Source organism: Carex rostrata, chromosome 17 (assembly GCF_964058835.1).
Source record: "Carex rostrata chromosome 17, lpCarRost1.2, whole genome shotgun sequence".
Lineage (NCBI taxonomy): Eukaryota > Viridiplantae > Streptophyta > Magnoliopsida > Poales > Cyperaceae > Carex > Carex rostrata.
Window position 1 is genome coordinate 4,544,529 of NC_135934.1, and position 115,279 is coordinate 4,659,807.

The following is a 115,279-nucleotide window of genomic DNA, read 5'->3' on the forward strand; positions in this document are numbered from 1 at the left end:
CCGGAAGCATTGAAAAAGGATGAGCAACTCAACTTGCATGAAGTCATGCAAACTGCAACTGCAGCTGCGGAAAGTCACACATCAAATGAGTTAGAGAGCCAAGTAGGCAACACGATCAAAGTTGACTTGAACCCTGACATGCCTGTCAGAGAAGGGAGTGTTAGGGTTTACTTGAAGGGAAGGAGTCGCCGGAAGCAGACTCTGAGAATCCCTATAAGCTTGTTGAACCGGCCATATGGGTCCCGCTCTTTTAAGGTAGTTTACAACAGAGTTGTCAGAGATAATGATATCTCAAGGCCGGGTGAGGTGACCCTAGCTGAAGCATAGAAAATTTTCTACTCAAGTGCAACGTTTTGTTCTCTCTATTGATTATTTTTTTCACAATAAGTTGGAAAATAATTTCTCCACCCTTCCGGTGCTGGTGGATTTCATTCAGTGTCCCAGGTAATTGATTTAATATTTCTTCAGAATATTATGCATATTATTAACAATTATATTTATATAGTCAGTCCTAATGTATTTTCTTAATACTTATGCAGGCTAGTTTTATGATGTAGTTTTTATACATGTAGCTTGAGGCACAAAATGTTCATTACCCTTCTCATCAGGTATGCCACTTCCACCAATTCTCTTTAAAATAATAATAATAATAATAATAATAACTCTCAGTCTACAAAACCTTGGAAGAACTGCCATAAATGCAGCTCTTTTAATTAGTCAAGTGTACCGTATATGGCCTGCTAGCATTATGCCCAATGTCCAGTTATACTGTCCTTTTTATTTGGTCAGTTGTAGTCTGGCCAATCTTTCGTGTACTTCTTTTTTTGTTTTTTTGGGTAATTAACAACCATTTTTTTTCTTCCCAATCCTTGTTTGATTCAATGTAATCAATCCTGTTGTTGATCAAGAACCAATGTGCAAACATGAAACATCAAATGTAATGTTAGTTTAACCTAATTTTGATTCACCCTTTCTTTTTTATCAGGTTTAGATTTGGGAAATAGTGATACTGACAAAGAAGAGCCCCGGGAGAAAATGGATCTAGGAGATTAGATTTTGAGTAATTTTTATTTTTCATTCTGGACTGACGAAATTTTGTTTTCCTTTATAGACTTATACGAGGAGCAATTTTCCTCTAATTTTGTGGCTCTTTTTTTTTGGGTGGCTCTGTACTGTGGATTATGTTATTGATTTTTTAACCTTTCTTAGTAGCCCTTTCTAATATTCTTTTTTTGTCCCTGAACTATTTTGGTCTCTAAAATTATTACATGTGGTTCAAACGGGCATTTAAAAAATGGAATTCAGAAAAGTAATTAAATCTATCTTAAATTCTTAATAAAATCATCATTTAATATTGTTCTTTCGTCCTCACATAAGATCAATCAGAAGTTCAAGCAAATTTTTTTGGATGCAATTTTTAAACATATTATCGAGGAGGTAGATGCAATTTTTTTGGATGCATTAAAAGTAACCAATCAATTACTTACGCTTCTGTATACATGAATGTCCAATCCTCTTCACATGAAATCTACAATGGATGTTTTTTAAAAATACTTAAGAAACTAAATTAATGTTTCGATTCCTTTCAAATTTTCTGTGGCGATAATTAGACACCTACATGAATACTTAGAGAAACTGAATCAGAAAAATGCTTAATATAATCAAATCTATATCTCAATGATTCGGGTTAATCTAGTGCATTTGAAACTTTTTTTTTTTTTTTTTCCATTTATCTCCTTCCCAATATTTTATTAAATGTGTTTATAAAAATAAAAAAGTTCGACAGGAATGCTATCAATAAGCTTTGGACCAATGGAAAAACTGGAGCAATCATTAAGAAAAGACAAAAAGAAGGTGAAAAAGGAATTACTATACCAGATAAAACCTTACTCTTTTTACTCTGTAACAGGAAAAGATGCTTTCCACCCTGCAAAGTACAAACTATCCCGTGCTGCGCCAGCCGCACTGCGACCTCTGCTCAATTGGTCCCAGAGGGCCTGATGTTTTGTGGGGCCAGTTACGCATTGGTCATAACTCATAAGAGAGTGCTGGAGAAATTCAGATACAGTACAAAACCTCACTGAGTACAATAAGATCAGTTTTGGGCCCAGGTATGCCCATTGAACCGAGTACGGCAGTCATATTAGGCTACGTTTGAATAACTAGAATAGCTATTATTTGAGAATAGTAGATGAGAATAGTGATTTTTGGAAGAGTGTGAGAATAGTATTGATGTGGTGCTATTCGAAATAGCGAAAATGTTGTTTGGATTGAACATTTGAGAGAGCACCAATTGCTATTCCGACTTTTTGTAGGAATAGCGGAATAGCACTATTCTCGTTGTTCCGAATAGCAATTAACTATGTTTGGATAGATCGGAACAGTGCTATTTTCACTATTCTCGCTATTCTCAGTACATCCAAACATATTCTTAAAGAACATTTTGCAACAAGTTTGACTATCCGCATAAATAACATATATTTTCATTTCTGAAACTGGCGATGCTTACTGATAGTCAGGCATCTAAAAAAAAAAAAATTGGCGATGCTATTTGCGGTTGAATACCCTTTTTAACTATTAGATATTTACATATCAATGTTTAATTACCATCTCCCTTCATTCTTCCTCCATTTCACAAAGGAAAAGAAATGCATCTACTCATCTTATTTTAAAAACAATGGATGCAAATGCGCATTGTTGAGCTAAAAAAACACCATACCGGTATATATGGCATTGTTGCATTACAAAAACAATTGATATTTGATGAACCAATCTTAATTTGATTTAGTGACAAAAGACAATTCTCTTTGAGTGATAGGTTGCATGTTCGAAAGGAGGTGATAGTGTGATAGTGAAATCAGTATAGCATTGTTGCACTAGCTACAAAAACAATGAATATTTGGAGAACCAGTCTTAATGTAGTTTAGTGGCAAAAATAATGTTTTTTGTGTGAGAAGTTGCAAGTTCAAAACTCGATTAAAGATCTATTGTAGATAGTAGCAATTATTTGTATATATTTAAGGGGTATGATCATATATGAGTTATATATGTACATAAAATAGTTAACTAAAATTTGGACAATTTTATTAGAGTGTTACATTTGGTTTGTTTTTATAGTTTTAAATTGTTGATAAATTGATAATTTTGATCCTCCATAGAAACTTAACTATAAATTAATTTAATTAGTTGAAATTATTCCAAAATTAATGAAAATAAGAAGAAATACACGTCACTTCAATAGCTATATCTTAAATAAATTTGACTGTAATTATACCAAAATTAGAAAAAAAAATAAAATAAAAAATAGGACAGTAGAAATTGATTTACTGGCATATCATATTTTTTTTTTGAGGAAAACTGGCATATCATATCAGTCAAAATAAGTTGGTTTATATCAGATAAGAAAGCGCTCAGATCTCCGTTTGTATATCCGTACATATCTCCAATTGACTCGGAGCGCGGTGCGACCGGAGCCATCCATTGGTTACCTGATGAAATTACCATTTTACCCCTGTCCGCTTTAAAAATAGAAATGCATCACAAACCGCGAGCGCCACCTCAGGTCTCTCTCTCTCTCCTCTCTTTTCTCTTTACTCTCCATTTGTTACCTTAATTTTTTTTGTTCAGGCGAGTGGTTGGTTAATTTATTTAGAGGGACGACGCCGCAATTCTCTCTCTTTCAAGAGGGGTTTTCTTTGGGGGTAAAAAACGGAGAAGAAAAGATGGTGTGGTCCTCCCAATCGGCTGCGAATGCTTATCTCGATACTCTCAAGCTTGTAAGAGTTTTGAATTTTAATCTTCAATTGGTTTTTCGCTTTTTCTCTCTGTTGGCGCATCAGCGTTGCTTGAATTTTTATATAAAATGTTCTTTCTTCCTGATTATATTGAGCTTAATGCAAAATGATTATATTCCAATCTTCATCAGCAGAATTTTCATGAAAATAACTTGTAAGGAAGCTACATTCTAAATGAAATTAAGCTATGTAATCAGGTTTTGGTTTAACAAATAAATAATATCAATCAATTTGGTATCATTTTTAAATTATTGTAAATATTGATTATGTCATTAGGACCCCCTTATGTTCCTAGATAATTTTACTATATTGTATAATTTGTGGATTGATTAGAGGTTCTTTAGTGTTAAGAGGTTGAAATGTTTAATTTGTAAATTGCCTATATCTAGATTAGGTTGGTTCATATATCCTTTAATGTTGTTAGGGAAAACAAAACAATTTAATTGATTTATGCCATCGCATTGTTCATTTCCATTGTTTTTTTAGGTTCTTTTTATATCTAATTTCATGATTAGAAATGTAAAATTCAAGGCATTTGCAAAAACAAAATTCCATTAAGAATTTCACTCCATTTTGTACCTTTAATTCATAAAAGCCTAAGTTCTAAACAAAACAGAATAGTTTACCTGTTTCAGGTGCACAAACCAACAAAAGGATACTGTTGTTAGGTTTTTTTACTGTCTTTAACAAAGTATAACCTTTCTTTTCTGAAGGGAATGGTTTCCCTATTTCTTTAGCCTAATTGTTGAAACAAAAAAAAAAACAGAATGGTTTAGTTATTTCTTAAGACTAATTGTTAGAACAAAAAGAAAAACAGAATGGTTTACCTGTTTCAGGCCCATAAATCAACAAACTAACTGACAATGAAACAATTAAGCCGTTTTTCCCCCATAAACCCTCCGTAAGATTCACTATATAACCCAGACTTAATAGTAATCAAGATTTTCACACAGGGGACACAAGCTCTAATTCTTTTACAAAACATAATCAATCATCTCATTGGAAGTGTAATTCAACTGACTCACTGTTTCTTTCACATTACTCCATCTAGTGCAAGAATGAGCTTGAGAGGAGACAGAGCGACCCTAGCACAATCCCAGTACAACCAGAGAAGAGCGAATTCATCTCAGCATTGGCTGCCGGTACAAGCGCGCAACTCATCGTTGAGGTCTCCCCAGAGGCGTCCCACTCAACAATCGCTCTGGCAGCCGCGGCCCGACAAACCGGCGGCCGTTTAATCTGCATTCTCCCACAAGAAGAGTCCCTCGCCCCATCAAAAGAAGTCCTTGAAGAATCTGGTCTTGACGACATGGTCGAGTTCCAGGTCGGTGACCCCACCGAACTCCTCCCAAAGTATGAAAACATTGACTTTTCCTTGGTCGATTGCAACAACGAGTCATATGAGGATGTGCTCAAGATGATCGACATCAACCTGAAGAAGTCAGTGGTGGTGGCGAACAATCTCAAGGAGGGGAGAGAGGGGCTAAGCATGGACGTGCCGGGTGCAAAGGAGGGCACAGTACGGTCCGAGAAGCACATGATAGGGAATGGCATGGAGGTGACCATGATCGGTAGGAATGCTGGCATGGGCTGGTTGAAGAAAGGCAAGGAAGGAGGGAACATTGTCGGGCCGAACAATGTCGGGCCTGAGAAAAGGCGACGGCCAAGGCGAAAGATCCGGTGGGTGAAGAAGATTGACGAGCAAAGTGGTGAGGAGCATTTGTATAGATTGGCCAAGTCAATCTGAGATGTTCATTGTGTATGTTCTGTTGATTCAGGTGTTTTTTAAGCTTCTTTTTCACTCTTTTTTACTGGTGGGGGTAAATAGGATGCAAGGGGGATTAATTAGAGTGGAAATATGATGCTTGATTGTGGAAATTATTATGAACTTAGCATAAGCCTTCTTGAAAAAAAGAAGGATAAAAAATTAGAGGAAAGGAAGCTATGTGATGTGGATATGATGGGGAATTACTCTATCTTGTTTGTATTTAGAAGCACCCTGTATACCAAACGCTGTGTACATATCATCTCTTATGAAACTTTACACTTATTTCATTATTTTAATGTAATGCTTTTCAATTTCTTCTATTTAATAATCCTCTTCACATCAATTTCTCTTGTAATTGTAATTGTAATTGTAATTGTATGTATGCATGTACAAGTTCCCCGGAGTGTGCATTTGTTAAAAAATAAAAAATAACAATAACAAAAGATATACATTTTTTCTTTTTTTTTAATGAACAAAACAAAAGATAGATCTGTTGGTTACACACACCTATATCATCAACACATTTACAAAAATGCATAATAAAATTGAGTTGAAACAAAATAAAAAAAATAAAATTACATGAAAATCATACCAACAACTCGACACCTAAAACATGGTCAGGGAATAATTTAATTACATATGCCGTATGTTTCTCTGACCCAAATAATTTCTCTATTTCTATTTTGGGTCGGTTCTCATCAACTGTTCAGCCCAGCCAACTGGATGAAATAACACAAAAAAATTTTATATGTAAAATAAAAAAAGAGAGAGGAACAGAAATAGTATATTACATTTTTATATTTTAATTGGTAGAAGAGTTAATAGAATTTCTACCGATCTTAAAAATAAAAAAGTTTGAATCGGTAGTCTATCGATCTAAACCAGTTTGTATTTGTTTTCTTTAAATTTTTTCTAATATTTTTTTTATAAAAATAGATAGAGTATCTTAAAATATATATAGAATAGAAACATTTCATCTATTTCTTGAATTTTTTTTAACATTTACTAGAGATATAATATAAGAATTCCCTTTATCTATGCATCGGATTAAAAAAAATTAAGTTTAAATCAGTAGAATTCCTACTGATCCAAACTTGTTAATTTTTAAAATCGATAATAATCCTAATAATTTTTAAACCAATCAAAAATATGATGTCCTCTTTCTGTTTCTCTCTCTTCCTTTTTTTTTTCTTAATTTTTACAGATAAAAAATTTCCAAATAACACCGTCACTCGTTGGTACACCTCGTTGTATATTTGTATATACTTTTAATTGTAAAAAATCTCAAGCATTCTTTTTTTTTGAAAACTTGGTAGTAGCTACCAAGGTTCGTGAGGGGGAATCGAACTCTCGACCTTTGGATATAACAATTTTAGGACATTTTCCTAGCCAATTGTGCTACATAAATGAAATGATGGCCTTCAGCTTCTACCACACTCATTTTCTCAACATCCTCTCCAATGTAGGTATTATGACCGTTCCAATAAGATCACCCATTCAATGGTACATGCTTCCAGTTCCGGAATGGTCCGGAAGGGTTGCCTTACCTTTTTCAAATGTCTATGTTCTTTTGTCTTTTTCTATATCTGGTAAATTTCATCCGGAATTGAATAAAATTCTATGCCACTAGTTCGGTCCGGAATCAGCCGAAACGGTACGGAAGCTTGGCACATCTATTGCTGCTCCCATCACTTCAGTCCGAAGCGACTTCCACTGTGACCATGCCATTATCACCCACCAGGCAACAGCTCACTCTCTTTTCTTCTTCCTTTACCAGTGGGACCCAGTCCCTGATCACTGGAACTGAATGAAACATGTATATAGCAAAATTAGCACAACATGAAAATATACAAGTCTCCTTCCCTTTTTTACCAATTACTACTATAATACTCATGCAAAAATTTCCTCAATGGCAACGCCTCTGATCTTCTTCTCTGCTTCCTTGTTATTTGTTTTGGCCTCGATCACAGCTGTTTGTTCGCAGATGGATAGCTGTGATGCTGATCTCAGTAGTTTCCTTCCGGCACCTTTTAACACTTCAGGGCTTGTTTGTAAACCTGTTTGGAAGGCCTTTATCCTCAGAGTACTTATTTTTCTCATCTTTAATTCAATTTATACATCTATTTTGTTTTAACTTATATATTAATTTCTTCTTAGAAAATACGTTATGCTTATATGAGGAAACTAGGATACAATAGATCAAGAGATATATTGTGTCACAACAAGCAAATAAGCAATACAGCTGGTTCTTTAGTTTAAATTATTTCCTGAAAAAAATGAAATATCGTGTCTAATTCTTTTTCAGTATTACCAAAGCGAACACAACACTGTCAGCATAGTACTATCTTCAATCTATACCTCTGGTTGGATTGCAATGGGGTTCTCGCCTGATGGGATGATGGTTGGTTCAAATGCCATGGTAGGTTGGATCGACACCACCGGTAGAGCTTTCATCAAGCAGTACGACTTGCGAGGCATGTCTTCATCAGATGTGGTCGTAAATGATGGTAAATTGAAGCTGACAAGCGTTTCTCCTAAAGTGGTGCTCTACGGGTTAAATATCTATCTTATGTTTCAAGTGAGGTTTTCGAAGCCGGTCAAGAGCCAGGGAATCCTTTTCGCGTATGCAAATGAAGCTCCGAATCATTTTCTGCTTACGAAACATGATGACAAGATATCTATCTCTATTGAATTTTCATCAGGTTTTGTTTTTTCCTTGTGAAATAATTCATGTATTTCTCTTAAAATGGATAAGTTTTGGTACCGGCTGGGAGGGGCCGGCGGATCCAGAATTTTCGGCAGGCTGGGCAAAAGAATAGCGAATCGGGTTTAAATAGCTAATCAAGTTCAAACCCATTAGCTAATAGGATACTAGATAATTAACAATGCTCTAACTTATAATTTTCAATGCTTTGACGTCTAATTTACAATTCTCTAACTTCCAATACTAATTACCAATCAGAATTTAAGAAATTTATCCTAATTTTAATCCAAAATTTAACCTCAATTGCAAATTAGAATTCCAGAGGGCAAAGTAAATTCCGACAGGACAGGGGGGAAAAGTTGGCCTGGGCCCTATAGATCTTTATAAAATTTCAAAATCCAGAGGGGGCAGCCCCCTGACTCTTACTGGGTCTGCCCTGTCGGCCGGTTAGTACTGGTACGACTCACTATGAAAAACCTGATTGAAGTACCATAACCGAAAGGATGAAAAAGATAAGGACCAAGATGAAGTTTCTTCATACCAATTCTACAGCTTTCTCAATATAACCAGCATATCAAATTATAATGTGAATAGGTGCGTCAACTGCTGCTGCTTCTCCTTCATCGGACTTGTACCAGTTGAAACAAAAACATGGAGTATTGGCCATTTTTAGCTGGGGATTTCTCCTACCTTTAGGCGCGATAATCGCACGATATTTCAGACACAAAGATCCACTCTGGTACTACCTTCATGCTGTGATTCAGCTTTTGGGATATTTAGTCGGGCTTGCTGCTGTCTTGGCTGGAATTTCTCTTTACAACAAATCACATTCCAATTTTAGAAGCCACAAGGGCCTCGGAATTTCTGTACTTGTTCTAGGATCTCTGCAGGTGAGTAGTTTTTACATGCATTCAGGCTGATTTTACCAGTTCAACCCATAGATAGGCCAGAACTTGCACGTACAATACTACAAATGGAAGTCATATAGATTTCGTTAAATTAAAACATTAAAGCATAATTGAAAATCGAGTATCAAATTCATTATTAGCTGAAAAATCAAGTATAATTGGACAATTTAGGTTGATTTAGAATTGTCTCATAACACATTTTTGGCAAATTGGTTAATTTAAGGTCGTAGTTGAGAAAAAAAATGGATTAATTAACAATTTAGGGTTAATTGGGGCCCATTTATTTCACATTTTTGGAAAATCATAACCATATAGGTTTGGTACTGATTATGGAAACAGTAGCCAAATGTTGGTATCAGTACACACCAGCCAATATTGCAAACCTAGCTAGGCCTTAAGCTGAAGAACTTAGAATAGCACTCTTACTATCTTAGCATTTGATGTAGTACAGGTACTTGTTATTAGAAAATGTTATACATTTCTTTTTGAGAAACTTGGTAGATGCTACCAAGAAATATATTGCATAAATAACATTCTTACATGGGCCAAAAACAAAATTACATCAATAATGTTATACATTTCACTTCATACTTATTTGGGTTAATCATACGGCACCGCTTACTATTTTTTCTCTATAAGGTGATTGCATTTTTCATACGGCCTGACAAGGAGTCGAAGCTGCGCAAGTACTGGAACTGGTACCACCACTGGCTTGGAAGGCTGGCTCTTTTCCTAGCGGCTATTAACATTGCTCTCGGCTTCCAAATCGGAGGTGCCAGTAGTTCATGGAAATTTGTTTATGGTATTATACTTGCCGCAATCCTTATTACCTTTTCGGTTCTTGAAATTATACTGTGGACCAATTGGTCCAAGAAAACCATTTCTCCTCCCACTATTTAAAGCTTAGTTCAGTTAGTTCATAGTTGTAAAAAAGTATTTGTTGAGTGCTAGTTACTTAATAGTTTGGTTATAATTTGGGCTGTGGGTTGGCCTTCCATCCCTTTTTATTTCTTTTATTTTTGGGTCTAGGTATACACCAATTATCAGGTTATTTATCTGCCCTGGAAATTGTTAAAAAGACTCAGTTAATGAGAAAGAGTTGCTAATCTTTTTTGTTTTTTTTTTTTTTTTGAGTGAGGTAGGGAGTGAAAAGACTGGTATGTTGGCAAAAAATATTGACCTTGTATTTTTCATTTTTTTTTTCCTTTACTTTTAAACTTTGGAGTCTTGCCCCCACCCCCCCCACCCCGTTTTTCCTTCTTCTTTGCACATTTTTCGGCCGTTGGCAATTTGGTAATAATTGTGTAACTAAAAGAAAAAAAAAATATTTTCTTTAAAAATAAATGATTCTTGCATCCTAGCATCTCGAATAAATTACAAAATTGAATGCATGATAAAACCAAGAAAAGATACCGAAGGAAGTGGGTACCAAAATGCTGGTTGGTACACATAAATATAATTATAAATAAAACATATAAAAAAAAACATAACCACAAGAAAGTGGCACTGTCCCAGTGTTCCTAGATATCATCTCATAATTAATCTCAAGGAAAAGGATGATTTGGGCATCAACAGCAACACATCATGTATCACATGTACTTCATGCATATCAACAATTAATGCCAAATGGAAAATTATTGAAACATGAGACAAAAATGGAACTGGTAGTGAGAAACTGAGAATGGCACCAGTAAAGAGCATATGGGCTCAATGGGCTGCTTCAGATTTCCATCCATTGCTTTTCCTCAATTGCTTATAGGGGCTATAAATTAATGTTTGCTTAGCCTTGATTATATGTGGTTAATACCTTCTTTCTGTGTGTGTGTGTGTGTGTTTGTGTCCAAGCAAAACATTGTTATAGATGGTCAATTTTGGGGCTTAATTATAACATGTGCTTACCTTATTCTTAATTAAATATCTATTTCTATTTGATTAATTATGAGTTTACTATGATAGAAGGTCTAAATATATGTTCAAATAATCAATTCTATTTACAATATAAGAAGTTCAGAATCAAAACTTTATATAGCATGATATCAAATTCCTTGGCATTTGTACCAAGCTAGCTTAGCAATGTACGACGAAACTATATATAACGTGCCATTTTCTACAATGTATGAAGTACATTTGCAATTATTATTTCACTGCTTTTTTTCCAATAGGATAATTGGATAAAATATACCTTTTTTCAACCTTTAGAAAGACAAAACTTTAACTACCAAACATCATTTTCTAGAAATATCATAGTGCAAAACCTACAATTATAAATTCATCTTTATCAAGCAAGTTTTACAATTGTAAATTACTTGGAGTTAATTAGGATACATGAAACAAAAGAACGCAATGGAAAGATAGAGATTCTTCTCTCTATATAATAAACCGAGGGAACAAGGTGCTATCTAAGTAGATATGCCATAAATGAAGTTATAGTCAGAGAAAGATAATATTATTTTTGTCGGTCTTCTTATTTTATCTTCTTTTTTTTCTTTTTCTTCTTCTCTCTTTTTGATGACCTTGTTTGTTTGGTTACTTCCCGCTCAATCCTGCCAAGAATGAAACCCCTGTAGGAGGCAACCAAGTAAATCCACCGATAAACTGAGCAACGGTGAACTTGCTCGCCTCCTCGTGCATTGTAATCACTCGGTATCCCGGCCAAGTTACCCGCTTGCCGACCCATGAACCGGGTCCATTGTTCAAGTACTCACCATAATACAGCGTCTGAAGCGCAAACGATCTGTTCCACTCGAGCCATCCTGCCGGATTTATGTGGTTGTCCATGTATGTTTCCATATAAACTGTTCTAGAGTACATCTTCCATGGCCGACCCAGGTACGTCGGGTATTGCCACTTCACTGGGTAAAGCTCAGATGTAACCCACAACTGGCAAGCGTGGATTGAGATGCCGGTATTTTGATTCGGGTCCTTTCTACCTTGTGCCGTGATTGTATTTTTTTGCTGCGGAAGAGGCTTTCGGGCCCAAATGTTGCAGTTTTGGAGCACTACAGCGGCATTGCCAAAGATAAAGTCGACTGTGCCATAGATGTCGCACTCGCGGTAGAATTGTCTCTGAGAATGCACGTAAAGAGTGTCTTGATACCCACTTATGTTGCAGCGGTATATAACGGCGTGATCGGCACTGACTTGAAGTGCAACTGCTTGGTGCTTCTCCGGCCCGGCCCAATTCTCGATCGTCATGTCCTTCATAATAAAACCAGCTCCATTTGCGGCTGCCACAGAATTTCTAAAACAATTTCAATCTTTTGAAGGAACTAAATTCAGAGGTCTTTTTCTTTCACCTTTTGCTCCTTTTCCTTTTAAAAAAGAAGGAACTTTTTGGATTATGTAATAAGAGAAAAGGCCAGGACTACCTCTAGTATTATCTAAACGCATACTTTTTGCTAAGAGAAGCTTTAGTTAGATGCTCCTAGACTTTCAAACTCTATACTTTTATTGTTTCTTATAGAAAAGTAATTAAGAATCAAAATTTTAGGATATATACCAAATGTAGCAGTGTGATAGGTTGTGTAATTTGCATAGACGCTCCGGCCACCGGTAACCACCGTTTGGCCGACTCCGTCTCCAACAAACATAATATTGGTCTTTTTCCTGTCAACTTTAACATTCTCTTCGTATCGCCCGGCCTTCACATAGATAATGATACGCCGGGAATTGTAGTTCGGTACTGCCTTTACGGCATCTCCGATCTTCTTATGCGTCCCATTTCCATCTTTTGACACAATCATATCAGCCTGGATTTCAGCTGCTGCCACTTGAAGCAATCTTCTCTCGCTCTTCTTCACCCAATTTGGGAATTCATTTGATTTGTCAGAAGTGCTTAACAATTTTCTTCTCTTCTTGTTTTGTGTAGAAATGGTAGAGAAATCTTGATTGCTATAGATGGCTAGATTGTTACTCAGCAACTTTGCTAGTTCATTGAAATAGCTCATCATCTGAGGCTTTAGGTATGTGTCTCCGCTTTGCTCGAGCTCCTCTTCGCACGTGTCTTGGTTAGTGACAACTGCGCTCAGCCACGTCATCACATCGTCAGTCGAAGAAGTCGAATATAGTAATGTGGATAGAGACTGCGCCAGGTGTTGGTGCGAGTCATAGAGCAACTCCATGCAACTGTCATAAGCACTTCGTGACAATGGGGCCATGTCAAATGCGGCCAGTGCCATCGCATCATAAAGTGCTTGACTGACACGTTGGTGTGTCATGTTCATCGACAAGTGTACAAGTTCATGTGGGCCCGCTTCGATCCCACCGGGAAATTCCATGAGCGAAGTCATGCATATATCCTTGTAGAGGGTCAGCTCACATGTGCGTTTTATTGCCTCAGTCGGAACCCGGTTCGAGCCTGAGATTGTCGGTTTGAACCGGGTTCGGACTAAGAAGGTGATTGATATGGCAGCAACGAGTACGACGAAGATGGTGAAGAGTGTTAGAAGGATCAAACGGTGTAGGCGGCTTTTGGATGAAAAACACTTGCTGTAACTCATCTTGCTCGTAAGTATAGTTGAGTTAGGGAAAGAGGAATTAAGTGATCTCAAAAGAAACGATGCCTTCTACCAAGTGGTTATATGCGAGAATAAAGCGGAATAAAAGAGTCAGGATCTCCTGTGGCTTTTTGTGGTACTGTAATTGTGTATTGGGTATAAATGAAAAGAACAGAAAGCATAGTGTCAAACGAATAGTTTGGGTTCGGTTTGGCGGGGTAAAAAAGATTGTGATTCGGGTTGATTCGGGAATGTTAAAAAGATTTCGCCTTTTTTTCGAGTTGTTTTCACGTATAATTCTTGGCTCGCATTTTATTTGCAAATAAAATGTATTATACGTTATTTTTTTGTTTTATTCGGAGTTCGGTTCGAAAACGTCAAAAAAACGAATAAAACACGAATTATTCACGAATTTATCGTGTATATTATTAATACTAGTATCATATCCGTGCGTTGCAACGGAGATATATTATAAGAACAAAAAATCAATGAAAATAATAATTATCCAAAAATTAAGACACATATTAATAGAAAATTTATATAATTATGTATTCTTAATTAACTTTAATCGTGATTTCTGATAACAATTTGATAATGTAGTGATTCTTTATTTTTAAGTACCAATGATATCAAATAATAGCTCGATTCGAATCTAATATCAAATATCGTACAACAATTCAATATCAACATATAATATGATATCAAAAAACATAAATAAAAAGTGTTATCGTGCGTATGTATAGGATATCTATATATACACACACATATTATAAGAGAAATATATATTCACACACACGTTCCAATATATATTCTTCTTCTTCTTTGTTTCCAATTCAGAATATATACACACACACACACATTGATATATTCTATATTGGAAATATATTCTAAATTGCCCACAACATGTATAGAAACAAAGAAAGAAAAATAAGGAAATAAAAAAATAATAATAATTTACATTGTAATCCATATAGAAACAAAGATGAAGTAAGGAAATAAAAAAAAGAAAAGAAAATGGAAGGTAGAGTCTTCTCAATTGAAGAGGAAAAAAAAAATGAAAATAAAGAAATAAGGAAACAAATAAATATATCGCTAAATTTCAGAGTCTGTTTAATTTTAATTGTAACGTACCGTGTGGTAGCACATGTATTGAGTATGTTTTTAACTAAATTTAGACTTATATACATAAAACATATGCATTTAATCAAAAGAAAACAAATTATGTAATTGGAGGGCTGAGATCAAATTCGAAGTTTCATCTTTCAATCGTAGCCGTTGGCGGATCGGACATCCAACGTGCTTAATAATAGAATGAAGATGACAGAATAAATGCTTCTTCAATTTTTGAATGTTTCACGGAAAGTCCATATATATGAATGAATTAATAAAGCAAGAATGTCCAGTTCATGCAATTACATAGAAAAGATGGATATATATACAAAGTAATACTTAATTTGATATAATATTAGATGAATAAATCACTTAAATATACTTTACAATTTTTGTAGTTTGTTGGAATATGTCACATTCAGAATAGTGTTAAAATTATATACTCTCTACTCTTGTACTAAATCAGATGTCAAATCTATATATCTTTGTTATGCTGCTTTAGGTATATCTCATTAGCTATGAGTATCAAAATTTATAAGCATGTGTGTAATTAGTATAGTCATATATCTAGAATTGAAATAATCATGGTTTTAAGTATGATATTTGGATATAACATGAGTATAATTTGAGAACAAAAAGAAAAAAAAAATATGCGACTAATTTAGGTATAAATTCTTAAGTTCACGAATAATTTAGAAATCTGTTAGTTCATATATTCATTGAAATAAAGATGAATAATTCACAAATAATTCACAGATTATCTTATTATGATAATTAGTATTACGACCTGCGACATAGATTGTAATACTTGCCATAGATTTAAGAGATTTAGTATGAAATAGATAATAAATTGTGATATAACACCGAAATTTTTAAAAATATCATATTACCAAAAATGATAAACCAAAAGACCACGATTCCGTGAAATCTCGAAAAATAGCATGACTGCATCCCCAAAATGCGGCCACCTTTTTTTTTTTCTACAGGTTAAACTGCTGCACGAGAAGGCCAAAAAAAAAAGGAGGCCGCATCCCCTAGATGCGGCCACTATAAAAGTGGCCGCATTTTGGGGATGCGGCCATGCTATTTTTTGAATTTTCACAGAATCGTGGTCTTTTGGTTTATCATTTTTTAAAATATGGTATTTTTAAAAATTTCGGAATATAACATGAGTATAATTTAAGAATAAAAAGAAACAATTTATGCGAATAATTCACATATACATTGAGAACAAATATAAATCTGTTTAATCCGTATTTTCGTTGAAAACATTTTGGAGATGAATAATTTTCAACTAATTCACATATCATGTTACTACGTCTACGGACCATAGTCACAAGATTCGCGAATTATTCGCAAATAATTCGTTTTTTTGGTGATGGCAAACCGAACGCCGAATTATTCGGTTGACCAAACTTTGACAGAATTATCTGCAAATTTTACGATTTTTTCCAAATTATACGAATTATTTCCGAACATTTCCTGAATTTTTGCAAAACATTTTTTTTTTGCTCCCTTCTGGAACTGGAATTTCTGATCTAAATAATTCCAAATCATTCCTGAATTATACCCGAATTATTCCAGAATCACGAACTTTTGACTCCGTCGAACCCAATCCGAATTATTCAATAGTCACTATGCTATCATTGCTATGGACTAATTAGTATTATGACCCGCCACATAGATCGTCACACTTGCCAAAGATTGAAGAGATTTAGTGTGAAAATGGAGGAGCCATCTTAGGTTAGGTGAGGGGTATACATCTCTAGCATATGAGGTGGTTTCAATTAATACAGGATACCTGATTAATGGGTGGTTTCCTAATCTACATGGCATCAATTCTTCTCTCCTGTAGTGGTACCAAAAGCCCATATTGCTTTGTCCCTTTTTGTATCCATGACACAACTGGATCAGATTTGATTTGTTAAGTCGGTTGACGAGTCAATTCCCTCTTCTGTGCTCTATTTTCCAATGTTCAACACACTTCATAACGTAAATTATTGTAGCTTTCGGAAAATATATTTCCATGCAAAAATAAGAGAAAGAAAATTCAGAATTTTTTTTTTTCAAGTAATTATTGATTGTCAATTTGTCATACTTGACTTATGTGGGGTTCACCTAGCAGTGCAAACGGAACATATATATATTATTTGTTCGTATCTGAATATGCATTCGAAATTTTGCAGATTCAGATATTTATATACGGATAGAAATATAAATATTATTGATATGAAATATGAATATGGTTTCAGTTTCGTTTTAGTTTCTAAATCGAATACCAATACAAATATATAAGGATAATTATTTGTATCTTTTTTATAAGGAAGCTGATAATTGTATCACAAACAAAGTATCTGTGCGTGTCCTCCAACCTTCTAGAATATCGGCAACAAAAAGATCAGGTTTTACTTCATACAGCGCAATAACAGTACATATATTTCTTTATTGTATAGAATTTCACTGCATGAAGAGAAAAACGCTCTGTTAAACAAATTTAACAATAGCACCGCCAAATGCAGCGAAACAATCGTATAATTTAAACATATAAATGAAAGCGTTTAATCTACTGCGTTCAAGTGTTTAACTTTCATTGTAAATGAGTTAAATTTTCATTTTTAAAAACAAAAACGAATCTCCGAATTCGTCCCCGAGCAAAAATTTACAGATCTAAATTGGAACCAATCTCCAAGCGCGTCCCCGAGCACGGAATTTACATCTCTAAATTTGTACTAATCCTCGAGGGCGTCCCCCAACACAAATTTTCTTCATTTGTGCAGAATGTGCCAGGAACAGTACATGTGAACATGTAAAACATGTAAACTAATATGCACTGGCAAGCAAACAACATAAACAAAGCATTGAAAATTTGTGCATATAAACCTGTGTTTACAAACACATTTTAAAGCATATAAATCTGTGTTTACAAACATTGAAAAATTTGTTACAAACATATAAACCTGTGTTTACAAACACATTTTAAAGCATATAAACCCGTGTTTACAAAAATTAAAAAATCTGTGTTACAAACATATAAACTTGTGTTTACAAACACATTTTAAAGTTTATTCTTCAAATACATTTTAAAGCATATAAACCCGTGTTTACAAACATTGAAAAATCTTCATTTAATGGATTACTTGTTCAAAATGGAGACTGTATTTTTAGTTATTAAATATCAAAAGCTGTTAATTTGCATAATTAAAACTAGAACCAACCCCCCATCGCGTTCCCGAGCTAACTGGGTTTAAATTGTACTTTAAAGTACTTTAAAGTACATTCAAGTAAGTAGTTAATTAATGATTACATGACTGTTAACAATCTGGGGGACTAATTCGGAGATTGGTGATTACAACTGTTCCTAAGAAACTGTCCACGAAATTAAAACACAGTACAAAAACATGCAAAGCTAACGTTTAAAACAATCAAATTAAAACTGCAATGCGTTAAAACAACAATTCGTTAATTAATGTCAAATTAATAAATTACTATTATTAGCGGACGGTTAAACCCAGTTAAACCAGTTCGGGGACGGGCTCAGGTTTGGTCGCTCGGGGTACAGGAACATTTCTCTTTTTATAATATTCATTTATGTAAATATAAATACAAACATGAATAATTATCTGTATATGTATTTTATAATTTTTTGGATATTTGATTGTTTTAGAATCATATATGTTTAAAGAAGAATTTTGTTGTTGTTGTTGGTATTTATTGATTAAAAATATTGTTATGTTAGTGATTATTTTTTTAATAAGATATATATTTTGTAATGACATAACTTACTTAACATATAAACTTTATTTTGTTCGCTATATTGAGCGAAAATTCAAATTATATATGTATTTTAAGTTATTTTTACTTTCTAATGAGAAAAATAATTTATTAAATAATATGTTAATTTTATTACAATATTTAAATTAGTGATCCGAATATTGTATATATTTAATATCCAAATTGTATTTAATATTCATTTAATATCCGAGTTGTACATGTATTCGTTTAATATCTGATTTGTATACGTATCCATTTAATATCCAATTTGTTTCTGCATCCAAAAAATATTAATGGGTTCTGATATAATTTTTCACTATTTGATTCATACTCGATCCGTTTGCACTACCCCTAGGTCCACACGCATTGTGTTATTGTGTATCTAGATCTGAAGTCTAAATCAGTTGGCCAAGAACGCGGCGCATGCCGCACAATGCAATGGAGAAATTACTTAGCAATGAAGAAGAACAGCGGTGCAGCACATGTGCTAGCTGCAGAGGATATATGGATCCGCACTTTTCTACTGCTATTAGTGAAAAATCATTTGGAAGAGAAAAGCAAACAAAAAGAGATCCCTAGCTACCTTTCCTATACAATAACAAATCAGCAATAGAACTTTCATCAAAAGCCAAACTTCAGTGACTTCTAAAGAAAACCACATGGCCATTATTATATAAGGCACTAAGCATCTAAATAAAATAAAAAAAATGTTCCTGAGTATTGTCCAGTCAATTAACCCCACAATTACAGTGTCAATTAGAGCTGGCAACGAGCCAAGACAAAGCTTGTGATTCACTTATTTCTAAAATGAACGAGTCATGAATAAGCTAACATTAGAGTCGAGCTAAATTTTTTTTTTTCTCGTGACTCGCTTATTTTCAAACCGAACTTGAGCGAATCTCGAACTACGAGTTTTTTTTGCTGGTCCTAAACCACATGCCTTTTGCACTCTCATTTTGGACTTGGAGAATGTTAGTATGTTGGGCTTATTAGTTGTTGGGCCTTACTCGCTTTTAAATAGGCCCAATAGAAGGCTTAAAAAGGCTGAATTGCTGTAACAGCTAGCCATGCATGAAAAAATCATAGTTTGTAGGCCCTTTATAAAGGAAAATTGCCGATTGATAAGATTCAAAACACCCACAAAACTCACAAATTAGTTCCCCTGTAATTTTTTAGTTAAATATTCACTGTCATTTGAAATAAAAAAACGAACAAAAATGTTTGTGGTAGTTAGTATAAATGATTCATATCATATAATCATTTTAAAATGAGAGGAAAATTAATATAAGTAAAGGCTAAAAAAAAAAAGCGGCAGAACGGATCAAACAAATTGAAAAACCTCTCTTTTAATTCCTTTAATCAACATCTAGATGATAAGACATTGAGCAGGAATACTCTAGCTCTGACTAGACCTCTGTAAAGCTCCTCAGTTCTACTCTCCATTTCCTTCATGCATTCCTCCAACCGGTCGAACTGGTCGAGTACCGCCTGTTTCGCCTTCCTTTCTTCCTCCTCGGCCGCTTGTTTTTTCACCCTTGACCTCCATTGCATCACACCAGCCACCCATGTCGTTTTTGCGGTACCCCGGCTTACTTTGGTGGGGCCCAATGCTATGGGTGTAGGCAAAATTGTTGATTGATCAGACAGTGCAGCGAGCCTGACAAAAACCACGGTTGACGCAGCAGCCAATGTGGCCATGGCACTGCACAAGGATAGCGGCAACGTGGAAACACCTGCTGTGTCCTCCGATGCGGTTGCTGTGCCAGGAGGCGGTGGTTTTGTCTGTGCTGCTTCCTGTGTAGTTGAGGCGAGTTGCTCCAGTTCGCGTGTGGCCAAACGCTGTGCACGCACGGCCGAGGCAATGCGCGACTGATTTTGCCTACGAAATGACGCCCTTGTCTCTGCCTGGAGCTGCCCGAGATTCAACAGGACCAGACGAAACGTGTCGTATGAGTCAACCAACCGGAGTATGTCTTCCGAGACATCGCTTGTGACCAACGAATCGCGGAGTTGGTCCACTGCCAGAGGGTGCTGCATCAGTTCAAACAGCGAGGTGAGAACGACAGATATACGATTGGCACCCTCAGACAGCCACTTGGCAGAAGGAGATTTGGTGCAGGAGGAAGACCACGATATAAGGGTTGCCACGTCATCGTTCAGGCGGGATACAATGGGATGGAACCGCACCGGGAGACTTGCAGAGCGGATCTTATATGCCGTCCGCTTCGCAACAGCAGCTAGGGCTGGGAGTGAGACAGTTCGCCGGAAACCGGTCATCTTGCCTCACCTCCTCTATATATAATTTTCTTTGTCGGTGCAACAAATTTTGGTTCAAATTGGGAATTTCGGTAGAGAGCTTTTAAAGTCATGAGGGGTGTTGCGTTGTAGGTGTTGAGAGCCAATGGTTGCCATTTTGCCTACAGTCTGGTCATTATTTTGTTTTAGAAACCCAACCTCAATATTATGAGCGCTTTTTGTTTTTGCTCCGGCAGTGTTGATTTAATTTAGTAATAAGGATTATTATAGTAGTATCTGTATGAATTTGTACCATTTGCCCCTCAAGAGAGTAACAATTAGTTATCTATATTTAAATTCATTTACTATTTCTACTAGGGCTACACAAAAAATTTGTAGTTCGTGACTCGATTCGAGTTTGATTCGAAAAAGTTCGTAAAAAATTCGATTTGAAATAGTTCGAAATGGTTCGCAAACTATTATAGTTCAAAATTCAAAGTAACGTGAACCGTTGATTTCTACTGATGACTTGAAAGTTAAAACATAAGGCCGCCCAACCATAAGTTATAACTTGTAAGTCGTAATCCTTGATTTCAGTTCTAAAACTCTAGGTGATTTTCACCTTTTGTCGTAAAAAAGTTTGTAAAAAATTTGAAATTGAGTTTGTAAAAAATTCAATTTGAAATTAATTCAAACCAAACTTAATTCAAAATTAATTCAAACCAAATTCAAACTAGAATAAGTTCGATTCGTTTGCAGCCCTAATTTCTACCATAGAAATCTAATTTAAAAAATTTCAATTTGTATACGGCTGTTATTCTAATATGGTGTTTACTAATTGGGCTTTATTTGCGTGGAGCAGGCCCAGTTCTGAAGGTTTGGATATTCATAAAAATTTATGTGAATGGTCGGAAGTCGGAAATCTATTCAATTGGTTTTTTTTTTTTAATTTTATTTTAAACAGCATCTTTGATTGATAGAAAACATATTAACAATTTTAGTTTTTAAATTTAAATAACGTTGTAAAATACCGAAATGTTGGATGAAGCTAGAATTACTGAAGCTCGTCATTAACCGCCTATATTTTATAATGAACAGCTCGTCATTTTGGTTCGTTTCGGTTCCAAATTTTTGTTATTTATCAGGCGATTGAGAGAGGAAAAAAAAATTGGGGTTCTATTGGGCACATAATGCCATAAACCGTTTTGTGTTTATGCCAAGGTGATGACTCTGAAATTGGTGCATAAACTACTCTGACAAGCTTCTAACTAACCATAAGGATCAAAATTGCAATCCAAATTAAAATTTCAGACTATTTTTGTTTAGATCCGAGCCGTCGGATCAGATTTGGATAATTCCGTCTATGATGAAATGCATGAACTCTTTTAATAATCGTGCAGATTTTGAATAGACAATTCGGGATCTAAAAGAAATATGTTACATTAGGTGTTAAAATTGAAGATATCCACAGAATTTATGATGCATTGTGCATTATACATTTTCATTAATTACAACTATCAAGTGTTATATTTTGTGGGAGGTAATTCCGAGCTCACTAGTTCAATCCAGTGAGATATCCTACCGTGTAAAATGGGACGTGTATCTTCCGTTTTAACCCTGCACGAATCTTAGAGCAGATCCCGTTTTAATCCCCACATGATCTAACGGTTAAGATGTAAGCGGGTCTGCCCGTAACGCTGCCCATCACTGACCGACCCTTTAATCTCTCCCAATTCTTGATCGTAGAGGAGAAAGAGCTAAAACCCCCTAAATCGTGAAAAAAGAGATCTGATTTCTGAATCTCTAGATGAAACCCTAGCTCTCGACTCCACTTCATACTCAGCTTTTCTCTCTTTCTAGCGCACCACACTCCATGTTTCTCTCAGAGAGAGTGACCTACCTCAGAAGGTTTATATGACATGGAAATCGGAGAGTGAAGAGAGAGGAGGTTATTACGACAGCCAGAGCCACAACTCTCAGGTGCAAAATCATGAGTTTAATTGATTCCCTCTTAGTTATTCATATCTATGATTAACTTTAAAAAATATTTATTGATTAGATTTTCTTTTCTTTACTGATACAAAACCAAACTAGCTGTGTCAGAAAGTTTGTCCTTGTGTCTAATTTTACGCTAAAGACATGGAATCTCTTGGTGCAATCCAACTTGTTTTGCTCAATTGGCCCCCTTGGATTTTGATACTATTGTGGATAGCCCCGTAATTAATGACTACAGTCAACATGTTGGCAACTTTGTTGGACTAATCCTTCTTCAAATTCGCTAAATAAAATGCATCACTGACAGTTATTGAAATTTTTATCCACTCATGCAAACATGCTCAAGAGGCAGGGTTTTATTATTGCCAATAACAAATTATACACTAAATTTGAATTGTAAACAATTTATTACATATCATGTTGTGACAAACTTTTAAGCAGATTATTCATCATTAAAAAATATTGTCAAGATTGATTAGTTGCTATTTTCAGAACTGAGCCTGGAGCCAGTCAACAATCTTCTTATCAAGTTGGAATGCCTTGGCTAACACATCATCAGAAATAGGTAGGTTTGACCCGAAGACTGCCTTTACGATAGTGATCAAGCCTGGGTTTTGGCTACTCAGACCCGCAAATGCAACAGCAGGGACATGTCCAATGTTGGACTGGAAATGTATGAGTCCCTTGGGAAAAACAAACACATCACCCTTGTTCAACACCTTGGAAAAGAGCTTGAAATCCGGGGCTGACGTCACAAAACCGACATAGAGAGTGCCCTTGATGACGGTGAGCACTTCAGTTGCTCTGGGGTGGGTGTGTGGTGGGTTCAGGCCGCCGTTGGGTGCAAAGTCAAGACGAGCAATGGAAATTCCCAGGGTGTTCAGTCCGGCAATCTTTTGGACATTGACTAGGGTGACATTTGACCCAGGATTCTTACTTGTGTCGCCAGCCTTGTCGAGGCCTGAGAAGAAGAAGTCTTCTGGTTTCACATCAGCTGGGTTCTTGCAAACTAAACCGTTCACAGTTACTGTAGAGCTATTGTCAGCAACACAGAAATCTTGAAGTGGGCTAGGGTCAGAGGCGAATGCTTTAGAGCATGCCAAAGCAAGCAAAGTGAAGAGAAAAAACGAACAGTAAGCCATTTTCTTTCAATTATCTAAACTTTTGTTAACTTGTGATGTATGTAGGCAAATTGCAAATGGCTATTTGGTTATACAATGACCAAAGATTGTATGGTTATTTATAGTAGTGGGTGCTTGAAGAGTTCCCTGCAATTTGGAAAAAAAATAAGTTAAGCTTTTGGCTAATTAGTCCAGCTTTGGAATGTTCTCTGTGAATTTGTCAAGGGATAAAGTTTTATCTTATTATACTTTGGCCATTAAATTAATGGGAGATGATGGGATGGGGTCAAAGATGTAGAAAACTTCAATCTCAGGTATGTAATATAATTAACAAAGTGTTTTTAATTAATGATCCCGCTCTTTCGGATGTAGCATTCTATATGTTGCTTTGCTGGGACCTTACCATTTACTAGTCAAACTTGTACCACGTAGAGAAGTTGGTGTAGTATGTAGAACTTGTCAATCTGTTAGCAGCCTTAAATCTTTTGATTAGTTCTCCATTAAGCACATCAGTTAAAACCCATTCCGATTGCATAATATAATTAAATATATATCCCTCATAATTTTTGATAGAGCAGTAAATTATATTTTGAATCAACGTAATTTTTAAATTGAATTATGCTTATCCATCATTGAAATATGTTTATATTTATTTTACTTAAAATGATTTGATTATTGATTATTTATTAATTATAGTGTTATTGAATGAATATTTCTAGTTAATATATATTGTGTTGGATTGTCAGAATGCTACTGTATGAATATTATTACTTTAATATTCTAATTAAGAATTTTATGTACGTTATTATTAATATTTTTGTTATTAGATATAATTAGTTGTACTTTTAAATATTTTTGTCAATGAAACCTGTCAAAATCGCAATGAATTTTAAGTACAGTAATTGATTACGGATTGAATAAAAACATAGAAAAAATCAGGCCAATGTAACCCATGTAGACCCCCTATTTGCAACTTATTTTATTGTTTTTTATTTTTTAGACAAATTCTTTAATTATGTATTACAAAAGGTTGCTTTTGGATTAACAAAATATCCATTGTTTATCCGTATTAACATAGATGTGATTAATAAAAGGAAATTTATTTGCTTCAATCAACAATTCAACACAAACTATTGTAATATTTTCATCAAACAAACTAATTCTCCTGATCTCCATCCCACTCTACCCCTATTCTTCCGTGGGAGGTGACTCATGGTGAGGCACTTCACCTGGTAGCACCATCTTCTTCCCGATCCCTTTCTAATACTCTCATCCCCATGAAAAGAGAGACCACAGAGACCAGATCTGTTTCTCGTTCCCTTTGACCACAGAGACCATCTTCTTCTCGATTCTCTTGCTTCCAAGAGACAGACCTTGTCAGATCGTCTTTATTTCTATTTGCTGGTATCTCTCTCTTTCTCTTCACGACAAGACTATGGCTGAGTTACTTAACTTTTGTTTTCACCTAGTTTGTTTAAATTTGGCACAGCATCTGGAATTCTACCTGAGCTTGCACACTGTATTTTAGGTTCTTGAACTCATAGAGAGCCCGAATATATCACATCATTACTTAAAAATAAATGTAAAACGAGGAAAAATATGAGCAATTTGTCCAAAAGTTTCATCATTGTACACCGATTTCTCTTTTTGTCGAATAAGAATAGGTATATCAAAACGAGGAAATCAAACCACTATTCTTTGATTTAATTTTCCTTGAGGCAATTAGGATATCACATTATTTATTTTAAACCTCTCTACTATTTCAAACTTAGGTAGTATTGTTTGAACTGGAAGACTCTACAAAAGAAATTATCGTTTGCTCTCAGGCAAAATCTTTTAACTGTAATGTCCTGCAATTTTAATTTGCAAGAATTTCAACATATTTGTCGCATGTCATCCATCTTACAGTACTTTGTTAATGAAATGAGTCCTTTTGACTTTTGGATGGTAATTAGCGTGCATGCTAAAAATTGGTTGGTGTTCCTTGCTATATGACTATATGATTTGAAATTCTAAACAAAGAATAACACCATGAAGAATAACAACATGAAGATTGGTCCCTTACTGGTACAGATTTGATACTGACAAGAGTGTTTCCCCCGTAACCAATTTTCTATCTCTCGCTAGACCCAGTTTTAACAATGGTGACGGTAGTGCGCTCAATGATCATAGGATTCTCACTGGACCTTCACAAAGAAGGCACAGTTTCTTCAGCAATGATGTTCAGTGATCAGATTTGCAGGAAGGCTCCATTTTTTTTTTATAAAGGCTACCTCTCGTGAACCGAGCAAGTATGATCGCCTCAATCCAGAGGAGAAGACAGCAAGTATTAATTGTAAGATACTTATGGCTTATTAAATATTTTATCAACTCATGCAAACATGCCCAAGAGGCAGGGCTTTATTATCGACAACAATAGATTACACACTAAATTTGAATATATAGTAAACAATTTATTACATATCATGATAGTAACAAATCTATACCAAATTATTTCCTAATTAATAATAAAATTATTGCTTAGTTGCTATTGGAGAACTGAGCCTGGAGCCAGTCAACAGTCTTCTTATCAAGTTGGAATGCCTTGGCTAGCACATCATCTGAAATAGGTAGGTTTGACCCGAAGACTGCCTTTGCAATAGTGATCAAGCCTGGGTTTTGGCTACTCAGACCCGCAAATGCAACAGCAGGGACATTTCCAATGTTGAATTGGAAATGGATGAGTCCCTTGGGAAAAACAAACACATCACCCTTGTTCAGCACCTTGGAAAAGAGCTTGAAATCGGGGGCTGACGTCACAAAACCAACATAGAGAGTGCCCTCCATGACGGTGAGCACTTCAGTTGCTCTGGGGTGGGTGTGTGGAGGGTTGAGGCCGTCATTGGGTGCAAAGTCGAGACGAGCAATGGAAATTCCCAGGGTGTTGAGTCCGGCAATTTTTTGGACATTGACTAGAGTGACGTTTGACCCGGGATTCTTACTTGTGTCGCCAGCCTTGTCGAGGCCTGAGAAAAAGAAGTCTTCTGGTTTCACATCCATTGGGTTCTTGCAAGCTAAACCGTTCACAATTACTGTAGAGCAATTGTCAGCAACACAAAAATCTTGAAGTGGGCTGGGGTCAGAAGCAAATGCTTGAGATGAGACCAAGGCAAGCAAAGTGAAGAGAAAAAGTGTACTGGAAGCCATTTCTTTCAAGTATCTAAACTTGTGTTAGCTTGTGATTTATGTAGGCAAATTCGTATTTGGTTATACAATGACCAATGCTTGTATTGGTATTTATAGTAGTGGGTGCTTGAAGAATTCCTCACGATTTGGAAATAAAATAATTGAAGCTTTTGTGGCTAATTTGTCCAGGTTAATTTGAAATGTTCTCTGTGAATTGGTCAAAGGCTAAAGTTTTATATATGTTAGTGTACTTTGGCTTATTAAATCATAAATAGGAGATGATGGGGTCAATTAAAGATGTAGACAAGTTCAATCTGAGGTATATCCCTCTAATAAACAAAGTGTTTTCAAATATATCGTCCCGCTCTTTCGAATGAATCAATCACCTATTTAATTTTTTGTGGGACCTCAATTCCGAAATTTTTATTCATAGGAAATATATTAAATAAATATTGTTTTCTGGGACCTCAATTCCGAAATTTTTATTAATAGGAAATATATTAAATAAATATTGAGATTAGATAATGCTTTTGAGATATAGGGAAACCGTTATGGTTTATCACGGCCTCTGGCCGTTATGGTTTATCACGGCCTCTGGCCGTTATGGCTTATCACGGCCAGAGTTAGCACTTAATTAACAAGATTAACCATTCTAATTGAATCATAAAAAAAACCGGAAAAAAAAAACCTGTCCGCGTTAGATTGGAACGGCCAGAGGAAAAAAAAAATCTATGTCCGTGATGACAGTAACGGCCAGGGGAAAAAATAAATATTTTTTTTTCTTCACCTCTGGCCGTGATGGGCTATCACGGCCAGCCCTTTTTTTTTTCTTTCTTTCTGCCTCTAGCTGTGATAGATAGTAACGGTCAGGGTTTTTTTTTCCGGTTTTTTTCTTGCGCGGTTCAGTTAGAATGGATGATGATTAATTAAGTGTTAATGCTGGCCGTTGATAGGGCCATGTTCCCAAGGCCCTCATAGCCTCAATCTGGACCATGAACAAGGCCGGGATTAGGACCTCATTCTGCGAGGCCAACGCGGGACACAATGCAAAGTCCATGATTGAGGCCCATAATAAGCCGGCCCAGCTACGGCTAAGACAGCCTACACCTCGGGACATAAAGCCCAAAGTCGCCCCTGAGTCAATAACCGCTTATAACTGACAGCCACGTCGGCTACCGACCTCGTCGCTGCCCATACAGCCACGATTACACGATCACATAACCTTATAACTAACTTACGTTCTGGCTTACCTTGGCATGCGTAAGGCGGTACGTAAGTCATACTATATAAGGCCCTTCCTTTCACAGGAGAAGGGCGAACTTGAAGCTGCTCCAGCTTACACACACACACACATACTTATCTCAGGAATTAGACAGGTTAGAGTGAAATTATTTCCGAGATCTTCCCTCAGCCTTGGAAGCCCCCCCTGCGACTTCCGAGATCAGAGATCGTCCTCAGATCTCCCGAGCACAATCACTACTCGGCCTGCGATCCCAAGAAGGACGAGCCTAATCTAAGCCCATTTTAGCATACCACTATCCCCAGATAACCCGTATCAGCCGTGATAAGCCATAACGGCCATAAATTGGCAAAAGGCTTGTATGCCAAAAATTTGGGGAGGCATGGGAATCAGTAATCTAAACTTCACTAATGTAGCGTTGCTCTTGAGATGGTGGTGGAAGGCTTACCACCATCCTACTGGTTTATGGCATGAGATACTTCACAAATTAAAAAAGAAAACCGTGTCAGGATGTTAATTAATGGTCCATTATTTTGCAAAAAATCAGTTCCTTTTTTTGGTCACAGCTTCAAGGGATTAAATACTATTTTCATTCAGCACAACTTGGCAAGTGGGGGATGGAAATGGGATCTCATATTGGTTTGACTCTTGGCAAGGTCTACCAATTTCATGGCAAGATACAGCAACCATACAAGAATCACAAATCTCCCTTAGAGAAGCATGTTCGAGGATAAACCAAATTGATCCTACATATCAGGCACTGGTCCAGATTTCTTTCAATTCAGAGAGAGATCAGATTAGCTGGAGATGGGGAAAAAAGGGGGAATATACATCAAAATCAACCTATAGCATGCTGATGATGGGAGGAAAGATCAGGTGACCGTTCCTCTACATTTGGTCTACAAAGGTGCCTCCATAGGTTAGAATCTTTGCATATCTATTGCTGCAAGAAAAAATCCTAACAAGAGATGTTTTAAGAAGAAGAGGAATTATTACTGACATGAACTGTGTCAATTGTGGCAATTGCCCTGTGGAATCCATTCTACACTTGGCATTCTTGTGTCCGTTTGCAACAGAGATTTGGTTTCACCTGTGTTGCCTACTAGGTAAACCAATATTCAAAATCGCAACATCAGTGCATGAGATATGGTTTGCCTCCTGGGAGATGGTCAAGTGGATGGAAGAATCAAGAAAAAAGAATGGGCTGCCAAATTCATTTGCACCATTTGGAATATTTGGAAGAGGCGAAATGGTCATATATTTAGAGAACAACAGGTTTCTGCTGAGTCACTGGCTTATAAAATTCTACATGAGATTGAGCTATGGAAAAAAAATTGCTAGCATAAATGTTTTTTATTATTATTTTTTTTTATAGTGGTTCTTATAGTGTTTTTCTTATCGATATGGTGCTGTGCAAAAACTGGTGTTTGCAACTATGTAGACAGCTAACAAACTACTATCCTGTATGCTTTTAAGTTATTTCTCTAATAAAATAGAAATGGCAGCTTCTGCCAGATTATAAAAAAAAAGAATACAAATTAAACATTAATAGGTTAATTTTATTGATTTAACTATTACTAGTAATTTCTAATTCGGCGTGTATTTGGTAAGACTACTGCAAGAAGTTAATACAAGTGCCAAATTAATTGGTAACTCTAATTTGCTTTTTTTTTTTTTGCAACCATATATATATATATATATATATATTTTTTTTTTTTTAATTTTTTTTTTTTTTTTAATTTGAGGTGTTGTGAATTGCACAGGAGAATCTATAATCCCTAAATATATACCTGAAGTGGGAGAATGTTGATCAGCTTGCCATGTTCGTACTTCGTAGCTATGAGCCGGTCCCACATCCCCAGGCAGGCCCCAGCCTAAAACCCTTTGAGCTGAGGAGTTGTCAGAATGAAACACATTGTTACTCCTCTCCCGCCATATTGCATCGAGGCAAAGAAAGTGCGAGTAAATAAATTAAAAAAAAAAGGCTATTGTATCTCCATTAAGTACGTAGATGTCTTCATTCACCAATGATTGTGATTAACAGATGGAAATTCGGACTGAATATCAATGCTCCAATTGCATAGTCTGCCATTTTTTTTTATTAAATGCATCTTTTTGGTGTGTTTTTCTATATTTATTTTGATACAAACTCGTTACTGCACACGATTTAGTCAGAATTAAAATTAATATCTTGCATTCTTAGTTGGCTAAGTAAATAGAACATACGACAAAAATTGATGTCTTACCTTTTTATCTCCTTCAATACATATAATTCCACTTATAAGGAATAGAAAATATATATATCCACTATCAAATTTTCTAAGGAAAAAGAATAGTGAAAAATATTCGTGGGTTTCAAAATATTGCTTTTTAATTAAAAATACTACAATTAATATCGCTTTCTCTATCAAAATCGGATGTTCAAAATATTTGAGGATTTTTTAGTATTTAAGAAGCAGACGAATGGTCATAATGCATTTAGAATTATAAATTTGATGGTCTATAATTTTTATAAAAAAATACACACAAAATTAAAAATATTGCTTCTTCTATTGAAAAGTATAATTAACATAAAAAAAACATTCTCTCAAAATAATCTATAAGTATCTTTTTTTTTTCCTCTTTATATATTTAATGCAATTTAAAGTAAATAAAAAGAAGAAGAAGATGATTCAAATGCCTCCATTTTTTGTGTTTTCGTCATGTCTTCATTTTTAAAATCTTAATAACTCAAAATTAAATTATAAAATTAAAAATAAAACGCTAGATAATATCTATGTGCTCAAATTTTTTTTATCACATTTCGGTTTTCTTTTTATGTGAATCAATAAGTTGAAAAATCAACGTCTAAATATTATCCACATTAATACGTTTTTACAAGCTCTTGATGACAACCAAAACAAAGTTGAAAATGTCATAATTTTTTAGACGTACATAGATAAAATAATGTAGATCATATCAACGGTTTTATTTTGACCTTTAAGTTTTAAATTTTGAGTTATTAAAGTTTTTAAAAATAGATGCGTGATAGAAGAAAAAAATGGAGACATTTTTTTTTAATGTTAGCGACTTTAAATGCTTACTAACAATTCGATTGATAAAAAACGTATTTACAACGAGTCAAGCGACTCTAATTCCTAAATCTAATCCTTTATTCTCACGAAATTCTCTAAATTACTCAAAATTACTCTAATCGCCCTTATTCACTCTCTAAATTCTTAGATCTACTTTTTAACTAGATATACTCTTCTAATCCTACTTATATATACTTATAATCACTCTAATGCCTTAATCTTCATCTCGATCCACGACCGAATCCGCTCTTCCGACTGCCGCTGCACTCCGACGACCGGATCTACTCATCATCGTGCTTCGATCAAGATGAGAACTCTACGCTCCGAACTCCAACGATACCGCGCTCTCGGCTCTGATCGAGTCCGCTCGGTTCCCTCCTCTCTCTATCATTCTCCTCTTCGCTCAAAGAAATAGAGCCGAACGAAAGAGAGAGAAGGGCATGATGCGTCGGAAATGAGATCTACAAGTAGTAAAAAAAAAAAAAATGAATATGGAATGTGGGTTGGAGAGGAAGGAGAGGAGGGATTAGGTTAAATATATCTATTAATTTTTTCAAAATAGAGACATTTGAACCGTTCTCAGAAAAGAAATGTACTGATTCTGCTTGATTGGAACCAATAAAAAGATAACAATTAATTGTTAACAGATTGACAAGATCTACGTGCTGTATCAACGCACTTTTCTACGGCGTACATGTTTGACTTCTACATGGAGGTCTCAGCAAAGCAACAGCTGTGAAATTGTCACCATCTTTAATCGAAAAACAGATTGCTTCATCCGATAGAGCGAGACAATCTATTTGAAAACACTTTGTTAATTAGTATATACCTATGGTTGAAGTTCTCTGCGTCTAAAATTGAACTCAATTGTCTCCATCTTCGACCCCATTCCATCAACTCCCTTTTAATAGGCCAATGTACACTAAGATAAAAACCTTAGCCCTTGACCAATTCACAGATAACATTTCAAAGCAGGAAAAATCGCCAAAAGCTTGAGTACTTAATTACTTTTATTTTCAAACCACGAGGAACTCTTCAAGCACCCACTACTATAAATAACCATACAAGCATTGAACATTGTATAACCAAATACCAATTTGCAATTTGCCTACATAAAACACAAGCTAACACAAGTTTAGATACTTGAAAGTAATGGCTTCCAGTACACTTTTTCTCTTCACTTTGCTTGCCTTGGTCTCATCTCAAGCATTTGCTTCTGACCCCAGCCCACTTCAAGATTTCTGTGTTGCTGACAATAGCTCTATGATATTTGTGAACGGTTTAGTTTGCAAGAACCCAGCTTATGTGCAACCAGAAGACTTTTTCTTCTCAGGCCTCGACAAGGCTGGCGACACAAGTCAGAATCCCGGGTCAAACGTCACCCTAGTAAATGTCCAAAAAATTGCCGGACTCAACACCCTAGGAATTTCCATTGCTCGTCTCGACTTTGCACCCAATGGCGGCCTCAACCCACCGCACACCCACCCCAGAGCAACTGAAGTGCTCACCGTCATCGAGGGCACTCTCTATGTCGGTTTTGTGACGTCAGCCCCGGATTTCAAGCTCTTTTCCAAGGTTTTGAACAAGGGTGATGCGTTTGTTTTTCCCAAGGGACTCATCCATTTCCAGTTCAACATTGGACATGTACCTGCTGTTGCATTTGCGGGTCTGAGTAGCCAAAACCCAGGCTTGATCACTGTTGCAAAGGCAGTCTTCGGGTCAAACCTACCTATTTCTGATGATGTGCTAACCAAGGCGTTTCAACTTGATAAGAAGACTGTTGACTGGCTCCAGGCTCAGTTCTCCAATAGCAACTAAGAAATAATTTTTTTTATAAATTAGGAAATAATCTAGTATAGATTTAATATGATATGTAATAAATTGTTTACTATTCAAATTTAATGTGTAATCTGTTATTGTCAATAATAATACCCTGCCTCTTTGGCATGTGTGAATGATCAGATAAATGTTTCAATAGCCATAAATATCTTGCAAGGTTTGTTAATACTTACTGTTGTTGCCTCTGGATTGAGGCGATCGCACTTGCTTGGTTCATGAGAGGTGCCTTCACAATAAATGAAGCCTTCCAGCACTTCTGATCACCGAACAACATTGCTGAAGAAGCTGTGCCTTCTATGTGAAGGTGGAGTGAGCAGTCTATAATCACTGAGCGTGCTACTATCACCATTGTGAAGAAATCGGGCAGTTATATAGAAACTGGGTCTAGAGAGAGGTAGAATTTTTTTAACAAGGAACGTCAAACAATTTTTAGCATGCATGTTAATTACCATCCTCAAGTCAAAAGGACTAATTTCATTATTTATCATCCACGACATACTGTGAAACGACATGCATCAAATATGCTCAAATTGTCATAAATTAAAATTGCGGGACACTACAGTTAAAGATTTTGCATCAGAGCACTTGATATAAGATATATTTATTTTGTAGAGTTTGCTTATTCAAAGAATACCACCTAATTTTGAAATAGTAGAGATATATAATTAAAATAGATAATGTGGACTCCTAATTGCTTCCAGGAAAATTAATTAGGAGGGTAATTTGATTTCCTCAATTTGATGCACCTACTCTTATCCATAAGTGGAAACCTCATACAAGGATAATAAAGTTTTGGGGTTCTACAAAAAAAAAAAAAAAAAGCACTATGCACAATAATGATATTTTTGGACAAATTGCTCTTAATTTCCGCCTTTTACTTTTCTTTTAAAAAATGTGATATATTCGGGCTCTCTACGAGTTCAAGAATCTGAAATTAAGTGCGCAAATCTCAAACAGGATTCCAGGTTCTGAGCCTAATTTACACAAATTAGGTGAAAACTAAAGTTAAGAAGACCAGCCATAGTCGTGAAGAGAGATAGACAGAGAGAGATACCAGGTGAGGTGCCTCGTCATGGGAGTGAAAGAATAGAGAAGACAAGTAATGAGAAACTGTGATATCCCTTGAACGGGGATGAGAGTGTTAGAAAGGGATAGAGAGAGGCCAGAGAGCAGTGGTGGCACTAGGTGAGTGCGTATCCTCTGAGATATCTCATATTTTGCGTGGGATAATTAAAGCTCTCTACATGCAGCAAAGCAATGCCCTTTATGAATCACACTTCTTTAAAAGCCAATTGAAAGGAACATTGCAATTTTGTCATTGCTTTATGGTCAGAAAAATAGGAGATGGTAGCACGATTAATTTCTGGGATGAAGATTGGGGAGAGCAGATTTTAAAAGAAAGATTCAGGGCTTTATACACTTTTGCATGGTGCAAAGACATATCAGTGAAGCAAGTAATGTGTACTCAAAATATTGGTAGCTTGTTCAGACCAGTAACTACACATCAAGCAATCTCTGAATTGCAAATTCTGATCCAAATTGTGGTGCAAGCAAGAATGACAGCATCTCAAGGTTTACTTGATGATGCAATATGGAAGGGACAATCCACTGGCATGTTCTCGGTTAGGTCTGCGTATTTTTTGCTAAAAGATGGACATCGAGGAAGAAGTCCTTTGCATAGATTATGGAAGTTAACAGCACCACCTCGTTTCAAAATCTTCGGATGGCTACTTCTATTAAACAGGGTATTAACCACTGAAAATCTTAACAGGAGAGGTTTTAATTTTGTCAGTATTTGCTACTTATGCCGAGCAGAACAGGAGACCACAATACACCTGTTTAGATATTGTATAATTGCAAGACAGGTATACAATCGGGTCCTCAATTCAGACATGCTACATTGCAGTACGCAACTGTTCCATGACGTGGATTATGCAACTTTGCTGATTGACGGAAGTAAGCCGAAGGAACTCAGAGAATTAGTGCTCATCACTTTGTTTATACTATGGAGGGAGCGTTGTACAAGATTGTTCAGAAAGCGTTCAAAGTCGGTTGAAGAATTGACGGAAGAAGTGAAAACCCAGTGGAATTATACAAATCAAAGAAGATTGAGATGATTAAGAAGATCATCATGTTTCTGTTATGTTCTAGGTTTTTTTTTTTTTTTTTTTTGGCAATCACATGTATATCCATCAGAGGGTTATTTCTCACAATCCTCAACAAACAATGTAACCAATTGCGGTTAATAAAATAGAAGCACGACTCCTATTCTTACTCAAAAAAAAATATTTTGCGTCAGATATATATATACTAATATTAATTATAGATATTGTATACATGAGAAGTAACAGAATTATATACAAGTTTCATCATTCATTAAATTGCTTAAAATTTATAACAATTCATATTGATCGGAATATAAGAAACTATTAAGTGATATTAAAATTATATAGAAATTTATAGACAGAAAGTTTTAAGAATTAGCAACTTGTTTATAAAAAAAAAATTTACTTGAGACGGTATTTTTCTAAGGTTGTCAATTTAAATTATTTTTAGTGAATTCAAACTCTACTTTTTCTTTTTGATCTGACTCATGCAATCTGAAAGTGCTGCAGTGTCGTGGCACAGAGCTAAATGATTAACCTGACTGTTCATAAGGCCGAGTGATGCTGTTGCCTTGGTCGATAATACAAGAATGATTTCGTGGATTCCAATTAATTTTCTCACGAGAATAAAGAGGGGAATTAGCTATACATTTTAGATCCACTTCATCTAGAAAGAATACATATTCTCGTATCATCGTAGAGGCTATCCTGGAAGGCGACCACATTAATTATACCTTAATTATCTAAAAGGGGCCCTTGTTTATATATTTAATGCAATCTAATGTACTAAAAAAAAATGTAATCTCCTGCATGTCTACGTAATTCACATTTGACTATTGTACACTAATTTTGAATGTGATGTTTCATCCAAAAGAGTGGGACCATTCATTTGTAAACCCTTTGTTAATTAGAATATATATCTCAGATTGAAGTTGTCTTCATCTTTGACCCCATCCCATACCTCCCATTAATTTAATGACCAAAGTATACTAAGATAAAACTTTAGCCCTTGACCAATTCACATTGAACATCTCAAAGCTGGACTAATTAGCCAAAAGCTTAACTTATTTTATTCCCAAATCATAAGAAACTCTTCAAACACTCACTAGAATCCTATGATCATTGAGTGCACTACTGTCACCATTGTTAAAACTGGGTCTAGCGAGAGACAGAAAATTGGTTAGGGGGGACAACACTCTCGTCAGTATCGAATCTGTACCTGTAAGGGACCAATCTTTCTGTTGTTATTCTTTGTTTAGAATTTCAAATCATATAGTCATATAGCAAGGAACACCAACCAATTTTTAGCATGCACGCTAATTACCATCCAAAAGTCAAAAGGACTCATTTCATTAACAAAGTACTGTAAGATGGATGACATGCAACAAATATGTTGAAATTCTCGCAAATTAAAATTGCAGGACATTACAGTTGAAAGATTTTGCCTGAGAGCAAATGATAATTTCTTTGTAGAGTCTTCCGGTTCAAACAATACTACCTAATTTTGAAATAGTAGAGATGTTAAAAATAAATAATGTGATCTCCTAATTGCCTCAAGGAAAATTAAATCCAAGGATAGTGGTTTGATTTCCTCGTTTTGAAGTACCTATTCTTATCAATTAAAAAGAAACCTCATACAAGGATAGGTTCCTTGGGGTTCAACAAAAAGAGAATCGGTGTACAATGATGAAACTTTTGGACAAATTGCTCATATTTTTCCTCCTTTTACTTGTATTTTTAAGTAATGATGTGATATATTCGGGCTCACTACGAGTTCAAGAAGCTAAAATAGAGTGTGCAATCTCAGGAAGAATTCCAGATGCTGTGCCAAATTTAAACAAACTAGGTGAAAACTAAAGTTAAGTAACTCAGCCATAGTCTTGTCGTGAAGAGAAAGAGAGAGATACCAGCGAAGAGAAATAAGAACGATCTGACAAGGTCTCTCTTGGAAGCGAGAGAATCGAGAGGAAAGGGAACGAGAAACAGATCTGGTCTCTGTGGTCTCTCTTTGCACAGGGGTGAGAGTATTAGAAAGGGATCGGGAAGAAGATGGTGCTACCAGGTGAAATGCCTTGCCATGGGTCACCTCCCACGGAAGAATTAGAGGGGTAGAGTGGGATGGAGATCAGGAGACTTAGTTTGTTTGATCAAAATATTACAATAGTTTGTGTTGAACTGTTGATTACTTGATTGAAGCAAATAAATTTCCTTCAATTAATCAACTCTATGTTGATACAGATAAACAATGGCTATTTTGCTAATCCGAAAGCAACCTTTTCCAATACATAATTAAAGAATGTCTAAAAAATAAAAAAAAAACAATAAAATAAGTTGCAAATAGGGGTATAAAAGGGTTGCATTGGCCTGATTTTTTCTATGTTTTTGATTCAATCCGTAATCAATGACTGTAATTCATTGAATCCTCTTTTTCAAGTGGCCAGATCTTGCAATTTTGACAGTTTTCATTGACAAAAATATTTGAAAGTACAACTAATTATATCTAATAACAAAAATATTAATAAAAACAACGTACATAAAATTCTTAACTAGAATATTAAAGCAATAATATTCATACAGTAGCATTCTATACAATCCAACACAATATATATTAACTAGAAATAAGAGATTATTCATTCAATAACACCATAATAAAATAATAAACAATCAAATCATTTTAAGTAAAATAAATACAAATATATTTCAATGATGGATAAGCATAATTCAATTTAAAAATTACGTTGATTCAAAATATAATTTACTGCTCTTTCAAAAATTATGAGGGATATATATTTAATTATATTATGCAATCGGATCGGGTTTTAACTGATGTGCTTAATGGAGAACTAATCAAAAGATAGTAATGCTGCTATCATATTGACAAGTTCTACGTACTAAACCAACTTTTCTACGTGGTACATGTTTGACTAGTAAATGGTAAGGTCCCAGCAAAGCAACATATGGGATGCTACATCCGAAAGAGTGGGATCATTACTTAAAAACACTTTGTTAATTAGATTACATACCTGAGATTGAAGTTGTCTACATCTTTGACCCCATCCCATCATCTCCCATTAATTTAATGGCCAAAGTATAATAACATAAAACTTTATCCCTTGACCAATTCACAGAGAACATTCCAAAGCTGGACTAATTAGCCAAAAGCTTAACTTATTTTATTTCCAAATCGCAGGGAACTCTTCAAGCACCCACTACTATAAATAACCATACAATCTTTGGTCATTGTATAACCAAATAGCCTTTTGCAATTTGCCTACATACATCACAAGTTAACAAAAATTTAGATACTTGAAAGAAAATGGCTTACTGTTCATTTTTTCTCTTCACTTTGCTTGCTTTGGCATGCTCTAAAGCATTCGCTTCTGACCCTAGCCCACTTCAAGATTTCTGTGTTGCTGACAATAGCTCTACAGTAACTGTGAACGGTTTAGTTTGCAAGAACCCAGCTGATGTGAAACCAGAAGACTTCTTCTTCGCAGGCCTCGACATGGCTGGCGACACAAGTAAGCATCCCGGGTCAAATGTCACCCTAGTCAATGTCCAAAAAATTGCCGGACTCAACACCCTGGGAATTTCCATTGCTCGTCTCGACTTTGCACCCAACAGCGGCCTCAACCCACCACACACCCACCCCAGAGCAACTGAAGTGCTCACCGTCATGGAGGGCACTCTCTATGTCGGTTTTGTGACGTCATCCCCCGACTTCAAGCTCTTTTCCAAGGTGTTGAACAAGGGTGATGCCTTTGTTTTTCCCAAGGGACTCATCCATTTCCAGCTCAACATTGGAAATGTCCCTGTCGTTGCATTTGCGGGTCTGAGTAGCCAAAACCCAGGCTTGATCACTGTCGCAAAGGCAGTCTTCGGGTCAAACCTACCTATTTCTGATGATGTGCTAACCAAGGCGTTTCAACTTGATAAGAATACTGTTGACTGGCTCCAGGCTCAGTTCTCGAATAGCAACTAAGAAATAATTTTTTTATAAATTAGGAAATAATCTGGTATAGATTTGTTACTAACATGATATGTAATAAATTGTTGGGATCGACTAACAGTCCCCTAGTTCAGTCCCCTATCTGTCCCCCGCACTAAAAGACAAAAAAAAATAGTTAAAACGTGCTAACTACTACCAAAGAGCAATATTAATGCTATTTTATTAATAGTCAAAACGTATAGTATTCATACCTACGGATTTATAGTATTCATACTTATTATCAGAACTATTTGTCATATGTAAACACAAGTTGGAGGGGACCAGTAACGACCAGGGGGACCGCTGACGTCTTGTGACAGTCTGGATTGGGGACCGCAACCGCCTGAAAGTGACATTTGCCAAGATTGGAGACCACTACAGCGAATCTATATATTATTCATATCTAAATAAAGAAGTATTCATATCTAAACAAATGAAGTATTCATACTGGCGATTACGAAGTATTCATACATGTTTGAAATAATATACAATTCAAAATTCAAAGTTAGACCCTTCTTCATGCATATCTAACAAATGAAGTATTCATATCAAACTAATGAAGTTTTCATACATGTTTGAAATAATTTATACAATTCAAAGTGAGACCCTTCTTCATGCATATCTCTCTCACCCCACCTCTTCCAAAAAGTATTCATACTGACGATTACGAAGTATTCATACATGTTTGAAATAATTTATACAATTCAAAATTCAAAGTCAGATTCATCTCTCTCACCCCACCTCTTCCAAGAAGTATTCATACTGACGATTACGAAGTATTCATACATGTTTGAAATAATTTATACAATTCAAAATTCAAAGTCAGATTTATCTCTCACCCCACCTCTTCCAAGAAGTATTCATACTGACGATTACGAAGTATTCATACATGTTCGAAATAATTTATACAATTCAAAATTCATTGTCAGATTCATCTCTCTCACCCCACCTCTTCCAATAAGTATTCATATCTAACATGAAGTATGCATATCTAACAAATGAAGTATTCGTATCTAACTAATAAAGTATTCATATGTTCTACTTTGACAACCTTCGTTGGGCTAGCATGGACCCCTCCAATGGTGCACCACGCTCTCCCCGCCGGATCTCGATGGTGCACCGCACTCTCCTTGCCGGATCTTGTCAGATCTCGACGGTGCATCACGCTCTCCTCGTCGGATCTTGACGGTGTAGGAAGAGAAAAGCGCGGAAAAGGAAGCCGCGGAGGAGAGAAAAGGAAGCCTTCGACGCCGATGCAGAGGTCAAGCCGGAGGCCGATGAAGTTTTAGCCGGAGTTCGAGGTGAGAGGAGGCGGAGAGAATCCATGACTGGGGGGCGGAGAGGTTGTTCTTATTTTTTTTCTGAAGGGGATCGAATTGGAAAGAATCAGGGGGATAAAATCATTACTAACTAATTTTGTTAGTTATTAATTAGACAGTTAGGGGGATAGTTAGGGGACTAATATGCGGGGGACAACATCTTTACTCTAAATTGTTTACCATTCAAATTTAGTGTGTAATCTATTATCGTCAATAATAAAACCTTGTCTCTTGGGCATGTTTGCATAAGTGGATAAAAATTTCAATAAACCATAAGTATCTTACAATTAATACTTGCTGTCTTTTCCTCTGGATTGAGGTGATCATACTTGCTCGGTTCATGAGAGGTAGCCTTTATAAAAAAAATCAAAATGGAGCCTTCCAGCACTGAACACAGCATTACTGAAGAAGCCGTGCCTTCTTTGTGAAGGTGCAGTGAGAATTCTATGAACACTGAGCGGAATCTAGTTCAATCACATTAGCTAATTGGGTACAAATTTAGCCCTAATTGATTCCATATTTACAAATTACAATGCTCTTAACTTCTAATTTTAAACCAAATTTGAAGTTTCAAACTTTCACCCACCCACAAACCAGAAAACAAGAAATACCAAATTGATAAATAATACAGTGATTTCTAACCGTTCTTGCTTCAGCACAGAGAGAGAGAGAGAGAGAGAGTCGGAGTTGCTTCAGCGACTTGAGAGAGAGAGAAAAGAGAGCGACTTCAGTCAGTGCCTCAGCGGACTTGATAATGGTGATTTAGGGAATTGGAGCGAGAGCAAGACCGCTAGAGCCGCTAACTGGACTTGACTACTTGAGAGTTGAGAGAGATCAGAAAGGAGCTCTCTACGCGCAGGGGAGGGGAATTGGAGCGACAAGACTATGGCTGAGTTAACTTTAGTTTTCACCTAGTTTGTTTAAATTTGGCACAGCATCTGGAATTCTACCTGAGATTGCACACTGTATTTTAGGTTCTTGAACTCATAGAGAGCCCGAATATATCACATCATTACTTAAAAATAAATGTAAAAGGAGGAAAAATATGAGCAATTTGTCCAAAAATTTCATCATTGTACACCGATTTCTCTTTTTGTCGAATAAGAATAGGTATATCAAAACGAGGAAATCAAACCACTATTCTTTGATTTAATTTTCCTTGAGGCAATTAGGATATCACATTATTTATTTTAAACCTCTCTACTATTTCAAACTTAGGTAGTATTGTTTGAACTGGAAGACTCTACAAAAGAAATTATCAGGCAAAATCTTTTAACTGTAATGTCCTGCAATTTTAATTTGCAAGAATTTCAACATATTTGTTGCATGTCATCCATCTTACAGTACTTTGTTAATGAAATGAGTCCTTTTGACTTTTGGATGGTAATTAGCGTGCATGCTAAAAATTGGTTGGTGTTCCTTGCTATATGACTATATGATTTGAAATTCTAAACAAAGAATAACACCATGAAGAATAACAACATGAAGAATGGTCCCTTACTGGTACAGATTTGATACTGACAAGAGTGTTTCCCCCGTAACCAATTTTCTATTTCTCGCTAGACCCAGTTTTAACAATGGTGACAGTAGTGCGCTCAATGATCATAGGATTCTCACTGGACCTTCACAAAGAAGGCACGGTTTCTTCAGCAATGATGTTCAGTGATCAGATTTGCAGGAAGGCTCCATTGTTTTTTTATAAAGGCTACCTCTCGTGAACCGAGCAAGTATGATCGCCTCAATCCAGAGGAGAAGACAGTAAGTATTAATTGTAAGATACTTATGGCTTATTAAATATTTTATCAACTCATGCAAACATGCCCAAGAGGCAGGGCTTTATTATCGACAACAATAGATCACACACTAAATTTGAATATATAGTAAACAATTTATTACATATCATGATAGTAACAAATCTATACCAAATTATTTCCTAATTAATAATAAAATTATTGCTTAGTTGCTATTGGAGAACTGAGCCTGGAGCCAGTCAACAGTCTTCTTATCAAGTTGGAATGCCTTGGCTAGCACATCATCTGAAATAGGTAGGTTTGACCCGAAGACTGCCTTTGCAATAGTGATCAAGCCTGGGTTTTGGCTACTCAGACCCGCAAATGCAACGGCAGGGACATGTCCAATGTTGAACTGGAAATGGATGAGTCCCTTGGGAAAAACAAACGCATCACCCTTGTTCAACACCTTGGAAAAGAGCTTGAATTCTGGGGCTGAGGTCACAAAACCGACATAGAGAGTGCCCTCCATGACAGTTAGCACTTCAGTTGCTCTGGGGTGGGTGTGTGGAGGGTTGAGGCCGCCATTGGGTGCAAAGTCGAGACGAGCAATGGAAATTCCCAGGGTGTTGAGTCCGGCAATTTTTTGGACATTGACTAGAGTGACATTTGACCCGGGATTCTTACTTGTGTCGCCAGCCTTGTCGAGGCCTGAGAAGAAGAAGTCTTCTGGTTGTACATAATCTGGGTTCTTGCATACTAAACCGTTCACAAATACCATAGAGCTATTGTCAGCAACACAGAAATCTTGAAGTGGGCTGGGGTCAGAAGCAAATGCTTGAGATGCGACCAAGGCAAGCAAAGTAAAGAGAAAAAGTGTACTGGAAGCCATTTCTTTCAAGTGTCTAAACTTGTGTTAGCTTGTGGTTTATGTAGGCAAATTGGTATTTGGTTATACAATTACCAATGCTTGTATAGGTTATTTATAGTAGTGGGTGCTTGAAGAATTCCTCACGATTTGGAAATAAAATAATTGAAACTTTTGTGGCTAATTTGTCCAGGTTAATTTGAAATGTTCTCTGTGAATTGGTCAAAGGCTAAAGTTTTATATATGTTAGTATACTTTGGCCTATTAAATCATAAATAGGAGATGATGGGGTCAATTAAAGATGTAGACAAGTTCAATCTGAGGTATATCCCTCTAATAAACAAAGTGTTTTCAAATATATCGTCCCGCGCGCTCTTTCGAATGAATCAATCACCTATTTAATTTTTCTGGGACCTTAATTACCGTGTACAAGTCAAACATGTGAGACGTGGAAAAGTTGGTGCAGTACGTGGAACTTGTCAATCGGCTAGCAGCAATATATACTATATATTCTCGAACAATATCTGAAGTTCAAACTTATTAAGTTTGATGAAGTCTTTTGATCATAAAAGTTAGGATCAAAATCTGTTGTTATTCTAGTGCTTGATCAGTTTTTCTGTTATCTCTGTTTTTTCAAATCCAGTTATTAAATTGTTTCGAGATACGTGCACATAAAAGTTTTGAAAATCACTTGATCTGAAAATTCTGGACCATCCAAAAACAGTGATTTTCAATAAATCTAAAAAAATAGTAAAAAAAATTTCAAAAAATGTAAAATTTGGTCTCCAAACACATATTAATATGGAGAACAAGAAGAACGGTTCGGATCGACCGTTAGGATTTCAAAACTCGAATATAGAGCCGTAACATGGTGCCAAATCGTAATATACATAGTACCATAGACTCACTCATACTTTGGCCTACTAAAAGGGAGACGATGGGGTCAAATTAAGGCAGATGTAATAACCAACTTGAATCTTAGGTACATACTCTAATTAACATAATTATTTAAATTAATGGTCATGTTCTTTCGGATGAATCATCACATATGTTGCTTTGCTGGAAGCTTCCCGTGTGCAAGTCAAACAGTACATCGTAAAATAGTTGGTGCAGTACGTAGAACTTGTCAATCTGTGTTAGCAGCACAACGTTTAGACTTAATCGTTTAGATAATGCACTTCCTGTTGCATGCGGCTACTATGTCCAGCAGTTAGTAATAGCAATACTGATTACCAATGAAGGTCTTGTATCAAATTTGAAAATTCATTTTTATAAACGGGCCTCACTATAACGATGGACATATAAACAAAATGTAGGCTTTAGAAGGCCCATAAGTTGCATAAATCATTCATATTGTTTTTGATGGTTAATCGGCAAGTGCCGAGTTAACAAATATATTATAAGAAAAGTTTTTTTTACAAGGTCACTATTTACATAGTTTTTTAGAACCTCTGCCCTCCAATACGGCCCCTTCTAGCTATTTACTAAAATTTGCCTGTAGCATTATGCTATAGGTGCTTGCATAACCTCTAGCCTTACCCCTTTTCTTTTCCCCTTCTATAAATGATTTACGTGAGGTGTATCCAATCATTGATTTCTAATGTTGTACTCTCAATGACCATCCCTGGTGGTCTACGCTTGTTTGTGAACAGTTTCTTGTTTCTTTCTCTCCAAAGGCTCCATGCTCCCGCCGCCCAAACCGAGTCCCATGTTGCTCGTCTAGCCGTGAAGTGCCGATCTTACTTCCAACCATACTTGTCCCGGTTGGGCATTCGAAATTGCCCTATATGTCAGATTAAATTCAGCCATGAGGCCTCTCCAAAAGGTCCTTGCATAAGGACATGCCCAGAGCATGTGCTTCGCAGTTTCGACATCCATAGAGTCACACGACACACACCCGTGGGATATGTTGCATCCCCTTTTAATCAATACTTCCTGCGTCAGCAGACTGTTCTGTGTTACCAACCATACAAAGACTCTTCCCTTAGTTGGTATTTTGAGTTTCCACAATGCTTTGTAGTATAGGCATGTGGTTCCCCTGTTGTGCATGACTATGTATGCCATGGCGCAGGTGTAGTTTCCTTCCTTCGTCCATCTCCGCCTTTTCCCTCCATTTGACGGTTCTGGTTCTGTCGATACCTGATAAAAATTCCGGTTTCTTTCCAAATCCTTTATGAAAAACGATTTGCTTGTTGAATCCCAGATTTCGTCTGCCATCCCATAAATCTTCTGTACGGTTTGCGTCCATTGGCTAGCTGGTGTATTATCAAGTTTCCAAAGCCATTTAGTGAGAAGTGCTTCATTCTGTATGGCTAGGTCTATAATTCCCATACCTCCATTTTTTGCTAATGTACACACCGTCTCCCAGTTGACTAGGCAATTAATGCCTCGACATGTTTCGTTTCTTTTCCATAGAAAGTCTCTTCTCATTTTATCCAAGTGCTTCAACACACCTTTGGGAATGGTAAGCGCTTGCATGTAATGTAATGGCCTAGCTGACATGACTGACTTAACCAGTGTCACCCTTCCTCCGTATGAGAGAATGTTAGACTTTCATCCTTCCATTCGGTTCTGCACCGCATTGATCATAGGTTGTAGATCTACTTTCCTCGGCTTCTTGGTTGTAAGGGGTAGGCCCAGATATTTCATCGGGAATTGGGATGGTTGACAACCCAGAATATTCTGAATAACCTGGATTCAGTTTGGTGGGAGCGCGATTGGAACAAAGCTGCTTTTGGTTTTGTTTATTTTGAGGCCTGAGAGCTCCTCATACACTGATAATATCCTGGCTATAATTTTCAGGGTGGTTGGATGTGCTTCGCAGATAATGACAGTGTCATATGCAAATTGGATTGGTTGTGGGGTCATAAATGTCAGGTTCGACATCAGGGTTGAGGCTGCTTGGATAAAACGGGTCAGAGAGTCTGCCACAATGATGAAAATCATGGGAGATAGTGGATCGCCCTGCGGTACCCCCCTTTGATGATTAAAGTAGGGTGTCAGGCTGCCATTGACCTTAATTACTGACGATCCTGATTGCCAAATGTGTAGTACCGATGCTATCCATTTCGGGGGAAAGCCTCTCTCGATCAGTAAGTTAACTGTGAAACACCAATCTACCGTGTCGAATGCTTTCTCAAAGTCTACTTTGTACAAGACGGCTGGCACTTTCTCACTGGTGTAGAAGTTTAAAAATTCTCTTGCCACTACGAATGATTCCGTCATGGACCTTCCTTTAACGAATGTCGTCTGATTGGGTGCAATGAGGCTATCTAGCATCGGCGCCAATCTATTTGGCAGTATTTTAGTGATGATCTTTACCACTGCATTGATTACACTAATTGGCATGTAGTCGCTTGGGTTCGTTGGGTTCTGTTTCTTTGGGATTAGAGTGATAGCGGCCTTGTTAAGGGAGGCGAGACTGGTGCCTCGCTCCTGGAAAGCCCTTACCGCCGCTATAATGTCATTCTTAATAATTTCCCATTATCTTTGATAGAACTCGGTGGGGAATCCATCCGGACCGCTTGCTTTGTCTTTGGGCATACCGTTGATCGCATATCGAATTTCGGTTTTCATTATCTGATCATCCAGATGTTTCAACTCTTCTTGAAATCCGGGTCCAACTCTCCCAGTCAGGTCGAAGGGTCTACGCACTTGTGGTCTTGTCCCCATTAGGTCACTGTAGTATTGCAGGAGATAGCGGGCTATATGTTCTTTAGTTGAGGCTTTCTTTTGGAGGGACAAAATATGAAGTCAAAACATTGCATGAATCTGTCTGATATAGATATTGTGGATATCGGACGGATACAGATAATTAAAGACAAATTACTAATGTATATTTTAGTACAGAATAACATCTAAATGTAATTTTTCATTCATAAATTAGATATAATATTTTTATAATAAGTTTGTTGGTTACAAAACATATATAATATTATCAAAAGATTAGTCACCAATCATGTCATAGTGTTATATTGTTTATCAAAATATATATGTATATGCAGTTTAATAAATTATTAGTATTAATATGTAATTTAATAACTCAATTTAACAACATAGAGTACATTTGTTGTGGTTTAGAAGTATAACAGTTAGATACGGATAGTTATAAATCTTAATGTATTCTTATCCGTTACAATTTTTTGGATACGGATAATCTCGAATACAGATACGAATCAGATAATTTAAGTAATTTTTCGGATCTGAATCCGGATGAAATTGGATAATATCCGATCCATTTACACCCCTACCGTAAATTAGAAACTTGGACCGGGATTGAATCGGATTCTCATCGGACAGTCCACATTCAAACTCAAACAATGAGTGTTAATGCAGAGGATCCGGACTCCTCCACCCTTCTCTGTTCGCCGCGCTCCTCCTTGTCTCACACAACCTCTCTCCGACCCCCACCTATTCCCCGTACTTTTCAGTTTCTCTTTCTCTCTCGTGCTGAAACTCTGTAGCACTTCTGTTACCATTTCCTTCTCAAGCCGGGTTGGCAAAACCCTAGAGGCCGTCGTGCTGAAACTCTGACCCACGCTAAGGCTCCTTGATTTAATGGTACGACGTTGATTGCTTAATCTGTTTTTTTTGTCAGATTTTGATTCACTGGAACGCTGTTCTTGTGCACAAGTTAGTAATTTGCATGTTAACGAAGAGCAGTCCATAGTTGGTCTATAGATGGAAATAAACATCAAGAATAGTTAAAGAAGAGCACAATACAGTGGATGTCTGTAGAAAAGTATATGCATTGTGTTTGTCAGATTTGAAAATCATATTTATGATCATAATTAGGTAACGAAGTTCAAAAGTTAAATCGCTCACATGAAATTTCTTTGCAGATTAGATAACAAAAATCCTTCGCAACAGGTCAAGCCACCTGGTACAATAAAAGAGGAGCATGGGTAGTTGATAGGTTTGCTATTGTCAGTTTGTATTGATATTTAGGGATCCAGTAAATAAATAAGAAATTCGATAATAAACTAAGCCAGTGTAATCGCTTCAATCCAGAGGCAATGACAGTAAGTATTAATTGTCAGATATTTATGGCCTATTGAAACACTTATCCGTTCATGCGAACATGCCCAAGAGGCAGGGCTTTATTATTGACAATAACATATTACACACTAAATTTGAGTTGTAACCAATTCATTACATTTCATTTTATGACAAATATTTAGTATCTTGATGATTGATTAGTTGCTAATTCAGAACTGAGTTTGGAGCCAGTCAACAATCTTCTTATCAAGTTTGAATGCCTTGGATAGCACATCATCTGAAATAGGCGGGTTTGACCCAAAAACTGCCTTTGCGACAGTGATCAAGCCTGGGTTTTGGCTACTCAGACCTGCAAATGCAACAGCAGGGACAGCTCCAATATTGAACTGGAAGTGGATGAGTCCCTCAGGAAAAACAAACACGTCACCCTTGTACAACACCTTGGAAAAGAGCTTGAATTCCGGGGCTGAGGTCACAAAACCGACATAGAGAGTGCCCTCAATAACAGTGAGCACTTCAGTTGCTCTAGGGTGGGTGTGTGGTGGGTTGAGGCCACCGTTGGGTGCAAAGTCGAGACGGGCAATGGAAATTCCAAGGGTATTGAGTCCGGCAATTTTTTGGACGTTGACTAAGGTGACGTTTGACCCCGGATTCTGACTTGTGCCGCCAGCCTTGTCGAGGCCTGAGAAGAAGAAGTCTTCTGGTTGCACATAATCTGGGTTCTTGCATACTATACCGTTCACAAATACCATAGAGCTATTGTCAGCAACACAGAAATCTTGAAGTGAGTTGGGGTCAGAAGCAAATGCTTGAGATGAGACCAAGGCAAGCAAAGTGAAGAGAAAAACTGTACTGGAAGCCATTTCTTTCAAGTATCTAAACTTGTGTTAGCTTGTGGTTTATGTAGGCAAATTACAAATTGCTATTTGGTTATACAATGACCAATGCTTGTATAGGTATTTATAGTAGTGGATGCTTGAAGAATTCCTCACGATTTGGAAAAAAAAAGAAGTGAAGCTCTTGGCTAATTGGTCTAGATTTGAAATGTTCTCTGTGAATTGGTCAAGGGCTAAAGTTTTTATCTTAACATACTTGGTCTAGAATAGTTGGTGCATTGCGGAGAACTTGTCAATATGTTAGCAGCACTGCTATTCTCTTTTGGTTGGTTTGATTTTAGCACAGGCAGTACATCAAATTATTTTCAATTAGATTAGATTGCATTACATATATATACCAGGGCCCCTTATTTTCACCTTTGCGGATGGCCTATACGATGAAACAAGAATATGTACGTGTTCTTTCTAGATGAAACGGGTTCAAAATCTATTTCCTACTTCCTCTTTTCTCATGAGAAAATTAATTTGAATCCACTCAATTACAAATAAACCCTTACTTAGGCATAATGTGGCAATGTTTCAAATGTGTTCCCAATAAAATATTTCATTAAGGATGCCACTCAATTACAAATAAACCTTTTGAAAACTTCTTACCTATATATTTACGCTGCTTACATGATTACATATTTATAACATACTATACTATGCCTATTCTCATTTGCTAATAGAACCTATATCTCGTGCGTCACTCCTCTCATATAGAATGGAATGGAACAAAACATAATACTAACTTGTGTGAGATTTCACTTCAAACACAATCAGAATGATTTGGATCAGGATTGGCTTCAACACACAATCATACTTTTTTTTTTCGAGTAAAAAGACCATCTTATTTAAATAAGCAATTTACTGATCCAAAGCAGAACCAATCCAACGAACAATTGACCAGATATAGAATTGGTCTCTCCTAGCAATGGTTATGGCTAGAAGATTGGAATGTCAATAATGCATAATTCTTTCATCAAGGATCACTGGTTTTAATGAAAAATGATGTTTTAACTTTCAATTTTTTTTGTTTTAATTTTCTTTATCTCATTATTAATTACATCGTGACATTCAGGTAATATTTTCAATAAGTGTTTTGGAATCCATATAATTGAATTAACTGAGTTTACATTATAAATTTTTCTTTATCACAAATTGTGATGCTATAGCAAATACTGAATAAATTTCATTTAGGATTTGAAATTATGAATAAGAGCCATACTCTTATTCCTTACTCTAAAAAATGAGGATTTTTTTTTTCTAATTTGTCAGATTTTGATTGACTGGTACGCCGATCCTTGTTGCACAAGTTGGTAATTTTTACTTAGACCAAGAGCAGTTCAAAGTTTGATTTATAACTGCAAGCTAACATCAAGAACAGTTAAAAAAGATCACAATAGAGTGGATGCCAACAGAACAGTATACATATTCTGGTTTTCAGGTTTGAAATTCATATCATAATACAATTCAAAAGTTAATCTTCTTTACACATTAGATAACACAAACCCTTTGCAACTGGCCAGGCCATCTGGTACAAGAAATGAAGAGTAAGGGCAACTGATAAGTTTGCTATTGTTGGTTTATATATATATTTATGGGCTGCAGTAGATAACCATGACATTCTAACCAAAAAATAAACAAAGCCAGTGTGATCGCCTCAATCCAGAAGTAAGTAAAAATTAATTGTCAGATATTTATGGCTTTTTGAAACAGCTATCCTTTCATACAAACATGCCCAAGAGGCAGGGCTTTTATTATTGGCAATAACATATTACACACTAAATATGAATTGTAACCAATTCGTTACATATCATTTTATTACAAATGTTTAGCAGACTGATATCTTGAAGATTGATTAGTTGCTATTGGAGAACTGAGCCTGGAGCCAGTCAACAGTCTTCTTATCAAGTTGGAAAGCCTTGGCTAGCACATCATCTGAAATAGGTGGATTTGACCCGAAAACTGCCTTTGCTACAGTAATCAAGCCAGGGTTTTGGCTACTCAGACCCGCAAATGCAACAGCAGGGACATTTCCAATGTTGAACTGGAAATGGATGAGTCCCTTGGGAAAAACAAAGGCATCACCCTTGTTCAACACCTTGGAAAAGAGCTTGAAGTTGGGGGATGATGTCACAAAACCGACATAGAGAGTGCCCTCCATGACGGTGAGCACTTCAGTTGCTCTGGGGTGGGTGTGTGGTGGGTTGAGGCCGCCGTTGGGTGCAAAGTCGAGACGAGCAATTGAAATTCCCAAGGTATTGAGTCCGGCAATTTTTTGGACATTGAGTAGGGTGACGTTTGACCCGAGATTCTTACTTGTGTCGCCAGCCTTGTCGAGGCCTGAGAAGAAGAAGTCTTCTGGTTTCACATAATCTGGGTTCTTGCATACTAAACCGTTCACAAATACCATAGAGCTATTGTCAGCAACACAGAAATCTTGAAGTGGGCTGGGGTCAGAAGCAAATGCTTGAGATGAGACCAAGGCAAGCAAAGTGAAGAGAAAAAGTGTACTGGAAGCCATTTCTTTCAAGTATCTAAACTTGTGTTAGCTTGTGGTTTATGTAGGCAAATTACAAATTGGTATTTGGTTATACAATGACCAATGCTTGTATAGGTAGTTATAGTAGTGGATGCTTGAAGAAATCCTCGCGATTTGGAAATAAAAGTAATTAACTACTCAAGCTTTTGGCGAATTTGTCCTGCTTTGAAATGTTATCTGTGAATTGGTCATGTGCTAAGGTTTTTATTTTAGTATACATTGGCCTATTAAAAGGGAGATGATGGAATAGGTCAAGGACGGAGACAATTAAGTTCACTTTTAGACGCAGACAACTTCAATATATTAACAAAGTAATTTCAAATAGATTGTGTCGCTCTATCGGATGAAGCAATCTGTTTTCGATTATAAATGATGAAAACTTCACAGCTGTTGCTTTGCTGAGACCTTACCATGTAAAAGTCAAACATGTACGCCGTAGAAAAATGCGTTGGAGCACGTAGAACTTGTCAAACTGTTAATTACAATTGTTATCTTTTTATTGGTTCCAATCAAGCACAGGCACTGCATTTCTTTTTTAGTTACTTTAAATTGCATTAAATATATACTAGCATGGTGTTCGTTTATTGTATCAGGAACATATTTCAATAGAAAAAAAAATACTTATGAATTATTTTAAGAGAATTTTTTTTATGTTATACTTCTCAATAAAAGAAGTAATATTTTTAAATTAATGTTAATTTTTTTTAATAAAAATTACAGATCATCAAATTTATAATTCTAAATGCATTTATTCGTCTGCTTCTTAAATACTAAAAAATCCTCAAATATTTTGAACATCCGATTTTGATACAGAAAGCAGTGTTGTTGTATTTTTAATTAAAGAAGCAATATTTTGAAACCCATGAGTATTTTTCATTATTATCTTTTCTTAGAAATTTTGATACTGGATATATACACATATATATTCTATTCCTTATTAGGTGGAATTATATGTATTGAAGGAGATAAAAAAAAGTAAGACATCAACTTTGTTCGTGTGTTCGATTTTCTTAGCCATCTAAAAAAGTAAGATATCAATTTTAATTCTGACCAAATTGTATGCAGTATGTATAACGAGTACATGTCAAAATAAATTTAGACTTCTATACGTAAAAAGTACCCAAAAAATGCATTGAATGAAAAAAAGCCAGAATATGTAATTGGAGAGCTGATATTCAATCTGAAATTCATCTATTAATCACAATTGTTAATGGATGAGAACATTTACATGCTTAATATAAGAATGGAGATCGATACAAGGACCCTTTTTTAGATAATTGTGGAATAATGTGGTCGCCTTGCAGGAATATGTATTATTTATAGATGAAGTGGATTCAAATCTATAGCTACTTGACTACTTCCTCTTCTTTTATTAAGAAGAACTGATGAAGGGCTAAAGTTTTATCTTACTATACTTTGGCCTACTAAGAGGGAGACGATGGGGTCAAAGACAGATGTAATAACCAACTTCAATCTTAGGTACGTACATACTCTCTAATTAACATAATTATTTAAATTAATGGTCATGTTCTTTCGGATGAATCATCACATATATATGCTGCTTTGCTGGAACCTTCCCGTGTGCAGGTCAAACATATACATCGTAAAATAGTTGGTGCAGCACGTAGAACTTGTCAATCTGTGTTAGCAGCATAACGTTAGACTTAATCGTTTAGACACTTCATCGTTTAGACAATGCACTTCCTGTTGCATGCGGCTACTATATATATCCAGCCGTTAGTAATAGTGATACTGATTACCAATGAAGGTCTTATATCAGATTAATTTGAATATTCATTTTATAAACGGGCCTCACTATAACGATGGACATATAAACAAAATGTAGGCTTTAGTAGGTCCATAAGTTGCATAAATCATTCATTTTTAGTTGAGGCTTTCTATTGGTGTTTAAAAGGTTTGAAGTTTGAACAGGCTTTTAATTGGAGGGACAAAATATGAAGTCAAAACATTGCATGAATCTGCCTGATATAGATATTGTGGATATGGACGGATACGGATAATTAAAGACAAATTACTAATGTATATTTTAGTACAGAATAACACCTAAATGTAATTTTTTATTCATAAATTAGATACAATATTTTTTATAATAAGTTTGTTGGTTACAAAACATATATCATATTATCAAAACATTAGTCACTAATCATGTCATAGTGTTATATTGTTTATCAAAATATATATGTATATGCAATTTAATAAATTATTGGTATTAATATGTAATTTAATAAATCAATTTAACAACATAGAGTACATTTGTTGTGGTTTTGAAGTGTAATAGTCAGATACGGATAGTTACGGATAGTTATAAATCTTACTGTATTCTTATCCGTTATAATTTTTTGGATATGGATAATCTCAGATACGGATACGAATCGGATAATTTAAGTAATTTTTCGGATCCGAATCCGGACGAAATTGGATAATATCCGATCCATTTACACCCCTACCATAAATTATAAACTTGGACCGGGATTGAATCGGATTCTCATCGGACGATCCACATTCAAACTCAAACAATGAGTGTTAATGCAGAGGATCTGGACTCCTCCACCCTTCTCTGTTCGCCGCGCTCCTCCTTGTCTCACACAACCTCTCTCCGACCCCCACCTATTCCCTGTACTTTTCAGTTTCTCTTTCTCTCGTGCTGAAACTCTGTAGCACTTCTGCTACCATTTCCTTCTCAAGCCGGGTTGGCAAAACACTAGAGGCCGTCGCGCTGAAACTCTGACCCACGCTAAGGCTCCTTGATTTAATGGTATGACGTTGATTGCTTAATCTGTTTTTTTTTTGTCAGATTTTGATTCACTGGAACGCTGTTCTTGTGCACAAGTTAGTAATTTGAATGTTAACAAAGAGCAGTCCATAGTTGGTCTATAGATGGAAATAAACATCAAGAATAGTTAAAGAAGAGCACAATACTCTATATAAAAGTATATATACACAATAAGTGATTATACACGGACATAAACAAGCGAGCTACACGGATTTCCTGCCGCGTGGGCTGCCACGGTGTAGAAATCCTTGTATATATACACACGGATATTTACCGTGTACAATTACTGATAGCTACACGGATTATTACATAAACAGCCATTTACAAATCCTTGACACTGGCGCTCTCCATAACCGAGCTTCACGGATTATTACATAAAAAGCCGTGTACAATTAGATTTCTACACGATTATATATTTAGCTAAATGTCCGTGTAGCTCTCTTATTTTTTTAATATTTTTTAATGTTGAAAAACCTTTCTACACGGATATTTAGCTAAATATCCGTGTAGCTCTCTTATTTTTTTTTATTAATTTTTTTAATATTTTTTTAATGTTTAAAAACATTTCTACACGGATATTTAGTAAATGTCCGTTTAGCTCTGTTATCATTTTTATTTATTAATATTTTTTTACGCATACTTCATACACGGACTTTAGTTAAATATCATACACGGACTTTAGTTAAATATCTGTGTAGAATTATTATTTTTTCCAATTTTTTCTTTTTCTTGTGCCGAGATGAGAATTCGGCACCAAGAAAATCAATTTTTTTTTAAAGAAATCTTGTGCCGAGATGAGAATTCAGCACCAAAGCAAATCAATTTTTTTTTTTTAATGTTTGTGCCGAGATGAGAATTCGGCACCAAAAGAAAATAAATATATCTGAATTCGGCACCAAATATATTTATTTCTCTCTCCTACGACAAGCAAATTGTTGACTAACAGATCGACCGTTTCAACATTCCTCTTGTTGCATTTTATCTCACAAAAGCATGTTGGAATGATGCATCTCTCAGTATCCGCTTTTGACTCAACTATTTGGACTTCTCCTTTACAACTCGAAGTCCTCATCTTCTCCCGACTAATACTATTTCGAATTGTTACCCTCATTCTATAGGTAGCTATAGTAAATAGTCATTCCACTCCTGACGCTCTTAGAAGTTGTTCGCTATTCCTATTCAAAAGTATCACCGATAGGAAGGTATGGACACTCGAAGCCAGCGGGCAAGACCAACTTCGCTATCTCTTTCTCCGAAGCAAGAAAATCGACACCGCAGATGAAGTTGAAGCTACTTTGACTTTGGTTAGGCAATAAGCCAAAAAACCTGAAGAACTATTACAAATTATATATTTATTTTTAACTAAAAAACACTCTGTGCCAATATGAGAATTCGGCACGAAAAAAAGAGAAGTATATATATACATGACTAATCTTACCGAGATAACCTTACCAAGATAGAGAGGAGAGATACAAATTAACTTTAAAGATCTCAGATCTGGTCTCCTTGTGCGCAGAAATCAAACCAACAGAGAGGGAGAGTATTAATTGATCAAAACGGCGCTGAAAGGAGAAGATCTTTTATATAACCAAAACCCTAAAATAATTTGTCTATACGGCTCTTTATTAAACGTCAGTGTAGCTCTCTGAAGGCTTTCTACACTGTTATTTAAACCAAATAAAACCGTGTACAATTTCTACCTTTATACAGGGCTCTTTATTAAACGTCCGTGTAGCTCTTATAAGCTTTCTACACTGTTATTTAAATAAATATCCGTGTACAATTCTTACCTTTCTCCACGGTTCTTTAATTAAATATCCGTGTAGCTCTCTGAAGGCTTTCTACACTGTTATTTAAACAATAAGCCGTGTATATTTCCTAATAAACGTCCGTGTAGCTCTCTCATGACTTTCTACACTGATTCTTTAATAAATATCCGTGTAGAGATCCCACAGATATTTCGGGCTTCCAAAAAATTACAATTTCTATACGGTTTTTATATAAAATTGCCAAATTCGTGTACAATGTGCAGTGTACAATGACCATTTTTGTAGTAGTGGTGTTTGTCAGATTTGAAAATCATATTTATGATCATAATTAGGTAACGAAGTTCAAAAGTTAAATCGCTCACATGAAATTTCTTTACAGATTAGATAACAAAAATCCTTCGCAACAGGTCAAGCCACCTGGTACAATAAAAGAGGAGCATGGGTAGTTGATAGGTTTGCTATTGTCAGTTTGTATTGATATTTAGGGATCCAGTAAATAAATAAGAAATTCGATAATAAACTAAGCCAGTGTAATCGCTTCAATCCAGAGGCAATGACAGTAAGTATTAATTGTCAGATATTTATGGCCTATTGAAACACTTATCCGTTCATGCGAACATGCCCAAGAGGCAGGGCTTTATTATTGACAATAACATATTACACACTAAATTTGAGTTGTAACCAATTCATTACATTTCATTTTATGACAAATATTTAGTATCTTGATGATTGATTAGTTGCTAATTCAGAACTGAGTTTGGAGCCAGTCAACAATCTTCTTATCAAGTTTGAATGCCTTGGATAGCACATCATCTGAAATAGGCGGGTTTGACCCAAAAACTGCCTTTGCGACAGTGATCAAGCCTGGGTTTTGGCTACTCAGACCTGCAAATGCAACAGCAGGGACAGCTCCAATATTGAACTGGAAGTGGATGAGTCCCTCAGGAAAAACAAACACGTCACCCTTGTACAACACCTTGGAAAAGAGCTTGAATTCCGGGGCTGAGGTCACAAAACCGACATAGAGAGTGCCCTCAATAACAGTGAGCACTTCAGTTGCTCTAGGGTGGGTGTGTGGTGGGTTGAGGCCACCGTTGGGTGCAAAGTCGAGACGGGCAATGGAAATTCCAAGGGTATTGAGTCCGGCAATTTTTTGGACGTTGACTAAGGTGACGTTTGACCCCGGATTCTGACTTGTGCCGCCAGCCTTGTCGAGGCCTGAGAAGAAGAAGTCTTCTGGTTGCACATAATCTGGGTTCTTGCATACTATACCGTTCACAAATACCATAGAGCTATTGTCAGCAACACAGAAATCTTGAAGTGAGTTGGGGTCAGAAGCAAATGCTTGAGATGAGACCAAGGCAAGCAAAGTGAAGAGAAAAACTGTACTGGAAGCCATTTCTTTCAAGTATCTAAACTTGTGTTAGCTTGTGGTTTATGTAGGCAAATTACAAATTGCTATTTGGTTATACAATGACCAATGCTTGTATAGGTATTTATAGTAGTGGATGCTTGAAGAATTCCTCACGATTTGGAAAAAAAAAGAAGTGAAGCTCTTGGCTAATTGGTCTAGATTTGAAATGTTCTCTGTGAATTGGTCAAGGGCTAAAGTTTTTATCTTAACATACTTGGTCTAGAATAGTTGGTGCATTGCGGAGAACTTGTCAATATGTTAGCAGCACTGCTATTCTCTTTTGGTTGGTTTGATTTTAGCACAGGCAGTACATCAAATTATTTTCAATTAGATTAGATTGCATTACATATATATACCAGGGCCCCTTATTTTCACCTTTGCGGATGGCCTATACGATGAAACAAGAATATGTACGTGTTCTTTCTAGATGAAACGGGTTCAAAATCTATTTCCTACTTCCTCTTTTCTCATGAGAAAATTAATTTGAATCCACTCAATTACAAATAAACCCTTACTTAGGCATAATGTGGCAATGTTTCAAATGTGTTCCCAATAAAATATTTCATTAAGGATGCCACTCAATTACAAATAAACCTTTTGAAAACTTCTTACCTATATATTTACGCTGCTTACATGATTACATATTTATAACATACTATACTATGCCTATTCTCATTTGCTAATAGAACCTATATCTCGTGCGTCACTCCTCTCATATAGAATGGAATGGAACAAAACATAATACTAACTTGTGTGAGATTTCACTTCAAACACAATCAGAATGATTTGGATCAGGATTGGCTTCAACACACAATCATACTTTTTTTTTTCGAGTAAAAAGACCATCTTATTTAAATAAGCAATTTACTGATCCAAAGCAGAACCAATCCAACGAACAATTGACCAGATATAGAATTGGTCTCTCCTAGCAATGGTTATGGCTAGAAGATTGGAATGTCAATAATGCATAATTCTTTCATCAAGGATCACTGGTTTTAATGAAAAATGATGTTTTAACTTTCAATTTTTTTTGTTTTAATTTTCTTTATCTCATTATTAATTACATCGTGACATTCAGGTAATATTTTCAATAAGTGTTTTGGAATCCATATAATTGAATTAACTGAGTTTACATTATAAATTTTTCTTTATCACAAATTGTGATGCTATAGCAAATACTGAATAAATTTCATTTAGGATTTGAAATTATGAATAAGAGCCATACTCTTATTCCTTACTCTAAAAAATGAGGATTTTTTTTTTCTAATTTGTCAGATTTTGATTGACTGGTACGCCGATCCTTGTTGCACAAGTTGGTAATTTTTACTTAGACCAAGAGCAGTTCAAAGTTTGATTTATAACTGCAAGCTAACATCAAGAACAGTTAAAAAAGATCACAATAGAGTGGATGCCAACAGAACAGTATACATATTCTGGTTTTCAGGTTTGAAATTCATATCATAATACAATTCAAAAGTTAATCTTCTTTACACATTAGATAACACAAACCCTTTGCAACTGGCCAGGCCATCTGGTACAAGAAATGAAGAGTAAGGGCAACTGATAAGTTTGCTATTGTTGGTTTATATATATATTTATGGGCTGCAGTAGATAACCATGACATTCTAACCAAAAAATAAACAAAGCCAGTGTGATCGCCTCAATCCAGAAGTAAGTAAAAATTAATTGTCAGATATTTATGGCTTTTTGAAACAGCTATCCTTTCATACAAACATGCCCAAGAGGCAGGGCTTTTATTATTGGCAATAACATATTACACACTAAATATGAATTGTAACCAATTCGTTACATATCATTTTATTACAAATGTTTAGCAGACTGATATCTTGAAGATTGATTAGTTGCTATTGGAGAACTGAGCCTGGAGCCAGTCAACAGTCTTCTTATCAAGTTGGAAAGCCTTGGCTAGCACATCATCTGAAATAGGTGGATTTGACCCGAAAACTGCCTTTGCTACAGTAATCAAGCCAGGGTTTTGGCTACTCAGACCCGCAAATGCAACAGCAGGGACATTTCCAATGTTGAACTGGAAATGGATGAGTCCCTTGGGAAAAACAAAGGCATCACCCTTGTTCAACACCTTGGAAAAGAGCTTGAAGTTGGGGGATGATGTCACAAAACCGACATAGAGAGTGCCCTCCATGACGGTGAGCACTTCAGTTGCTCTGGGGTGGGTGTGTGGTGGGTTGAGGCCGCCGTTGGGTGCAAAGTCGAGACGAGCAATTGAAATTCCCAAGGTATTGAGTCCGGCAATTTTTTGGACATTGAGTAGGGTGACGTTTGACCCGAGATTCTTACTTGTGTCGCCAGCCTTGTCGAGGCCTGAGAAGAAGAAGTCTTCTGGTTTCACATAATCTGGGTTCTTGCATACTAAACCGTTCACAAATACCATAGAGCTATTGTCAGCAACACAGAAATCTTGAAGTGGGCTGGGGTCAGAAGCAAATGCTTGAGATGAGACCAAGGCAAGCAAAGTGAAGAGAAAAAGTGTACTGGAAGCCATTTCTTTCAAGTATCTAAACTTGTGTTAGCTTGTGGTTTATGTAGGCAAATTACAAATTGGTATTTGGTTATACAATGACCAATGCTTGTATAGGTAGTTATAGTAGTGGATGCTTGAAGAAATCCTCGCGATTTGGAAATAAAAGTAATTAACTACTCAAGCTTTTGGCGAATTTGTCCTGCTTTGAAATGTTATCTGTGAATTGGTCATGTGCTAAGGTTTTTATTTTAGTATACATTGGCCTATTAAAAGGGAGATGATGGAATAGGTCAAGGACGGAGACAATTAAGTTCACTTTTAGACGCAGACAACTTCAATATATACTGTAATTAACAAAGTAATTTCAAATAGATTGTCTCGCTCTATCGGATGAAGCAATCTGTTTTCGATTATAGATGGTGACAACTTCACAGTGCTTTGCTGAGACCTTACCATGAAGAAGTCAAACATGTATGCCGTAGAAAAATGCGTTGGAGCACGTAGTAGAACTTGTCAAACTGTTAACAATTGTTATCTTTTTATTGGTTCCAATCAGGCACAGCATTTCATTTTTAGTTACTTTAAATTGCATTAAATATATACTAGCATTGTGTTCGTTTCTGTATCAGGAACATATTTCAAGAGAAAAAAAATATGAGCAATTTGTCCAAAAGTTTCATCATTGTACACCGATTTCTCTTTTTGTCGAATAAGAATAGGTACATCAAAACGAGGAAATCAAACCACTATTCTTGGATTTAATTTTCCTTGAGGCAATTAGGATATCACATTATTTATTTTAAACCTCTCTACTATTTCAAACTTAGGTAGTATTGTTTGAACTGGAAGACTCTACGAAATAAATTATCAGGCGAAATCTTTTAACTGTAATGTCCTGCAATTTTAATTTGCAAGAATTTCAACATATTTGTTGCATGTCATCCATCTTACAGTACTTTGTTAATGAAATGAGTCCTTTTGACTTTTGGATGGTAATTAGCGTGCATGCTAAAAGTTGGTTGGTGTTCCTTGCTATATGACTATATGATTTGAAATTCTAAACAAAGAATAACACCATGAAGAATAACAACATGAAGAATGGTCCCTTACTGGTACAGATTTGATACTGACAAGAGTGTTTCCCCCGTAACCAATTTTCTATCTCTCGCTAGACCCAGTTTTAACAATGGTGACGGTAGTGCGCTCAATGATCATAGGATTCTCACTGGACCTTCACAAAGAAGGCACGGTTTCTTCAGCAATGATGTTCAGTGATCAGATTTGCAGGAAGGCTCCATTGTTTATTTATAAAGGCTACTTCTCGTGAACCGAGCAAGTATGATCGCCTCAATCCAGAGGAGAAGACAGTAAGTATTAATTGTAAGATTCTTATGGCTTATTAAATATTTTATCAACTCATGCAAACATGCCCAAGAGGCAGGGCTTTATTATCGACAACAATAGATTACACACTAAATTTGAATATATAGTAAACAATTTATTACATATCATGATAGTAACAAATCTATACCAAATTATTTCCTAATTAATAATAAAATTATTGCTTAGTTGCTATTGGAGAACTGAGCCTGGAGCCAGTCAACAGTCTTCTTATCAAGTTGGAATGCCTTGGCGAGCACATCATCTGAAATAGGTAGGTTTGACCCGAAGACTGCCTTTGCAATAGTGATCAAGCCTGGGTTTTGGCTACTCAGACCCGCAAATGCAACGGCAGGGACATGTCCAATGTTGAACTGGAAATGGATGAGTCCCTTGGGAAAAACAAACGCATCACCCTTGTTCAACACCTTGGAAAAGAGCTTGAATTCTGGGGCTGAGGTCACAAAACCGACATAGAGAGTGCCCTCCATGACAGTTAGCACTTCAGTTGCTCTGGGGTGGGTGTGTGGAGGGTTGAGGCCGCCATTGGGTGCAAAGTCGAGACGAGCAATGGAAATTCCCAGGGTGTTGAGTCCGGCAATTTTTTGGACATTGACTAGAGTGACATTTGACCCGGGATTCTTACTTGTGTCGCCAGCCTTGTCGAGGCCTGAGAAGAAGAAGTCTTCTGGTTGCACATAATCTGGGTTCTTGCATACTAAACCGTTCACAAATACCATAGAGCTATTGTCAGCAACACAGAAATCTTGAAGTGGACTGGGGTCAGAAGCAAATGCTTGAGATGCGACCAAGGCAAGCAAAGTAAAGAGAAAAAGTGTACTGGAAGCCATTTCTTTCAAGTATCTAAACTTGTGTTAGCTTGTGGTTTATGTAGGCAAATTGGTATTTGGTTATACAATTACCAATGCTTGTATAGGTATTTATAGTAGTGGGTGGTTGAAGAATTCCTCACGATGTGGAAATAAAATAATTGAAGCTTTTGTGGCTAAATTGTCCAGGTTAATTTGAAATGTTCTCTGTGAATTGGTCAAAGGCTAAAGTTTTATATATGTTAGTATACTTTGGCCTATTAAATCATAAATAGGAGATGATGGGGTCAATTAAAGATGTAGACAAGTTCAATCTGAGGTATATCCCTCTAATAAACAAAGTGTTTTCAAATATATCGTCCCGCTCTTTCGAATGAATCAATCACCTATTTAATTTTTCTGGGACCTTAATTACCGTGTACAAGTCAAACATGTGAGACGTGGAAAAGTTGGTGCAGTACGTGGAACTTGTCAATCGGCTAGCAGCAATATATACTATATATTCTCGAACAATATCTGAAGTTCAAACTTATTAAGTTTGATGAAGTCTTTTGATCATAAAACTTAGGATCAAAATCTGTTGTTTTCAAATCCAATCATTAAATTGTTTCGAGATACGTGCACATAAAAGTTTTGAAAATCACTTGATCTGAAAATTCTGGACCATCCAAAAACAGTGATTTTCAATAAATCTAAAAAAATAGTAAAAAAAATTTCAAAAAATGTAAAATTTGGTATCCAAACACATATTAATATGGAGAACAAGAAGAACGGTTCGGATCGACCGTTAGGATTTCAAAACTCGAATATAGAGCCGTAACATGGTGCCAAATCGTAATATACATAGTACCATAGACTCACTCATACTTTGGCCTACTAAAAGGGAGACGATGGGGTCAAATTAAGGCAGATGTAATAACCAACTTGAATCTTAGGTACATACTCTAATTAACATAATTATTTAAATTAATGGTCATGTTCTTTCGGATGAATCATCACATATGTTGCTTTGCTGGAAGCTTCCCGTGTGCAAGTCAAACAGTACATCGTAAAATAGTTGGTGCAGTACGTAGAACTTGTCAATCTGTGTTAGCAGCACAACGTTTAGACTTAATCGTTTAGATAATGCACTTCCTGTTGCATGCGGCTACTATGTCCAGCAGTTAGTAATAGCAATACTGATTACCAATGAAGGTCTTGTATCAAATTTGAAAATTCATTTTTATAAACGGGCCTCACTATAACGATGGACATATAAACAAAATGTAGGCTTTAGAAGGCCCATAAGTTGCATAAATCATTCATATTGTTTTTGATGGTTAACCGGCAAGTGCCGAGTTAACAAATATATTATAAGAAAAGTTTTTTTTTCAAGGTCACTATTTACATGGTTTTTTAGACCCTCTGCCCTCCAATACGGCCCCTTCTAGCTATTTACTAAAATTTGCCTGTAGCATTATGCTATAGGTGCTTGCATAACCTCTAGCCTTACCCCTTTTCTTTTCCCTTTCTATAAATGATTTACGTGAGGTGTATCCAATCATTGATTTCTAATGTTGTGCTCTCAATGACCATCCCTGGTGGTCTACGCTTGTTTGTGAACAGTTTCTTGTTTCTTTCTCTCCAAAGGCTCCATGCTCCCGCCGCCCAAACCGAGACCCATGTTGCTCTTGTCTAGCCGTGAAGTGCCGATCTTACTTCCAACCATACTTGTCCCGGTTGGGCATTCGAAATTGCCCTATATGTCAGATTAAATTCGGCCATGAGGCCTCTCCAAAAGGTCCTTGCATAAGGACATGCCCAGAGCATGTGCTTCGTAGTTTCGACATCCATAGAGTCACACGACACACACCCGTGGGATATGTTGCATCCCCTTTTAATCAATACTTCCTGCGTCAGCAGACTGTTCTGTGTTACCAACCATACAAAGACTCTTACCTTAGTTGGTATTTTGAGTTTCCACAATGCTTTGTAGTATAGGCATGTGGTTCCCCTATTGTGCATGACTATGTATGCCATGGCGCAGGTGTAGTTTCCTTCCTTCGTCCATCTCTGCCTTTTCCCTCCATTTGACGGTTCTCGTTCAGTCGATACCTGATAAAAATTCCGGTTTCTTTCCAAATCCTTTATGAAAAACGATTTGCTTGTTGAATCCCAGATTTCGTCTGCCATCCCATAAATCTTCTGTACGGTTTGCGTCCATTGGCTAGCTGGTGTATTATCAAGTTTCCAAAGCCATTTAGTGAGAAGTGCTTCATTCTGTATGGCTAGGTCTATAATTCCCATACCTCCATTTTTTGCTAATGTACACACCGTCTCCCAGTTGACTAGGCAATTAATGCCTCGACATGTTTCGTTTCTTTTCCATAGAAAGTCTCTTCTCATTTTATCCAAGTGCTTCAACACACCTTTGGGAATGGTAAGCGCTTGCATGTAATGTAATGGCCTAGCTGACATGACTGACTTAACCAGTGTCACCCTTCCTCCGTATGAGAGAATGTTAGACTTTCATCCTTCCATTCGGTTCTGCACCGCATTGATCATAGGTTGTAGATCTACTTTCCTTGGCTTCTTGGTTGTAAGGGGTAGGCCCAGATATTTCATCGGGAATTGGGATGGTTGACAACCCAGAATATTCTGAATAACCTGGATTCAGTTTGGTGGGAGCGCGATTGGAACAAAGCTGCTTTTGGTTTTGTTTATTTTGAGGCCTGAGAGCTCCTCATACACTGATAATATCCTGGCTATGATTTTCAGGGTGGTTGGGTGTGCTTCGCAGATAATGACAGTGTCATCTGCAAATTGGATTGGTTGTGGGGTCATAAATGTCAGGTTCGACATCAGGGTTGAGGCTGCTTGGATAAAACGGGTCAGAGAGTCTGCCACAATGATGAAAATCATGGGAGACAGTGGATCGCCCTGCGGTACCCCCCTTTGATGATTAAAGTAGGGTGTCAGGATGCCATTGACCTTAATTACTGACGATCCTGATTGCCAAATGTGTAGTACCGATGCTATCCATTTCGGGGAAAAGCCTCTCTCGATCAGTAAGTTAACTTTGAAACACCAATCTACCGTGTCGAATGCTTTCTCAAAGTCTACTTTGTACAAGACGGCTGGCACTTTCTCACTGGTGTAGAAGTTTAAAAATTCTCTTGCCACTACGAATGATTCCGTCATGGACCTTCCTTTAACGAATGTCGTCTGATTGGGTGCAATGAGGCTATCTAGCATCGGCGCCAATCTATTTGGCAGTATTTTAGTGATGATCTTTACCACTGCATTGATTACACTAATTGGATTCATTTGGGTTCGTTGGGTTCGGTTTCTTTGGGATTAGAGTGATAGCGGCCTTGTTAAGGGAGGCGAGACTGGTGCCTCGCTCCTGGAAAGCCCTTACCGCCGCTATAATGTCATTCTTAATAATTTCCCATTATCTTTGATAAAACTCAGTGGGGAATCCATCCGGACCGCTTGCTTTGTCTTTGGGCATACCGTTGATCGCATATCGAATTTCGGTTTTCATTATCTGATCATCCAGATGTTTCAACTCTTCTTGAAATCCGGGTCCAACTCTCCCAGTCAGATCGAAGGGTCTACGCACTTGTGGTCTTGTCCCCATTAGGTCACTGTAGTATTGCAGGAGATAGCGGGCTATATGTTCTTTAGTTGAGGCTTTCTTTTGGAGGGACAAATTATGAAGTCAAAACATTGCATGAATCTGTCTGATATAGATATTGTGGATATCGGACGGATACAGATAATTAAAGACAAATTACTAATGTATATTTTAGTACAGAATAACATCTAAATGTAATTTTTCATTCATAAATTAGATATAATATTTTTATAATAAGTTTGTTGGTTACAAAACATATATAATATTATCAAAAGATTAATCACCAATCATGTCATAGTGTTATATTGTTTATCAAAATATATATGTATATGCAGTTTAATAAATTATTAGTATTAATATGTAATTTAATAACTCAATTTAACAATATAGAGTACATTTGTTGTGGTTTAGAAGTATAACAGTTAGATACGGATAGTTATAAATCTTAATGTATTCTTATCCGTAACAATTTTTTGGATACGGATAATCTCGAATACAGATACGAATCAGATAATTTAAGTAATTTTTCGGATCTGAATCCGGATGAAATTGGATAATATCCGATCCATTTACACCCCTACCGTAAATTAGAAACTTGGACCGGGATTGAATCGGATTCTCATCGGACGGTCCACATTCAAACTCAAACAATGAGTGTTAATGCAGAGGATCCGGACTCCTCCACCCTTCTCTGTTCGCCGCGCTCCTCCTTGTCTCACACAACCTCTCTCCGACCCCCACCTATTCCCCGTACTTTTCAGTTTCTCTTTCTCTCTCGTGCTGAAACTCTGTAGCACTTCTGTTACCATTTCCTTCTCAAGCCGGGTTGGCAAAACCCTAGAGGCCGTCGTGCTGAAACTCTGACCCGCGCTAAGGCTCCTTGATTTAATGGTACGACGTTGATTGCTTAATCTGTTTTTTTTGTCAGATTTTGATTCACTGGAACGCTGTTCTTGTGCACAAGTTAGTAATTTAAATGTTAACGAAGAGCAGTCCATAGTTGGTCTATAGATGGAAATAAACATCAAGAATAGTTAAAGAAGAGCACAATACAGTGGATGTCTGTAGAAAAGTATATGCATTGTGTTTGTCAGATTTGAAAATCATATTTATGATCATAATTAAAAGGGCTAAGGTTTTTATCTTAGTATACATTGGCCTATTAAAAGGGATTTGATGGAATGGGTCGAAGATGGAGACAATTAAGTTCAATTTTAGACGCAGACAACTTCAATCATAGGTATATACTAATTGGATAAAGCTAATATGCTATGGGTTGCATAGAGAGCTACGGTGCTACGGCTGAATATTCGAGTTTTCAAAATTTTAAAGGTCGATCCGAATTGTTCATCTTGTTCTCCATATTAATATGTGTTTGGAGACCAAATTTTACATTTTTGAGAAATTTTTTACTATTTTTTTAGATAGGTAGAAAATCAAATATCTAAATGGTACAGGATTTTTTAAATTAGCTGATTTTCTACCTATCTAAAAAAATAGTAAAAAAAAAAATTTCAAAAAAATGTAAAATTTGGTCTACAAACACATATTAATATGGATAACAAAATGAATGATTCGAATAGACCACTAGAATTTTGAAAAGTCAAATATTGAGCCGTAGCATTGTAACTCTCTATGCAACCATTAGCATCATAGCCTTAGCCATACTAATTAACAAAGTGTTTTCAAAAAGATTGTCTCGCTCTATCGGATGAAGAAATTTGTTTTCGATTAAAGATGGTGACAACTTCACAGCTGTTGCTTTGCTGAGACCTTACCATGTAGAAGTCAAACATGTACACCGTAGAAAAGTGCGTTCATGGAGCAGGTAGAACTTGTATCTGTTAACAATTGTTACCTTTTTATTTGTTCCAATCAAACACAGCAGTACATTTCTTTTTTAGATACTTTAAATGCATTGCAACAGAAATATATTTCAAAAAAAAAAAAAATACTTATGAATTATTTTAAGAGAATATTTTTTATTTATTTTAAACTTCTCAATAAAAGAAGTAATCTTTTTAAATTCATGTGTAATTTTTTTAATAAAAATTATAGATCATCTAATTTATGATTCTAAATGCATTTTGACCAGTCATCTGCTTCTTAAATACTAAAAAAACCTCAAATATTTTGAACATTCGATTTTGATACTGAAAGCAATATTGTAGTATTTTTAATTGAAGAAGCAATATTTTGAAACGCATGAATATTTTTCGTTATTATCTTTTCTTAGAAATTTTGATAGTGGATATATACACATACATATTCTATTCCTTATTAGGTAGAATTATATGAATTGAAGGAGATAAAAAAAAAAAAAAAAAAGTAAGACATCAACTTTGTCGTATGTTCCATTTTCTTAGCCATCTAAAAAAAGTAAGATAGCAATTTTAATTCTGATCAAAATAAATTTAGACGTCTATACATAAAAAATATCAAAAGGATGTATTGAATAAAAAAAAGCCAGACTATGTAATTGGAGAGATGGTATTCAATTTGAAATTTCATTTATTAATCACAACTGTTGATGGATGAGAACATCTATGTGCTTAATATAAGAATGGAGATACAAAGACCCTTTTTTAGATAATTGAAATGTGGTCGCCTTTCAGGAATATGTCTTCTTTCCAGATGAAGTGGATTCAAATCTATAGCTACTTGACTACTTCCTCTTCTTTTATTAAGAAGAACTGATCAAGGGCTAAAGTTTTATCTTACTGTACTTTGGCCTACTAAAAGGGAGACGATGGGGGTCAAAGACAGATGTAATAACCAACTTCAATCTTAGGTTCATACTCTAATTAACATAATTATTTAAATTAATGGTCATTTTCTTTCGGATGAATCATCACAGATGTTTTTTTTTTGAGGTGAAAGATCATCACATATGTTGCTTTGCTGGGCCCTTCCCGTGTGAAAGTCAAACATGTACATCGTAAAATAGTTGGTGCAGTGCTTAGAACTTGTCAATCTGTGTTAGCAGCACAACGTTTAGTCTTAATCGTTTAGACAATTAATGCACTTCCTGTTGCATGCGGCTACTATATCCAGCCGTTAGTAATAGTAATACTGATTACCAATGAAGGTCTTATATCAGATTTGAAACTTAATTTTATAAACGGGCCTCACTATAACGAGGGACATATAAACAAAATGTCGGCTTTAGTAGGCCCACAAGTTGCACAAATCATTCATTTTTGTTGGTGTTTAAAAGGTTTAAAGTTTGAACAGGCTTTTGGAGGGACCAAAAGCATTACAAAGTTAATTACAAAGTTAATATGAAGTCAAAACATTGCATGAATCTGCCTGATATATATATTGTGGATTTTAATTGCACGTACTATCAATAAAGTATACTTTATCCAACTATCTTAGAATTTCAAAAAATAAAAAAATTACACTTAAGAACAGTCTTAAGAAAAGCCCTCTATATGTGATTTTAATTACACTTAAGAAAAGCCCTCTGTATGTGATTAAGGAAAAAGAGAGACAGCTAGCGGCATTGGAGCCACCGCCAGCCATGGCAAAAATTACACCAGGCAAAGAGAAAGAGATCGCAATGGAAGGATCCAGTCTGAGTATAACTGGAGACAAAGGACAGTCTTCAAACTGTCTCATCACATCCCCACGCGCATTAAATGTGGATGCAGCAAAGGTACTGCATGCGCCGCAGGAGAATTCTCAAGCAATAGGGTACGATGAAGTCAGGCCAACAACTCCTGTTACTGGCCGAAAGGTGATTAGTACGGGTAATCATGAAGAGGGCCCGCTTTCAGATTTAAATTTTGAACAGCACCATGCCCTAACTGGGCCTCAAAAGAAAATGGGCCTAGACGAAGCAGCTGCCCTCTCACTTGAAATAATCAAGCAGATTACAAGCCCAAGCGGGCCAATCACTGAGGGTGCGGACTTAGAAATACCACTCAACCAAGAACAGGTAAGGGACTTTGCTAACTCACAGGTAGAGCCCAATTGCGGTGAAAAAGAACAGATCTTATTTGAAGAGGAATATGAGGAAGAGGACCCAGTAGAACAAGGCCCTCAACCTTTGGAAGAGGAATACAACCCAACTGGAATGGGAGAATACAACAGCGATGATGAATACCCGGGTATGCAAGGGGACCCGAGAGATCCGATATCAGGAGGCATGGATATTGATATGTATGCACTACACATGGAGTTCGGAATTGGGGTGGTCCAATCACCAACTGAAATCGAAATCCAAGAAGAGGAAGTGGAAGCCGTGGCAAGAGAGGAGGAGAACCAGGGGGAAGCCGTGCCAGATCATGCTTTGGAAGTGACACAACCGATCGGCGAAATGATGGAGTCAGAGGAATCCCAGGCGGAAGGCGACTTGGAAGCGGAGGAAGAGACAACACTCCGTCGTAGCAAACGTATAAGGGAGAAAGGCGGCGGGGTCTCCTATGCTCAGCCGCAGAAGGCAAAAAAGACACAGAAGGGAGTCAAAGCGGGGGACATTGAAGACAAGGCGGTAAGGGAGGCAGAACTCATCAGGGCACTAGAGGATGAAGCAATACAAGCAGTGCCTTTGGATGCTGATACTGCTGAAAAGACAAAGCAATACTGTGGAATTAATATAGCGCACGGACTAATCACTGGTCAGGGCTCTGAACCAGTGGGGGGAATAGGGTATAAGTACCATGAATCTGCCTATGAGGCATTAGATGATGATTCAGAGGATAACCTCTCAGAGGAAGAGAGTGTTGATCTCTCTGATTAGGTTAGCTAGTTTAATTTATGCTTTTTGGGTCCAATTGCGAGCAATGTTAGCTCTTTAAATTGCTTAGTCGCATTCTTTTGAAACTATGATGTGTAACGGATCAATGTCACTTAAATTTAATCTAAATCTTTTGAATTGGAATGTTCGAGGCTTAGGAGATATAAATAAGTGTGCAATAGTGAAAGAAACAGTGATTAATTCTAAATGTGATTTATTTTGTTTTCAAGAGACAAAATGGAGTGATCATACGATATTTCGAGTGCGGCAAGTGTGCCCCTCAAGATTTCGAGATTTTGTAGCTTTAGATGCTGAGGGAACTAAAGGAGGAGTGGTGCTCGCGTGGAGCACCGCTTACTCAACTATCACAAAAATGATAAATAAATGGACTGTGAGTGTAGTCCTAAAAAATGGGAATAATAACCTTTTTGTCACAGGGGCTTATGCACCGCAGGACCCAAGAGAAAAATTGGAATTTTTGGATGAGTTAAAGCAACTGAGACTTCATAATGACTATCCGTGGGTCATTGTTGGAGATTTCAACATGCACAGAACTTTTGATGAATCAACAGGAGGAACAAGGAATGCAGGAACAATGCAGCAGTTCAATAATTTCATAGCAGATGAGTGCCTCATTGATGTGCCGCTACAAGGGAGGAAATTCACATGGTCGAATGGCCGACCTAACCCGACTTTTTCTAGACTTGACAGAGCGCTGATTTCGGCTCACTGGAACTCCCTAGGTATGTCCTATTCACTCAGAGACCTACCTCAGCCGGTATCGGATCATGTTTCGTTACTAGTAACTATAAAAACTCATAGCCGAACAAGAAGAAGGAATTTCAGGCTAGAACTGTTCTGGTTAGAGTACCAGGAAGCAAGAGAACTTGTGCTAGCTGCGTGGAATTCAGTTCAGAATAGGGGAAACATAGCAAAGGCATTCCAGCTAAAGACAAATGCGGTGCAAAGGGCACTAACAGAATGGGCTAACGCCAAATTCAAGTCGATGGAGACATACTTAAACAGGTCTAAATGGGTAATAAGGCAACTAGACAGAACAGAAGAGCACAGGCAATTGAGCAGACTGGAACTACAGCTTAGAATAGCCTTAAAAGAACATGTATACCGTCTGGCAAGTGAGAAAGAACAAAAATGGAAACAGCGTTCGAGATGCAGATGGCTGAACTTAGGGGATAAGAACACGGCCTATTTCCATGCTGTGGCAAATGGTAGGAAAAATCTAAATTCTGTTATTACATTGGTAAGAGATAATGATACGGAGGTGCAACACCAACAGTTGAAGGACTATGTGGTGCAACACTTCAAAAGCATGCTTGGTACCAGGGCAAACAGGAACACACCCTTTGACCTGACAGGTAAGGTGGGGCCCGCCTTCCACAACCAGCTAAGGCACCTGGATGACTGCATAACAGTACAGGAGGTACAGATGGCACTCAAACAGCTACCAAAAAATAAAGCAAGTGGCCCGGATGGCTTACCGACAGAATTCTACCAGAAATATTGGGATATTATCGGGGAGGATCTCATGAAACTGATAACGGAGGTTCAAGAAGGTAGAGCAGAGGTCGCATGTATCAACAGAGCGTCCATCACTCTCGTACCGAAAAAACAGGGGGCTAATAGGATTTCGGACTTCAGACCAATAAGCGTCAGCAACACGGTGATAAAACTAATCACCAAGATTCTATCTAATAGATTACAACAACAGCTACCGAAATTGATAGAGAACACCCAGACAGCTTTCGTCAAGGGTAGATCTTTAATAGAGTCATTCTTAGTAGCAAGAGAACTGCTATGTGAGTCGCAAAGGCTAAAGATACCAACGGTTTTATACAAAGTTGATTTCGAAAAGGCATTTGATACGGTGGATTGGTGCTTTCTGACAAATCTTCTCATTGAAAGAGGATTCCCTCCGAGATGGTTATCTATGGTATTGGCAATCCTAAAATCTTCATATTCCACAGTAAAGGTTAACGGGGAAACAACTAGATATTTCAAGCACGAGAGAGGGCTAAGGCAAGGTGATCCATTATCACCGATGCTATTCATTCTGGTGGCAGACTCCCTCACTAGATTTATTTCCAATGCGGGGCCACTGATGCACACGCCAATCCATATACCAACAAGGGTTATACAGTATGCAGATGACACGCTCATCATCACAGAGGCACATCCAGAGACCCTAAAGGTATTGGCCACAATCCTTCAGGCATATGAATCTTTATCTTGACTCAGAATTAACAGGGCCAAAAGCAATTTCGTTCCTATCTCAGTACCGGGAAGAACAATTCAGGGGATACAAAACATCATATCAAGCCCCCCCTCGCAACTCCCAATGAAATACCTGGGCCTTCCGTTGACCTTTAAGAATCCGAAAAAGGCAGATTTCCAACCTATCATTCATGCAGTCCAACACAGGTTGGCAAGCTGGAAATCAAACCTGCTCTCCTTGGGGGGACGATTAGTGTTAGTCAAATCGGTACTCTCAGCACTATCACTACACTTCGCACAAGCATTCAAACTACCCAAATGGGTAATCAAATACATTGACCGTCTACGAAGGAGTTTCTTGTGGAAAGGGCATTCGGTATGCAGACCGATTAGCTGCCTCACGAACTGGGAAAGGACATGCGCCCTAAAAAGAGAAGGCGGGTTGGGAATAATAGACATAGAGGATCAGAACATAGCACTCATGGCCAAATGGTTATGGAAGATACACAACGACCCGGCAGGACTGTGGGCACAGGTGCTCCAACAGCTACACAACATCACAAACTCGGCAGAACTAGAGGGGCAGGGTTCCTTTTTTCTAAAGGCCCTGGTACAATTAAAACCCATTTTTAATTGCGCAACAGAAATGGACCAGAACACGAATCGCCTGAAATGGAGATGGACCAGGGAAGAAACTTTCTCAACGGCATCAACATACCAAATGCTACACCAGAAGGGAGTGCGGTGCCAATACCAAAAACAGTTGTGGAAATTAAAAATACCAATGAAGGTAAAAATCTTTGTATGGTTACTTTTAAATGACAAACTGTTAACAAGAGAAATACTTACAAGGCGGGGCTGTGTGGTTCACATTGAATGTGTCATGTGTGCAACAGACACTCTAGAAACAAGATACCACCTTTTTTGGCAATGCCATTTGGCTAAAAGGTTTTGGAGGGGGCTGCTGGCATCAGTTAACCTAACGGTCCCAACTAACACAACATCCATCGGGGATGCATGGTGGGAACACAGGAAGGTATTACATGGAGAGACTAGGAAGAGATGGGATGTGGTATGGGCCTCAGGAGTTTGGGAGCTGTGGAAGGAGAGAAACAGACGGATCTTCTCACAGGAGAGTAAACAAGTGTATATGTTAATTAATGAAGTCAAAATACAAGCAATTACATGGGGAGGCAATTGTTAGTAAGATATCAGATAGAGGGGCACGGGAGACGGGCGATCATGCCCGACACTTTGCGATGTTTTTATCTATTTTGTTTACCATTTAATATAATTCTAGGGGGGTAGAAGAGTGAGTGTGTAAAAAGAGCCCTAAGGGGTGTGTAAATACTTTTCTTATCTTAATATATTGTCAGCAGGCTTCTTGCCATCTGACCTTCAAAAAAAAAAATCAAAAAATAAAAAAATAAAAAAATAAAAAAATAAAAAAATAAGAAGAAGAAGTTGGCAATGCTTCAAATTAATGTGTTCCCGATAAAATATATCATTAGGGCTGGCACAAATTACAAATAAACCTTTTGCAAACTTCTCACCTATTTACAATACTTACAATATTTGAAACATACTATATAATATGCCATTTATCAATGGACTGAAACGAAATGCTTACTGTGTGTGAGATTTCACTTCAAACACAATCATACTTAAATGGGCAACTGATCCATAACAAAACCAAACCAACCAGCAACTGCACGGATGTAGAATTGCTCTCTGCTACCAAAATAAGGTTGGGAGAGGGGGGCGTCCGACGCCCATCGGACCACTTTTGTGTTTGATGGGTTCTCTTCACCGTCGAATCTGCTTTAGGATTCGCGCCCACAATTTCACGTCTACTTTAAAATCCGTATACACGAATCCTAAAGCAGATCTGACGATGAGAGAACCCATCGAACACAAAAGTGATCCGATGACCATCAGACAGCCCCCTCTTCCAATAAGGTTAGTTATGACTGTTCAAAACATCACCCACTCTATATTCAAATGGCATATACAATATTTTAGAAATGAATTTCAACTGCTATGACTAGAAGATCAGAAACTCGATTATGACTTTTCATTATTGATAAAGAAACAGTTCAACACAGACGTACTTACTACACAAACATACCACACCCAGTTATTTGCCTTGAGTATAGTAATATGATTTGCATTTTATTCGTGAATAAAACGTTTTTTAGAGGTTATCGAACCGAATAGCGAATAAAACGGTTGACCGAACTTTTACCGATTTATTCGCGCAAAAAAAACGTATTATACGTTTTTTACGAATTATTTGCATTTTATTCTAAAAGTTCATCGCGTTTTACGCTCGGTAATACGTGCAATGTAGCGATTTCACAGTTCACACCATAGTAACATGATTCGTATTTTATTTGCGAATAAAACGATTTTTAGAGGTTATCAAACAGAGTGGCGAATAAAACAGTTGATTGAACTTTTACCGATTTATCCACATATAAAACACGAATAATACGTTTTTTTTACGAATTATCGTGTTTTGTTCTAAAAGTTCGTCGCTCTGTGTATTTTTTTCGCTCCGTAATCCGTGCACAAAACACGGTTTCAAGCAACAACCAAACCACGTGGGCGAATCTGATTCGCTGTGGCACAGTTTTTGTGACAATTTTTGAATTTTGAAATGAGTCAAAGGAGTCAGTGAACCAACGGGAACTATCTTAAATCAATATTTTAATTTATACAACAGATTTTAAATGTCAAAGACCTCTGCTTCACACGACAAAGCAACACGTGGGTGAAGCTGTGCCACAATTTTGAATTATGAAAGGCCTAAGTGGGCCCTCCCCCCACGTGACCACCATCTTACATGAAAATTTTAATTTATGTAGCAGATTTTGAATATCAAGAGTAGGGGTGATTAATGAGCGAGCATGAGCGAGTTAGGGTATGCTCATGCTCGCTCATTAAGTAAATGAGCGAGTTGTTAATGAGCGAGTTTAAATGAGCGAATAAATGAGCGAGTTTAAATGAGCGAATAAATGAGCGAGTTGTAAATGAGCGAGTTATGAGCGACTCACGAGTTATGACTTATGACTCATAACAAAATTATATAGTGTGTCCACGTATAACAAAATTTGTTAAAAGTCATCGTAATAAAATCCAACAAATTGTTATAATTCATTTAAATGAGTGAGTTGTTATGACTATTACTTGTTTTGGGCTTTTGGCGGAGGTTTTGATTCTGCCGATTTACAAAAAAAATGAATATGAAACTATGAATATTAGTATATTACACAGGATTAAATGTTACATTGTACTCATTATATTACACATAATTAAATATGAAACTATGCTCACTATCTATCAATTTTAATGAGGCAAGGTTGATGTTATACAGAATTACATAAGATTAAATGTGGCAGGGATTAGGTGTGGCAAATTCTTAATGAGCGAGTTATGAGCGAGTTGGGTCATGCTCATGCTCGCTCATTAAATAAATGAGCGAGTTGTTAATGAGCGAGTTTAAATGAGCGGATAAATGAGCGAGTTTAGATGAGCTTTTAATGAGCGAGTTATGAGCGGCTCACGAGTTATGAGCGATTTACTCACCCCTAATCAAGAGGCACAGCTTTTTTTTTGCCACCAAATTTTGTTTAAAAATGTTGAAAATTAAAACAATTAAAATATATATACATTTCTTTTGAATTTTTTTTTTTTTTTTTTGCTTTCTTATAAAACCAAATCATTTCCAAAATATACTCGAATGATGAATTTTTGACTTCGCCGAACTGAATCCGAATAATTAATTTGTCACTGTAGCCATAACACTTTCTCCACAAACTTCGAAAATTTACACAACCATTTTAGAAGCAACGGCAATAATATTATGAGAAAGAAACAAACTGGTAAAATACATTGCCAAACCAGTATCATCCATTCTCACTACACAAATGCGACTCAAAACTAAACTCCAATAAATTATTGGAACAGAACTTGAAATTTGAATTTGAACATCAGCCAGCCATTTATTTATTCAATTGGCCACATCCATGAAAAACTCTGGGGGTATCACTGAGGGGCAATACTTCTTCGCCACAAACTTATACTGCAAATGAGGTGATAATGTAGAATAGCATCATTAGATTTACAAGTGAATGAGTTAATGAATTACTATTGTTACCTTATGCTGACTGTATTTTTCTCTGATGGCAGGGAGATTGCTTCCAGCTCCATTACAGAAAAGCCGATGAAGTGCATTGACACAGTCTTCCAATTCAGAAGGTTTGTACAAGGTGTAATGCGAAAGTGTAGCACTCTACAATCAATAACAAACAATCCCTTAATTACAAAATATTTCTGCTACAAGCATTCAGCATATTAGTCTATTCGCATTGAGGATTTTCTCTAGATATAATTTGGTCTAACAAGTAGGAAAAGATTTGATCGTGTACCAGTCAATTATCATTGGGGTCAACTAAGCCTCAATTTGAACATTGAAGATAAAATATTTGGTTTAGTTCGTACAATATAATATTTTAGAGATTAAAATTGAAACATACCCAAGGATTTTTTGTGGGGTGGAGTATAAATTTTGCCAGAAAGATGGAGGCAGCAACTACAAGTGAAGGACTGTAACAAAGCAAGTTGTACTCTAGAAGTGACAGCTCAGCAATATAACTTGCGAGAAACTCCAACGGCATCAAGGGTTCCTACAGGTAAGGAAGGTCAATTATAATTATAACTAAAGTTGTCAGCTTTAGTAATTTGCTGGGCCCAATTTCATCAGAAACAAACTGGAATAAATATTTTACATTGTCAAACTGGATTAGTGCCTTATCTCAATTATTTCTTCCAAAAAAAATCACAATTCAGCTGTGCTGTCACAATTCTCCTTTATATTTCCATTACATATATAAGAAAATTATAATTTGGTATCTATATAATAAAAAAAAAGTACCTCATCACACAATTGAGCAGCACGAACAAACCGCCTAGTTGTAATAAGAGTTAAGAAAAATAATTATTAAAAAAAAAAGTTCATTAAAATCAATTGAGATAACAAAGGCACTCAGATTCAGACCTCAAGAAACATTTTGCAGTTGGGGCAGTCAATTCAAATTTCAAAAAATTCAAGACGGTAGCCTCCATTTGTAGAACCTCATCTTTGAAATATGTGTTGTCCGTTATATAGCAGAACTCCTCTACCTGGGGTGCACATATCTCCTCATATTTCCTAATAAAATTCACATGACATAAATTCTTGGTACAACAAATCAGATCTTCCATAGAATGAAATCATTATTACATAAAGCCATCATTCTTACGATGCAATTAACATGCATGCAACACCAAGTAGTTGTAGTCTCTGACGGCTTATCTCATTGCCTGAGAGATACCGGTCGATATAGTTAATGGTCAAGTACAGTGTATCTGGTACAAGCCTGTACTCCTCGGCCACCTACATCATAAAAGTTAACCAAGTTAGATATATTCTTTTGTGTTTGGACTCTGTTTGAGCGAGAGCAAAAGAGAGAATATAACCTCCACAAGCCAGTCAATAAGAATCGCCCTCATGCTAGGATTAATATCGGTTTGTATAGTTTCTAAGAAATCAACTGAAGGTCTTTTCTTTGTCTGCAAAATCAACAACAGGCCACAATATCAAAGATTGAACGACCATAAAAATGGAAGAAATTATACAAACCAACAAGATTTTGTTATTTAAAGAATATGGCAAGAAAATATTATTGACTCTATAGTTGTCTCTTTCTAAGCTTATTTGCACTACCAATAAATTTTGCTCAGAATCGTTTATATATTATGTAGGGCAAATGACAGGGTTCATATGAGCGAAATACCCAATTAAAAATTTTGTGGTTAGTAATTTCTTTTTACATTCAATAATATGTGTATGCGATTTAAATGGATCCTGATATAATTTAACACTAAATTGTTATATATTTTATAGCAAAGCTGTGAGCCACCCATTAAATAGCCCAAATTAGTTATTGTTAATGGCTTCCTCTGTTGTAAATACAATAAACAGAGAAAAACAATTGAGTTCTACAAGAATATGCTCCTTAAATTAAAGTATTTAATTCAAACATAGGGAAAACACGATAATTTGATGTAAATTCACCTCAGCCATGCGCAAGTGGTTGTAGATATCACATGCAAGTGAGGCACACAACTGTGGGTCTTCGTTGTCATTGTCAATTTCCATCACAGAAGATGCATTTTCATTGCACTTGGAAACTGTCAAGTTAGTACCAATTAATAAACTCTGTACCCATCAGCCCGTGTATATAATGCTAAGGATGAACATTAAAAGAAAAGAAAAAAAAAATCAAACCTGGACTAATGATGTCATCAGAGATTCGCAAATTAGCATTGGCTCTTTTCTCAAGTGAGGCAACCATAGAGGAGTTTGCATTGTCTATGTACTCAAAATCAGGGCTCTTCATTGAATCACACATGGACATAGTTTCAGAGTCCCCCGACCTTTCTGGAGAGTGATCGGTACGGCATGGTATAAGAGGTACAGGAATGGTCGGCACAACAAGTGGTACAGAGACATCCTTTGTTGGTACCGTAGTGGTACTAGAAGTAGAGACTAAAGATTTAGTAGGGAGGTTAGTGATGGTAGGAGCTGAGCGAGAAGAAATCTTTTTAGGGCCAGAAGGCGTCAGCGAGGTTCGTCGGTTTGTTGAGCTGCGATTGGTTGCAGTGGTGGCCCCCCTTTTCACAATGGACAATGCAGGTGGGTTGGTCTTCTGTGAAAAATTGAATAAAAATTCTGATACAAATGGCATATAACAATTGCAAAAAAAATTCAAATATGCTTCAAACAGAAAACCAAGAATAAGAATGTTCCAATAATCACAGGCTAATAAGAACTTTTTACAATTTTAATTAAGTCAAATTTAATTAAGATAAGATCTCATCCATACTCAGTGATTTTTGAATGGTAATAAAGACATAGTCAGATAATAAACAAAACAAATCAAGATAACTTCTTGTAAAGGAACTAGTTTATTAAAACGAAATAGCATCTCTCATTTCAATTCCTTAAATCATTGCCTAATAATAAAATAATTGAAATATAATCAAGAATCCTAGGTAAAGCTCCATGAACCAGAAAACAAAATTATATTCAAATAATGGCTTTAATAAAAATCAATATTTTTTAGGCACAACTGAATCAATTTAAGAATATATGAACCATCGAAAGGTTACTATCACTCAATTTATGCCCCTAATTCATACAAGGCAAAGAAACAATGATCAAGTACTGATAAAAAGGAGAGATTCAAAATTCTCGACACTCACAGTTACAGTCTTTGCTGGTGCTCCAGCAACTGCACGCCCCGCATTCCTCACATTACTTACATCTCCGAGCGCAACCCTCTTCTTTCCGGTGATGGCCGGAGCCTTCGTCGGAGCACTCTCGGACGCCGCTCTCTTCCCAGGCGCCGATGAAACTGAAATCGATGACCTCCTGTTCGAACTCGCCATCTCTCACAAACCCTTGCCCTTCGATCGACAGAAATCGAGTGAAAATAGTTTCTTGTTTCTGTTTGGATTTTGATAGAAATCGAAGATGCAGGGTCCGTCTATCAGGATTTCAAAAAAAAAGAGTTTTCGGACTGAGACAAAAGGGTTTGAGAATTATCTATAATGAACCCGGTGTATAGTTCGTCGAATCACTGATACGTGGGAACCACTTTGGCACATAGGCGTGTGACTGATTCACCCGAGTACGCATACTACTTGTAATTTGAATTTTTTGTTGCATCTCTCAATTTATTTGTAAATGGAGATGTCCCTTATCATAATGTTTAGAGAAGCCTAATTCGAAATTAACTGCCATCTTTTCATATTTAAAAGATATTTATCAACCCCTTATATCACTTCACACTGGACCCACATATGGCAATTAAAAGAATCTCTTTTTTCTTGAAAAATTGACAGTATCATCCCTAAATTTCTTCTTTTTTTTCCAAAATTTCCCCTCTTAAATTTCAATTTTTCCACATTAATTGAGAAGTTATGTATTATTATTCTATGGTAAATAATTGACGAGTTACATTTATTAGTTGATAGGAATTGATTTGAAATCCTGGTCATTCAGTGCCGTACATTCGCTTCCTCGGATTTTGTGCTCGAAGAGCGCTCAAGTTACAACGATTTTCTTTCAAAAGTTCTTTTTATTATTTTATTATTTTATTATTATGAGGTAATTTGAAATTGGGACAATCTCTGCCGTTGATTGGTTGCCTCAAAGATCGTGCATAGGAGCGCCCACTTGGCTTGGCATTCTTTGTCGAGTGTCTACAGTTTCAGAGGTTTTGAATTATGAATCTATGATGGATGGGTGCGCTTACTACTGTAGGTAAAAGTCACATTTTAGCTTTGGTTTCTGGAAGCAGTTTTAGTTTGATAATTGAATGTTGGAAAGTGAGAGGGAGGTGAGCGGATCTGAGTTGTTTTAAATTCGAAGTTCGGACTAGAGAAGAAGTTAACATTCTGAAGAAAAAGTTAAAAGGAAGATTTTCTGTGGTCATATTTTCGTAAAGGATTTTGCTGGATATAGGGCTGTACATTGAACGGTTATTTACTCGTGTATGTCTGCATATTATTCGCAAATAAACTATTCGTATAATTAAATAAATTATTTGTAATTATATTTGTCATGTATCTACAAAAACAGATCAAACAGATATAGATTTGATTTTGAATTGTCAAAATCATGCGGATGATCGAATTATTCAAATTCAAAATGAGGAGAAGAAAGATGGCGACGCACAAGGCGAAACCAAGGTGATTCCCAAGAAGACGCAACACACCAAGGAACCCGCCTGAGGCGCACCATGTTTTTGTTGGGTTTTGACGGTTCAAACCCATTTATTTGCTTAAGTTGCGGAAAGAGTAAAACAAAATTTTTACATCTAACTTAAGCTATGGATTAAATGAATCAAGAAGATCCGTTTAATTCTATTTACAGATCTACTCCATAATTGATTTTCTAAAGCTTTAATCTATTTACCAATTAAATAGATTAATATAACATGTTTATACCTTGTTTCCAAATCACAGTTGGAATGCAGACCGAGCGAGTAGATCGATCAGGAATGGTTGCCTCGGAGTATCAAACGGATGATACCTCTATTGGTTATCCACCAGGACTAACCGGAGAGTGGTTTATTTCTTTTGCCAGAAATACCGTAAATCGCGGAATTCTGCAAAAAACACTATTCACTTATCTCGTGAAAACTGAAACCGAGAAAGAGAGAAATTCTAATTAACGAAGTAATCAGATTAACATGTGAATTAGTAATTTTTCTCTTTCACCTCACCCCTCTATTTATAGGCATTTGAGGAGGTTCGTCAATGACTAAAATACCCCTCAAGTTCGACCTATTTACCAAAATGTCATGCCACCTTTCATTCCATGCCACCTTGCATGACACCTTAGGGTGTAGAAGCATGTAGAAGAGTGTGGAAGGTGGTGTGTCATGATTAGTAAAATGCTTTATAAATTGGGCTTTGACTTTGGGCTTTTAATTTTAATTAAGGCTTTGATTATTTTTGGATTTTAAACCCATAATTCAAATCCATAATTGACAATTAAAATCCAAATCAAATATATATATAATTGTCATGTACAATTATATTTCTTTTCGGTTGTTGTTCGGTAACTTTTATACAACGTAACGTGTACGTTTATAAATTAACCGTTGTTTCTGCTTGTCATTTTTATATGACATTTATAATTTAATTATATCATGTATAATTAATTATAACCATCTTAATATTAATTATAATCAATTTATAATTAATCAGTAAGATTCTCCGAGTAGCTCCTATATGGTGTGACCCAATAGGATATGTGTTATGTTGGTAAATAGAGTTAAAACTGTTTTAACTTCTATAATCATGAGCGGCATCTGGCAGTATACATCATGACCATCCAATTACACAGATGATGCTGTACTGTACAATATCACGATCCAGTAAACAATTTACTTGTGTCAGTTCTTTTGTCACATAGTTATCAGATCAGTTTTAAGGTAGATGTGTGTCATCCTTGCTAACTGAATCTTTTCTTGATCTTGAGCAGATTATCAAATATAATTACTCTTGTAATTATACCGCATGCAGATAATCTAACTCTATTAAGGGGCCCAGTGATGCTACAGCTCGTATAGAGATACGAGGGACAAATAGTATTCTTGGTAAACTACCACTTCCTCAGCTAAGTTATACATATGGAAAAGCTACCGTTATGACTGCTTTTTACGGACAGCGTTAGATAACAATCACACATACATATTTCTTAGTGGGAACGATAAATATCTCATACTTTAGAACCTGTCACTGAATGAAAACATAAATGACACGAACACAATTCTATTTAATGTTTCATTTGGGGTCTGTCAAATACCATGTTCCTAGAACATGTATCTATGTGATTAAAATGACATCTCGTGTCAAGTGGTTTGTAAAACTTAACAATCTTTTAATCCACATACTAACCTTACAGCGGTAATTAGTGTTCCTGCTAATTACCTTGGTCAGTGACCTTTTTAAGAGTATATATCATCTATATTATGGAGTTTTAACAATTTCAGTCATGAACTCGAAATGATCCATAAATGCAATAATACTCAAGGCAACAAAATGATATATAAATAAACATTCAATTCATGAACAAAGTTTTATGATAATTTATCGTATTATTGACTTCTAGATTATTACAAACTAACAATATATACCCTTTTTCGATCATTTTATTTTTATTCTATGTAAGCAGTTCCGATCTCGAGTTCTGTGGCACGGACGATTCGGGATGCTTCCCACGCCTACATTAGGAGCTACATGCCTAGAACGGGTTACCCCACCACGGTTCCGATCTTGAGTTCCGTGGTGGCATTTTTATTACTTGAGACTGCACAGTTCCGATCTCGAGTTCTGTGTAGGTTTATTTTATGCTACCACATGGTTTCGATCTCGAGTTCCATGGCGGATTTTGGTCTGCATGGTTCCGATCTTGAGTTCCATGGCAGAGTGAGTGCACAGTTTCGATCTCGAGTTATATGGCACTGGTGATGATATTCTTATGACTTGCATTGTATGATTTCTCCTATTGGATATGTTTGGCTTATGAATCGTCTAGGTGAGATGATACACCGGATTTTGATATACCCATCGGCTAGTGTGCTATTATCTTGTGGGCAATGCTCAATGTCACTAGGCAACATGTATCATCGCTCTCTGAACACAGTCCTTGGAATATATTATTTTGAATCTTTTGATCCTATTGGCACGGCACGGGGTGATTTACTTAATCCGTATCATTATTATTATTATTTTATTTGGGGCACACAGTGCTAGGAGTACTGGATTTTGACTTGATTATTATCCGTTATGATATTTTGCTTTTTGGGTTTATTTTTCATGTTGGCATAATAGATTAACTACATCATGGCATTATTTAAAAGTATTGTAAATTCTATTAGATATTAATATAGGTTCATACATGTGTATATTTTAAATTATATTCATAACTGAATGCAATTTATAAATAAAAGTGTTTTGACCGTAGAGGATCTTCTGGGTCACATACTGGGCAACTCGTTGCTCACCCACAAATTGTTTTGTGGGTTTTAGATACTGGTCCTGATGGCCCGTAGCAGGAGTTGGAGATACAAGAACCCTTTTTTAGATAATTGAGAAAAAATGTGGTCGCCTTTCAGGAATATGTATTATTTCTAGTTGAAGTGGATTCAAATCTATAGCAGCTTCCTCTTCTTTTAATATTTAAGAAGAACTGATCAAGGGCTAAAGTTTTATCTTACTATACTTTGGCCTACTAAAAGGGAGACGATGGGGTCAAAGACAGATGTAATAACCAACTTCAATCTTAGGTACGTACATACTCTAATTAACATAATTATTTAAATTAATGGTCATGTTCTTTCGGATGAATCATCACATATGTTGCTTCGCTGGGACCTTCCCGTGTGCAAGTCAAACATGTACATCGTAAAATAGTTGGTGCAGTACGTAGAACTTGTCAATCTGTGTTAGCAGCACAACGTTTAGACTTAATTGTTTAGACACTTTATCTTTTAGACAATGCCACTTCCTGATTACCAATGAATCTTATATCCGATTTGAAAATTAATTTTATAAACGGGCCTCACTATAGCGATGTGCCATAAACAAAATGTAGGCTTAAGTAGGCCCACAAGTTGCACAAATCATTCATTTTTATTTGAGCCTTTTTGTTGGAGTTTAAAAGGTTTAAAGTTTGAACAGGCTTTTGGAGAGAGCAAACCGTTACAAAGCATTACAAATATCCTCTGCATTAACGTACCGTTTGAGTTAATTTCTGAACCGTACGATCAGAATTCGGGCCAATTTAGCCCAAGCCTATAACGCACGGGGCCTTTAATATTAGTACAGATCTCAATCGGACGGTCCACATTTTATCTCAAAATTTGAGTTAATGCAAAAGATATGAATTCGTCAAAACATTGCATGAATCTGCCTGATATAGATATTGTGGATTGCAATTGCACTATCAATAAAGTATACTTTATCCAACTATCTTAGAATTTCAAAAAATAATAAGAATAAGATTAGAAGAAGTTGGCAATGCTTCAAATGTGTTCCCAAATAAACCTTTTGCAAACTTCTCACCTATTTACAATACTTACAATATTTGAAACATACTATATAATATGCCATTTATCAATGGACTGAAACGAAATGCTTACTGTGTGTGAGATTTCACTTCAAACACAATCATACTTAAATGGGCAACTGATCCAAAACAAAACCAAACCAACCAGCAACTGCACGGATGTAGAATTGCTCTCTGCTACCAAAATAAGGTTGGGAGAGGGGGGCGTCCGACACCCATCGGACCACTTTTGTGTTTGATGGGTTCTCTTCACCGTCGAATCTGCTTTAGGATTCGCGCCCACAATTTCACGTCTACTTTAAAATCCGTATACACGAATCTTAAAGCAGATCTGACGATGAGAGAACCCATCGAACACAAAAGTGATCCGATGGCCATCAGACAGCCCCCTCTTCCAATAAGGTTAGTTATGACTGTTCAAAACATCACCCACTCTATATTCAAATGGCATATACAATATTTTAGAAATGAATTTCAACAGCTATGACTAGAAGATCAGAAACTCGATTATGATTTTTCATTATTGATAAAAGAAACTGTTCAACACAGACGTACTTACTACACAAACATACCATGCACCCAGTTAGTTGCCTTAACACTTTCTCCACACAAACTTCGAAAATTTACACAACCATTTTAGAAGCAAAGGCAATAATATTATGAGAAAGAAACAAACTGGTAAATATACATTGCCAAACCAATATCATCCATTCTCACTACCACTAGCTGAGCCAAACACAAATGTGACTCAAAACTAAACTCCAACAAATAATTGGAACAGAATTTGAAATTTGAATTTGAACATCAGCCGGCCATTTATTTATTCAATTCGCCACATCCATGAAAAACTCTGAGGGAATCACTGCAGGGCAATACTTCTTTGCCACAAACTTATACTGCAAATGAGGAAAAGGAAATTGCAAATTGAAATAAATGTAGAATAGCATCATTAGATTTACAAGTGAATGAGTTAATGAATTACTATTGTTACCTTATGCTGACTGTATTTTTCTCTGATAGCAGGGAGATTGCTTCCAGCTCCATTACAGAAAAGCCGATGAAGTGCATTAACACAATCTTCCAATTCAGAAGGTTTGTACAAGGTGTAATGCAAGAGCGTAGCACTCTACAATCAATAACATACAATCCCCTTAATTACAAAAGATTTCTGCTGCATGCACTCAGCATACTAGTATATTCGCATTGAGGATTTCTCTAGATATAATTTGGTCTAACAAGTAGGAAAAGATTTGGTCGTGTACCAGTCAATTATCCTTCTGGTCAACTAAGCCTCAATTTGAACATTGAAGATAAAATATTTGGTTTAGAGATTAAAATTGAAACGCACCCAAGGATTTTTTGTGGGGTGGAGTATAAATTTAGCCAGAAAGATGGAGGCAGCAGCTACAAGTGAAGGACTGTAACAAAGCAAGTTGTACTCTAGAAGTGACAGCTCCGCAATATAACTTGCGAGAAACTCCAACGGCATCAAGGGTTCCTACAGGTAAGGAAGGTCAATTATAATTATAAATAAAGTTGTAAAGCAAGTTGTCAGCTTTAGTTATTTGCTGGGCCCCATTGGCTGGTATAATTTCATCAGAAACAAACTGGAATAAAGTTTTTACATTGTCAAACTGGATTAGTGCTTTATCTCAATTATTTCTTCCAAAAAGAATCACATTTCAGCTGTGTTGTCACAATTCTCCATTACATATATAAGAAAATTATAATTTGGTATGTATATAATAAAAAAGTACCTCATCACACAATTGAGCAGCACGAACAAACCGCCTAGTTGAAATAAGAGGAAAGAAAAATAATTATTAAAAAAAAAAAGTGTATTCAGATCAATTGAGATAACAAAGGCTCTCAGATTCAGACCTCAAGAAACATTTAGCAGTTGAGGCAGTCAGTTCAAATTTCAAAAAATTCAAGACAGTAGCCTCCATTTGTAGAACCTCATCTTTGGAATATGTGTTGTCCGTTATATAGCAGAACTCCTCTACCTGGGGTGCGCATATCTCCTCGTATTTCCTAATAAAATTCACATGACATAAATTCTTGGTACAACAAATGAGATCTTCCATAGAATGAAATCATTATTAAATAAAGCCATCATTCTTACGATGCAATTAACATGCATGCAACACCAAGTAGTTGTAGTCTTCGACGGCTTATCTCATTGCCTGAGAGATACCGGTCGATAAAGTTAATGGTCAAGTACAGTGTATCTGGTACAAGCCTGTACTCCTCGGCCACCTATATCATAAAAGTTAACCAAGTTAGATATATTATTTTGTGTTTGGACTCTGTTTGAGTGAGAGCAAAAGAGAGAATATAACCTCCACAAGCCAGTCAATAAGAATCGCCCTCATGCTAGGATTAATATCGGTTTGTATAGTTTCTAAGAAATCAACTGAAGGTCTTTTCTTTGTCTGCAAAATCAACAACAAGCCACAATATCAAAGACTGAACGACCATAAAAATGGAAGCAATTATACAAACCAACAAGATTTTTTTATTTAAAAAATATGGCAAGAAAATATTATAGACTCTATAGTTGTCTCTTTCTAAGCTTATTTGTATTACCAATTCTGCACAGAATCATTTATATATTATGTAGGGCAAATGACGGGGTTCATATGAGCGAAATATCCAATTAAAGATTTTGTGGTTAGTAGTTTCTTTTTACATTCAATAAGATGTGTATGCGATTTGATCCTGATATAATTCAACACTAAATTGTTATATATTTTATTGCAAAGCAGTGAGCCACCCATTAAATAGCCCAAATTTAATACAATAAACAGAGAAAAACAATTGACTTCTACAAGAAAATGTTCCTTAAATTAAAGTATTTAATTCAAACATAGGGAAAACCCGATAATTTGATGTAAATTCACCTCAGCCATGCGCAAGTGGTTGTAGATATCACATGCAAGTGAGGCACACAACTGTGGGTCTTCGTTGTCATTGTCAATTTCCATCACAGAAGATGCATTTTCATTGCACTTGGAAACTGTCAAGTTAGTACCAATTAATAAACTCTGTACCCATCAGCCCGTGTATATAATGCTAAGGATGAACATTAAAAGAAAAGAAAAAAAAATCAAACCTGGACTAATGATGTCATCAGAGATTCGCAAATTAGCATTGGCTCTTTTCTCAAGTGAGGCAACCATAGAGGAGTTTGCATTGTCTATGTACTCAAAATCAGGGCTCTTCATTGAATCACACATGGACATAGTTTCAGAGTCCCCCGACCTTTCTGGAGAGTGATCGGTACGGCATGGTATGAGAGGTACAGGAATGGTCGGCACAAGAAGTGGTACAGAGACATCCTTTGTTGGTACCGTAGTGGTACTAGAAGTAGAGACTAAAGATTTAGTAGGGGGCTTAGTGATGGTAGGAGCTGAGCAAGAAGAAATTTTTTTAGGGCCAGAAGGCGTCAGCGAGGTTCGTCGGTTTGTTGAGCTGCGATTGGTTGCAGTGGTGGGCCCCCTTTTCACAATGGACGATGCAGGCGGGTTGGTCTTCTGTGAAAAATTGAATAAAAAATCAGATACAAATGGTTGGAAAAAAAATTCAAATAGGCCTCAACAAGAAAACCAAGAAAAAAAAAGTTCCAATAGTCACAAGCTAGAAAGAACTTTATAAAATTTTAATTGAGATAAAATCTGATCCGTACTCAAATGATTTTTGAATGGTAAGAAAACCATAGTCAGATAATAAACAAAACAAATCAAGATAACTTCTTGTAAAGGATCTAGTTTATTAAAACGAAATAGCATCTCTCATTTCAATTCCTTAAATCATTGCCTAATAATAAAACAATTGAAATATAATCAAGAATCCTAGGTAAAGTTTCATGAACCAGAAAACAAAATTATATTCAAATAATGGCTTTAATCAAAATCAATATTTTTTAGGCACAACTGAATCAATTTAAGAATATATGAACCACCGAAGGTTACTATCTCTCAATTTATATGCCCCTAATTCATACAACGCAAAGAAACAATGATCAAATACTGATAAAAAGGAGATTCAAAATTCTCTACACTCACAGTTACAGTCTTTGCTGGTGCTCCAGCAACTGCACGCCCCGCATTCCTCACATTGCTTACATCTCCAAGCGCAACCCTCTTCTTTCCGGAGATCGCCGGAGCCTTCGTCGGAGCACTCTCGGACTCCGCTCTCTTCCCTGGCGCCGATGAAACTGAAATCGATGACCTCCTGTTCGAACTCGCCATCTCTCACAAACCCTAGCCCTTCGATCGACAGAAAAAGAAGTGAAAATAGTTTCTTGTTTCTGTTTGGATTTTCGATAGAAATCGAAGATGCAGGGTCCGTCTATCAATTATTTCTCTTTTCGAGTTTTCGGACAGAAACAAAAGGGAGTAAAGAGGAGGGATTAATAAGGGGTTTGAGAATTATCTGTAATAAACCCGGTGTATAGTTCGACGTACCACTGATACGTGGGAACCACATTGTCACATAGGCGTGTGACTGATTCACCCAAGTGCGCATACTACTAGTATTTTGAATTTCTTGTTGCATGTCTCAATTTATTTTGAAAATGGAGATGTCCCGTGTCATCATGTTTAGAGAAGCCTAATTCAAAATTAACTGACGTCCTTGACTCCTTTCATATTTAAATGATATTTATTAACCTCTTCTATCACTGCACACTGGACCCACATAATAGAAATGGCTAGTAAAAGAATCTTTTTTACCTTGAAAAAAGACAAGATCACCTATCATGAAAGTTTTATCCCCTAAATTTTCTTTTTATTTTTTTCAACATTCCCCCTCTTAAATTAATTCTTTTCCACATTAATTGAAAAGTTCTATATTATTATTCTATGGTAATAGTTAACGAGTTACATTTATTGGTTGATAGGAATTGATTTGAAATCCTGGTCATTCAGTGTTTTTCTCGGGTTTTGTGCTCGAAGAGCCTCAAGTTACAACGGTTTTCTTTCAAAAGTTTTTTTTTTATTATTTTATTATTTTATTATTAGGAGGTAATTTGAAATTGGAACAATCTCTGCCGTTGATTGGTTGCCTCAAAGATCGTGCAAATTGGAACAATCTCTGTCTAGTGTCCACAGTCCCAGAGTACCTGTTCGGCGACCCTCCTTAGCCCTCCTTAGAGCATCTCCATTAGTGCAAGGAGTTGCAATTGCAAAACGGTTATTGAAATCAATTTCAGTTCTTAATTGCATAACTCCTACAACATGCAATTGCAAATCCAATTTTTTCGCTCCAAATCAACGAATTTAATGAAGTTTGACTGACCCTTTGACCAGAACTGACCCCTTCCTTTCCTTCCTTTCTCCGCGAAATCAATTTCCTTCCTTTCCTTCCTGTGACCAGAACTGAACACCTCCAAAACCAACATTAATGACTAAATCCAAAATCTATAACACCAAGAAAACAAAAACATGCGTAAATGACTATTAACTCATTATACATAATCAACCAAGAAATTTTGGAATCATGACAAGTGCTTAATTAAACAAATAAATTGAAGAAAAAAAGGGAGAGGCCGAAATGCAGTAATACTGTTTTCATCATATAGCAGAACAGAATGAAAAATTGAAAACAAAATAATACTCATTAAGGTGCTTAAAAGTAGACTACAAGTAACAAAGAATCCTAAAATTATAACCATGTAGCAACAGATCTCCAACAACTTTCATCCCTGTTCGAACCAATGTTAAGTAGATTGAAGATGCCCATATCAGTATCTTTCAAGTATGCAAATTGCGAGTATTCCCTGCTAAACAATAACCATAAATCAATAAAGACTTTGCAAAATAAATTATAATCAGAAAATACAATAATTTTTGCATTATGTTTTTTCAAATAAGACGTGTTCCAAAAGGACAATTCTTCATCATTCTTTTAAAATTTCAAGTATACAAAATATATTTAAATTTATCTAAGACAACTCAGCTTGAAATGTAAAATTTGCGGAAAGGTGCATATACATAATGGAATTCTTACTTTTAATTAAATCTACTGATCTAATTTTAATAATTTTCAACTCAACAGAACTGCATTTTAAGTATTTAAAATTTGGAGTGGCCTTGATTATACTCGTAGTTGAACCTTTCTGAAGTGATGTTTTCTCGTACAAAGGTCGGTTTTGACTCGTACCAGCTAGAAAAGTAAGAAAGGAAGAGACATAGTACCCATAAGTAACTTCCTTGATAGAAGAGAAGCTTTCGAAATAGTTCATCTTCTCCACTCAGAAACAAGCAACTTCCAGAACTTCACCCTCTAGTAACATCTCATTCAACTAGAGATCTCCAGTCAGAAACAAGCAACCTATCAGACAAACATGAGCTGCAGGAAATTGTTTTGCCTATTATGGAGATACATGATGTTCCTGAATCAGATGCAGAGAGAATAAATCAAGATTTGATTAACAGGCTGGAGATGATCAGGATGCCAAACTCCATCACCACTGAAGAGAAAAGTACTACTAATGTGAAAATTGAAGGAGCAAAAAAGACTCAGGAAAAGGTCAAACAAGGAGATGATGTAACTATTCCAGAGGATTTTCGGTGCCCCATTTCTCTTGAGCTAATGTGAGATCCGGTTTATTGTGTCAAGTGGACAGGTTTGTAAATGGGGTACCAATATCTGAGAGCAATTAATTGTTCTTGTGTACATAATTTTGCTGGACCTAACGAGTACCTGCCCATACAGTTATCGGGCACCAGTAAAACAATACATATTTTACCAATACTTGATACACATATATAGGTGGCCGAAGGTATGTAGCTATATTAGATATATGGTGTTGAAACTTGTGACTGAAATCTTTTCATGAAACACCTAGGCCCTAGCATGCCAAAATCAAATCACAGGAAAAAGGTTGACCAGTAACATAGACAAAAGCTCTGATATACTATGATCAATGAGGCTTAAAAAAAATTGGTCCAAATCAACACAATTTCGACCAACAAGGTTTCTAGATGTGTCAGCATGTAAAACCTAGTACCAATCAGCTAACCTTATCTGATGACGTGTACTCCAGCTCGAAGCACTTTATACTGTATTCAATTTCTTGGTGCACTCACTCACCATGTGGCCATACTCGCAGCAGTTCCAGCACAACTTTTGTGTTGGGCACTCAGCTGCTATATGGTTGTTTATAATAATTTCATCTAACAACAAAATTCAAATTAACATCAGAACCAAGCAACTAGCTTCATGCATCAAACAAAACAGAAAAATAAATTATATTCAATAATTCGACACGTTTCCTAGTTCTGAACAAAATTTCTTATCAACTAATTGGTTGAGTTTCTTTTCCAAAACAAAACAAAATAGATGAGTTCACTACAATTGAACCTCAATTGAAAGAGCATGAATAAAAAACTTACCAGTGTAAGCAAATTGATTAAAAATTCCTACTAATAAACCGAGAGATATTGGTCAAACGAACCATAGCAAGGAATAAGCATAAATTGGGCAACAGAATTCGCCACAAATAACATAGACCAAATCCACAATCAAATATAAATCAAATAGAATTTATCATTCACCACTCACCCCAATAATACAACAAGGAAGATCTTCGTATCAATGAGCAATTCCTCTTCAATTGTTCTAAAAAAGTAGATGCGACATAGGGGAAATTCTAGCCGTGACACATAGAGACACAGAGAGGGGCGAAGAGATGGAAGGGAGTGATTGTGATATTTTCTCGGAGCGCGGCTGTATTGAAACGGAGAGGGGAAGAACAGAGGAATGGAGGCGAAAATGGTGAAAGGGAGGTACGGTGGAGGAGGAACGAGGACGGGAAGGGGAAGAAGGGTAGAGGAAAGTTTCTGTTGACGGTAGCTCAAGTAGCGATGAGCAGATCTCTCGCAATTTGAAGTTTTTGAGCGATTTGCAAGCTTGCAAATCCTGAAAGCTTTCGTTTCTGAAATTCTCTCTCCATTGGTGTCTTGCGAATTTGAAATGACACGTCGGACTTTGCAAGCGTAATTGCAAGCCGATGGAGATGCTCTTAATGCTCCTTAATAACTTAATCTCAACGAACAGATATGCCTTAGCGGAGATTATTTACTTCCTTAACTAAGGAAGCCTTTTTGTCTCCTTAACAAATCTATCTCTTTTGAACCTCCTTAGCACCAAAATTCTGAAATTTTGGACAAAATTGCCCTCAAAAGCAGAGGCCTTAAGGAGGCCTTCTCATGCTTTTTCATTTTTTATTGTCTTTCTTCTCTCCCGGAGGGAACGCTTCCCTAGACGCGGGAAAGAAAAAAGACACTTCTCTCCGGCGAAGATTGACGGCGATCAAGCGATTAACACTCCAATCCGACAACCCTATTACGTTCGCAGCGAGATGCTCTCTCCATTGACACCCACACCAAATTTCCCCGTGCCTTCTCAAGTTTTCTAAGCTCTCTTCTCCCCGAGCATTAGTTTCAGGCACAATCAGGTAAGTGCGCATTTCTACCTTCTTACCTTACATCAATTTATCGAGTGAAGGGTTGATTTGGTGATTGAATGAAGTTCAGTAAATAATTGTTGCCTTACTAAGTCTCTGATTTGTGATTTATGCTTTAAAATTCTGATTGGGTTGTTTATTTGATATGAAAAAGTTTGATAATGATTTGGTATGAAATAAATGTTTGATTTCTTCTTTTTTTTCTCCACTAGTGCGTTGTTTATTGAAGCTTACTGATCATTTTTTTGGTTTCTAGTATATTAAACTGTGTTAAGCTTACTATTTACTAATACCAGTGCGTTTTCCCTTTGCTCTGCGTTTTTTATGAGGAGAAATAAAAGCAAAGCTTTGATTTGGACAATTTTTTGTTTACTTGCATACTTCAATGAGAGGAGAAATAAATATATGAGTAGATTAATAAATTTAGAACATCAAATTCAATGCATGAAATTAGAACCGGGCAATCAAAGCAATTAAAGGCAAACTTGTGCAATTAGATACGAAATCAGCACTTGGCATTAAGAATCCTACTTTGATTTTAGCATAGTTGTGACTATAGCGGTATTATTGATTATTTTGGTACAGTGGATTAGGACCTTTGGTCATATAAAATATAAAAGTATTTGTGTTAAAAAGAAATTATCTAAACAATTTTGATTTAGTAATTCAAAGAAATTATGGTACAAGATGGATAATTTTTGTGTTATTCTCGGCAAACCAATCTGCTATGAGTCCTTCATGATTTATAGATTGAATACTGTTAGTCTTTCTTTTCATTTATTTTTGTTGTATGTGTAGAATGGATCATGTAGTAACTTGTGCAATTAGAGGCAAGAAGGGTAAGAGCCGAGCTAATGGAAATGATGGAAACACTGTTCGTCGAGAGAGAGATGCAAACTGGTCTGATCGAGAGACCAACATACTCTTGGATTTATTAGAAGAGGTTCAAAGTAGAAGGCAGGATCCAAATGGTGATGGTGGGTACAATGACCTAGAATGGAGTTATGTTCACTGCGAATTCGCTAAGAAAAGCACACAGAAGCGTGCTTTATCGAGTTTAAAGCTGCGCTAGAAAAACTTGAAATGTGATTTCAGTTTTTTTTCGATGCATGGCGAATCGTAGTGGATGTAGCTGGAATGAAGATGCACACATACCGGATGTTCCGGAAGATGCTTGGAGAGATCTCAAGGAGGTATTAGAGGGTGTCACAATTTTATTAAATTTTAAGTATTCAAATTACTAGTTTATTTACTAGAAAACCCTAATCAATTATATTGAAAAAAAGGTATTGTGGGCATTTAATAAAGATAGTTACTACCCTTCTCAACATGCATCAGATGAGAAATAAATGAACTTGCTTAAACTCAAAACAAAATGTAATTTAATTGAGTCTTGCATGAACCATACAGAGAGGTTTAATTACTATATGAAAATGAAATGAGTGAGACTATGGTACTATGCATAGCGTGGATTGGTCTATACTACGGATCAATATTTTTGTGTAAATAGTTCACTGATTTGAAACATGCATTGATTTGGTCCCAAATTGTAGGTCTCTTGTATTAGCTGAAAGTTTGGTCTCAAATTAGCTAAAACTTGCAACTTTGGTTCCTAAGTACATGTACTTGTATTTATTTTGCAGAAGGACCCTAATCGATATAAAAAGTATATTAACAAGACTTTTCCATGGTACAATCGAGTCGAGACTCTTTATGGAAAGAGTATAGCCTCAGGCTCATCGAATATAACCACTGCTCCAAATTGTTCAATTCCCCGCACATTCGGTGAAGTTTCTAGCTCAAATGATAATATTGACACAACCCAACAAGAAATGGATAATTTCAGCAATAATGAATTTCACACGATGGCAGATGGTATTGACCTAACTCAGGAGCCGATTTATGAGTCGGTCGATATAACTACAAATGTCCTGATTTTGGAGTCAGTCGATCCCGTGACAAATGTGCCAAATTCTGAGCCAATTCATGAACCATCTTCACTGAATCGTAAGAGAGTTAGGAATTCAGCCTATCAGTCCTCACGCCGTACCAAACCAAAAAGAAGTGTTAACCCTATGGATGAATTTGCTGAAAGATTCCTCTCCCAACAGCAACAACGAACTGAACTGATTGCTCAAATAGGTCAAGCAAATCGTGTACACGATCAAGTTCTTAGCAAGCTTCAATCATTAGCATTACCAACGGCAATTCACGTTGATATGGTGATGAGTTTGGGAAACTCTTCGATAAGAGAGTATTTTATGAAAGAAGATAATAATGAACGCCTAATGGCGTTTATCGATCGCGCAGTTGGGATGTTTCGGTTTGGTCAGCTGCCCCTTAACTCCTAACTAGTCAATAGATTTGGGTTTGACATACTTTTGTTGAGTAGGTTGGTAATCGGATTATGATATTCCGACTTTTGTTTATATGACATAGTTTATTACAATTTATGTCATGTTTTTGGTATAGTAATTACTTGTAGTTCAAACTGGGATTCTAATATATTAGACCTATTTGTATTTTGTATGAATTTGCAATTGTGAATGTTTACAATATTTTATTTATAAAATTGGCAGCTGTTAACATTTGATACAGTGTGGTTTTTTCTTTTGTGATATTTAATTGTTTTATAATTTTTTTTAATGTTTTCGTTGTTTTGAGTTCTTCTTTTTTCTTTGTGATATTTAATTGTTTTATATTTTTTTTTAATGTTTTCGTTGTTTTGACTTATAATTTTTTCTAATAGATTTGCATATGATCCTACATTTGTTAATTTCAGCTAGCAGCGTTTCTAAATGAGAAGGTAAAAGGTCTTTAGTATATAAAAGAGAAAAGATATACAAGGACATTTAGGTCTTTTCATTCTATCATATATATGTTATTATTTGTTCTTAATCCTACCTCCAAACGAACAACTACTCCTTAGAGAGGATTAAAAATTTAATCCTTCTCTCTTAAGGAGGTCACGCCGAACATGCCCAGAGGTTTTGAATTATGATGGATGGGTGTGCTTACCGCTGTAGGTAAAAGTCACGTTTTAGCTTTGTTTTCTGGAGGTGGTTTTAGTTTGAAAATTGAATGTTGGGAAGCAAGAAGGAGGTGAGCTAGAGTATTAACAATACCCTTAACGGGTATACCCTACCCTACCCGCTCGTGCCCGCTGCCCGGGGTACCCGTGCCCGAGCCCGGGTATGGGTCGGGTACGCGGGTACGAGGGTAGGGGCAAAAACCGGACCGGACTCACATTTTTGGACTCATACCCGACCTTACCCGTACCCGACTATACCCGTACCCGACTACCCGACTACCCCTACCCGATACCCGAGTACTGTTCACTTTAATTCAAAATTCAAAAAACCGGTTCCCTCCCACTCGCCCACCCGGTGCCATCCCATCCGGACCCGACCCATACCCGGAAAAAAAAAAAAAGCAAAAAAAAAACAGCAAAAAAAAAACCAGAAAAAAACTGCAAAAAAAAATAAAATAAAATAAAATACCCGTACCCGTACCCGCCCTACCAGTCAAGGGTACACGGGTACGGGTATAGAACGGGTAGGGTATGGTTTTTAAAAAATATACCCGACCATATCCGTACCCGAATACCCTTGTACCCGTCCTACCCGTACCCGAGACGTACCCGTACCCGTCCTGAGTATACCCGGGGTACCCGTACCCGCCCGACCACTAATACCCTAAGGTGAGCGGATCCAAGTTGTTTTAAATTTGAAGTTCGAACTAGAGAACGAGTTAACGTTCTGGAGAAAAGGTTAAAAAGGAAGATCTTGGAGTACAGCAAAATATCTCTGGATTTTCTGTGGTCATGTTTTTGTAACGAATTTTGCTAGATATAGGGTTGTACATTGAACGGGTATTTACTTGTGTACTGCATATTATTCGCAAACAAGCTATTCGTATAATGAAATAAATTATTTGTAGTTGTATATTTGTCAAGTATCTACAAAAACAGATCCGACAGATATAGATTTGATTTTGAAATATCAAATAATGCGGATGTTCAGATTATCCAAATTCAAAATGAGGAATTGAGGAGGGTTTAAATCATTCGTCTTTCTATATGTTCCATGCAATGTGTACAATTTATCTATTCATGTTCAAAGGACAGATAGAAATACGTGTATAGTCATCTATTTTTTATTTTTTATTTTTTAAGATAAGAGTATGAGGTAAGCCTCCACCTTTAAATATTTATAAAGAACTATTTATCTGAATTTGAAATCAGCAATTTCTCATACAAAGAATATTATTTTTAACTACCAAATCAAATCAAAGATTGATTCTCATAATTTTGTATTTTTAGTGTCTAAAAGTGGATTATATAATTAAAATTATTTGTTTAGTTACTTCAATGAATATGTTGGTGGTTTTTTATATTGTTCTTGGATATCAATGTTTCTGATATTTTTTTTGGCTTATTTGTAGGTTGTGTTATTGGAAGTTGACTTAAAAAGGATTTGTGTTGTGACTTGTGAGTATAAACAGATTATAGTATATTTAATAAAACTTGGGGGCCTGTCCATTTTTTTTTTTAAATTCTATATTGTAATGTACAATTAGATATTAATAATCATAGAACTAGTTGATTATATTTACATTGTAAAGTGCTTATATTTGTTAGACTACAAACACTTGATTGTACCAAACTATAACATTAAACCTACATGTGTTTACACTTTCGATTTTTTTAAGTCGAAATATTTGGTGTTTAAAGTTGCATAGTTAGGTATTTCTACATCAATTAGTTTTTCAGTTTTTAAAGTTGAATTGTCCGTTTTTTAAAGTTACATTGTGAGGTTTATAATTTTTTTTGGTTGAAAGTCCATAGATAATTGTATTAATTCAACGATTTACGATTTATGAGATAGTTATTACATAGGTTTTTTTCATTTAAGTTGAGAAGCATGAAAATTTATACATTGAACTACTTGTACAATTATTTAATTTGTTATGTAAAAAACTAACAGATATGTGAAGCCAAATAATATGAATTGCTCTATTCACGCCGGATTAGCATATAGGTGGGCCTTTCGATTTTCTTCTCTGGGAATGTAGACACAACAGTAATTTTTTCGAGTTACATGTCTAACAGAATGTCTTCTTCTTTTCAAAATCGACGCCGCCTAGAAAAATGCGCAGCCAAGAGGCACTGAATCAAACCGGACCAAAAAAGTCACCACTCAAAGAGGAGGAAGACGAGGGCATTGAATCAAACCGGATCGGGACAATCACAACTCAGAGAGGAGGAAGAAGAGGCCATTGAATCAAACTGACGAGAAGACACCAAATTAAACCGGACATGAAACTGAATCAACTGAATCATGACAGTCACCACTCAGAGAGGAGGAAGAAGAAGGGAAAGAAGAAGAAGAAAGATGATAGAGATGAGACAACTCTTTGCATTCTCGTCATCGATATCAACCATAAAAACGCATATCTTATTCATACATAGATATGATAGATACTGCAGGTTGAACAAATTCACAACACCCTCAGTCGAATCCGAAGAGTCGAGACGGACGATGAGGGTTATACTTGAACCTTTTATAGTGACTATATTTAAAAAGTTTAACCTTGCTAAGTGATATATGGGTTTATTTTAATATTTTAAAGTTTAACATTGTTTTTGTAGAAATTGATATATTAATTGTATTTTTTAATATTAATTATAGATATACAAAAAAAAATCTCCAAGAAAAAAAGAAATAAATGGTGTGATTTTAGGATTTTACTGAGAAAGATGATTGCTAAAAAAATGTTATTAAAAATGGCTAATTAAAAGAATTAATCTTTGATTTAGTGACAAAAATAACTGAAATCTGGATAGTTAAGTGATTTGATTTCTAATTTTTACTAAAAAAAGAAAAAGAAAATCCAACCACTATATTAGTTAGAAACGATAATTCTATCATCACGAATTTAAGTCTGATTAATTGATGGTCAAACTCAATTAATCACCCATCAAATTCAATCAGTTTCTTGTCAAATTGACTAGTTTAATTTAATTCGTAATAATATTACTATTCCGGCAGCTATTATGTTGACGATACAATACATTTTGATTTTGTACTTCTATAACAACTCAAGATGAAATTATTGGTTGGAGTCAAATAATTTATACTTTCGATCTGATATTGTTAAGTGTTATTATTCCATTGAAGATACAATATACTTCTCACTATTTTTTTTTTTTCAAACTCTTATATATATTATAGATGATTTCCTCACTTTGTGGATTTCAAATTTATGATCTCCCGTATAGGAAACATGTGACTTTGCCACTAAACCAAATGCATATTCTTAATATGAATGCATAACTATCTATAAAATTTCGATTAATGAGCTACATAATAGTTCTTTTTTCTTTCCATTAAGTGCATTAAGTTTTAATAACACTGGGAAAACAGAGTCAAAGAGGCAAAAAAAAAATGTCGGATCAAAATGCGTGGGGACCGATATGATGGAGAGACGTGGATAGAGAAAAAGATAATTTCTTAACAAATAAATGGATTAATAAATAATGTAAGTAATTATATACTAGTGAGGTTCGGCTCATCCCAGCTGTGACCAATTGGAAATGGTACAATACGGTAGGCATGTCTTGGTTAAATCCGACGGTCTAATTGTTTTTGACACTTTGACCTGAGCTCCATTTAGGTTAATAATATTTTAAGATTTGAAGTCACATGATCCGTCTGATCAGTGATCACTGACTGAGATTTTCCAAGATCTCTCCAGTAAAACTAAGAACGGAGAGCTTAAACAACGCTCTAACAGTATTATTTCTAACCGTATTATTACCTGATTCTGGGTGGAGTTCTTGTCCAAAGGGATTTGGACAAAGTTTCATCCAAAGCTGGCTCTGAACCGTCCAATTCGGATCAATATTCATCCGGACCGTCCATGTTTATGTAAGCAATTAGATACTTCTAATTTTGCACGAATCTTAATACAATTGGACGGTTAGACCTTGATATTTGTAAAACCTGTCAAAAGACTTTTAGACAAAACTCAATGCCTTTCCCTGATTCCCTCCCGCCACGCTCTGGCGCGCGGCCGTTGGTTCGTATCTATACACACTGCCACGTTGGTTCAATTTTCTCTTTCATTAGAATTCATTAAACTAGACTAAGTATAGATTAATTTTCTCTAGTGCACTTCCTATATTGGTCTTTTGTAATTTCCTAATTTTAGAAAATGTCAATGATTTGTCCTTCCAGCCTTGTGCTTCGTTTCTATCGATCCTTCCCTCTTTCTCCTCTTTCCTCTCCAACACATCAATCTCACATTTCCTCATTTTCATTGTGCGTAAATCCAGACATGGTCTCTTGACTTTTACGACGAACTGAGGCTTAATTTGGAATTTCTCTGGGGTCACTTCAATTGTTGAGGTGTGTTATTAAATATTAATCTTCTTCGTTAAGTTATATACCTGTTTGTATTTTTCATGTATATTTTGAATGTTTCATATTGATTGAATTGAAGGATTGACTACAAGGAAAGATAAAATTTATTGGAAAATTCCCTTCTCTGATAAAATTTTACTGTTCTGCAAATTATCACATTGCCATGCTCCAACATTTTTTTTTTTCTAATTATGCTTATTTTGGATGATTATATAATCCTTTTTTCAAAATTTCCTTATGGAAATTTGAGCTATTAATGATAAGTTTCAATTCCATAGGGAATGTGAGAGGCTTATTTTTTTTTTTCATTTGTAGAAAAAGTGCAAAAATAAACATTTTGCATTGTGCGATATGCAGCAAATGCTAAAAATTTCATACACTCTCAAAAGCTATGGTTATATATCTGCATTTGTTTTCAAATAAATTACCAGTTATGCTTGGTGTCTTGTATTGTTACCAGAGCTGGGATTCGGCATTAGTTTGATACCGGCCAGATTCAGCCACTGGAATTTTCATAGCCTCTTTCAAATCGATACCAGTTAAATACAAAACAATATAGTTTCTACCTGGTACACATATTATTCTTTTTATATAGGTTCTAACCTGATAGCTAGCATTTGTATACTGTCCTGTATAACAAATATTTTGATTTTTTCACCTCCTTACTGGTTCATTTGATCTATTAATATTATATTTTTTGTTTTTTAACTTGTTAATCGACTGAAGTAAGATTATAGCAGCAAATGTATTTTTTTGCAAAATTTCAGATGGAATCGAAGCCCCAGAGCAAGCCGCTTTTCACTGACTACAAAATGGAGCTAACTCCAAATGGCAACACTAACCATTCAAACCACAAAAAGCCCAGCCTTTTCATCAACCCGCTTCCAAGCTCGAAACCCAGTCCATGCCCCAGCCCAAATCCCTATCCCGGTACCAGCGCCGGTACTGGTACTGACTCCAAGTTTTCTTCAGACAGCAGTTCAGACTACAGTCCCTTCTCCAGCAACTACCCCAGCCCATGTCCAAGTCCTAAACCACAAATTCCAACCCACAAGAAAAAGACCGATCAATCTAACCCTAACCCTAACCACTATCAACATCATTTACTAAGCCCAGGCCGAAGCCCGCCATTCCTGCCCATTACTGATAAAACCAAGAACAGCAACAGTACCAATAGTGCACCAGGTACAGGTACAGGTACTGGTACCAGTGTTAGTACCGGTACGGGATCTAACCGGGAGAGCACAGACAGTACCGGTGGACCAGTAAACAAGCACCACACTGGAGGTGACATTCGCTGGGAGGCTATCCAAATTGCGAACTCGAAAGATTCACCTCTGAATCTCGGTCATTTTCGACTCCTCAAACGGCTCGGATACGGTGACATTGGCAGTGTGTACCTAGTTGAGCTTAGAGGAACCGGTACGTACTTCGCCATGAAGGTCATGGACAAAGCATCACTGATTAGTAGGAACAAGTTGATCCGGGCAGAAACTGAAAGGGAGATTTTGGGTTTGTTGGATCACCCGTTTTTGCCGACGCTTTATTCATACTTTGAGACAGAGAAGTTTTATTGTCTTGTTATGGAGTATTGCAGTGGAGGTAACTTGCACTCGCTTCGACAGAAACAAGCGTCTAAACATTTTACTGAACATGCTGCACGGTTAGTATTTTCATCATTTATGTGATACTTTTTCAATAAGAAATTAGTCGGTCATTTGTTTCATTCAATTGAAATAAAATCAGTGCAGAATCCAATTGTATGGCTCTTGGCAAAAAGACTACGGAATTACACTTCTTCCAATAAGACCCATTATTTCTCATATCCGCAAAAAATCAAGATTGAGCTCTTTCTGGGTGACTAAATTGCTAGTAACATTTTTACTCTAACACAACCACATAAGTTGATGTAAATATACTACAACATTTGAATTTAATTTGCTTGATATGAGTGCATATTGCGCAGTTAGGGGCAGATTGGTCATTGTTGAACAGAACACACATACATCATACATACTATAAGAAAACTAAGGTAAAGTCATGTCCTAGTTGCAATTATCTCAAGGACTTCAGGAATTAATTACAAAGAGTGAGTCTGTGGTACTATGCATATCACGGGTTGTTACCGTGCCACGGCTCTATATTTGAGTTTTCAAATCCTAACGGTCGATCCGAACCGTTCATCTTGTTCTCCATATTAATATGTGTTTGGAGACCAAATTTTACATTTTTTGAAATTTTTTTACTATTTTTTTAGATATTTAGAAAATCACTTGATCTGAAAATTCTGGACCATCCAAAAACAGTGATTTTAAATAAATCTAAAAAAATAGTAAAAAAATTTCAAAAAATGTAAAATTTGGTCTCTAAACACATATTAATATGGAGAACAAGATGAACGGTTCGGATCAACCGTTAGGATTTGAAAACTCGAATATAGAGCCGTAACACGGTAACAAATCGTAATATTCATATTACCATAGACTCACTCAATTACAAATACAAAAAATGTCTTCATGCAGATTAAATAAATTATGGTAATATTTGCGAAACAACCTGATTTACATACTATTGCAGTCTTTCTTTTTTCCCCTGAAGAGCCATTAAGGTTATTTACTGTTTTATACACCAAAGATCATACCTGATCCATACATAATTTATCATGGATCATACCAGGTTATTTATGATAATCCTTGCACATTGCATTAGCTATCTCATAATAAAACAGTATTATAATGTATCCCATACTCAGGTTTTACGCTTCAGAGGTATTACTAGCACTGGAGTACCTCCATATGCTGGGCATAGTGTACCGTGACCTGAAACCCGAAAACATACTGATCCGTGACGAGGGGCACATCATGCTCTCTGACTTCGACCTCTCCCTACGCTGCTCCACCAACCCAACCCTTGTTAAATCCGCATCAGTTCACACTCCTAGCTGCAAGGAACCTAAATCCGCTCTGGTCGAGGGCGATGGTGCCATCCAGGGTTGCATCCAGCCGTCGGCCTTCTTCCCTAGGATTCTACCCAAGCGCAATCGCAAGTCCAAGTCAGACTTTGGGATCGGATCGACCTCCTCGGTTGAGTTCAATGCGGAGCCCAGCAATGTCAGGTCAATGTCTTTCGTTGGGACCCATGAGTATCTCGCACCGGAGATTATAAAGGGCCAGGGGCATGGCAGTGCTGTCGATTGGTGGACCTTTGGCATATTTTTGTACGAGCTTTTACATGGTACTGTAGCTATAAATCTGCATTTTTTCTCTTTCGTAATATACTGTGCATACAATTTTTTTTTTACTTAACTGGTATTGAAGTCGGCAACTGTACCGGATTTTTGTAACTGATTTCATTTTGTCAAAGAACTAATGTTGGAGATCAGTTTTTTTTTTTTTTGATGTTAGTATCAGATCAAATCACTGTTTCTCAAATGTCTGAAACAGGTGCAACACCATTCAGAGGAAACGGCAACCGTGCAACACTATACAATGTGCTAGAACAGCCATTGAGGTTTCCTGAAGACCCGAGTGTGAGCTCAGCGGCACGTGAACTTATACGTGGTCTCTTGATCAAGGACCCTCAAAAGAGAATTGCGTATCGGCGTGGGGCAACAGAGATAAAGCAACACCCCTTCTTTGAAGGAGTCAACTGGGCACTGGTAAGGAGTAGCAGCCCTCCTTTTATACCAGACCCGGTTGATTTCAAGCAGTTTGCTGGTAAGGATCAGAAGCCTGGCTCAACTTCTGCATCTCCCGGTACCAGTAATGGAGGGAAGGATGACAGTACTGACTCTTCATACGTAGATTTTGAATACTTTTAGAAAATTACCTATTATCCTTTTTTTTTTGGATATTTCTCCTTCTGAAAACAATTGTTCAGGGAAGTACCTAGAGGAGAATTTTGGAAAGATCATTCTCTGATGGGATCAAACAACTTTTCAACAAGCAAGTTTTAATTTAATTTTAATTTTTGTTCGTTAACTTTATGAGATATTCATTTAGTTGTGTTAACTGCGGATCACAAATCAGTAAATTTAAAGTTTAAACTATTAAATTTACATTGTGACATGAGGCATAGCTAGCTTAATTGGTATCTAATTTTGGGAATAGCTCGTTGAAATCAATTGAGCAACCAATAAAAAATAATTAAAGAAAGTACAATTAATCGCAGTAGCCTTCCCCTTGGCCCCACCTGCAGCTGTAGCGACCTCAATGGCCCTCCTCTTCTGAACTGCGGACCCTTTACCAGTGGTTTTGCTTCATGGATATTCGGGCTAACATAGGGGCAGTATTATTGGGCTTTGAGCTTCGTGCCAAGTTAAAAGTAACGGTACAGATCTACTAATTGTAAACGATTCCCTTATCAGGTATTGGAGAGGATGTGAATTCTTCCTTCATCGCATGCAGTAGCCTTGCCCTTGCCCCACCTGCAGCGACCTGTTCGCTGCTTCTTCCTCTAAGCCCGTTGATTTGTCAAAATACCTAACGGCTACTCCCAAATCCACTGAATTACCTTTAGTTTCAGAAGAGAGAAGCTATCAGCATTACCTTCTTGGCCACTGTGCAAGTAACGTCAAAAAAATAAAAAATAGATGGAATAACGTAAAATTTGAATGTACTGGAACGACCACAGTCATTTTTTTAATATCCAAAAATTATTTTTGAACCAAGATCAATTACTGAGTAACACATCAAGAAATACTTTAATTCTTTTATTGTTGTAAAAAATCCTGTCCAAAAAGTATTTCATGGTATTTTTAGTACATCTAAATTATAAGATATTTTATCTATTTTTATTTGATGTTCCTTCTAGTATATTCAAATTATAAGTTTCTACATTCATTTATGAAAATTAATAAAAAAAATCTATTTTCAATGGGATTCTTATTTTAGGTTGTATTCCATATTAATTAATAGACGCAACTTGAAGTTGCGTCAACACTTTTAGATGTAAAATTTTCCAAAATTTGTGGTTTTTATGCTGATCATTTTATTTAAATAGTATATTTAATAATTTCAGGTTGATCTAATAGTAATCCGAACAAATATAAAGATGAAATTGTTGATCTAAATTTGTTCTTGGCTTTTACTAATTTTACATTGTTATTATTGTTATTATGTGTAACACTAGAATTGACGTTATATTAAGATGAAATTGTTGGATATGTAAGTATTAAACGTTAAAATTAGAATTAATTCGTTACATGATGTTATATAAATTAATATCATAAATTAAATCGAAAAAAATATATAAACACTCAGCAGATTGTTAATATTCTATCTCTACAAGTTTGTGGGGGCATAGATTACCGCAGATTGGAGATCGATCCATCTAATTAATTTGAATTCCACGATTTAGGTTAATTAAATGTCGATCAGACCATCAAACCATCACAAAAAGTCTCTAACATTGACAGGCATGGTATTTAGACGATAGAGAACACATCCATACGGTTGCTCTACAAAATAGTAGTTGCATGACGAAAGCCGAAATTTTTATTTATAATATATTTTAAATTTATTTGTTATTATTAAAAGTGAATTTAAACAAAGTTTTAGAGCATCTACATCCTTGAAACTCTTGAAGTTTCTAAATAACTAGTTTAGCTTCTTGTTTAAGCAATCTAGGGCCTAGGCCCACACGGACCATGGCAGATGAAGAGAAATCAACTATTGAAACCAAAAATAAATAAATAAATAAATAAATAATCAAACTCTTGACGAACTGGTTCGGCGATTTGTAAATAAATCAACTTCTTGTTTTGAATCCGAATTTTTCTTATGGAATTAGTTCAACGTTTTTTTAATAAGCATTTATCAGCACTAAATTTGTGTACATTAATTTATTAGATATTTTTGCGCATCAGCTTGCTGATGATATTTTTAGTACAAGATTAAACACAACCACTCATAACAGGAGGACCTTTGCGGGAAACCGACGAGAGGAAGAGAGACTGGTAGCAGATACGGTCTTGGAAGTTAATTTCTAGATGGCAAATTTCTAATTTCTTATATTTATTTTGCTTAATTTTTTTCTTTTTTCTTTCAGGAGTGTAAATAACAAATAGCTATCTGTAATCATGTTGACGGTAACTTGCCGTCAACCATTAAAAAAAAGATAGAAATTAAACGGCGTCCAAGGAATATGGTGGACTTTCATAGTCCAACGACTCAAACCATGGTCTTTTAGTATAATAAATGTGCTTTTATATAAGCTCATTTAGAGAATTTGGTGAGTTTAATTTCAAAATCTATTAAATTAGTTTTAAATTGTGAATTTAAATCGTTGAAACGTATCTACTTCACAAGTGATGCATTTACATACAAATTTATAAGTTTTCGAATTAATTTAGTATAAAGTCAAGCGGTAATTTTTTTTTATAAATTAATTTTAATGTATTTATTTTTTATTATCTTTTGTTCATTTAGTTTATACTAAAGTAATTCAAAATTTTATAACACGCGCAGCCCATAAAAGTCCATCAAAGCTTATCACACGCGCAGCCCATAAAAGCCCGGTTAATTTGGGTCGCAGCAACTATGACCCTGTAAAAAAAAAAAAAAAAACCTGACCTTTAAACTCGAAGTTTTATAAAATTAATTTATTGATTAGTAATTCAATATTTATTTTTTAACAACCCAAGTAATTAATAAATTTTTACTGTCTTAATTTTTTTTTTTTTTTGAGGGGAAGCCCGTGGGCACAAATTTATTAATACGAAAATGCTGTTGCATGTTACATAAGGTTCCATACAGAATTTTCCCTTTAATTTAAACTAAAGTTGAAAATGCTGTTGCATGTTACATAAGGTTCCATACAGAATTTTCCCTTTAATTTAAACTAAAGTTGAAAATGCTGTTGTATGCTTGTTGAAGGGCCCTCCTGTTGATGTGGTGTAAGTTGAATTTTTGTTTGATTGGACGCATGGTGGCAATTTAAAATTAAAGAGTGCTATTTTAAATGTTTGAATTTGTCATTGCAATATTATCTTTACTTAGTTGAATTAATGCACAATCATCTAAAATTAAAAAGAAAGCATAAAATAAAATATCTGCCGTAATTAAAGAGAATTTTTTCTTTAGCGAAGAATATAGTCATTTAAATGTTTAAAATAGCACTCTTTTTTAAATGTAATCTCCAAATAGAAAACAAACATACAAAAATTAGGAATATGAATTAACACGCGTTGCCTTTTTTTTTATGTACCTTATATAGCTCCCATGCATACACCCTAAATTAGTAAAATGACAAAAAAAAAAAAAAAAAATCTTCCTATCATTATTTATAAACTCTTATATTATCAAATGTCTTTCTCCGATCCCTCTAATCTGTCACGGTCGGGCGTATAAGGTATATGAGGTATATGAATTCTAACTCAATTACATATATATAATTTGTATGTGTGTATTTTTTAATAATAGTTGGAGGTCAAACTACTTAATTATTAACAATTACAAGGAATTTTCTTATTTAAGTTTCGAACTTACAACCTACCACACAGAAGGTATTACCTTTTATACTAGATTAAAGACTAGTTCTCTATAATTTGTATTTCTTGACAATGAACCAATCAATGTTTGTTAACAGGATGACACTACTAGAATTTTGGTTTGTTGCACTTGCAAGTGTATGAAAAGGGCTTGTTACATGAACATACCCATGCAACAAGCTCAAAAAACGCTTGTTGCATGAGTCCCCCTTGGAAATACTACCCTCGTTGCAAATACTCTGTAGTTGCATGGACACTCTTGTAAATATTTTTTTCGGGCTTGTTGCATGAGTTTTACCATGCAATAAGTACGCATGTAAATACTTTTATAATTGGCACCTGGCTGGAGTATTTCCAAGGCTAGAAGCATGGGGCCCATCTATTTTATTTGCAAGGATAAAGCGTGGGTCCCATCTAAGTATTTGCAAGGATAGAATGGTGGGTCCCATTTATGTATTTGCAAGGTTAGCTTGTGAGTATTTGCAAGGATACTTAGATGGGTCCCACGCTAGTATTTGCAAGGCTAGCCTGTGAACATTTTCAAGGATAGAAACGTGGGCCCCACATGAGTATTTCCAAGGATAGGTGGTGTGGGTCCCACTTCATTATTTGTATGGCTAGAGACAACAAGCCCCACTTAGTTTTTTACATAGGTAGCGATCGTGGGCCCCACATCATTAATTGGATGGCTAATCATGTGGGATTAATTGCTAGGATTTTGTATGTGCTTATTTGCGTGGAAATTGCTACGTAAATAATTGATTAGAAATTGGAAAGAAAATCCTCATTTCTAATTCTGCAATCCAGTACCAATATTGTACCACCCCGGTACGAAGCCAATTCCCACCCATTAATCATTTGCATTTGAAATTAAATAATCATTAGTAAAAACACATTGCAAATTAAGGAGGAACCTTTAGCATAAGCATCAATGAACATGGTGTTATCAAGCATGCAATGTACAAAAATCATAAAAGCACAACCACTACACTAATCTAATAAACTTCTGCCTGGACTCAAAATATAGGGTTAAACCATAAACAAAAAGTTACCAAAAAGTATACCCCCCAAGGCTTGTAAGATGTTAGAACTTGTCACACCCCAAATCCACCGGGTCTGACAGCCTGCCGCGTGTATAAATCAACCGTCACATATACACGCAAGGCAGTGGATCTTTTTATATGCATTACCAATATCCTCACTCGCTGCGTCCGTGCAATATAAACCTGAAAATAATCGGGAGGGTGGGGGTGAGAATAAATTCTCAGTGCGAATTTGCCACAGTTTAGACTATTGGACTTGCAATCAAACTCTATATTCAATAATGAAACCCAAACAATAACAATGCAAACAGATATACATATAATCATAAATAACAGAATGCCAGTGCTCGACAACAATTTATCAACCTGAAACACAGTTCACGGAATTTCCAAGATGAATCTCAAACACAACATATATTTTGGCTTAACTCGATTCCTAACTCAGTTCAGTAGGGCTTGTAGCAATTACAGATGTTCTTTCGAGCTGAACCATTATCAAACCCACATCTGTAGGGTTACTGACACCTACAGATGGCCAACCGCTGGACCCTTTATCTGACACCCATCTGCAATCGCTTGGCTTAACAGTTTATTAAGGTCTGGTTCGAATCATATAAAGAAAATCCTTTTTAGAATCGTTTCCAATATTCGTCATATTCAATCGACCGTTCAAATGCATTAACACGTAGGAAAATGCTACCGAGCCATAGACGTTACACAAGTCAACCACGATTTCCAATCACACATCTCATAACATAATCACCCTCCCTCGTCCCAACCGGTACTGGGAATATCGAGGGCCGTTCACCTAAGGCCATTTAGGATCCTGGGAATCCAAGTCAGCATACAGCCCGACTTGGCAAATTCATTGGATCCAAGTGCTTAACTTCGTAAATCCATTCACATACATTCACATACACAGCTCGTGGTGACTTTCAATCAAAATAAGATCACAATAGATCAACATAACCCATAACCATACCAGCATGCAAATCATTCAATTCAGATCAATTCGAGTTTAATTTAATTGGGCTATGCAAATGCTCTACGCAATTCAGTGATGAAATCAATGATATTCAACATGACAAACGAAAACACAGTTTAATTCCTGAAAATAAAGTATCAAACAAGTCCAAGAATCCCGCACCTTATTATGACGAGCGTACCGCTTAATTTAAAGATCAGGCGTCTCGAATTGCCTCGCGAAATCTGGCTCGACTGAGCCTACACCTATATTATACGATTACTTGGTTTAGTTCGGTTACATTCTCAAAACTTAAATTCCAAAAGTCGTCTTTCAATTCGTCAATTCTCTTATACCTTTCGGCTCATTTATAGTCATTTTAATTCAAGTCCAATTCCAAAATTATATATATATGGTCGGCCCTTATATAAACTTTCACCTTATTACACTTTGGTCCATTGGACGTATCAATTATTTTATTCCAATTCAATTTAATTAAAGACCCATAATTTAGTAAAGGTTTAAGCCCCTAATTAACAATTCACCATTTACTCAAAGTCCATTTATAACATTTCAATTTCAGTCCTCTTTACAATTATTTAAATTTACATATGGCTCAAATTATAATACTTCACATGCATGGCCGGCCATAGCCTCAAACAATTTACATCTTACAAATTGGTCCCTTATATTTATACAACTCACATAGGCTTTATATTTTATAATTCATACCCCTTATTTTTATAAAGATCCCCAAGGCTTGTATTTTGCACAAAACAACCTTCAGTTTAATTTATTTACATTTTTGGTCCCTGTCAAGTCAAGGACTGGTACACACACAAAATCAGCACCATTTACCGGGAAAATCAACAACCCGAGCAAAGGTGAAATTAACTACAATTCCCTTTATTTAATACAAATCACTTCCTACAATTAATCCTTTCTTACATTTTAGCCCCTTTAATTTATACTAATCACTTCCTACAATTAATCCTTTCTTACATTTTAGCCCCTTTAATTTATACAAATCACTTCCTACAATTAATCATTTCTTACAATATAACCCCTTATACTTAATTTATTCGAGCAATTCGATCGAGTCGGGAAAATCAACAACCCGTACTTCGATAATTAGTCAATTCACATCCTACGACATTAATCAATTCATCAATACATAATTCACGAATTTTAGAAATTAACCGAAGGAGAAAAATGTCGGAAGAAATTGATCGGGTCCGAGGGTTTCGTCTCGCCTTGCGGCCATCTCACTCGAGCACAAGCAAGCACCAAGGCAGCACCAAGCCGAACCAGCACGGCATCCCGCGAGCACCGGGTCAGTACCGAGCCAACCCCTCAACCCTAATTTCTAGGGTTTCATGAGAGAGGGGGGGCAGAAACCGAGAGAGAGAGGGGGCGGCTATGGCTCTCATGGGCAGAGAGGAAGAGTGGAGAGATCAGCGGCGGGTTCGGTGGGGTTCGCCGGCGACGGGAGGGGGCGGAGCCCCTGTCCCTTTTCTTCCTTTGGCGCAACAGAGAGGAAAGGGGGGTGTGTCACGGACAGGAAGGGAGAGGAGAGAAAGAGAGAAAGGTTTTATTATTTGGACTGCTTTAAGATTCGTGCTGAACATATCTAAATGGTTTGAGATTTTCCAAAAAAAAAAGTCACGCAAATATGAGATAAGTCAGATGGTGTGAATTCCATGGACCCGAATTCTTTATTCAATGGGATTAATTCCCTTCACTCATCAATTCAAATCCATGGATAGGATGCCTTTAGGATTCGTGCTAGATTTAATCCAAAGGTTCAACCAATTTCATAATTTCAATATGAACTCATTTAATTCAAATTCAAAGGTTGAGATAACTTCAATGTCTGTGCTATGATAACATCCAATGGTTAAAACAAATTCAGAATATAATATAGTTCATGAATTTGAATTTTAAAGGTTATGATGATCTAAATATTTGTGTTAGATCGAATTGAACAGTTCAGACAAATTCTGATTTTTAATATATGGTCTCAATTGGTTATTTTAAGACGTTCTATGTTACAAAAATTAGAATCAAGTCTCGTAAAATTTATCATATATTCGTTATAATATTTCAGGTGTTAAATTCTAAATTTCAGATTCGAATAATTCGATCTCCTTTTATATAATTATATATATTCAATTAGTTCTCTAAAAATTCAAAGGAATTGTAACGGATTTTCTAAGTTTCTAATTTACCGAATAATTATAATTTTATTCCTAGGGATATATTCTATTTTATTTCTAAATCTCTAAATTTTATTATACTTAATTTCATACATTATTTATATTACGAAATTTTAGTTTCGTTTTAGTCGGTCAGAAAATTTCTGAACGATCGTTAAGTTAATTAAACTTTTTATTTAAGCCAATTGATCGATTTAACAATTTAATCATGTTTTAAAATTTCGGAATGTAACAGAACTACCAAATACCCTATTGATGCTAAAATGTTAACTAGAATGCCAAGCCATTGTTCTAGGTGCCGGCCCCAGACCACATGTCCATTGCGGCTTCACCACTTGCTGCCTCTTGTCCAATTTGTGCCATAAATAGGAGAGATTGGTAAGACCCTCCCTGATTAACTTCTCTAATAGCAGTAGCTAGTTCCTATACCACATGGACAAAGAATGGAGGTTAAACTTTTGATCATTCATTAATGGTAAATTTTTTGCAAGAAGCACATATCACAGTGTCATTGAAATAAAATAAAGCAAGTAATAATACTGAATTGAAAGTCAATTAAAGTATCCATGATATTTTACTCTACGTGTTCTTGGTGATGAAAATAATCTTCAATTGAAATTTGAAGTTAGCTAGGAGAAAAAAACTCACAATGACTTTGATAATATCATGCTAAATTAAGACTTTCTCTAAATTATCAGCAAAACAAGGTGTAACATGTAAGATGAGGAACAGTTTACCACATTGCAAATTCTCAGTCTACCCCGGTTTGTTTATATTTTATGGATACATATTTTAAACTCTGGAATTTCTTGTAGTGTTGGCTTAGTACTATACTGGTTATTACGCCCGATCTTTTTAGGTTGAAAAAGGAATGCGGCTAGATTATTACCAAGTAATGGACTCTAGGATTGATCATACCAGCTTTGCAAGAAGCGGATATCACAGCAACTATTAGAAAGAGTAATATTAACAGCATTTAGATATTTAGGTTAAGATCTGACCTACAAGTTAGGCGACATATTACCCACTACAATCTCAGCTGGTTTTTCAGAAGTGAGAGCTTGGGCCTACATAAACTGCGGTTGATGAAAATATTAGTATACGGCTGGAAATAATAAAATCACATCCATAGAAAAGTAAATAGAATAAAATCAGATGTATTTAAGAGATTCAACAATTCTTGAAGGGTACATGAGAAATTTACCCATTTACGGATTAATTTCTCATGTACTCTTCAAGAGTTATTGAATTTCTTATTTTTCCCTCCACTCTTAGTTATATCTCATTTATCACTCCTCTCTCATTTTTCTTTTCTATTTACCCTATCTCATGTATTCTAAATACAACTTTAATTGTTATGAAACCCCACTAGAAATTACTAAAGTCAATCTTATAAAAAATAAAAGAGATAATAAAAGAGATGGTATCTCACTACTCATTTCAGAGAACACTGTTAGGTACTTCGTGTTACTGGTACCAAATTTCTCCGTTTTGTTCTTGTTCATACATTTTCAACCAGCTTGTGTGATTGTTAAATTTAGATCCCAACTGAGCAAGCAACTTCAAGCACTAGTGCAAGCCTACTTCAAAGCACTAAACAAGCTTGATTTGAGCAAGGCAAACGATTAGAGAATGTTAAATGTTAGAAATGACTGAACAAAGTAGAATATGAGGCTCATTCTGTTTTTTGGTAGACTTGATGATTCAAAATAGCATATATTGGCCCTAATGTTTAGTTTTTGATCTCTGAACTCTACCATTGTTATAGATGGCTGTGTAAAAAATGTGAAATTGAGAATGTAATATATCTTTTAGGTGATATGGTTTTCAAAGGACATGGTTTCTAAAGGGCATGAGCTTAATGTCATGACATATAACACTTATATTGGCCCTAAATTGAGTTAGCTTTAATTGTTCAATTGATATATGATCAAACAAAGGCAATCTGATGCCAATAAGAGGGATTTGACAAGATAGTTGGATGAAAACTCACTCATATAACACTCATTTTATTAAATGATAAACATAATTAGATTGGGTCTGTAAAAGTAA

General features: G+C 36.1%; 8 protein-coding genes and 10 pseudogenes across 19 annotated transcripts in view; 7 read left to right on the forward strand and 11 right to left on the reverse strand.

Moving 5' to 3' along the window:
* The window catches only part of LOC144568201 (Tetratricopeptide repeat (TPR)-like superfamily protein), a 13,095-nt gene extending 11,871 nt beyond the window's left edge, over nucleotides 1-1,224 (forward strand). The window contains exons 23-25 of the mRNA XM_078318473.1: nucleotides 1-444; nucleotides 540-608; nucleotides 986-1,224. The exon at nucleotides 1-444 is cut by the window's left edge and continues 1,785 nt beyond it. Of these exons, the coding sequence (XP_078174599.1) occupies nucleotides 1-327 (327 nt within the window). The 3' untranslated portion in view covers nucleotides 328-444; nucleotides 540-608; nucleotides 986-1,224. The remainder of the gene's footprint in view (nucleotides 445-539; nucleotides 609-985) is intronic.
* Nucleotides 1,225-3,569: 2,345 nt separating this feature from the next.
* On the forward strand, nucleotides 3,570-5,882 carry LOC144568204 (uncharacterized). The gene is made up of 2 exons (XM_078318477.1): nucleotides 3,570-3,776; nucleotides 4,846-5,882. Exons 1-2 carry the CDS (start codon nucleotides 3,723-3,725, stop codon nucleotides 5,539-5,541), a joined length of 750 nt encoding a protein of 249 aa, XP_078174603.1. The 5' UTR covers nucleotides 3,570-3,722; the 3' UTR covers nucleotides 5,542-5,882.
* Nucleotides 5,883-7,137: 1,255 nt separating this feature from the next.
* LOC144567939 (cytochrome b561 and DOMON domain-containing protein At3g61750-like) lies at nucleotides 7,138-10,138 on the forward strand. The gene is made up of 4 exons (XM_078318136.1): nucleotides 7,138-7,645; nucleotides 7,868-8,264; nucleotides 8,861-9,156; nucleotides 9,814-10,138. The coding sequence occupies exons 1-4, from the start codon at nucleotides 7,472-7,474 to the stop codon at nucleotides 10,072-10,074; spliced, it is 1,128 nt and encodes a 375-aa protein (XP_078174262.1). The 5' UTR covers nucleotides 7,138-7,471; the 3' UTR covers nucleotides 10,075-10,138.
* Nucleotides 10,139-11,436: 1,298 nt separating this feature from the next.
* LOC144568202 (putative pectinesterase/pectinesterase inhibitor 34) lies at nucleotides 11,437-13,776 on the reverse strand. The gene is made up of 2 exons (XM_078318475.1): nucleotides 12,674-13,776; nucleotides 11,437-12,401 (listed from the first exon to the last, which is right to left on the reverse strand). The coding sequence occupies exons 1-2, from the start codon at nucleotides 13,671-13,673 to the stop codon at nucleotides 11,701-11,703; spliced, it is 1,701 nt and encodes a 566-aa protein (XP_078174601.1). The 5' UTR covers nucleotides 13,674-13,776; the 3' UTR covers nucleotides 11,437-11,700.
* A 9,318-nt stretch (nucleotides 13,777-23,094) lies between these two features.
* Nucleotides 23,095-23,923, reverse strand: LOC144568694 (putative germin-like protein 2-1 pseudogene; annotated as a pseudogene).
* Nucleotides 23,924-26,263: 2,340 nt separating this feature from the next.
* On the reverse strand, nucleotides 26,264-27,310 carry LOC144568211 (putative germin-like protein 2-1 pseudogene; annotated as a pseudogene). Its single transcript, XR_013515610.1, has one exon. The product of XR_013515610.1 is annotated as a putative germin-like protein 2-1 pseudogene (transcript).
* A 4,930-nt stretch (nucleotides 27,311-32,240) lies between these two features.
* Nucleotides 32,241-33,429, forward strand: LOC144568205 (putative germin-like protein 2-1 pseudogene; annotated as a pseudogene). Its single transcript, XR_013515604.1, has one exon. The product of XR_013515604.1 is annotated as a putative germin-like protein 2-1 pseudogene (transcript).
* A 4,647-nt stretch (nucleotides 33,430-38,076) lies between these two features.
* On the forward strand, nucleotides 38,077-40,879 carry LOC144568206 (putative germin-like protein 2-1 pseudogene; annotated as a pseudogene). The gene is made up of 2 exons (XR_013515605.1): nucleotides 38,077-39,371; nucleotides 40,801-40,879. The product of XR_013515605.1 is annotated as a putative germin-like protein 2-1 pseudogene (transcript).
* A 1,571-nt stretch (nucleotides 40,880-42,450) lies between these two features.
* On the reverse strand, nucleotides 42,451-43,254 carry LOC144568212 (putative germin-like protein 2-1 pseudogene; annotated as a pseudogene).
* Nucleotides 43,255-48,261: 5,007 nt separating this feature from the next.
* On the reverse strand, nucleotides 48,262-49,288 carry LOC144568335 (putative germin-like protein 2-1 pseudogene; annotated as a pseudogene). The gene has a single exon (XR_013515634.1). The product of XR_013515634.1 is annotated as a putative germin-like protein 2-1 pseudogene (transcript).
* Nucleotides 49,289-50,595: 1,307 nt separating this feature from the next.
* On the reverse strand, nucleotides 50,596-51,771 carry LOC144568333 (putative germin-like protein 2-1 pseudogene; annotated as a pseudogene). The gene has a single exon (XR_013515631.1). The product of XR_013515631.1 is annotated as a putative germin-like protein 2-1 pseudogene (transcript).
* Nucleotides 51,772-56,780: 5,009 nt separating this feature from the next.
* On the reverse strand, nucleotides 56,781-57,756 carry LOC144568334 (putative germin-like protein 2-1 pseudogene; annotated as a pseudogene). The gene has a single exon (XR_013515632.1). The product of XR_013515632.1 is annotated as a putative germin-like protein 2-1 pseudogene (transcript).
* Nucleotides 57,757-59,114: 1,358 nt separating this feature from the next.
* LOC144568336 (putative germin-like protein 2-1 pseudogene) lies at nucleotides 59,115-60,296 on the reverse strand (annotated as a pseudogene). The gene has a single exon (XR_013515635.1). The product of XR_013515635.1 is annotated as a putative germin-like protein 2-1 pseudogene (transcript).
* A 1,238-nt stretch (nucleotides 60,297-61,534) lies between these two features.
* LOC144568337 (putative germin-like protein 2-1 pseudogene) lies at nucleotides 61,535-62,384 on the reverse strand (annotated as a pseudogene). The gene has a single exon (XR_013515636.1). The product of XR_013515636.1 is annotated as a putative germin-like protein 2-1 pseudogene (transcript).
* Nucleotides 62,385-76,770: 14,386 nt separating this feature from the next.
* Nucleotides 76,771-80,562, reverse strand: LOC144568122 (cyclin-A1-4-like). Its single transcript, XM_078318358.1, has 10 exons — nucleotides 80,239-80,562; nucleotides 79,262-79,682; nucleotides 79,049-79,164; nucleotides 78,451-78,543; nucleotides 78,234-78,367; nucleotides 77,990-78,142; nucleotides 77,867-77,900; nucleotides 77,469-77,618; nucleotides 77,090-77,224; nucleotides 76,771-77,014 (listed from the first exon to the last, which is right to left on the reverse strand). Exons 1-10 carry the CDS (start codon nucleotides 80,422-80,424, stop codon nucleotides 76,943-76,945), a joined length of 1,494 nt encoding a protein of 497 aa, XP_078174484.1. The 5' UTR covers nucleotides 80,425-80,562; the 3' UTR covers nucleotides 76,771-76,942.
* A 5,554-nt stretch (nucleotides 80,563-86,116) lies between these two features.
* LOC144568123 (cyclin-A1-4-like) lies at nucleotides 86,117-90,011 on the reverse strand. Its single transcript, XM_078318359.1, has 10 exons — nucleotides 89,686-90,011; nucleotides 88,734-89,154; nucleotides 88,522-88,637; nucleotides 87,961-88,053; nucleotides 87,744-87,877; nucleotides 87,500-87,652; nucleotides 87,376-87,409; nucleotides 86,967-87,116; nucleotides 86,610-86,744; nucleotides 86,117-86,514 (listed from the first exon to the last, which is right to left on the reverse strand). The coding sequence occupies exons 1-10, from the start codon at nucleotides 89,869-89,871 to the stop codon at nucleotides 86,443-86,445; spliced, it is 1,494 nt and encodes a 497-aa protein (XP_078174485.1). The 5' UTR covers nucleotides 89,872-90,011; the 3' UTR covers nucleotides 86,117-86,442.
* Nucleotides 90,012-93,881: 3,870 nt separating this feature from the next.
* Nucleotides 93,882-96,923, forward strand: LOC144568460 (uncharacterized). 4 transcript variants are annotated; one of them, XM_078318818.1, is made up of 3 exons: nucleotides 93,882-94,086; nucleotides 94,890-95,284; nucleotides 95,735-96,923. In XM_078318818.1, exons 2-3 carry the CDS (start codon nucleotides 95,201-95,203, stop codon nucleotides 96,440-96,442), a joined length of 792 nt encoding a protein of 263 aa, XP_078174944.1. In that variant the 5' UTR covers nucleotides 93,882-94,086; nucleotides 94,890-95,200; the 3' UTR covers nucleotides 96,443-96,923. The 4 variants fall into 4 exon arrangements, with proteins under 4 accessions (XP_078174944.1, XP_078174945.1, XP_078174942.1 ...); XM_078318819.1 differs by having other exon boundaries at nucleotides 94,904-95,284; XM_078318816.1 differs by having other exon boundaries at nucleotides 93,882-94,082.
* A 4,437-nt stretch (nucleotides 96,924-101,360) lies between these two features.
* On the forward strand, nucleotides 101,361-105,568 carry LOC144568607 (serine/threonine-protein kinase RHS3-like). Its single transcript, XM_078318981.1, has 4 exons — nucleotides 101,361-101,500; nucleotides 102,283-103,178; nucleotides 104,268-104,749; nucleotides 104,959-105,568. Exons 2-4 carry the CDS (start codon nucleotides 102,283-102,285, stop codon nucleotides 105,333-105,335), a joined length of 1,755 nt encoding a protein of 584 aa, XP_078175107.1. The 5' UTR covers nucleotides 101,361-101,500; the 3' UTR covers nucleotides 105,336-105,568.
* Nucleotides 105,569-115,279: the final 9,711 nt, after the last annotated feature.

Coding starts and splice junctions, on each gene's coding strand:
- LOC144568204 (XM_078318477.1), top strand. CDS start 3,723: ATGGTGTGGTCCTCCCAATCGGCTGCGAATGCTTATCTCGATACTCTC. Junction 3,777..4,845: donor ATCTCGATACTCTCAAGCTT/GTAAGAGTTTTG, acceptor TACTCCATCTAG/TGCAAGAATGAGCTTGAGAG.
- LOC144567939 (XM_078318136.1), top strand. CDS start 7,472: ATGGCAACGCCTCTGATCTTCTTCTCTGCTTCCTTGTTATTTGTTTTG. Junction 7,646..7,867: donor GGAAGGCCTTTATCCTCAGA/GTACTTATTTTT, acceptor ATTCTTTTTCAG/TATTACCAAAGCGAACACAA. Junction 9,157..9,813: donor TTGTTCTAGGATCTCTGCAG/GTGAGTAGTTTT, acceptor TTTCTCTATAAG/GTGATTGCATTTTTCATACG.
- LOC144568202 (XM_078318475.1), bottom strand. CDS start 13,673: ATGAGTTACAGCAAGTGTTTTTCATCCAAAAGCCGCCTACACCGTTTG. Junction 12,402..12,673: donor CTATCACACTGCTACATTTG/GTATATATCCTA, acceptor ATTCTGTGGCAG/CCGCAAATGGAGCTGGTTTT.
- LOC144568122 (XM_078318358.1), bottom strand. CDS start 80,424: ATGGCGAGTTCGAACAGGAGGTCATCGATTTCAGTTTCATCGGCGCCT. Junction 78,143..78,233: donor GCATGCATGTTAATTGCATC/GTAAGAATGATG, acceptor GAATTTTATTAG/GAAATATGAGGAGATATGTG. Junction 77,225..77,468: donor ACCCCACAAAAAATCCTTGG/GTATGTTTCAAT, acceptor TATTGATTGTAG/AGTGCTACACTTTCGCATTA.
- LOC144568123 (XM_078318359.1), bottom strand. CDS start 89,871: ATGGCGAGTTCGAACAGGAGGTCATCGATTTCAGTTTCATCGGCGCCA. Junction 89,155..89,685: donor CACCAGCAAAGACTGTAACT/GTGAGTGTAGAG, acceptor AATTTTTCACAG/AAGACCAACCCGCCTGCATC. Junction 87,653..87,743: donor GCATGCATGTTAATTGCATC/GTAAGAATGATG, acceptor GAATTTTATTAG/GAAATACGAGGAGATATGCG.
- LOC144568460 (XM_078318818.1), top strand. CDS start 95,201: ATGGCGAATCGTAGTGGATGTAGCTGGAATGAAGATGCACACATACCG. Junction 95,285..95,734: donor CTTGGAGAGATCTCAAGGAG/GTATTAGAGGGT, acceptor TTTATTTTGCAG/AAGGACCCTAATCGATATAA.
- LOC144568607 (XM_078318981.1), top strand. CDS start 102,283: ATGGAATCGAAGCCCCAGAGCAAGCCGCTTTTCACTGACTACAAAATG. Junction 103,179..104,267: donor TTTACTGAACATGCTGCACG/GTTAGTATTTTC, acceptor TCCCATACTCAG/GTTTTACGCTTCAGAGGTAT. Junction 104,750..104,958: donor TTTGTACGAGCTTTTACATG/GTACTGTAGCTA, acceptor TGTCTGAAACAG/GTGCAACACCATTCAGAGGA.